Genomic DNA, 144,179 nt, shown 5'->3' with positions numbered 1-144,179 from the left:
ATGATGGTTACTCCATTTCTTCTAAAGGATTCATGCCCACAGTAGTAGATATAATGGTCATCTGAGTTAAATTCACCCATTCCAGTCTATTTTAGTTTACTGATTCCTAAAATGTCAGTGCTCACTTTTGCCATCTCCTGTTTGACCACTTCCAATTTACCTTGATTCATGGACCTAACATTCAGGTCCACTGGAGAAAAGAATGGCAAACCACTTCAGTATTCTTGCCTTGAGAACCCCATGAACAGTATGAAAAGGCAAAATGATAGGATACTGAAAGGGGAACTCCCTGGGTTGGTAGGTGCCCAATATGCTACTGGAGATCAGTGGAGAAATAACTCCAGAAAGAATGAAGGGATGGAGCCAAAGCAAAAACAATACCCAGCTGTGGATGTGACTGGTGATAGAAGAAAGGTCCGATGCTGTAAAGAGGAATATTGCATAGGAACTTGGAATGTCAGGTCCATGAATCAAGGCAAATTGGAAGTGATCAAACAGGAGATGGTAAGAGGGAACGTCAACATTCTAGGAATCAGCGAACTAAAATGGACTGGAATGGAGGAATTTAACTCAGATGACCATTATATCTACTACGTGGCAGGAATCCCTTAGAAGAAATGGAGTAGCCATCACAGTCAACAAGAGAGTCCAAAATGCAGTGCTTGGATGCAATCTCAAAAACGACAGAATGATCTCTGTTCGTTTCCAAGACAAACCATTCAATATCACAGTAATCCAAGTCTATGCCCCAACCAATCACGCTGAAGAAGCACAAGTTGAACGGTTCTATGAAGACCTACAAGACCTTTTAGAACTAACACCCAAAAAAGACATCCTTTTCATTATAGGGGACTGGAATGCAAAAGTAGGAAGTCAAGAAACACCTGGAGTAACAGGCAAATTTGGCCTTGGAATACGGAATGAAGCAGGGCAAAGACCAATAGAGTTTTGCCAAGAAAATGCACTGGTCATAGCAAACACCCTCTTCCAACAACACGAGAAGATTCTATACATGGACATCACCAGACGTTCAACACTGAAATCAGATTGATTATATTATTTGCCACCAAAGATGGAGAAGCTCTATATAGTCAACAGAAACAAGACCAGGAGCTGACTGTGGTTCAGATCATGAACTCCTTATTGCCAAATTCAGACTTAAATTGAAGAAAGGAGGGAAAACCACTAGACCATTCAGGTATGACCTAAATCAAATCCCTTATGATTATACAGTGGAAGTGAGAAATAGATTTAAGGGACTAGATCTGATAGATAGAGTTCCTGATGAACTATGGACTGAGGTTCGTGACATTGTACAGGAGACAGGGATCAAGACCATTTCCATGGAAAAGAAATGCAAAAAAGCAAAATAGCTGTCTGAGGAGGCCTTACAAATAGCTATGAAAAGAAGAGAAGTGAAGAGCAAAGGAGAAAAGGAAAGATATAAGCATCTGAATGCAGAGTTCCAAAGAATAGCAAGGAGAGATAAGAAAGCCTTCCTCAGCAATCAATGCAAAGAAATAGAGGGAAACAACAGAATGGGAAAGACTAGAGATCTCTTCAAGAAAATTAGAGATACAAAGGGAAAATTTCATGCAAAGATGGGATCGATAAAGGACAGAAATGGTATGGAACTAACAGAAGCAGAAAATATAAAGAAGAGGTGGCAAGAATACACAGAAGAACTGTACAAAAAAGATCTTTATGACCAAGATAATCACGATGGTGTGATCACTGACCTAGAGCCAGACATCCTGGAATGTGAAGTCAAGTGGGCCTTAGAAAGCATCACTATGAACAAAGCTAGTGGAGGTGATGGAATTCCAGTTGAGCTATTTCAAATTCTAAAAGATGATGCTGTGAAAGTCCTGCACTCAATATGCCAGCAAATTTGGAAAACTCAGCAGTGGCCACAGGACTGGAAAAGGTCAGTTTTCATTCCAATCCCAAAGAAAAACAATGCCAAAGAATGCTCAAACTACCACACAATTGCACTCATCTTACACACTAGTAAAGTAATGCTCAAAATTCTCCAAACCAGGCTTCAGCAATATGTTAACTGTGAGCTTCCAGATGTTCAATTGGTTTTAGAAAAGACAAGGAACCAGAGATCAAATTGCCAACATCCGCTGGATCATCGAAAAAGCAAGAGAGTTCCAGAAAAACATCTATTTCTGCTTTATTGACTATGCCAAAGCCTTTGACTGTGTGGATCACAATAAACCGTGGAAAATTCTGAAAGAGATGGAAATACCAGACCACCTGACCTGCCTCTTGAGAAACCTATATACAGGTCAGGAAGCAACAGTTAGAACTGGACATGGAACAACAGACTGGTTCCAAATAGGAAAAGGAGTACGTCAAGGCTGTATATTGTCACCCTACTTATTTAACATATATGCAGAGTACATCATGAGAAACGCTGGGCTGGTTGAAGCACAAGCTGGAATCAAGATTGCTGGGAGAAATATCAATAACCTCAGATATGCAGATGACACCACCCTTATGGCAGAAAGTGAAGAGGAACTAAAAGGCCGCTTGATGAAAGTGAAAGAGGAGAGTGAAAAAGTTGGCTTAAAGCTCAACATTCAGAAAATGAAGATCATGGCCTCTGGTCTCATCATTTCATGGGAAATAGATGGGGAAACAGTGTCAGACTTTATTTTTGGGGGCTCCAAAATCACTGCAGATGGTGACTGCAGCCATGAAATTAAAAGACACTTACTCCTTGGAAGGAAAGTTATGACCAACCTAGATAGCATATTCAAAAGCAGAGACATTACTTTGCCAACAAAGGTTCGTGTAGTCAAGGCTATGGTTTTTCTTGTGGTTGTGTTTGGATGTGAGAGTTGGGCTGTGAAGAAGGCTGAGTGCTGAAGAATTGATGCTTTTGAACTGTGGTGTTGGAGAAGACTCTTGAGAGTCCCTTGGACTGCAAGGAGATCCAACCAGTCCATTCTAAAGGAGATCAGCCCTGGGATTTCTTTGGAAGGAATGATGCTAAAGCTGAAACTCCAGTACTTTGGCCACCTCATGCGAAGAGTTGACTCATTGGAAAAGACTCTGATGCTGGGAGGGATTGGGGGCAGGAGGAGAAGGGGATGACAGAGGATGAGATGGCTGGATGGCATCACTGACTCGATGGACGTGAGTCTGAGCGAACCCCAGGAGTTGGTGATGGACAGGGAGGCCTGGCATGCTGCAATTCATCTTGTGGCAAAGAGTTGGACACAACTGAGCAACTGAACTGATCTGAACAATCAGGTTCCTATGCAATATTGCTCTTTACAGCATGGGATTTTACTTCCATCACCAGTCACATTCTCAACTGGGTGTTTTGTGTTTTGTTTAGTTTTGTTTTTTCTTTGGCTCTATCTCTTCATTCTTTCTTGATTTATTTCTCCACTCTTCTCCAGTAGCATATTGGGCAGCATCTACTGACCTGGGGAGTTCATCTTTCAGTGTCATATCTTTTTGCCTTTTCATATTGTTCACAGGGTTCTCAAGGCAAGAATACTGAAGTTTTTTGCCATTCCCGTCTCCAGTGGACTGTGTTTTGTCAGAACTCTCCACCATGATCCATCAGTCTTGGGTAGCCCATAGTTTCATTGAGTTAGACAAGGCTGTGGTCCATGTGATCAGATTGTTTAGTTTTCTGTGACTGTGGTTTTCATTCTGTCTGCCCTCTGATGGAGAAGGATAAGAGGTATATGGAAGCTTCCTTGATGGCAGTGACTGACTGAGGGGGAAACTGGGTCTTGTTCTGATGGGTGGGGCCATGCACAGTAAATCATTAATCCAATTTTCTGTTGATGAGGGGGGCAGGGGGTTGGGCTGTGTTCCCTCCCTATTGTTTGACCTGAGGCCAAACTATGGTGGAGGTAATGAAGATAATGGCGACCTGCATGCACTGCTGTACTCAGTGCCCCCAACCCTGCAGTTGGCCATTGCTAACCCACGCTTCCGCCAGAGACTCCTGGACACTCACGGGCAAGTCTGGGTCAATCTCTTGTGGGGTCACTGCTCCCTTCTCCTGCGTCTTGGTGTGCACAAGGTTTTATTTGTGCTCTCCAAGAGTCTGTTTCCACAGGCCTGTGTAAGTTCTTGTGTCTCTTTGGTGGGGTTAATGGTGACCTACTCCAAGAGGGCTTATGCCATACCCAGGGCTACTGCACCCAGAGCCCCTCTCGCTGCAGCAGTATACTGCTGACCCATACCATTACAGGAGACACTCAAAACATGAGCCAAATATAATGGTCAGAAATGGAATTAGAATTTTTTTTAGTATAGATAAGATTTATTACATCAAAAACTACAGATAAATATCAATATAAAAAATATATATATGCACCAGTGGAATACAGAGGGGTCAGGCTCAATTGTGCAAGCCATTCCCTTACCAAGTATCATAGGATACAGCTTTTTCTCTTGTAACAAGGTAGCAGTGTTTTAATTATATCCTTAAATCATTAAAAATCTAAGGCAAGGGGTGGACTTCAGCCACTCAGTAAGTTTCATGATATTTCAATAGCAAGATTACCCTATTTGGCTTATTTTAATATCACATATTACTGGTCAGTTTCTGTAGAAGATGAAAAAGCTTCATTTACAAACCCTTAATTTAGAGTTTTATACACTTCTGTTAATACTAAGTTTGATCCACATATACTGTGAAGGATTCTAAACTAATTATCACTGAAGGCTGGAAAATGTACAATGATTCCAGGAGGGAAGCCAGCAGCAGATTTTCATTGACATAAAAGACCTTGGGTTCCCTCCTTCAACTGCCTCCCAAAGTCAACAGATGCAAAAAGTAGAAGGGAGACTGAAACATGTGAAATTAATTGAGCAGTTGCAGTAGCTATGTTATTTTAAAGCAAATTCCAGATAACATATTATTTTATCTGGGAGTATTTCAGTCTGCATCTCTAAAAAATAAAGGTTCTTTTACCCCTAACCACAATTTCATAATTATAATCTTTAAATGACAATAATTTCTTACTTCTATAATACTTCCCAACTGACTCAGCAAAATTTTAAATTTTTAGTTCAATTTTTTGAAATCCAAATAAGAATCTTACAATGCAATTTAATGTCTTCTAAATTCTCTTTTACTCCCTCTCTTTCTTTCTCTCCTTGCAAAATAATTTGTTGATATAAAGCAAGTTATCCACATTCCTTAGAGCATCATACATTTCAAATTTTATTAATTACATTCTATGGTGTCATTTAACATCCTTATCAAGCCTTAATTTTTAATATTCATCACTTTTTGGTTAAAACTAAGCAAAACTTATATTGAAAAGTTGAAAAAAATGCTTGCTTTGTCCTTTTTTATGTACTTATGATCATGCTTTGGGAACTGGGAATTGATCCCCAAATACCTTATTTTTAGTTCAGGTTTCTTCCCAATGTACCTGCAGGCATATATTAACTTCTACTTATCTTCTTATTCATTGTTTGAATTTCATACCTAGAGTGACTCTAGAAAGTATCTTGAAGAATAGAATTAGGGAGAGGATAGAATTGTAGGCTGAGCAATCATAAAACAGTTCCTCACTTTGGGATGTAATGAGTTAAGTGAAAAATTCTCAATGACCATGTTAGTGATTTTGAAGAGCTAAGGCTACACCCAGTAGCAGTTTGAACAACATCCTTGAAAACAGTGTGTCACTCACAGTAATATTAGCTGTTTAACTTCATATAATTTTTTTTCCAGATGCTATTTCATAGAATATGAACTCCTCAATTAATGAGTTCATATTTTGTTCTGACAATTTCTAAAATATGGCTGTGGAAAAATAGAGCCAAGGTTCTCAGGCCCCAGTACTTGGACGTAACATGGTTTATATATGAAAATCTCTGGTTAAAATCTATAAATTCTAGTAGATGTTGACTTGATGATTTTAAAATAGATCTTATTTATGTCCTAGTTGCACAAGTGGGAATAAGGCAATACTGTCTTTGCTGTTAACTGCTTGTTTTCCTTTGGTTTGCTTGCTTGTTTTAAATTTTGTCAGTATATCAATCCTTTAGAAGTTTGAAAAACAGCTTGGAACTTATACTGTTAATATTGTATGTGGATAATCAGTGTTGCTAGAACTTTTAAAATATATTTTGGAAAGCCTTCATTGTCTTTAGCAATGTTAATCAATGAAACTGAACTAATATCATACTAGTTCTATTCTATCAATTGCTGTTTCCTTAAAGAAATTACTGGATCATATGCCAAATGACCTGAGTTCTGGCCCTGATATAAACTAATTCTGGGAACAAGAGAAGATCACTTTTACTCACAATACCGTTCATAGACGATTCCAAATTTTTGCATTTCATATGAGTAGAGGCACAGATGGCCTTTGTTGGACCTTGGAAATGTTATCTTTCCAAGGATGTTTCTCTAGTGAACTGCCTTGCAGGTCAGGAGAATCTTCCTCCAGAGCAGAGGGCAAGTTTATTTATTCTCCAGTATATTAAAGGTAGGGGCTTCTCAGGCGGCACTAGTGGTAAAGGACCCTGCTGCCAATCCAAGTGATATAAGAGATTTGGATTCAATCCCTGGATCAGGAAGATCCCTTGGAGGAGGGCATGGCAACCCACTTCAGTACTCTTGCCACAGAATCCCATGGACAGAAAAGCCTGGCGAGCTACAGTCCATGAAGTTGCAAAGAGTAGGACACGACTGAAGAGACTTAGCATGCATGCACATAACAAAGGTAATGTTTTCTTCTGGACATAAGTTGGGCAGGTTGCTCGCAACCCATTATAAAATAGTAGGGTTCTGTAAGCTTAGGGCTCCTCAGCCATCATGCAACTCATTGCCCCCAAGTGCACAGCACATGCCCCTCTTCAGCAATATGAAACTTAGGTCTGGTACTCTTGGTACTGTCTAGAAAGGCTACATGATGTAAACCTGAAGCTTGTGCTTCTTGGTGTGTTGTGAGTATTGAAATCTTGTCTTTCTGACAAGGGAGTGTTATGACTTCTGCCGGTTTCCATAATACAGTAGCAGATTAACTTGCTAACTTCCAAGCAGAGTAAAATCGTCACAGTTGTTAACACATCATATAATTTATCTTTAGAATAGAGGGAGTAGTCTATAAATGGGTTCAAATTTACGTTTTCATTCTTATTCAATACAGAAAAGGAGGAGTTTTGTTTCATGTCCTCAAGGGCTTACCATCTTTCTGAGGCTGAAATGTGTAAAGAAGTATTGCAGGCACTGCACCTTCAGCCCCAGTAGTCATGTCTATAACTTGGTTGGAAAGCTGAGTGGGTTGGAAGATGAGAGGAAAGAGCAACTTTCCTGAGGTCGTGTGTTTTTCTTGTTGCCTGGCAGAAAGGAAGAGAATGGAGATTGCTATCTGCCGTAACTAGGAAGACTAGGAAAGAAAAATAATACCCTAGGGAATGAAATCTGATCTCAGGGCTGAGAGGAACTACAAGAATTATTTTCATGAAAAACCACTGAAACACAGGAGCATAAGCAGAGATGTTCATGTCTCCAATGACAAAGCACAAAACAGGACTGGACAGATAAGAATCCTCCCTACTTCTGCACAGAACAGCCTTCTCCTCAGTACCAGGAGGCTCAGACTGGTACATCACAATATCCTCTAGAGCAACTGCATCTGAGCAGCCCTGGTGCTCAACGGCGACCAGCATCTACAGACGACACAGCAGTACCAGTGTCAGCCTGGAGGATAGACTGTGGGCGCCACTTGTAGAACCAGCTTCTAAATACACATGAAGTTATGTGTGCTTAGTCGTGTCCGACTCTATGTGACCCTATAGTCTGTAGCCTGCCAGGCTCCTCTCTCCATGGGGATTCTCCAGGCAAGAATACTGGAGTGGGTTGTCATGCCCTCCTCCAGAGGATCTTCCCAACCCAGAGATCAAACCCAGGTCTCCTACATTGCAGGCAGATTCTTTACCATCTGAGCCACCAGGGGAGCCCACACCTGAAGCTATTCTAAGTATTATTAATACTAGAAATGTTTGATGGATAATTCCCAGGGTACTGAGTTACTACTTGAGCAGGTTGGGATAAAACCCAAAACACTTTTGGTCATTATAATTCATTTGTACATGGTATCAGCAATTTATACCCATGACTAGTGAGACATGAGGAAACTCAGGGTACACAGTAAATACAGTGAAATATGGTGTGTTGTAACAATGTTCTGTTATAGAAACAGAACAGAAAATATTTGGGCTAGATCTTGAGGGATAAATAGGCTTTTGTTAAGTAGCCAAGAAAATAAGGAGAAAACTGTTGCAAAGGCATAAACCTTGGATTACAGATTTCAAATTGAACTTATAAATTTTAACTTGCAAGTACAAAATTATCAATATTTTCAAGATTGAATTATCAATACCTAACTGAGAAAAAAGAAAATATTCAAAAGGTACATTTTACATAGGTGCATACATGTGTGCTCAGACATTCAGTCGTGTCTGATTTTTTTGTGACCCCATGGATTTCAGCCCTTCAGGCTCCTCTGTCCATGTGATTATCCAGGCAAGAATATTGGAGTGGGTTACCATTTCCTCCTCCAGGGGATCTTCCAGATGCCGGGATTGAACCCATTACTTCTGCAGCTCCACTATTGGCAAGCAGATTCTTTACAACTGAACCACCTGGGAATCTCCTACATTTTACACATACAAAGCCAAATTTCTCACCTCAAAAGATTGTCTACAGTGGTAATACTCCATGCTTTGCAAACTCAATTTCTATTGGCAAAATACTCTTCAATTACATTCTTATAATTGAAGGAAGGATGTATAGTATCCTTCCCTACATATATAATATATACACATTCATTCTGGGACCACTTACTAATAAATACAGTCTTCAATTTTTTCCCCAAAATGCCATATATCACATTAATTTTTTATTTTTAAATTAGTGGTTAGTTAATAATTGATTTAAATAAATTGTAATTCTTTAAGGGTATAATTTCTTACCCATAAGCTATTCACCTCTATTTTCAACTTCTAATCATCAACCAAGGCCAATTAGGAGAGTTTGAAAGAATGAATATTTGAAGATTCCCATGTTTAGTCAAGGCTTCCTCAGTGACTTAGCTGGTAAAGAATCCACTTGCCAATGCAAGAGACACAAGAGGCATGGGTTCAATCCCTGGGTTGGGAAGATTCTCTGGAAAAAGAAATGGCAACATGCTCAACCATTCTTGGCTGGAAAATTCCATGAACAGAGGAGCCTGGTGGGCTACAGTCCATGGGGTCGCAAAGAGTCAGACTCAACTGAGCACACGCAGACACACATACACACAAAGCAATGGGAGAAATGTCTCTGAACAGTTTGTGCATTGTATTTAAGAGGGAGCATACTATGGATGAACAACACTTTGGTTGGGCTTTGTGGCTTTATGTCTCACACTTTTTTGTCTCATAGTGATTTTAAAAATCTAAGTAAGATACAGCCTAGGGAGGTGAGGCATTACTAAGTTTGAAAGTTTTAAAAGCTTTCTTTTGATTTTCAATATCTTCTTTGATCTTTTATTTGAGAATATGCAGCCTATTTTGCATATAGGTGTTACAACATTATTTCATAAGTAATACAATAAATTACATTGTTACAAATAATTTCAATATATTAAATCCCCCTGATCAATTTAAATAAAGAATTTTCTTTTCTAAAATGTGATATTACTTTAAACCTGTCTGAAACAAAATATCCAGCAGCATAAATATTTGTCTTTTTAGTGAGACCAGTTATCCATTACATCCAGTATTCCATCTCAGACATAGACATTGTATTTGTTTTACAACCAACCATTTCATTGCTCTCTATGAACCATAATTCAAGGTAAAATATGTGGAGAGGGTGTTAACAATATCTCCATTCCACCTGCTCTTCTGACCATGTGACTTTGACACTCCTCCCATTAACAGGTAAGGTAGATGTGTGTCTTGAATCTGGGCAAGCTCGTGAATACAGTGGAAGCAAGGCTATATGCTTTCTGAGCTAGATTTTTAAAAACCATACAGTCTGTGCCTCTTTCTTTTGAGATACTCACTCTTGGAATGAGATTACCATACTGTGAGGAAGCCTGAGCAGCCACATCAAGAGGTCCAGCTGAGGTTTCAGCTGACATTTAGCCTCCATACACCAGTCATGTGGATAAATGAGCTCTCAGACAATTTTTACTACTCTTAAGTCATTTCCAGCCTTGGAGCTTCCTAACTGAAAACTCAGACATGTAACAAGATGAAGTCATTCCAACCCAACCCATTAAAAATGTTTCTGACCCACAGAAATCATGAGCGTAATAAAATTTTTGTTTTATGCCACTAAATTTGAAATTGTTTATTATGTGCAGTCATAGTAATTGGAACAATATATTGTTTCTAAAATCCTAATTTCCTTTACTAACTCATGACCAATCAATCTGTATTATTGTGCATTAACACTTTTTCAATATTTGAATTTTTGGCTTATATGACATATACTAAAAGATATTGCTTTTTTTTTTTTTTTCATTTGACCTAAATTCCTTTTCATAGTCATGGCCAATTTTGGAGTAACCCTAAGTAAGAACATTCAGAACAGAAAGAACTGCAAGTACAGAAACCTGAACTTTTGGAGAGTTTGAGGAACTGAAAACAGATATGTCTGGAGTGAGGGGAGTGAAGAAAAGAATAGCAACTTGATGTCAGAGACAACTCATCTTGGAAATCAAGATGCTGTGCATGCATGCCTGCTCAGTTGTTGTCCAACTCTTTGTGATCCCATAGTCTGTAGTCCACCAATATCCTCTGTCCATGAAATTTTCCAGGCAAGAATACTGGAGTAGGTTGCCATTTCCTCCTCCAGGAGATCTTCCCGACCAAGGGATTGAACACACATCTCTTGTGTCTCCTGAATTGGCAGGCAGATTCCTTACCACTAGTGCTACCTGGGAAGAGGATGCAAGATGAGGAGCTTGCATTTTATTCTAAACTCTAGGTTTTACATGTGCCCTGATTCACATTTTATAAGATCACGGATGCAACAGGGAGTGGCTTTTAGCCTTCAGCAGAAGCAGAGTGACCAATAAGGGAGCTGAGGCAGGAGTTCAGGCAAGAGATGAGGATCTGAGGAAGGTTAGTAGCAGCAGAGCTGGAGTAAAGGACACATGTTTGGGTAGATTTTGGAGATAGAAATGACCAGAATATTATAACCAAAAGTGGTGTTCGACCACTCACCATTCAAAAGCCATTAAAGAGGCCATGTTGGTGGAAAGGAAAGTTTGCTTTATTTTGGGTGCTGGCAACATGGGGGAAGGACAGTCAAGGGCAACAGTTTTTATAGGCTGAGGGAGGGGGGCTACAAGCAGAAATAGCACAGTCAGCTCTGACCATTACCTTGAACTTGGTCATCAGTGATCTGACCAGCATCATCTTGATTGTTTTAAGGACAGTTAGTTTCAGTTCCAGAGTCAGCTTGTTCCCATTTCCTTGAAGCCAGTTCTCAGAATTGCAGCAGCTTATGTCATGACTCCAGTGTGGTCATCATGTAGTTAACATCTTCCACCTGGTGGGGGTTTCAGCAGCTGTAAGACAGCTCACAGCATATGGCTCAGAATATTATCTATAGTCCTTGAGAAGGAACTAAAAGTCCATGACTCTGCTTAATGACTACATTATTATTATTATTTGGTTTCCTTTGACTGTTTTCCTTTGTTTCTGTATGTTCTCACTTCTCTGATTAAACTTATTCTTTGACTAAAGTATTTCCACAGACAAAGGCAGGCTGAGATCATGGGGCGGGGTGGGGGGCGGGTGGCAAGGATCATAAGTTCCTGCTCTGTCTCAATGTTGTATTTCATGACTGAGTTTGAGACAAGGAAATGAATTAAGGATTACACCTAGTTATATGGCTAGAAAAATTGAATGGACTGGGAGGAAAGAAATGAAATTTGGGAAAGCATATCACAAAGGAAGAACTTTGAGGTAGGTGTAATCAGTAGTTGTTTCAACTCTTCTTCTCAGTTCTGCATTTAAGTCCTAATGAAAAACAAGCAAGCAAACAGACAAGCTTTATGATACAAGCTAGTGGGTTGATCTGATCAAAGACCAGTCCATGAAAAAATGAAGAAAACTTACTTTTTAATCTAATAATCATTTTAGAACCTGTGGCATTTTTCCAAACAGGCTTTATTTATTTTTCTCGTTTCTCTGCCTGACATATATAGGCTTGATGAGTAGACCAAGTTTTAATTCAAAATGGTTTTGTTCCAGTATTATCTGTTTTATGGCTCAGTTTTCAACTGGACTTCCTCTCTCTACCACAAATGGTAGAATGAATAAAATGTGTATAATGTACAATATTCTTAGAAAAAATAGAAATACAAATTTGTCAAGGCTGATTACCTATCAAAAGTCTTTGACAGATTTGGAACAGTCTTGAAAAGGAGTGTTTGAAGTTGCTGAGGTCAGAAACTCTGGCCAGGTAATAAAGTTATAAACAGTGAGGAGCTATTTTTCAGTATCAGTGAATAGAATATGGGTAACTCATAAACAGGAGCCTCCCCTCTAAAGAATTTTATTCTTGGCATTCTTTGCTTGGAAAAACTAGACACTTAGGGGTGTGTCCTTAAAAATACTAAAATCTTCCATTTGTGGAAGGTTTCATAGTTTTAGCTGCAAATAATTATTGTAAGTGGAGGGGAAAATATGTGCATGTGTAGTTCTCATTGATGTTTAAAAAATAAAGCAAAATAAAACCAATTAAAACTAGTAATACTGGTGAGATCTAAGTGTTTCTTTCTCTTTCTACAAACAATATTGACACACTTTGTCTAAAAGGAAGATAATTTAAGGCTACTCTTTCCTTACATGGTTCAATTGTAAGAAAAAGAATTCACTCTTAACAGTTGATCAGGAAACAGTGCCCTCAGCTTGTTAGTGGATTAGGACTGACCAGGGTAGTCGGTTGACAAATGCATTCAAGCAAGCGATTATAGTGTTGATTGTTTTACAAACAAACTATTTCAACTTTGACCCTACGTGGTGTGTATGTGTGCATTTGTGTTTGTACTCACATATATGCAGGCAAATGCACAGGCACATAAAATTGATATGAGTTTTAGACGTCAATACAACATGGCCACATAACTATTGGGGAATTGAAAAGCATTTTTCCCTAGCCTTGTCTCTCTTCCCACTTTGGATTATGCGTTTCCACCACTAGACTATAAACTGCTGCAGGCCAAAACTTACTTACCTTAACACTTAGCTTAGGTTAATACCTAACACATACTGGTAAACATTTCTCAAAATGAATGTAATTGCTTTTTCCATCCACTGCCTTTATTTTATATTCTTTCACACATCTTGCAACAACAGTCTTCTCTCATTCATTATTTATCCCTGCTTTTGGTCAACATCCTTCTCATTCTACTCAAGCTGTCTACATCTAAAAAAAAGTGAACAGTAATCATTTGTTTGCTTAATTCAATAGCTTCTTATTAGTCCTCATCCTGTTTGGCCTCTCTGCAATACTTAGCAGAGCTATCCACACCTCATATTTGAAATTCCTTTGGCTTTTACAGACCTACTTCCTTTTCCTCTTCCTATCTACAAAATCTCTCCCTCTGTGTTTACTATTAATTTGAGTAGTTAGGCAGTTTTTGCCATCAGGCCTATTCTCTTTTCAGTCCACCTGCTCTTTCCTGACATCTTCATCCACTCCTAGGGCTTCAGCTTCCAAATCTCTTTCGATGATGTCTAAATCTATGTGCAGTTCTTGACATTATGTTCTGAATATTTTTCTTTGCATACTGAATGACTCCATTCAGACTTAGTATAATTCAACTTTAGCTTAAAAGCAAGTAACAATGACAACAACGACAGAAATGGACTCTGGCCAGCTTAGTCAAGAACAAAGACAGGGAGGCTTACTAGAGTGATAGAATTCCAAGTGCCTAAGAGATGGAATGCATGACTGCCACAGGAGACCAAAGGCCTGAGGGGAAGTCAAGAACATTCTCCTCTCCCTTGTACCACTCTCTGAGTGTCTATTCATGGCTTCTCTCACATTGGCAACTAACTTACTGTATTTTTTTACTTGTTGGAATGTGATAACTAATAGTCACCAAATTTACATATCCTCATTTTCAGACATTCAGAGAGGGACCAACTTTGCTTTTTCTGTTTCAATTTAGTAACTGAAGGAAGGAGTCTTAGTGGCCCATTCTTGGAAGGTGTTATCCTCCAACCAGTTCATTCTAGTCACAGGAAATGCCACTTGTACAAATGATGGTGCTTCAAACCCATGTGAATGGACATGAGACAAGACTGAAGAACAGGAGTTGAGTGAAGAGAAAAGATATGCTTGGCTCGAATAAATAATGGGTTTCCATTACATTGTCCCATGGGCACATTAAACTCTTGGGCCAAACTCATGGTTATCCACCAACCCAGCCTCACTTCCTGAAAGAGAGAGACCTCCATATCCTCTCTGCCTATATTCAAGCATTTTCTAGTCTGACACCCAGCTGTCTCATGGCTTCATATTTCCCAGCATTACTATCACTGTCCTCTCACAGCTTCTCATCACCTACCTCCTCTTTGGTCTCTGTGACTCTATCATTTGCTTCTCCAATATTTTTTCCATTCTAGACTAGCAAACTATGCTATGTCACTTCCATATTTAAAAATCATCACAGCCTGTAGAATAAAACACAAATAGCCCAGATTAATGCCTGGTCCCTCTTCATTCATAGAATCCCATCACTATTCATAGGTGTCCTTTACTCAGTCTCATAAACTATGTTATTTACTCCATCTTTTAGACTTTTGTATATGACAGTTTCTGACCCTGAAATTGCCTTACTTTCTTGTTTATTTGGCAAAATCTTTCTCATCCTTCTGGATTTACCTCAAGACCCAATTCAAATATCATCCTCTCTGAGAAGGCTGTATTGACATTTCACATTACCAAGGAAATAATCTTACCCACCTGAACTTAGTACAGTATTTTTAGCATCTCTTAGTTTTTCAATGATTTATTGGTTTTATGCATTAGCATTTGGACAATCTAATGTATTTTATATTTTCCTCTCTCCTTTAGAACTTCCATAGAGTCTAGTGTGGGAAAAGAATAAATGAATATTCATGAGTAAAAAATAAGAATATTTTCATTACCAACCATGCATTTTAAATGGGCTCCTCTTTGGTATGTAAATTTTTAAATTGTGAGGAATCTGTTTTCAGTAGTATATCTTATACAAAATTATTCAACTTAAAAATTGCTACTGAATTCTCCCTGTGTGATCTATGGCACTGCTGAAATAATGCCACCACCAAGCAATTTACTGTGTACAGCTGAGAATGACACTTAAAAAACAATATTACAAGTCAGATTATATGTGCTAGAGGTACAGAAAAGTGACTATAGGAAAGAAAAAGAGAAAGAAAAGATTAATTTTGGGTGGAAACTAGCTTTACAAATGAAACCAGAGGGCACATAGTCTCAAATGGCACCCAAAATAGTCAATTAAATGAACACTATGTTGTTTTTTTTAAAAAATCTCCATAAATGTGGTATATAGTGTACAAATTCTCTTTTCTAACTACTAAATTATTTTTGTTAATTTACAACCACAGTCATGATTTATAATGCCCATAAAAACCAACATAAAACAAACATTCTCAAACACACAAACACTCACACATACGTGATTGCCAAAGGTGGTAATTTCATTGGCTGAGCTTTCAGCTCTACATTTGAGTTAAAGGCAAAGATTAACATGTGCTAACGTGAGGGTTTGCTAAGGCTTAACTATGGGTGTTAGATTTCCTATATAAAGCAGTAAGTCAAATACTAAGCCAAGACAAAAGTGTTTGTTCTTCACTTAAGCTTCCAACCCCAGGCATCTTGTATTTAAGAGCAAGCTTAAAGGCAAGCCTTTGGAGAATACAGCATAATGTTGGCAAGCAAGTCATTCCCAATTAAGCAAACTAAATCTTGAGAACAAAACTATAATAAATGGTCAGAGAATTTAAGGGAACAAAGCTCAATGTGTGATGATGTCTTGTTTTTCTCAGTTCATCGCTTTCTTCCCTGTCCCTCTCATTAAGAATTGGCATTAAATGCTCTGATTAGATGAGAAGTGCACAGAGGATTTAGGTCTGTTCTAAGAGCACTTGCCTCCTTGGTTTTGGTAAGAGCTGTCCGAATGAGCAGTCCTTGTGATTTTAGGAAAGATTAAGGAAAGTCTAGTGATGACTTCAACTACCCAAGGCCTAACACACATATCAATTGATGTGAATACTTCAGAATAGAGAAAATAGGATCTTCACATTTATCCCACAGGTTAGTTGGCTTGACTTGAAAATTTTTTAATTTTACTTTAAAAGAACAAAAAAATGCACCTTTTCAGGCTGTCACAATTGGCTACCAAAATAAATAATTCCACTAGATGATTGATTTTTCTCTCAAACATTTGCTAAATGCCACTTCAATTTCTTATTCAAATTCCTGATTGTTGGGGTCTATTATTTTCGTTTGTATTATTTTGAAAACGCATTTTTAGTTCCTGCATAATGAATGAGTGACTAATAATATACAGATATATTCCAAAATGTTTTTATTCTCAATTATTCATGACATCTATTTCCTATGCATCTGGCGGCATAAAGAGCTCTGGGGAACAAAATGACCTTTTCATCCATGACCAGTAAAAGACAGAAAAGCATTTCTATAAGTAATCTCTCTATTGATCAGGGATCTCTCAAGGATTATCTGAGATGAATGATTGTTATTTGGCCAGTACATATTAGTACAGCATAGTGTTCAGTATCGGTTTTGATTACTCAGTGCCCCACTGGGTAATCTAATAGATCTAGATAGGTATACATTTATGCCAGTTATTTGTCTCACATTATATTGTACCTTTTCATTTTTTTAAATAAATTCAGTTTCAAGGCTAACTGAAAGAACATTTGGAAGTAATACCCTTTTCACTATGGGCACAAGAGCTTTCATATTTTGTACCTGCTTCTCTACTCTGCCCCATGGTCTCAGCCACCCTATCGTTCTGATAAGCACTCTTCCCCCATCAATTCTCAGAAGCAGACTTCTATTGTAATTTGTTTTACTTAATCTGTTTAAAAACCTTAATACACTTTTTATATTTCCCATTTGAAAAAATTATACACCTGCTACCTTCAAAGAAGAAGATCCAAGTGCCAGGCAAGGCCGTATGTTTGGTTACTTATTCAATACATGTATGTTGAGGGTCTGCTCTGAACCAGGAGCAACTAGAAATATGATAGGTTGAAAGAAACATGTTGAGACCTACCAGCTGGATTATGGCAGAATCTTGAGTTATTAAGCTCACACTCTTCCTCTAATAGGAGATCTGACTGGCCTATTTTGGGAAATCAGGAAATGGCGACTATAATCCTGCCAGCATAATTTTCAAGTTTAAGATATATATTTTTCCCCTTCCCTTTTATATCTCTTCATAGGATGGTAAGTCTGACAGCAGCCTATTACATCATTTCTCAATGCAGTGCTTTATCTTATGCTAACCCTTACTTAGATACAAAACCATTCTGCAATTCATTAATAAAAAGCACCCAGAATATGAATTCTCACAGTAGAATCATCAATATCATCCCTACTTTATAGATGAAGTCACTCACAACCCAAAGTCTTATAACCTTAACAGGATCTTACATCTGTTAGCAGCAGATGTGACTTTCCTATACTAATTCTGTCAAAGACTTGAATTCATCAGGATTAATATTCAAGCATCATTTTTCTGGTATTTTAATTCACATTAATTAAGCTTTTATTAATTGATTGATTAAAGTGACACTGATTAGTTTACCTTTTCATTGTTAGCATAAGTTTCATTCATTTGTATAAATTTATCCCATTCCTAGGACTGCATGGTCACCATGCTCTAATATTCAAGGGAATGATATTTATTTCCTTTGTATACTCCATGTTCATAATACTTCTAATCTAGATATAAACAGATATGTGCACTTCTATATGATGGGGCTCAGAGAAAACAAGATTGAATGAAAACTTGATAAATAAAAATTCTGTATCCATTCTCCAAAATTTTGATCTTAATAATCTCTATTTTAAACAATGATAAGCAAAATGACTGATGTCAAATATTTAATTTTCTTCCAGAACTAGAATTTTAAAACTTGCAGGCTATTTCTGGATGAATGCTGGTTCCTGTTGCTTACCAGACTACTTGAATGTATTCTTTATGCCACCTACTTTTGTTTTATTAATGACTTACTATCCTTTTGCCAGAAAATGTAATGCTTTATATTAGAGGAACAAACAGAAGAGGAACTAGTTTCAACAACCATTTATTATTGCTCAAACGTTATAATTAACCATACTCCATTTATTCTCATACATAAACATAATAGAAAGAACAGCTAATGACACCTCAAATGAACAAATAATTCAAAACAGCACCTAATAATTTATGGGTACAAGTAGCTTAACTAAAAGGCAAACAGCATCTAGTGCTCACTCAAAAACATTTAGCCTCTGGATTGTACAGAAGGAGCGCTAACGGAAAGAGGAAATACAAGCAATTATATTGTAGGTCTCTGGTTTTGATTTCAATAGGCTTTAATTTTTAGAGCAGTTTTTAGGTTCCTAGCAAACTTGAGCAGAAGATAGAAAGATTTCCTGTGTACTCCTTGCCTCATAACTGCATAGTCTCCCACCATCTCCTACATTTGTTACAATTAATGAACCTACATTGACATATCTTTTGCATGCTAGGTTGCTTCAGTCATGACTGACTCTTTGCAACCCTATAGACCATAGCCTGCCAGTTTCCTTTGTCCATGGGATTCTCCAGGCATGAATACTGGAATGGGTTACCATGCCCTTCTCCAGGGGATCTTCCTGATCCAGGGATAGAACCTGAGTCTCTTATGTCTCCTGCATTAGCAGGCAGGTTCGTTACCACTAGCGCCACCTGGGAAGCCCACACTGACATATGATTATCCCTCAAAGTTCATAATTTACATTAGGGTTCACTCTTTGTGTTGTACATTCTATTGGTTCAGCCTAATGTATGATGACCTGTATCTATCTTTATAGTATTATCAGAGTATTTTCACTGCCCTAAAAATCATGTTCAACCCATCTATCCCTCCCCACATAGCATGAAACTTTTCATAATGGCTTCTTTCACTTCACAAGTATGCATCTAAGTTTACTTCATGTCTTTTCATATCTTGACAGGGCAGCTCTGTTTTGCACCAAATGTTTTCCACTGTCTGGGTGCACTATGGGTTTATTTATCCATTTACCAACTAAAGAACATCTTTGTTGCTTCCAAGAACAATTACCAATAAAGCTTCTGTGAAACATTCCCGTGCAGGTTTTTACATGGACATAAGTTTTCATAACCCTTGGGTGAATATTAAAGAGCATAATTTCTGGGTAGGATTGTTTTCTAATCAATGGGATTAAGATGCTAAGTAGGAAAAAGACTCAGTATTCAAAAGCATCCTTCTTCATTGATAATAAAATTTGGGGGAAAATGTGTTGTCTTTCAATTCTCAAGTCATCTGCCTGAAAGTCATAAGTACTGATCATAGCCAAGACTATCTGCCGGAGTTTGCCACCTGCTATTTTTCTATAGAGCTCTGCACACAGCCCACAAGTCATACTTCTGGTATGGCACTTCCTGAAAACTCTACTTGTTGAGGATTACATTCTATGTTTCTTCCCTTTCCCATGTCATCTATGTATGTAACAAGGAGACCAAAATGTGCACTTTTAGAATTACTAGGGCAGTAAACACTGTTCTTCTCCAATACAATTATCACTATGTTAAACCCCTAAAGAAATACTTTAATTAGTGTTTTAAAGATAGAAAAATAAAACTGTTCTTGCACCAAAAAATTTAATTATATAACCTTTTAATTTATAATAAAATCAAATAATTAATTATTAACTAAGTGATTATTTAATTTATAATAAAAATAGTGACATGTTTGCAAATATAAAATTTATGTACCTACAAAATGCAGCTTTTAGTTTGTATGAGATTCTGCCTATTTGATGAAATGATTAAGGAGAAATAAAACAGGAAGTTTTAAAAAACTTCTCTAGGGTAATAGAGATGATTATATTTATATTTTGCCTTTTAATTTGAGACTATTTACATCTGAATTGGAGTTGTTGTTGTTCAGTCATTTAGTCATGTCTGACTCTTTGCCACCCCAAGGGCTGTGGCATGACAGGCCTCCCTTTCCTTCACTATCTCCGGAGTTTGCTCAATTCATATCCATTGAGTCAAGGATGCCAGCCAACTATTTCATTCTCTGTCACACCCTTCGCCACCTGCCTTCAATCTGTTCCAATGAGTTGTCTCTTCATACCAGGTGCCCAAAGTACTGGGGCTTCAACTTCAGCATCAGTCCTTCCAATGAACATTCAGGATTGATTTCCCTTAGGATTTATTGGTTTGATCTCCTTGCAATCCAATGGAATTTCAAGATTCTTCAACACAACAGTTCGAAAGCATCAATTCTTTGGCACTCAGCCTTCTTTATGGTCCAACTCTCACATCTGTACAGGACTACTGGAAAAACCATAGCTTCGACTATACAGACCTTTGTTGGAAAAATGATGCCTCTGCCTTTTAAAACCCTGTCTAGGTTTGTAATTGCTTTTCTTCCAAGGAGCAAGCATCTTTTAATTTCATGGTTGCAGTCACCATCCACAGAGATTTTGGAGCTCAAGGAAATAAAATCTGTGACTATTTCTATTTTTCCCAGTCTATTTGCCATGAAGTGATGGAACCAGATGCCATGATCTTAGATTTCTGAATGTTTAGTTTTAAGTCAGTTTTTTTCACTCTTCTCTTTTACCTTCATCAAGAAGCTCTTTAGTTCCTCTTTGTTTTCAGTCATTAGGGTGGTATCATCTGCATATCTGAGGTTGCTGATATTTCTCCCAGCCATCTTAATTCCAGCTTGTGATTCATCCAGCCCAGCATTTCACATGATATACTCTGCATACAAATTAAACAAGCAGGGTGCCAATATACAGCTTTGATGTACTCATTTTCCAATTTTGAACTAGTCCATTGTTCCATATCCAGTTCTAACTGTTGCTTCTTGACCTGCATATAGGTTTCTCAGAAGGCAGGTAAGGTGGTCTGGTATTCCCATCTCTTAAAGAATTTGTTGTGATCCACACAGAGGCTTTAGTGTAGTCAATGAAGCAGAAGTAGATGTTTTTCTGGCATTCTCTTGCTTTCTTGATGATCCAACAGATGTTGGCAATTTCATCTCTTGTACTTCTGCCTTTTCTAAACCCAGCTTGAACATCTGGATGTTCTCAGTGCATATACTGTTGAGGCCTAGCTTGAATGATTTTGAGCATTGCCTTGCTAGCTCATTAAATGAGTGCAATTGTGCACAGTCTGAACATTCTTTGTCACTGTCTTTATTTGGGATGGGAAAACTGATCTTTTCCAGTCCTATGGCCTCTGCTGAGTTTTCCAAATTTGTTGACATATTGAGTGCAGCACTTTAACAGCATTGTCTTTTGGGATTTTAAATAGCTCAGCTGGAATTCTATCACCTCCACTAGCTTTGCTTGTAGTAATGCTTCTTAAAGCCCAATTAACTTCACACTCCATGATGTCTGGCTCTGGGTGAGTGACCACTCCATTATGATTATCCAGGTCATTAAAATCTGGTTTGCATAGTTCTTCTGTGTTTTATTGTCACCTGTTCTTAATCTCTTGTGCTTCTGTTAGGTCCTTGCTATTTCTATCCTTTATTGTTCTCATCTTTGTATAAAATATTCTCTTATATCTCTAATTTTCTTGAAGAGATCTCTCATCTTTCCCATTCTATTGTTTTTATTACCTTAAAATTCAGCTAACTTTGGTTCAATGATGCAAAGTCAAAGTTAAAAACATATTTTTTTCTGAGTGATGCATTTAAAGATTACCCCAAAAGATATTTTAGCAGAAACACAGTTAAATCTCATAAGGAATTAATACAAATTTATCTATTCTGACATTATAATTTAGTGGAGCAGGAGGAGAATGGGACGACAGAGGATGAGATGGCTGGATGGCATCACCAACTCAATGGACATGAGTTTGAGTGAACTCCGGGTGTTGGTGATGGACAGGGAGGCCTGGTGTGCTGCGATTCATGGTGTCGCAAAGAGTCGGACACGGCTGAGCAACTGAACTGAACTGAAGGTCATAAACTAACACTTCTTTAAATTATTATTTAAATTACTTAATTATCTTTTCCTTTAAGGATCTATTTAAATGTATCCTTCTCACTGCAATAGATGAAGCCACATAATTCTTATTCCCAAAAATGTCATTTCACTGCACAACAGAAGTGAAATGCCAGAAAGACTCCTCCCCCACACACATACACACACAAATAGCTAAATATTGTACAACTTTTTAAATGTAGTTATGCATCTAATGGCAAAGTGATAGGTGATGGTGATCAAGATGACATATGTAGAAAAAGTTTAAAATTGTGAAATAACAATTAACGAGCTTTATTATTCAACTCTTGAAAGAATGTTGAAATTTTTAACAGCAAAGAGAAATCTACTTGAAAAAATCTTTTCTTTTTAGCATTGACTTTGACTGTGAAAAATTGTCAATTACTTTAATGTCTTCAAGGAACACTGTTCAAAACATTAAATTATCAAATATATCATTAAATAAGAAATTTTTAGAGAAAAAAATTCTACCCATCTTGTTGCAGTCCTTTAATGGACCGGAACCTGGTGGTCTGGAATAGACGAGAAGAAAGTGAAAGAGAGAAAGAAGCTAGTATTTCCTGGTTTACAAAGAGAACCAATAAAACCCTAGAACAGGGCTTGCACTGCTCACTAAGGTACAGGGCGTTCTCTCAAGGAAGTCTTGAAAGCCCGGGCAGGAGAGTGAGCTTGGCGGGTTTCCACTCTACAGAGAATTAGGCAGAGGGGGAGAGAGAGAAAGACATAGGGACCCAAGTCTCTGGTGGAGCAAGGATGCTTTAATGATCTTTCTGTGGGTATATATAGGCTGTGATACAAGGAATTTCTTTCAACAATGATAAAGATTAGAAAACCAAACATACAACAACTGTTATCAAGGAAACAAGGAATTAGCAATGGTCGTAAGGTCAGAAGACAATCCATATCTCAAGAAAGAGGGTCATGACTAAGCAGTTTTGTCATAAGGACAGTGTTTACTGAAGGAAATCCATGCATGTGTTTCATCCCATGACCTCAGTCCTGGGAGCAGCGTGCCACTCCACTCGTTCCTGATACCAGGAACTGAGAAGGAACAGAGGATTTATGAGAGACAGAAAACAGCACACAGGAATCCTCCTGTTAAACATTCCCTGACACCATCTAAACACTGTATATATTCAATTTCAATTTGCATAGTGAAATACACTGAAATTCTAACCTTCAGTATGATGTATTAGAAAGATGGCTTATGGAAAGTAATTAGGTCATGAGGGTAGAACTTTCATGAATGGAATAGTATCCTTATAAATGAGACATCAGAAACTTCTTACCCCTTTTTCACTATGTGAGAATTCAACCCTCTGCAACCTTCTTAAAGAGAACCCTCACCAAAATTTGACCATGCTGGCACCTTGATCTCAGACTTCCAGCACCGGAAATTTAAGAAATAAATTATGTTGTTTAAAAGCCACCCAGTCTACAATTCTTTGTTATTGCAACCCAAATTAACTAAGACATCGTGATATGTTATTTCTACTTCATAAAAAGAAAAACTATTGCTTATTGAAATCACCTATCCCACTAAATTCTCTTATTTTGTCTTATAGTTTACCAGGTATTTTTCTTAGAGATTCTAGCTATGTAATCATACTTCCTGCAAATAATTTTAATTATATTATATTTTCTCCTTTCCACTTTTATACTACTCTTCTCTTTTCTAATTAAGTTGAACATTCTACCAGAACAACATTAAATTTCTTGGTGATATTGATGTAAGTACCTTTTAACAATTAAGCTTGACTCAATATTTCTTATTTATACATTTTTGCTATTTTAAGAAAATAGTAATTTTTGTTAATTAAAAGTTTATACCAACAAGATGGTTGAATTTTATCAAATTCCTTTTTAGTTGCTAACTTTGATGGGAGATACTGAAGAAAATTAATCAATTTCTAAATATTCTCCCCCAGGAGCAAAGCCAACTGCCATGTTCTGCCCACCGTCTGCCACAAGAATGGGGTGCTGCTCCAGGACCTTGCTTTGGATTTCTGTTTGCTCCAGTGTTGTGCTGAGACTTCTCCACTGAATTCCTGGATTCCTACAATGAGACAAGCCTTGAGCCTTTGGAGTAGTAGCACTGACTCCAAGACCCTAGATTACCAGACAACTAACCCTCAGATCAGATCAGATCAGATCAGTCGCTCAGTCGTGTCCAACTCTTTGCAACCTCATGAATAGCATCACGACAGGTCTCCCTGTCCATCACCAACTCCCGGAGTTCACTGAGACTCACATCCATTGAGTCAGTGATACCATCCAGCCATCTCGTCCTCTGTCGTCCCCTTCTCGTCCTGCCCCCAATCCCTCCCAGCATCAGAGTCTTTTCCAATGAGTCAACTCTTCCCATGAGGTGGCCAAAGTACTGGAGTTTCAGCTTTAGCATCATTCCTTCCAAAGAAATCCCAGGGCTGATCTCCTTCAGAATGGACTGGTTGGATCTCCTTGCAGTCCATGGGACTCTCAAAAGTCTTGTCCAACACCACAGTTCAAAAGCATCAATTCTTTGGCACTCAGCTTTCTTCACAGTCCAACTCTCACATCCATACATGACCACTGGAAAAACCATAGCCTTGACTAGACAAACCTTTGTTGGCAAAGTAATGTCTCTGCTTTTGAATATGCTATCTAGGTTGGTCATAACTCTCCTTCCAAGGAGTAAGCGTCTTTTAATTTCATGGCTGCAGTCACCATCTGTAGTGATTTTGGAGCCCAGAAAAATAAAGTCAGCCACTGTTTGCCCCATCTATTTCCCATGAAGTGATGGGACCAGATGCCATGATCTTCGTTTTCTGAATGTTGAGCTTTAAGCCAACTTTTTCACTCTCCTCTTTCACTTTCATCAAGAGGCTTTTTAGTTCCTCTTCACTTTCTGCCATAATGGTGGTGTCATCTACATATCTGAAGTTATTGATATTTCTCCCGGCAATCTTGATTCCAACTTTTGTTTCTTCCAGTCCAGCGTTTCTCATGATGTACTCTGCATAGAAGTTAAATAAACAGGGTGGCAATATACAGCCTTGATGAACTCCTTTTCCTATTTAACCCTAGGGAGTATCAAATAGTGAGAATTCACACAAAGGAAACCACTTGAATACAAGACACAGCACCACCTAACCACCAGTAGCACCCTGTGCAGGATGCCTCATCTAAACAACAAACAAAACAAAAATACAAACCCAATTATCAGCAGACAGGATTACCACCTCACTCAGCCTTGCCCATCAGAGGAAAAACAGACAAACTAACACTCAGCACAAATCTCACCCTATAGGAAGCTTACACAAACCACTGGACCAACCTTAGAAGGGCAGAAACCAAAAAGAAGAAAGAATTGAACCTCGAAGCCTGGTAAATGCTATGCTATGCTATGCTATGCCATGCTAAGTTGCTTCAGTCATGTCTGACTCTGTGCGACCCCATAGATGGCAGCCCACCAGGCTCCCCCATCCCTGGGATTCTCCAGGCAAGAACACTGGAGTGGGTTGCCATTTCCTTCTCCAATGCATGAAAGTGAAAAGTGAAAGTGAAGTCACTCAGTCGTGTCTGACTCCTAGCGACCCCATGGACTGCAGCCTACCAGGCTCCTCCATCCATGGGATTCTCCAGGCAAGAGTACTGGAGTGGGGTGCCATTGCATTCTCTGTGAAGCCTGGTAAAAGGAGACCTCAAACACAATAAGTAAAAGAAAAGAAAAGGCATAGAAATACTACACAAATGAAGGAACAAACTAGAAACACAGAAGTCCAAATAAATGAAGAGGAAATAGGCACACTACCTGAAAAACTACCTGAAAAAGAATTCAGAATAATGATGGTAAAGATGATCAAAAACCTTGAAAACAAAAAGGAGAAAATGCAAGAATCAATCAACAAAGACCTAGAAGAATTAAAAAATAAATATACAGAGACAAACAGCACAATTACTGAAATTAAAAATACTCTAGAAGGAATCAATAGCAAAATATCTGAAGCAGAAAAACAAATCAGTGGGCTGGAAGATAAAATGGTGGAAATAACTTCTAAAGAGCAGAATAAAGTAAGAAGAATGAAAGAACTGAGGATAGTCTCAGAGACCTCTGGGGCAATATCAAATGCACCAACATTTGAACTATAGGGGTCCCAGAAGAAGAAGAGAAAAAGAAAGGATGTGAGAAATTTTTTGAAGAGATTATAGTTGAAAATTCCCCCCAACATGCAAAAGGAAATAGTCAATCAAGTCCAAGAGGCACAAAGAGTCCCAAACAGGATAAACCCAAGGGGAAACACGCCAAGACACATAATAATCAAACTAACAAAGACTAAACACAAAGAAAGAATATTAAAAGCAGCAAGGGAGGAGCAACAAATAATATACAAGGGAAACCCCATAGGCTTAACCACTGATCTCTCAGCAGAAACTCTGCAAGCCAGAAGGGAATGGCAGGATATATTTAAAGTACTGAAAGGGAAAAATCTACAACCAAGATTCCTGTACCTGGCAAGGATCTCATTCAAAATTGATGGAAAAATAAAAAACTTTTCATACAAGCAAAAGTTAAGATAATTCAGTACCACCAAACCAGCTTTACAACAAATGTTATAGGGACTTATATAGTCAAGAAATACAAGAGAAGAAAAAAGATCTACAAAATCAACCTCAAACAATTAAGAAAATGGCAATAGGAACATATATATCAATAATTACTTTAAATGTAACTGGATTAAATGCTCCAACCAAAAGACACAGACTGACTGAATGGATACAAAAACAAGACCCATATATAGGCTATCCACAAGAAACCCACTTCAGGCCTAAAGACACATATAGACTGAAAATGAGAAGATGGAAAAATATATTCCCATGAATATGAGAAGCAAAAGAAAGCTGTTGTGGCAATCCTCATATCAGACAAAATAGACCTTAAAATAAAGAAGATTATAGAGATAAAAAAGGACACTACATAATGATCAAGGGATCAATCCAAGAGGAAGACTATTGTAAATATCTTTGCGTGCAACACAGGAGCACCTCAATACATAAGACAAATACTAACAGACATAAAAGGAGAAATTGACAGTAACACAATAATAGCAGGAGACTTTAACACCCTAGTCACACCAATGGACAGATCTCAAAACAGAAAATTAAAAAAGAAACACAGGTCTTAAATGATACATTAGATGAGATGAATCTCATTGATATCTTCAGGACATTCCACCCAAGTGAAGAGCAATACATCTTCTCAAGTGCACAGGGAAGATTCTCCATGATAGACTGCATCTTGGGTCACAAATCAAACCTCAGTAAATTTAAGAAAACTGAAATCATATCAAGCATCTTCTCCAACCACAATGCTGAGACTAGTTATCAATTACAAAAAAAAAAATGTAAGAAACACAAGAGATTAAGCAACAGGTTTCTAAATAACCAATAGGTTGCTGAAGAAATCAAAAGGGAGCTCAAAAAATTTCTAGAAACAAAATGACAATGAAAACACAACAACTCAAAACCTATGGGATGAAGCAAAAGCAGTTTTAAAATTGTATTATAGCAATACAATCCTATCTCAACAAACAAGAAAACCATCGAATAGACAATCTAACTTTACACCTAAGCCAACTGGAAAAAGAAGAAAGAGAACAACAACAACAAAATTAGTAGAAGGAAAGAAATCATAAAGATCCAAGCAGAAATAAATGAAAAAGAAATGAAAGAAACAATAGTAAAGACAAATAAAAGTAAAAGCTGGTCCTTTGAGAAGATAAACAAAACTGACAAATCTTTAGCCAGACTCATCAAGAAAAAAAAAAAGAAAGAAGAATCACATCAACAAAATTAGAAATGAAAAAGTAGAAGTTACAGCAGACAATGCAGAAATAAAAAGGATTCTAAGAAATTATTATGAACAACTATATGGCAATAAAATGGATAACCTGGAAGAAATGGACAAATTCTTAGAAAAGTTCAATCTTTGATCTGAACCAGAAAGAAATAGAAATTATGCACAACCCAAATATAAGCACAGAAGTTGAAGCTGTAATCAAAAATCTCCCAAAAACGAAAAGCCCAGGACCAGATGGCTTCACAGGAGAATTCTCTCAAACATTTAGAGAGAGCTAATGCCTATCCTCCTAAAACTCTTTCAAAAAATTGCAGAAGAAGGAACACTTCTGACTCATTCTATGAGGCTATCATCACCCTGATACAAAAACCAGACAAAGACATCACAAAAAAAGAAATGTGATAGATAGAGTGCCTGAGCCGGACATTCTGGAATGTAAAGTCAACTGGGCCTTAGAAAGCATCACTACGAACAAAGCTAGTGGAGGTGATGGAATTCCAGTTGAGCTCTTCCAAATCCTGAAAGATGATGCTATGAAAGTGCTGCACTCAATATGCCAGCAAATTTGGAAAACTCAGCAGTGGCCACAGGACTGGAAAAGGTCAGTTTTCATTCCAATCCCAAAGAAAGGCAATGCCAAAGAATGCTCAAACTACCGCACAATTGCACTCATCTCACACACTAGTAAAATGATGCTCAAAATTCTCCAAGCCAGGCTTCAGCAATATGTAAACCGTGAACTTCCAGATGTTAAAGCTGGTTGTAGAAAAGGCAGAGGAACCAGAGATCAAATTGCCAACATCCGCTGGATCATGGAAAAAGCAAGAGAGTTCCAGAAAAGCATCTGTTTCTGCTTTATTGACTATGCCAAAGCCTTTGGTAGTGTAGATCACAATCAACTGTGGAAAATTCTGAAAGAGATGGGAACTAGACCACCTGACCTGCTTCTTGAGAAATTTGTATGCAGGTCAGGAGCAACTGTTAGAACTGGACATGGAACAACAGACTGGTTCCAAATAGGAAAAGGAGTACGTCAAGGCTGTATATTGTCACCCTGTTTATTTAACTTCTATGCAGAGTACATCATGAGAAACGCTGGACTGGAAGAAACACAAGCCGGAATCAAGATTGCCGGGAGAAATATCAATAACCTCAGATACGCAGATGACACCACCCTTATGGCAGAAAGTGAAGAGGAACTAAAAAGCCTCTTGATGAAAGTGAAAGTGGAGAGTGAGAAAGTTGGCTTGAGGCTCAACATTCAGAAAACGAAGATCATGGCATCTGGTCCCATCACTTCATGGGAAATAGATCGGGAAACAGTGTCAGACTTTATTTTTCTGGCTCCAAAATCATGGCAGATGGTGACTGCAGCCACGAAATTAAAAGACGTTTACTCCTTGGAAGAAAAGTTATGACCAACCTAGATAGCATATTAGAAAGCAGAGACATTACTTTGCCAACAAAGGTCCATCTAGTCAAGGCTATGGTTTTTCCAGTGGTCATGTATGGATGTGAGAGTTGGACTGTGAAGAAGGCTGAGCACCGAAGTACTGATGCTTTTGAACTGTCGTGTTGGAGAAGATTCTTGAGAGTCCCTTGGACTGCAAGGAGATCCAACCAGTCCATTCTAAAGGAGATCAGCCCTGGGATTTCCTTGGAAGGAATGATGCTAAAGCTGAAACTCCAGTACTTTGGCCACCTCATGTGAAGAGTTGACTCATTGGAAAAGACTCTGATGCTGGGAGGGATTGGGGGCAGGAGGAGAAGGGGACAACAGAGGATGAGATGGCTGGATGGCATCACTGACTCGATGGATGTGAGTCTGAGTGAACTCCGGGAGTTGGTGATGGACAGGGAGGCCTGGCATACTGTGATTCATGGGGTCGCAGAGTCGGACAGGACTGAGCGACTGATCTGATCTGATCTGATGAACTATAGACAGAGGTTCCTGACATTGTACAGGAGACAGGGTTCAAGACCATCTCCATGGAAAAGAAATGCAAAAAAGCAAAATGGCTGTCTGGGGAGGCCTTACAATAGCTGAGAAAAGAAGAGAAGTGAAAAGCAAAGGAGAAAAGGAAATATATAAGCATCTGAATGCAGAGTTCCAAAGAATGGCAAGGAGAGATAAGAAAGCCTTCCTCAGTGATCATTGCAAAGAAATAGAGGAAAACAACAGAATGGGAAAGACTAGAGATCTCTTCAAGAAAATTAGAGATACCAAAGGAACATTTCATGCAAAGATGGGGTCGATAAAGGACAGAAATGGTATGGACCTAACAGAAGCAGTAGATATTAAGAAGAGGTGGCAAGAATACACAGAAGAACTGTACAAAAAAGATCTTCACAACCCAGATAATCATGATGGTGTGATCACTCACCTAGAGCCAGACATCCTGGAATGTAAGTCAAGTGGGCCTTAGAAAGCATCACTATAAACAAAGCTGGTGGAGGTGATGGAATTCCAGTTGAGCTCTTTCAAATCCTGAAAGATGATGCTGTGAAAGTGCTGCCCTCAATATGCCAGCAAATCTGGAAAACTCAGCAGTGGCCACAGGACTGGAAAAGATCAGTTTTCATTTCAATCTCAAACAAAAGCAATGCAAAAGAACCCTCAAACTACCCAAAATTGCACTCATCTCACACACTAGTAAAGTAATGCTCAAAATTCTCCAAGCCAGGCTTTAGCAATATGTGAACCATGAACTTCCAGATGTTCAAGCTGGTTTTAGAAAGGTCAGAGGAACCAGAGATCAAAGTGTCAACATCCACTGGATCATCAAAAAAGCAAGAGGGTTTCAAAAAACATCTATTTCTGCTTTATTGACTATGCCAAAGCCTTTGACTGTGTGGATCACAATGAACTGTGGAAAATTCTGAAAAAGATGGGAATATCAGACCACCTGACCTGCCTCTTGAGAAACCTATATGCAGGTCAGGAAGCAACAGTTAGAACTGGACATGGAACAACAGACTGGTCCAAATAGGAAAAGGAGTACGTCAAGGCTGTATATTGTCAGCCTGCTTATTTAACTTCTATGCAGAGTACATCATGAGAAACGCTGGGCTGGAGGAAGCACAAGCTGGAATCAAGATTGCTGGGAGAAATATCAATAACCTCAGATACGCAGATGACACCACCCTTATGGCAGAAAGTGAAGAAGAACTAAAAAGCCTCTTGATGAAAGTGAAAGACAAGAGTGAAAAACTTGGCTTAAAACTCAACATTCAGAAAACTAAGATCATGGCATCTGGTCCCATCACTTCATGGGAAATAGATGGGGAAGAGTGGCAACAGTGACTGACTTTATTTTGGGGGGCTCCTAAATCACTGCAGATGGTGATTGCAGCCATGAAATTAAAAGATGCCTACTCCTTGGAAGGAAATTGATGACCAACCTAGATGGCATATTCAAAACCAGATACATTACTTTGCCAACAAAGGTCCGTCTAGTCAAGGTTGTGGTTTTTTCAGTGGTCATGTATGGATGTGAGAGTTGGACTGTGAAGAAAGCTGAGCCCCGAAGAACTGGCACTTTTGAACTGTGGTGTTGGAGAAGACTTTTGAGAGTCCCTTGGACTGCAAGGAGATCCAACCAGTCCATTCTGAAGGAGATCAGCCCTGGGATTTCTTTGGAAGGAATGATGCTAAAGCTGAAACTCCAGTACTTTGGCCACCTCATGTGAAGATTTGAGTCATTGTAAAAGACTCTGATGCTGGGAGGGATTGGGGGCAGGAGGAGAAGGGGACAACAGAGGATGAGATGGCTGAATGGCATCACCGACTCGATGGATGTAAGTTTGAGTGAACTCCGGGAGTTGGTGATGGACAGGGAGACCTGGCGTGCTGCAATTCATGGGGTCACAAAGAGTCGGACAGGACTGATCGACTGATCTGAACTGAACTGAACTGAACAGGCCAATATCACTGATGAACATAGATGCAAACATCCTTAACAACATTTTAGCAAATAGAATTCAGCAACACATCAAAAAGCTCATACACCATTATCTGTTCAGTTCAGTTCAGTCACTCAGTCATCTCCAACTCTTTGCAACCCCATGGACTGCAGCACACCAGACTTCCCTGTCCATCACCAACTCCAGGAGTTTACACAAACTCATGTCCATTGAGTCAATGATGGCATCCAACAATCTCATCCTCTGTCATCCCCTTCTCTTCCCACCTTCAATCTTTTGCAGCATCAGGGTCTTTTCAGATGAGTCAATTCTTTGCATCCAGTGGCCACAGTATTGGAGTTTCAACTTCAACATCAGTCCTTTCATGAATATTCAATATTGATTTCCTTTAGGATGGACTGGATGAATCTCCTTGCAGTCCAAGGGACTCCATGCAGTTCAAGGGACACCATAATCAAGCTTGGTTTATTCCAGGAATGCAAGGATTTTCAATATATGCAAATCAATCAATGTGATACACCATGTTAACAAACTGAAAGATAAAAACCATATGACAATCTCAATAGATGCACAAAAAGCTTTTGACAAAACTCAACATCCATTTATGATTAAAACTCTTCAAAAAATGGGCATAGAAGGAACCTACCTCAACATACTAAAGGCCATATATGATAAGCCCACAGCAAACATTATTCTTAATGGTGAAAAACTGAAAGCATTCCCCCTAAGATCAAGAACAAGACAAGGGGGTCCACTTTCACCACTGTTATTCAGCATAGATTTGGAAGTCCTAGCTGCAGCAATCAGAGAAGAAGAAGAAATAAAAGGAATCCAGATCAGAAAAGAAGAAGTAAAACTGTCAATGTTTGTAGATGACATGATACTGTACATTGAAAATCCTAAAGATAATATCAGAAAATTACTAGAGTTAATTAGTGAATTTAGCAAAGTTGCAGGATACAAAATCAACACACAGAAATTATTTGCATTTCTACATACTAACAATGAAAAATCAGAAAGAGAAATTATGGAATCAATCCCAGTCACCATTGCAACAAAAAGAATTAAATATCTAGGAATAAACTTACCTAAGGAGACAAAAGAACTATACACAGATAATTATAAGGCAGTCCTGGAAAAAATCAGAGATGACATAAACAGATGGAGAGATATTCCATGTTCCTGGGTAGGAAGAATAAATATTGTGAAAATGACTATACTACCAAATGCAATCTACAGATTCAATGTCATCCCTATCAAATCACCAATGGCATTTTTCACAGAAATAGAACAAAAATTTCTCAATTAATCTGTAAACACAAAAGACCCCAAATAGCCAAAGCAGTCTTAAGAAAGAAGAATGAAGCTGGAGGAATCAACCTTCCTGACTTCAAATTATACTACAAAGCTACAGTCATCAAGACAGCATTGTACTGGTGCAAAAGCAGACATACAGACCAATGGAACAAGATAGAAAGCCCAGAAATAAACCCATGCACCTATGGGTACCTTATTTTTGAGACAGGAGGCAAGAACATACAATGAGGCAAAGACAGCCTCTTCAATAAATGGTGCTGGGAAAACTGGACAGCTACATGTGAAAGAATGAAATTAGAACACTTCCTAACACCATACACAAAGATAAACTCAACAAGGATTAAAGACCTAAATGTAAGACCAGAAACTATAAAACTCTTAGAGGAAAACATAGGCAGAACACTCGACATAAATCAAATCAAGATCCTCTATGACCCTCCTCCTAGAGTAATGGAAATACAAACAAAAGTAAACAAGTGGGACCTGATTAAATTTAAAAGCTTTTGCACAGCAAAGGAAACTATAAGCATGGTGAAAAGACAATCCTCAGAATGGGAGAAAATAATAGCAAATGAAACAACTGACAAAGGATTAATTTCCAAAATATACAAGCAGCTCATATAATTCAATGCCAGAAAAACAAACAACTCAATCAAAAATTGGGAAAAGAACCTAAACAGACATTTCTCTGAAGCAGACCTACAGATGGTTAACACATGAAAAGATGCTCAACATCACTCATTATTCAGTTAAGTCAGTCACTCAGTAGTGTCCGACTCTGCGATCCCATGGATTGCAGCTTGCCAGGCCTCCCTGTCCATCACCAATTCCCAGAGTTTACTCAAACTCATGTCCGTTGAGTGAGTGATGCCATCCAACCATCTCATCCTCTATTGTCCCCTTCTCCTCCTGCCCTCAATCTTTCCCAGCATCAGAGTCTTTTCAAATGAGTCAGCTCTCCACATCAGGTGGCCAAAGTATTGGAGTTTCAGCTTCAACATCAGTGCTTCCAATGAATATTCAGGACTGATTTGCTTTAGGATTGACTGGTTTGATCTCCTTACAGTCCAAGGGACTCTCAGAAGTCTTTTTCAACACCACAGTTCAAAAACATCAATTCTTCGTCACTCAGCTTTCTTTATAGTCCAACTCTCACATCCATACATGACTCCTCGAAAAACCATAGCCTTAACTAGATGGATCTTCGTTGGCAAAGTAATGTCTCTGATTTTTAATATGGTGTCTTGGTTGGTCATAACTTTTCTTCCAAGGAGTAAGCGTCTTTTAATTTCATGGCTACAGTCACAATCTGCAGTGATTTGGGGGCCCCAAAAAATAAAGTCTGCCATTATTTCCACTGTTTCTCCATCTATTTGCCATGAAGTGATGGGACTGGATGCCATCTTTGTTTTCTGAATATTGCTCATTATTAGAGAAATGCAAATCAAAACTACAAGGAGATATCACCTCACACCGATCAGAATGATCATCAGAAAGTCTACAAACAATAAATGCTGCAGCTGGTATGGAGAAAAGGGAACACTCTTGCAGTGTTGGTGGGAATGGAAACTGATACAGCCACTATGGAAGACTGTGTGGAGATTCTTTTAAAAAACAAGGAACAAAACATATGACCCAGCAATCATATGACTCCTAGGCATATACTCTGAGGAAACCAAAATTGAAAAAGACATATGTATCCCATTGTTCATTGCAACACTATTTACAATAGCTAGAACATGGAAAGAACCTAGATGTCTATCTACAGATGAATGGATAAATAAGTTGTGGTATGTATACACAATGGAATATTACTCAGCCATAAAAAGGACTGCATTTGAGTCAGTTCTGATGAGGTGGATGAACCTAGAATCTATTATATAGAGTGAAGTGAGTCAGAAAGAGAAAGATTAATATTGTATTCTGACACATATATATGAAATCTAAAAGAATGACACTGAAGAACTGATTTACAGGGCAGCAATGGAGAAACAGACATAGAGAATAGACTTATGGACATGGGGAGAGGGGAGGAGAGGGTGAGATGTATGGAAGGAGTAACACGGAAAGCTTATATTACCATATGTAAAATAGATAGCCGATGGGAATTTGCTATATGGTTCAGGAAACTCAAACAGGGGCTCTGTATCAACCTAGAGGGGTGGAATGGGAAGGGAGAGGGGAGGAAGGCTCAAAAGAGAGGGAATATATGTATACCTATGGCTGACTCATGCTGAGGTTTGACAAAAAACAACAAAATTCTGTAAAGCAATTATCCTTCAATAAAAAAATTAATTAAAATAAAAAAACAAAATGCAAATTAAAGTTACTAGGCAATCATAATTTTTATCAATAAAGGATTTTTAATTCTAAGAAAAAAAATTCTCAATATTAGCCATTCTTGCATTCCTGAGACCAAATACAATCTGGGATATGTAACTCAATTAATATGCTGCTGCATTCTATCTGGGATTAATTTATTTAACATTTCTGTTACTATATGTAAGAAGAACTACATTGAAATTTTTCAGTATCTAACAGAATGTTAAAATTGACATTTTTGACAGCACAATGTGATAAAGTATAATATGCCAGACATTACTCCAAAGTAACTGTTATACCTCTTGTAAGATTTACAATGAAAATGTCTCCAAACTGGCAACACAAATCCTAAAGCCCTACATCTCCTTGAAGAAATGATTGAGAGTTGGTATTAGAGAGAAGGCTCTATTAAAAGTGATTTTGAGAGCATCACCAATATGCTACGGATCTCAGTCCCATAGCAGAGAAGACTTGGGCAGTGTCTGGTTCTAACTTCAAGTGTGGTGAAAGAAGTTTTGAAGGGTCTATTTAATAAGCTTTATTTGTGTTCCCCTAAAATTTGTGACTCATGCCTGAAAAAATTCAAGTGATCTTTGAATGAAGGCTGGAACTGGGAAGTTCTCTCTTTCCAAAAAGGAGTCAGATGCAGGTTAATCATGGTAACCAATTATGATTTCTAAGTAGAAATGTCACCTTGGGATTGTTTTAAATATGATCCACCCAAGGAGAGTTGTCATTTAGGTGAGGAATATCAGCTGGAAAAGGACGCAGGATATCCATGCAGAAAAAAATCTTAGTGTGGAGATAGACCTGACAAAGTAAAGACTCTGCCCAGGTCTCAGGAGTTTTGGAACAAGGCACTCCACAGAGAATTTTTCCAAAAACCCACCAAAGTGCCCAACAAGTTAAAAAGTTGGCTTTAAGTATCTGTAATATTAAAAAATCATGAAGATTTCTGAGATAAGTAGAAAAAGCCAAATATAAGCTTTTCTATTTGCCTTACCTTTTCTCTCACACTTAATTTGTCTCTCAGTGGTACCCCCCACCTCAGCTTTGATGGTGTTGGATTAAAAGATATCAAGTGGAACAAGAGGTTATGAAAAGAAGAGAAAAAGAAGTAAGTATTCTATAGTTTCCTGCAAGTAGTCAGCCCAAAGAAAACTCCAGATGGAAGGAAAAGAAGAGAATTTAATTCTTCAAAAATTTTGATCATTACACAGGACTGGATGTTTTAAAGGCTGAGATTTAAAGGACAGAAAGTAATGGCAATTAGTTCTATTTCATCCATATGCAGAGAAATGACAGTGCTCACTAAGCAGGTTTAAAATGATGAGGATTATGAGAGTCAAAAATACATTTGCTTTCGTAATTACATAACAAGAGTTCTTATTCAATGTACAGCTAGATACTATTTTTGTGAGATTTTTGTATCCATAATTACCAGCTTCAAGGAAACATTTAGAAACTTCCCTTCTTTCTTACAGAATATAATAGTTTTGATAGATAACTAAACCACTTTAGTGACTGGTCATAGAAAATGACTGGTTAATTTTCGTCTCTCCTTAGAAACCAATTTTAGTATAAATCACTTTTTAAGAAGGCTCAGCATATAAGATCTATTTATATTTGGGGGTCCTCAGTCTTCTTAATTTTTATTGTAGTACTTTAATTTTGTTATTAATATTCCAAAGACCACCAGAATAGCATAGTGGTCAAGCAAAATTAAGTTAATTATACCTTCTGTGGCAAAGGAGAATTTACCTTGACTGAGTCTTAAAACTGTCTGAAAGGGGAAGATCAAGAAAAGGATATGGTTTTAAGTCATCATCAAGATCACTGTAATTTGCACCTTAAAAAGTAAAAAAACAGAGTTAGGTAAAGTTTATGACATAATGACCTTGTATTGGTGGGCACAGCAAACTGATGGAAAGAGATTTTTTAAGCATCTTGATGAGCAAGCTCTGAGTCTAATTAGTACGCTAATTTAGTTGTTTCATACTCTTGTTTATCAAGAATAATTTTTTCCTGAAGTAGTAGCTAAGCATTTTTTGCTTCCTCCTCAGTTCAGTTCAGTTCAGTTCAGTCACTCAGTAGTGTCCGACTCTTTGAGACCCTATGAACCACAGCACACCAGGCCTCCCTATCCATCATCAACTCCTGGAGTCCACCCAAACCCATGTCCATCGAGTTGGTGATGCCATCCAACCATCTCATCCTCTGTCCTCCCCTTCTCCTCCTGCCCCCAATACCTCCCAGCATCAGGGTCTTTTCCAATGAGTCAGCTGTTCACATCAGGTGGCCAAAGTATTAGAGTCTCAGCTTCAACATTAGACCTTCCAATGAACACCCAGGACTGATCTCCTTTAGGATGGACTGGTTGGATCTCCTTGCAGTCCAAGGGACTCTCAAGAGTCTTCTCCAACACCATAGTTCAAAAGCACCAATTTTTCAGTGCTCAGCTTTCTTTATAGTCCAACTGTCACATACATACATGACCACAGGAAAAACCATAGCCTTGACTAGACGGATCTTTGTTGGCAAAGTGATGTTTCTACCTTTCAATATACTGTCTAGGTTGGTCATAACTTTCCTTCCAAGGAGTAGGCGTCTTTTAATTTTGTGGCTGCAATCACCATCTGCAGTGATTTTGGAGCCCAGAAAAATAAAGTCAGCCACTGTTTCCACTGTTTCCCCATCTATTTGCCATGAAGTGATGGGAACAGATGCCATGATCTTTGTTTTCTGAATGTTGAGCTTTAAGCCAACTTTTTCACTCTCCTCTTTCACTTTCATCAAGAGGTCCTTTAGTTCTTCTTCACTTTCTGCCACAAGGGTGGTGTCATCTGCATATCTGAGGTTCTTGATATTTCTCCCGGCAATCTTGATTCCAGCTTGTGCTTCCTCCAGCCCACTTTTTCTCATGATGTACTCTGCATAGAAGTTAAATAAGCAGGGTGACAATATACAGCCTTGATGTACTCCTTTTCCTATTTGCAACCAGTCTGTTGTTCCATGTCCAGTTCTAACTGTTGCTTCCTGACCTGCATATAGGTTTCTCAAGAAGCAGGTCGGGTGGTCTGGTGTTCCCATCTCTTTCAGAATTTTCCACAGTTGATTGTGATCCACACAGTCAAAGGCTTTGGCATAGTCCATAAAACAAAAATAGATGTTTTTCTGGAACTCTCTTGCTTTTTTGATGATCTAGCGGATGTTGGCAATTTGATCTCTGGTCCCTCTGCCTTTTCTAAAACCAGCTTGAACATCTGGAAGTTCACGGTTCACATACTGCCAAAGCCTGGCTTGGGGAATTTTGAGCATTATTTTACTAGTACGTGGGATGAGTGCAACTGTGCAGTAGTTTGAGCATTCCTTGGCATTGCCTTTCTTTGGGATTGGAATGAAAACTGACCTTTTCCAGTCCTGTGGCCACTGCTGAGTTTTCCAAATTTGCTGGCATATTGAGCGCAGCACTTTCACAGCATCATCTTTCAGGATTTGAAATAGCTCAACTGGAATTCCATCACCTCCACTAGCTTTGTTCATAGTGATGTTTCCTAAGACCCACTTGACTTCACATTCCAGGATGTCTGGCTCTAGGTGAGTGATCACATCATCATGATTATCTGGGTCATGAAGATCTTTTTTGTACACAGAATTCTTCTGTGTATTCTTGCCACCTCTTCTTAATATCTTCTGCTTCTGTTAGGTCCATACCATTTCTGTCCTTTATTGAGCCCATCTTTACATGAAATGTTCCCTTGGTATCTATAATTTCCTTGAAGAGATCTCTAGTCTTTCCAATTCTATTGTTTTCCTCTATTTCTTTGCATTAATCACTGAGGAAGGCTTTCTTATCCCTCCTTGCTATTGTTTGGAACTCTGCACTCAAATGGTTCTTCTTGCTGCTGCTGCTGCTGCTGCTAAGTCGCTTCAGTCATGTCTGACTCTGTGGGACCCCATAGACGGTAGCCCACCAGGTTCCCGCATCCCTGGGATTCTCCAGGCAAGAATACTGGAGTGGGTTGCCATTTCCTTCTCCAATGCATGAAAGTGAAAAGCGAAAGTGAAGTCACTCAGTTGTGTCTGACTCCCAGTGACCCCATGGACTGCAGCCCACCAGGCTCCTCCATCCATGGGATTTTCCAGGCAAGAGTACTGGAGTGGGGTGCCATTGCCTTCTCCATGGTTCTTCTTAGTATTATTTAAGTATGACTAGGCAAGTGTGCCCAATCACAGACATTTTTAAGTTGGGTACAGAAAAATAAGTTTTGTCCCAGTGTTGTTTAATGAAGGAAAGGACTTACTTATGTTGGTTCTAGTGCTCAAATCCAGTCCCATAGATTTGAGTCATAAAAGGAAAGGGGAACTTTCAGAGTTACAAGATGGAGCTGTATATGCTTAAAGTTTATGCCTCATTGAAAGAACACACAGAAACCTAAGGTGGCTTTTGATTTGTCTGATTGACTTCAGATTCCTGGGTGTCTTAAATGACTTTAGAAATAGTTTATCACAGCCAAAGACAATACACTAGGCCTAAATAAAATTTTTCTTTGACTGAAACTTTATCCTTCTTACAAAAAGAATTTAATTGTCAGTTGCCTCCGTTGCTTCCATGAAGGGCATTTATTGAGAACAAACTGCTGAAAATGAAAAAATAGAATTAAGAGAAAAAATAGTTCCTCAAACGCATAATGAAATCAGCTGATTAAATTATGAAATATAAATCACAATTCAGTGTTTCTGGAAAGAAATGAATAAAAATCACAAACTTTTGTATTAAGATGAAAACAGAAAGCTACCACCACTGAGTATATCACATAAACTATCACCTTTGACATTTTGGTCATACTGTGCCTATGGTACATGTCCCTATTTCTGATCCAAGTGGCTGTGGTCAGGGGAGTTCACCTATAGGGCCGAAGCTGGAGCCACAACAATTAATGAAGGGTCATTTGGCACCATTTTCTAAAGAAAGTTTCAGGGAAACTGAGGTTTCAGAACCCAATCTGTTAAGTATACAAGTTTTCAAAAGAATTTATGTATCTATTCTGGATTGCAAATATGCCATTCTGGAAATTTGCCTTGAGGTGTACAGTAAGACATTGTCCACAAAGACTGAATGAAGAGAAACATAATTTATGTGAGACCCAGATGCTAAATTCTACTCAAAACTCTGCAAATTAATAATGCTGAATTATCCTACCTTTAAAAAACAGGCTTCCCTGATGGCTCAGATGGTAAGGAATCCACCTGCAATGCAGGAGACCTGGGTTTGATTCCCTGGGTTGGGAATATCTCCTGAAGGAGGGCATGGCAACCCACTCCAGTATTCTTGCCTGGAGAATCCCCATGGACAGAGGGGCCTGGTGGGCTACAGTCCATGAGGTTTCAAACACTCGGACACAACTAAGCACACAGCCCATAAAAACATAACTATTTATCCAAGCAACACGAATCAACATGAACTTACCATTCATTACTAGTATCATTTAAAGCAATTTAGAGGTATGATTTTCAGAACAATTTAATATTTGCCTCAAGTCATGTTTTTCTTCTTAATTATCCACCCTAAATCATAAGTCATATTACAAAGATATACCTGATAATTTGTCCATTCATCCGTCACAGGATTTCATAATAATAGTAATGCTGACATTTGGGGTTGGGTAATTGTATGTTGTAGAGGGCTGCCCTGTGTGTTTTAGGATGTTTAGCAACCCAGTAGATGTCTATGGCAACTGACTCCCCTGTGACACACACACACACCAGTTGTGACAGTCAAAGGTTTCTGAAGAGATTACCAGACATATTGAGGTGGAGAGTGGCTGGGGGAAGGACCACTTCCTGTTGAAACCACCTTGGTAGCAAAACATTAAGGCTTCCCAGTTTGCTTGCTTGCAGCAGTTGTTATCTCAGTCCTTCTTCCCCTTAGAATCAGTTATGAGTTCTACATTATAGTTTCTTGTCAGTTTCCAATTGCAAGATCCTACTAACCAAGTGCAATCTGCATAAAATGCTATTTTCAGTGACAAGTTTCATCAGTCTAATAAGCCGTGTCTTATACAAAACAAACCACTCTGAGTACCATAAAAGCATTATTTTTGAATAGAAATTTATCTTAGTTTCGTGAGGAGGTGTTTTTGGAAAATCATGACTGCTGTTTCACTCTAGGCTGAACTGTTGGGAAGAGTCACGAATTTCCCATTTTTCATTCTCTGAGCATTTCCCTCACTCCCATGGGGGTGATTTTTACAGCGGCAGAGTGAGTCTGATTTTCCTCCTGTTTCACCTTCAAATTGCTGCATGAATAATATTATCAGATCTTGATTGGTGGCTCATGAAATGTTTAGCTTTTTAAACAAATCTTTGCACGACTTCACATTTTCAGCTTCTTAAGTAGTACTTGTGTACATTTGGAGAGAGAGGGGAATTAGAATAGAAATAGGTAGCAACCAAACACATAAGCCTTCAATGGACTAGATGTCTCTCTGTCCACCACTAACACTAAAATCTATAGTGTAATTTCTCTGAGATATTTTTCACATAAATTAGTGTGATGTGATAGGAAGAGGAGTAACTGTGATAAACTTGGCTTCACCCCCTTAAGATATTTAGTGTCCCCTTGTTTGCTCTATTCATAAAGGTAAGTAATTTTCATTTCTATACAATAAAAATTTATTAAATACCTAAAATGTGGCAAACATTATATTTTGTGCTTAGAATACAAAGTAAATGTGAAAGACTTCTAGGTTGTCTACATTAATATTAATATGCTAATTTTTAGAAAGAATTCATTTGATAAGCAAAATATTATGCAAATAAAACTTGGAACACAGAATATAAATCAAAACATGAGAGTTTAGCAATTAATGATGATATTCCGTGAATATAAATTGTATAGGATCATGCAAATTTATGTGCCCTATTCCTACACATAAAACTTGCCAAAAGAACATAAAAGATAACCTGAATAAACAATGAGAAATATCATCTCCTTCCACAGAAAGGCTTAATATTATATAGCCCCACATCAATTTACACAACTGAAGTAAATAAAAATACCTAAGGAATTGATGAGAGGTTTCTAATGTTTTGGCTGTATTCAGGGCAATACTAATTCAAGCATATTTTAGAAATTTTTATTAAATCTAAACTGATCATATTCTTAACAATATTTTTCATTTCTGGGTATTTATCTTTGAGAAATAAGTACCAAGGTATAATAATCTGTGTGTATAAGAATATTCACTCTGCTTTGCTTTGATAGTTAAGAACTCAAGTATCCATTGATGGGGAAAAATCATAATAGACCCATTTCATGGAGTAGCATGAAGCTATTAAAAGTTAGATGCAGCTAAATTTAGCATTATGAAAAAAGGTTCGAAATACATTGCTAAATGAAAAAAGTTAAATTTCAGATCAGTATGTATCATGTGACATTTTTCTATAAAAATAGGACAATAACAGTATTAGCAAATGTACAGAAAAAAGAAAAAAAGCAGAAGGACTATGTAGCCAGCAACTAAAGCTATGGCACTACAGAGAATTTTTATTTACTTTATTCATTTCCTTAATATTTGAATTTTAATTTATTCTTACTTTTATAATTAGAAAAAATTAAGACAATATGAAAATGTATGTTAATAACATTGTCATTATCTTTGGCATTAGAAAAATTATGGATCAACTTTGCTTAGTGTTTATATCACTTAAAACTTCTAAACCGAGTAGCATTAACACTGCTAAGCATTGCTATCCCAAGTCATTCCTTAAATACTTTTTAATTAGTCTTTCCTTGGAGAAAACATGAGCTGCTACACAGAGAATTTGTCTTTAAAAAAGTGATTTAAGAACTTGCATCATAAAGCTTTCATTCAAGGAGTATTTGACATCTTTCTCTGCAAATTTACCAGGAATTAACATTTTTCAGTTTCATTTTTTTAATGACTGTATTTATGTATAATTGCATTATAAATGACTCTGATGAACTGCTGAAAAAATTTCCTCAGCTTCTTCTGTATTTATTTTTCCGCTGAAATTGGATCTCTTTGGATTCAATAGGTTGGGGAAAGAACCCACGAAATCCTAATCTATTGAGGTAGTTGCTCTACCAATTACAGAATGAAAAATGTGAATTGTAAGAACTTCACCTCAGAGAGTATCAGGGCTCCCCTGATAGCTCAGTTGGTAAAGAATCATCTGCAATGCAAGAGACCCTGGTTCAATTCCTAGGTCAGAAAGATCACCTGGAGAAGGGGCTACCCACTTCACTATTCTTGGACTTCCCCTGTGGCTCAGCTGGTAAAGAATCTGCTCGCAATGCGAGAGACCTGGATTCGATCCCTGTGTTGGGAAGACTCCCTGGAGAAGAGGAAAGGCTACCCACTCCAGTATTCTGGCCTGGAAAAATTCATGGGCTGTATAGTCCATAGGGTCGCAAAGAGTCAGACATAACTGAGTGCCTTTCACTTCACCTCAGAAAGTGCTAAAAATGAGACATTCCTATAATCAGCCAAAGCAACTGGTTCAGAAATATTTTAGAAATGTTTATACATTATTGTCACCCTGCTTATTTAACTTCTATGCAGAGTACATCGTGAGAAATGCTGGGCTGGAGGAAGCACAAGCTGGAATCAAGATTGCCAGGAGAAATAGCAGTAACATCAGATATACAGATGATACCACATTTATGGCAGAAAGTGAAGAAGAACTAAAGAGCCTCTTGATGAAAGTGAAAGACGAGAGTGAAAAACTTGGCTTAAAGCTCAACATTCAGAAAACGAAGATCATGGCATCCGGTCCCATCACTTCATGGCAAATAGATGGGGAAACAGTGGAAACAATAGCTGACTTTATTTGGGGGGGCTCCAAAATCACTGCAGATGGTGACTGCAGCCATGAAATTAAAAGATGCTTCCTCCTTGGAAGGAAAGTTATGACAAACCTAGATAACATATTAAAAAGCAGAGACATTATTTTACCAACAAAGGTCTGTTTAGTCAAGGCTATGGTTTTTCCAGTGCTCATGTATGGATGTGGAGTTGGACTATAAAGAAAGCTGAGCTCTGAAGAATTGATGCTTTTGAACTGTGGTGTTGGAGAAGACTCTTGAGAGTCCCTTGGACTGCAAGGAGATCCAACCAGTCCATCCTAAAGGAGATCAGTCCTGGGTGTTCATTGGAAAGATTGATGTTGAAGCTGAAACTCCAATACTTTGGCCACCTCATGCAAGGAGCTGATTCATTGGAAAAGACCCTGATGCTGGGAAAGATTGAGAGCAGGAAGAGAAGAGGACAACAGAGGATGAGATGGTTGGATGGCATCACCAACTCGATGGACATGGGTTTGGGTGAACTCCGGGAGTTGGTGGTGGATAGGGAGGCCTGGCGCGCTGCAGTTCATGGGGTCTCAGAGAGTCGGACACAACTAAGTGACTAAACTGAACTGACCCGATACATCTCCAAAATGTCAGCCAAGGTGTATTTCCAGATAGAATACATGGTAACATCAACATTTCTTTACCCTTTATTGCAAGTGCTTTGTTTATTTCATGTTAACATGGGACACAGACTTCAGGAAACTTGTTGTTAAAGTCTAAGACTAATAAGTTAAAATCTAAGACTACTAAGTTTCACTATAGAAAGTCACATGTAGGATTTCCTATGAATATAGTAATTTTGGTGCATTAAGCTCTAGTATAATGATATGCTGAGGAAAAAAGCACATGAAAGTCACGTTTCGAATCGACAGAGTAAATCTGAATTATGCAGGCTTAATTGAGCAAGCTCAGCAGTGCTTTGTGATGCTCTTTACAAGCTCATGCCATTATTGTCTTTAGCACCATTAATGTAAACTCCATCCTTTAGTCAGTTAAGTATTTAGGAGAAACTTAAATATTACAAGATAAACAATAAAATGTCATATAGGCAATTAGTCATTGGAATAAAATAGTTATGCATTTATAAGGAGCATCACCAATTTTACCCTCATGGTGGCCAGGTCCAAATCAAAATTCAAATTTATGCACCAATGTCATTATGTCTGTCACTATATTTGTAAATAAAATAAAGGCAAAGTTGAATTTTAGTAAAATTCTACTCCTCGGCTAAAGCATGCATGGGTGCTGTCACTTCAGGCATGTCCGACTCTTTGAGATCCTATGGAGTGTAGCCTACCAGGGTCCTCTGTCCGAAGGATTCTCTAGGCGAGAATACTGGAGTGGGTTGTCATGCCCTCCTCCAAGGGATCTTCCAGACCCAGGGATCAAACCCAATCTCCCGTGACTCCTGCATTGCAGGCAGATTCTTTACTGCTGAGCCACTGGGGAAGCCCTTTTGGCTAAAGCAACCACACTTAAAAATTTAAATGCATTATTCTTAGATACCTTACCTATTCAATGGCCATTTCTTAGTTCACACATCCCTATGATAAACCAAGTTTCTTATTGAAATTTATTGGTAGCATAAACTTAGCTTTATAAGCCTGTTATTTGACCATAGAGAACATATTGCAAGCCTATAATTGGAGTTTAAAGATGGTTTTTCAGAGTAGATGTCATCGTGGCATCTCACTCCAGTACTCTTGCCTGGAAAATCCCATGGACGGAAGGGCCTGGTGGGCTGCAGTCCATGGGGTCGCGAAGAGTCAGACACGACTGAGCGACTTCACTTTCACTTTTCACTTTCATGCATTGAAGAAGGAAATGGCAACCCACTCCAGTGTTCTTGCCTGGAGAATCCCAGGGACGGGGGAGCCTGGTGGGCTGCCATCTATGGGGTTGCACAGAGTTGGACATGACTGAAGCGACGCAGCAGCAGCAGCAGCAGCAGGCAAAAGAAGGATAAAAAAGAAAGATAGAAGGGGATATAGTATGTACAAAGATTTAGAATGAAGAGAAAGAAGTTCAGAATGGATTGGACACAACATTCTGTTTTTAAATGATTAACTTGTTTTTCTGTAAGGTAAAAATAAAATTATAAATTTATATTTTCATTTTCTGGTCATAAGGCTCTTAATATTAAATATTTTCCCTTATGGGTTGAGCTATTATTATAATTGTTTTTAGGAAAACAGTAGCAAAATAACATGTTGATAATTAGTTTCTTTCAGGAAGGAGTCACAGAAAGCAGTGATTACATTTAAACACTGCTTCCCCTAGAGAATAGGTGGGTCCATCTAGTCAAAGCTGTGGTTTTTCCAGTAGTGCTGTATGGATGTGAGAGTTGGACTGTAAAGAAAGCTGAGCGCTGAAGAATTGATGCTTTTGAACTGTGGTGTTGGAGAGGACTCTTGAGCGTCCCTTGGACTGCAAGGAGATCAAACCAGTCAATCATAAAGGAAATCAGTCCTGAATATTCATTGGAAGGACTGATGTTGAAGCTGAAACACCAATACTTTGGCCACCTGATGCGAAGAGCTGACTCATTTGAAAAGACCCTGATGCTGGGAATGATTGAGGGCAGGAGGAGAAGGGGACAATAGAGGATGAGATGGTTGGATGGCATCACTGACTCAATGGGCATGAATAAATGCCCATTGAGTAAACTCTAGGAGTTGGTGATGGACAGGGAGGCCTGGTGTGCTGCAGTCTGCAGGGTTGCAAAGAGTTGGACAAGACTGAGTGACTGAACTGAACTGAACTGAACAGTTAGAGATAAGAGTATGTATTAATTTTCTAGGGCAGCTGTAACAAACTACCATAAATTGGATAGTTTAAAACAATAACTTATTCTTTCAAATTTCTGCAGGTTGGAAGTCCAAAATCAAGATGTCTACAGGGTTGGTTTCTTCTGGGGCCTATAAGGGAAAATCTTTTCCATGCCTCTTCCCTGGTTTCTGATAATGGCCAACAATCCTTTCAGATATATCACCTCAATCCCCACATGTCTTTCTCCCTGTTTGTATCTCCATTGAGCAGTCTTCTTATAACTAAGCACATGAATCATATTGGATTAGTGGTTCACCCTGCTCCCGTATGACCTCATTTTAATTCACTATTTATACCTGCATTGACCTTATTTTAGAATAAGGTCACATTCTGAGGTACTGGGGGTTACAACTTCAAAGTATGTTTTTTGAGCAACACAGTTCAACCTATAACAGTTCAACATAAAATGGTGCATACGCTTAAATCCATTCAAGACATTTCAGTAAAATGTTGTGATTGGAATTTCAGGTGAGAGACCAGAAATGAACAAGTTAAGCAAGGCATGGGTCAGACCATTAGGGTTTGGGATACAACAATGATGGTCATGAGCTTGATGGGCTTGATGACAGGGAGTCATCAAAATTCTGCTTGTTAAAAATCAAGCAGGTTCTTTGTAGTCTGTGTTCACTTCTGCAGACATGGTCTTGGGGAAAGAGATCAGAGAAGATTCTATTTATTTTTATTTTAAGTTTCTTTAAAGTCAAGGCCTTTCTACAAGCCTCTTTTTAACTTTTTTAAGTTCTATATTTTCAATAATATTAAGCCTTCCTCAGAGATCAATGCAAAGAAATAGAGGAAAACAACAGAATGGGAAAGACTAGAGATCTCTTCAAGAAAATTGGAGATACTAAGGGAACATTTCATGCAAAGATGGGCTCAATAAAGGACAGAAATGGTAAGGACCTAACAGAAGCAGAAGATATTAAGAAGAGGTAGCAAGAACACACAGAAGAACTGTACAAAAAAGATCTTCACGACCAAGATAATCACAATAGTGTGATCACTCACCTACAGCCAGACATCCTGGAATGTGAAGACAAGTGGGCCTTAGGAAGCATCACTACAAACAAAGCTAGTGGAGGTGATGGAATTCCAGTTGAGCTATTTCAAATCCTGAAAGATGATGCTGTGAAAGTGCTGCACTCAATATGCCAGCAAATTTGGAAAACTCAGCAGTGGCCACAGGACTGGAAAAGGTCAGTTTTCATTCCAATCATAAAGAAAGGCAACACCAAAGAATGCTCAAACTACCACACAATTGTACTCATCTCACACGCTAGTAAAGTAATGCTCAAAATTCTCCAAGCCAGGCTTCAACAATACATGAACTGTGAACTTCCAGATGTTCAAGCTGGTTTTAGAAAAGGCAGAGGAACCAGAGATCAAATTGCCAACATCTGATGGATCATCGAAAAAGCAAGAGAGTTCCAAAAAACATCTATTTCTGCTTTATTGTCTATGCCAAAGCCTTTGACTGTATGGATCACAATAAACTGTGGAAAATTCTGAAAGAGATGGAAACACCAGACCACCTGACCTTTCTCTTGAGAAACCTATATGCAGTCAGGAACCAACAGTTAGAACTGGACATGGAACAACAGACTGGTTGCAAATAGGAAAAGGAGTACGTCTAGGCTGTACATTATCACCCTGCTTATTTAACTTCTATGCAGAGTACATCATGAGAAAAAGTGGGCTGGAGGAAGCACAAGCTGGAATCAAGATTGCCGGGAGAAATATCAAGAACCTCAGATATGCAGATGACACCACCCTTGTGGCAGAAAGTGAAGAAGAACTAAAGGGCCTCTTGAAGAAAGTGAAAGAGGAGAGTGAAAAAGTTGGCTTAAAGCTCAACATTCAGAAAACGAAGATCATGGTATCTGGTCCCATCATTTCATGGCAAATAGATGGGGAAACAGTGGAAACAGTGTCAGACTTTATTTTTCTGGGCTCCAAAATCAAGGCAGAAGGTGACTGCAGCCATGAAATTAAAAGATGCTTCCTCCTTGGAAGGAAAGTTATGACCAACCTAGATAGCATATTCAAAAGCAGAGACGTTACTTTGCCAACAAAGGTTCATCTAGTCAAGAATATGGTTTTTCCAGTGGTCATGTATGGATGTTAGAGTTGGACTATAAAGAAAGCTGAGCACTGAAGAATTGATGCTTTTGAACTGTGGTGTTGGAGAAGACTCTTGAGCGTCCCTTGAACTGCAAGGAGATCCAATCAGTCCATTTTGAAGAAGATCAGTCCCGGGTGTTCATTGGAAGGACTGATGTTGAAGCTGAAACACCAATATTTTGGCCATCTGGTGCAAAGAGCTGACTTACTGGGAAAGAGCTTGATGCTGGGAAAGATTGAGGGCAGGAGGAGAAGGGGACGACGGAGGATGAGATGGTTGGATGGCATCATCGACTCGATAGACATGGGTTTGGATGGACTCTGGGAGTTGGTGTTGGACAGGGACGCCTGGCGTGCTGTGATTCATGGGGTCGCAAAGGGTCGGACATGACTGAGCAAGTGAACTGAACTGAACTGAATGTTTAAACATACATATTTTTTGTACTCCTGTTTTAGAGTCCTAGATTTCTTTTTATATAAAAATAATGAAAAATGTCAGTGCTGCTTCCATGTTTCTGTTTTTATACATCAAGTTCAGCAACGCAAAGAAAGAAAAATGATACGAAAGTACTATAGCTTCTGTTGAAATTTCTGTATCTTTACTCGACTGTTTTGAATACATAGAAAATCAATATACTGATTACTTAAAATCATATATACAGTATGTAAACAAATTTAAGTCATAATGCAAATGTCATATATTATTAATAGTGCTATTTTATATTGTATTATAGCATTTTTTTACCTTTAAAGCTATAAAAGTTTTTAAAATGTAAACTTTATAATCTTGGAACAAAAGCATGAAAACTAAAAAAATAACCTAAGAAATATCCATAGAACATGTTCCTACTCCAAATTAATTTCAGTGGGTAGACATGTGGTGATTGATTCCAAGTACCTTGAGTATCCGAAGAGTGACAGTTTGTGCTCACAACTTCCTGGAAACTGGTCTGTGACTTAAAAGACAGGAAAATATGATCAAACTTGGGTTAATTGGTATCTTGGAGAGGACCCGACTCTCCTGAGCTTTGATGTCTCTCCTCTCTTAGGCTCTCCTAAGTCAGTCAGCTCAGTTGGAAAGAGGAGTATCTGATGTCTAGACAGGGTCTGCTTTACAAATACTAACAATAAAAGCAAAGAAATGGACTTGGTGTTCAAAAGGCTAATCCGCATGTGAGCTTGGCTTGCACAGTAAAGAAGGAGCCATTTCCATATCATCACAGGACCAGGAACAGCCAGCCTTTGACAGGGCATGGAAAATGTAGGGTGTCTTCCTGGTACCTATTCTAATCATGTTACAGACCTTGACACCAGTGGATTTGGGTAAATACAAAACTGGGCCTCATGTGGTGCTCCTCCACTATACTCGTGTCAGTATGTAGAAATTTCTGCCTAAGAGGAAATCATGAAAAATGAAAATTCTACATATGGTCAATAAGGGCTGCAAAAGACATGGATAGGAACCGCTGCACTCCTGAGGCTTCCGGTGGCACTCTTAGGTAATTGCTTAATTGAAATTTTATTCCTTTCATTGAACCTCACAGCAGGAGTGAATCTACAATCATAAAGCAAGTTTTGATATTTCACTCCTGCCCTTTACAGCAATGTTGGTGAAGAATGAGCATTAATTAAGCAATAGCAACCAAACAAATTGCCCTGGAGGAGATGGTGTGAGAGTGTATGAATGTAATTAAAAGGGAAGAGATCAGAAGCACATAGAGCAATTTTCTTTTTCCATGGTATTGGTAACAGCAACGTAGGAAAATAATTTTACTAAAAAAGCATTTATCCTTTATGGGTAGATAAGAGGGGCAATAATTATAGTGAGAAAAATATTTTTAAAATTAATTATAATCCATATTTCATTATTTACAGGCCAAGTGACTTCAACAATTCACTGTATACCTAAGAGCCTCAAGTAGCTATAAAACATGAATAATAACTGCAAATTGTTTATTTTATAGGACAATTGTGAGAATAAAGTGAGTTATTACATGGGAAAGTGTGTTGTAAATCGTAAAGCTCCTGTTCCCAGGAAATTGAATAATTAATTCAGAAAATGAGTTAACAATTTATTTCCTCATAGTGTAAGACAGAGAAAATAAGAGCTGGAAAGCAATCGATATATTCCTTATTAATACTCTAACAGAGTTTAACTTTAAAAAAGTAGTTTGTAAGAGAAACTCATACTTTTACTACCAGTAATCAGCCACAGGAAAGAATTATAATGGAATTGAAACTTTCAGGTGCTTTTGGAGTTTATTTACATATAACCTTAGTATGAATAACTGAAATAGGAATATGAATAACTGACAGGATTGAGTGGGTAGGGTCTCATGCCAACTCTCTGGCTCTTAGACTATTGAGAACATAAATGTGTTACTTTTATTTTTGAATAATCCTATGAGATAATTGTCCAGCTCTTATTAGTCTCTTAAATGTCCAAACGCAATATCTGTAAGTAGTTCTACAAATGAAATTAAGAGTTTAAATAATTTTCCCAGTCCCATATTAAAAAGTAGGCTTTTACAGAATGGAGCAAAATAAATGTGGCTCTGCTGCTGCTGCTGCTAAGTCACTTCAGTCGTGTCCGACTCTGTGCGACCCCATAGACGGCAGCCCACCAGGCTCCCCCGTCCCTGGGATTCTCCAGGCAAGAACACTGGAGTGGGTTGCCATTTCCTTCTCCAATGCATGAAAGTGAAAAGTGAAAGTGAAGTTGCTCAGTCGTACCTGACTCTTTGCGACCCCATGGACTGCAGCCTACCAGGCTCCTCCGTCCATGGGATTTTCCAGGCAAGAATACTGCAGTGGGTTGCCATTGCCTTTTCCAAAATGTGGCTTTAAATGAACAATAACAGATAAGGCCAGCTAGGAGAAAATAGATTTTCTCAGCCAACCTGGATCTGTTTATTTTTCACAACATTATATATAGAGCCATGGTTTGAAGACCATAAGAAGCAAATAATTATAAAATAACAAGACAACACTGGGTTAATTACAATTCCACTGACATGCTGAGTAACATTTTATTAAAATAACCATAATCATATCTTATATACATGGCAAAGCCAATTGGATCCCTAAGTACTCTCCATCTTCCCCTTCTGCTTTAGGAACAACCAAAGCAATGTTATTTGGAGCAGCGATATGCCTGATAAAAATTTCTTATTCCCCAATCTTCCTTTTAGCGGCAGGTTTCATATGACTAAGTCCTGACCTATGAGTTATGAGTGGAAGTTTTGGAAAAAGACTCCTAGAGAGATTTAAGGGTTAATAGTTCCCTTTTATTTTTTTACCCCTCCCTTTTCTTGCTCTCTGGTAATGGATGTGAAGGCTGGTGCCCCAGTAGATGTTTTGAACAGCGCTTTGCTTTGAGGATTTTGTTGTTGTTCATTTGCTAATTGGTGTCTAACTCTTTACGACATTGACTGCATCATGCCAAGTTCCTCTGTCCATTATCTCTCAAAGTTTGCTCAAATTCATGTCCACTGAGTCAGTGATGCTATCTAACCATCTCATCCTCTTTGAAGCTATTTACTATGTGAGAATTCCATGGACAGTGGAGCCTGCCAGGCTAGAGTCTATGCGGTTGCAAAGAGTTGGACACAACTAAGCAATTACTGCTAACAAGTGATTGTGGAGAAAAAATATAGATGGAGAATGAACACGGTGATTCTGAAATCACCGTATCAGGACTAAGTTATATTCTGTTTTGTTTTATGTTTTATGTTAGAGAGGAAACTGATTTTTCTCATCTTTTTAAACATTTTTTTAATGCAGACAACCTAATCTTAATTGATATATAACTACTAGAATATAAGTTCCTTGAAAGCAGAAATTTTCTCCATTTTGTTTAGAGTCTAAGATATAGGCAGGCCCATAATAGAGGCTGACGATATTTGTTAAGTCTGAACACCTAAATCTAACTCTTTTCTTTGTAAACTATTTAAACAACTCTCCTCTCTACCTCTTCTTCTCTTTTCTGCTTTTCCTACATAATTTTCCAAATCACTTCCTCTATTGTCTTTTTATTTACTCTTGCACAAATCTTTGTTTCTAAAATTGACCACTGTAGTTATCTTGTCCCCTTCTTATTTAGGTAATAATTTGTCCAATAAGAAATGAGCAAAATATAAATCCAAAGGACATGGCAATTCTTCTTGGTTATTTTCTTTCAAATTGGTTTAAATAGAGATCAGGAGGATGAGTCCCCTATATCATTTTTAAGAATGTTCTCACTCAAAAACATTATAGCTCTATCTTCCCAGAGTAAAATAATTATTCTCTAACTCTTGTAAATATTTTATAATGGAACTGTGACCTGAAAACAAAGATTCAAGTTTCATAGTCACTATGAATTGAATTTGAAAACATCAAAGTTTGTATATTGAATGGATCAGTGGGGGACATACGTGCAAGAAAGTCTGAATAGCTCATGGAAAATGACAAATCAAGTTAGAAAATTAGTCTCAAATATTAAAATTCCCAGTAAATCAAGCAACAAAGAGTCACCTCCTAATTTCCAAGTAAAATTATAAATGGGAAAATAATTCATGCTACAAAAGGGAAATAAAACAAGTAATCTGAACAGATTTTTAAAGAAACATGATCTTCTGTCATTCAAATTTCCCAGCCCTATGCATTTGTTTTTGTGTTTTACAAGTTCCTAGAATAAAGGATGATAGGATGAATTAAATTAGAGAAATACATCACTATAAAGGTGTAAGAAAATTAAAAAATGAGAATTACTTCAAGTCTGAAAACCCAATGTGTTTTTTTTTTTTCTTTACTTGGGCTGCTTTTAAGATTTTCTCTTAATTTTTTTACTGGTTTTAATACAGCATACCTAGATGTAATTTTTAAATTAATTTTTATTGGAGTAAGTTGCTTTATAATGTTGTGTTATTTTCTGTTGTGTAACAAGTGAAGCAGTTATACATAAACATTCCCATTTAGGTCACCACAGATCACTTGAGTAGGGTTCCCTGTGCTATGTAGTAAGTTTTCATTAGTTATCTATCTTATACATAGGAGTGTACATGTGGGCTTCCCTGTGGCTCAGTGGTAAAAGAATCCACCTGCAATGCAGGAGATGTGAGTTCAATCCCTGGGTCAGGAAGATTCCCCTGGAGAAGGAAATGGGAACCCAGTTGCCTGGAATTCTTACCTGGAAAATCTTGCCTGGAAAATCCCATGGACAGAGGAGCTTGGTGGGCTAACGACCAGGAGATTGCAAGAGTCAAATACAACATAGCAACTAAACCATCACTACTATGAGTGTACGTATGTCAATCCCAGTCTCCCAATTCATCCCACCGCCTTACTCCCCTTGGTAACTATAAGTGAAATCAGAAAGAGGAAAACAAATATTGTATAATATTGCTTGTATGTGGAATCTAGAAAAATGGTACAGATGAACTTAATGGTAAAGCAGAAATGGAGTCACAGATGTAGAGAATAAACTTACAGACATGATATTTTTGATATTCATAATTTTAGGAAGTAATGTGTGTGTGTCCACGCTCAGTCGTTCAGTCACGTCCAACTCTTTTTGACCCCATGAATTGTAGCTCACCAGGCTCCTCTGTCCATGGGATTTCCCAGGTGAGAATACCAGAGTGGGTTTCCATTTCCTACTCCAAGGGATCTTCCTGATCCAGGGATCAAGCCTAAGTCTATTGAGTCTCCTGCATTAGCAGGCAGATTCTTTACCACTGTGCCACCTGGGAAGTAGTAAAGCTTTGCAAAGCTGTGTCGATATCTTTTTTCAGCTTTAAAAAATGTTTTGCCAGTTTCTATTCATCTACTGTTTCAATCCCATTCTCCCTCTCCTCTTTTTCTCTTCTACAAATGTTACATAATTTCCAATATCCTTTCAGTCTTCTAATCTGTTTCTGTATTTTCCTTCCTTCTTTTCTCTTTGTATTTTATTCTGGCTATTTTCTACTGACCTACATCTCTGTTTTCCTGTATCTAATTTGCTGGCAATTTAATCACCAAGTGCTGAATTTCAGTTATTTTATCCTTCAGTTCTAGAACTTTGATTAATATATATATATATATTAATGCATATATATTGAATATTTGAATATATATATATACTTGAATATATATATATATATATATATATATATATATATTCATTCCAGTGCTTTCTGAAACTCTCCATCTTGACATTTTATTGAACTTATTTTTTCTTGGCCATGCCATGCAGCATGTGGGATCTTAGTTCTCCAATCAGGGATCAAATCCATGCCCCCTTGATTGAAAGTATGTATTCTTAACCTCTGGACCACCAGGGAAGTCCCTAAACATTAAAAGACACTTACTCCTTGGAAGGAAAGTTATGACCAACCTAGATAGCATATTGAAAAGCAGAGACATTACTTTGCCAACAAACGTCAGTCTAGTCAAGGCTATGGATGGTTTTTCGAGTGGTCATGATGGATGTGATAGTTGGACTGTAAAGAAAGCTGAGCGCCAAAGAATTGATGCTTTTGAACTGTGGTGTTACAGAAGACTCTTGAGAGTCCCTTGGACTGCAAGGAGATCCAACAAGTCCATCCTAAAGGAGATCAGTCCTGGGTGTTCTTTGGAAGGACTAATGCTAAAGCTGAAACTCCAATACTTTGGCCACCTCATGCGAAGAGTTGACTCATTGGAAAAGACTCTGATGCTGGGAGGGATTGGGAGCAGGAGAAGGGGACGACAGAAGATGAGATGGCTGGATGGCATCACTGCCTCGATGGACATGAGTCTGAATGAACTCCAGGAGTTGGTGATGGACAGGGAGGCCTGGCGTGGCAAAGAGTCGGACACAACTGAGCGACTGAACTGAACTGAACTGAACAGTTAAAGTCTATGTTTTGTTATGTCAATAACTAGATCATCTCTGGGTCTGTTTCTGGCACCTAGTCTTTCTCTTGTGTTTTTGATTATTTGGTACTCTTCTCTTTCAGGCTTATTTCTGTTGTTGCTATTGTTATTGTTGTTGTTGGTTTAATTGAATGTTGAGCTGCCCAGGTAAGAAGTTCTGTGTGTGTGTTAGTCGCTCAGTCATGTCTGACTCTAGGCAACCCCATGGACTGTAGCCCACCAGGCTTCTCTGTCCATGGGATTCTCCGGGCAAGAATTGCCATGCTCTCCTCCAGGGTATCTTACCAACCCAGGGATCTAACCCAGGTCTCCTGCATTGCAGGCAGACGCTTTACCATCTGAGACACAATGCTATACTGTCAAGAAGCTCTGGATGATATTATCTTCCTCAAAGATGTAATTATTCTAGCCAGTAGCTAGGGTAGGGCCAGGTTCTCTGGTCTAATTAGGGATAGATACAATTTGAGAATAGGTTTCAAACTCTGTGAGAGGTAAAACATTTTCAACTTGCCTGTATTCTTGGAAATATGTAGTATTATCATTGCATCTACTCCTCAGCAGACTCTAATTTCCAATTTGTGTTCCTCCAATGTTAAGAGACTGTTAAAAGTTTTCCTTAGCCTCGTTACCTGCTCCCCTCCTAGTTTCTCAATCTCTTGCACTCTGGAAGTGTAATGTTAACAAATGCCTCAAGGATAAGAATGTTGTCCTTGCATCGCTACAAGCCCATTTTCTTGAGATCTTTGTCCTTTGGGTTTAGCCTGCTTTATATATCATTACATTTTTATCTCCTCATTCCAAGAGCTTGACAAAAATTCTGAGCAGGCACTTTCTACTTTAACTCTGTGCCCAACAGTACAAAGTGGAAAATAATATCAAATTCCTCAATAGAAAAAAAATTGCTAAGCAACTATAGCTTCTTTGAGTGTATTTTCCTTGTCTTTTGGATCCACAGTCCTTGCTGCCTTAATTGATGTCTAATGCCTAAATAAGCTAAAAACATTTTAACTGACTAGCTTTAAATTGAGGATTTGTGTAATACAAGAGTTGGAAGATATTTGGAACCAATGTTTGACCTTTGGGTTTCCCTCTAGTCCTGACTTCTTGTTATGTGGATAATGTGGTGCCAATTTGAAGGTTTTTCTTAATGTACTAAGTAACATCTTAATGTACGAAGTAACATTTTAATGTACTAAGTAACATTTTCTTATATAACATTTTAGAAATCTTGGAAATTTTATATGAAAAATGTTGACTTAGTTGCTTTATCTCTAATCAAGAAATGAAGAAGTTGGGGAGGAGGACATGAATTTATCCACAGAGGATAAATTGTTTTTATTATTTACATGCCTAGGGAGGAGTACATAAGAGAATTTGTTAAAACTGATCATTTTTGTTTTTTTTTTTTTCCTTAAATAGCAATCCCAAAGGAATTAAATTATATTTTGGCCAGCTTCTTACATTTATTTGCCAGTGGACAAATCCAAATATGAAGGAATTTTCTCTTTATTTTGGACTGATATAATTAGCCTGTCTACAAATAGATTATTTATACAAGCATACCTCAGAGATATTGCGGGTTTGGTTCCAGACCACCGCAATAAAGCAAAAATCACAGTATAGTGAGTCACACAAATTCCTGTTTTCCCAGTGTATATAAAAGTTAAGTTATACTACACTGTAGTCTATGGAGTGTGCAATAGCATTGCGTCTGACAAAATAGTACATATAACTAAATTTTAAAATACTTTATTGCTAAAAAAGAACGCTAACCATCATCCAAGCCTCAACGAGTCATAATCATTTTACTGGTTGAGGATCTTGTCTTAATACTGATGGCCGCTGAATGATCCCAGTGGTGGCTGCTGAAGGTTGGAATGGTGCTGGCAATTTCTTAAAATAAGACAACAATGAAGCCTGCCATATTAACTGGCTCTTCTTTACATGAAAATTTCTCTGTAGCATGCAAAGCTGTTGGAAAGTATTTTACCCCCAGTAGAACTTCTTTCAAAATTGGAGTTCATCCTCTTAAACCCTGCTGCTTCCTTACCAACTAAGTTTATGTGATAGTCTAAATCCTTTGTTCTCATTTCAATAGTCATCACAATATCTTCATCAGGAGTAGATTCCATCTCAAGAAATCATTTTCTTTGATCATCCATAAGAAGCATCCTTATGCTCCTCATCCCTTAAAATTTGATAATGAAATTGGAGCAATGCAGTGACATGTTCAGGCTGCACTTCTAAATCTAGTTCTCATGCTAGCTCTGCACATCTGCAGTTAATTACTTCACTGAAATCTTGAACCCCTCCAAGTCATCCATGAGGGTTGGAATCAATTTCTTCCAAACTCCTTTTAATAAATTGAACTCCAATAATGACCTCTTCCTGTGAATCATGAAAGTTTGTGGCATCTAGAATAGTAAAGCCTTTCCAGAAGGTTTTCAATTTACTTTACCGAGACCCATCAAAGGAATCACTATCTATGGCAGCTGTATATAGCCTTACAAATTGTATTTCTTAAATAATAAGACTGGAAAATTGAAACTATTCCTTGATCTATTGGCTGCAGAATAGATGTTGAGTTAGGAGGCATGAAAACATCATTAATCTCATTGCATATCTCCATCAGAGTTCAGTAATGTTATAAAAAGAACCTCTTTTTCTGAGCAGTAGGTCTCAACAGTGGGTTTAAAATATTCAATAAACCATGTCATAAGCAGATGTGTTATCATCCAGGCTTTGTTGTTTCATTTCTAAATCATGGGCAACGTAGATTTAGCATTCTTAAATGAATTCTTAAATGAATTCTTAAAGGGCTAGGATTTTCATAATGGTAAATGAGCAACTTAGAGGTCACTGGCTGATTACCGCCTACCAATATAGCTAGCATATGCTTTGAAGCTTTAAAGCCAAGCACCGACTTTTCTCTAGCTAAGAAAACCTTAGATGGCATCCTCTTCCAGTTTAAGACTCTCTTCTCTACATTGAAAATCTGTTGTTTAGTGTGTGTGTGAGTGTGTGTGTGTGTGTGTGTGTGTGTCCATGCGCTTAGTCGTGTCTGACTCTTTGTGACCCTATGGACTGTAGTTTGCCAGACTTCTCTGTTCATGGAATTCTCCAGGCCAGAATACTGTAGTGGGTAGCCTTTCCCTCCTCCAGGAGATCTTCCCACCCAAGGATCAAACCCAGGTCTCCCACATTGCAGGCGGATTCTTATTTAAGCCACCAGGGAAGCCCAAGAATACTGGAGTGGGTAGCCTAACCTTTCTTCAGGGGATCTTCCCAACCCAGGAATTGAACCAGGGTCTCCTGTATTGCAGGCAGATTCTTTACCAGCTACTAGGAAAGCCCCATTGTTTAGTGTAGCCACCCTCATTATTTACCTTAACTAGAGCGTCTGGATAATTTGCTGCCACGTCTACATCAATACATCAAGGTGTTTCTTCACCTTGCACTTTTATGTGATGGAAGATGGCTTATTCTCTTAAACCTCATGAACTTCTGCTAGCTTCATATTTGCCCCCTGCAGCTTCCTCACCTGTCTCACACATCACAAAATTTAAGAGAATTAGGGCCCTGCTCTGAATTAGGCATTGTCTTAAGGGATTATTGTGGCTGGTTTGATCTTCTAATCAGACTAGTAAAACTTTCTTCATAACAGTAATAAAACTGTTTTGATTTCCTGCCATCCATTTGTTCACTGTAATAGCACTTTTAATTTTCTTTAAGACCTTTTCCTTTTCTCTGATAGCTTAGCTAATTATTGGTGCAAGAGGTCTAGTTTTCAGCTTTCAACATGCCTTCTTCACTAAGCTTAATCATTTCTAACTTTTGATTTAAAGTGAGAGACATGTGACTCTTCACTTAAGCACTTAGAGGGGATTGTAGGGTTAGTCATCGGCTCAATTTTAGTACTGTTGTGTCTCAGGGCATAGGGAGGTTCAAGGAGAGGGTGAGAGATGGGGGGAAGCTGCCAGTTGGTACAGCTGTCAGAACACACACATTTATCAATTAAGTTTGCTGTTTCATGTGAGCACAGTTCATCATGCCCCAAACAATTACCACAATAACATCAAAGATCACTGATCACAGATTACCATAACAAACAGTCATGTCAGACTCTTTGTGACCACATAGACTATAAAGTCAATGGAACTCTCTAGGCCAGAATACTGGAGTGGGCAACCTTTCCCTTCTCCAGGAGATCTTCTTAACCCAGGGATCGAACCCAGGTCTCCTGCATTGCAGGCAGATTCTTTGCCAGCTGATCCACAAGGGAAGCCCTAATAAATATAGTAATAATGAAAAAGTTATGAGAATTACTGAACTGTGACACAGAGAGACACAAAGTGAGGAAATGCTGTTGGAAAAATGGTGCTGGTAGACTTGTCACAAACCTTAAATTTGTAAGACTTGCATTATCTTTTGAGCACAATAAAACAAAACATTAAAACATGAGTAATGATTTGTCTTATAGAAGATAAGTCCTTATTTCGAAAGGCCCAGAGTATTGAAGAGAAGACCCAAAGGAAGCAAAACTTGTTTCTGCTAAAGTAGTGCATACAATAGTAGGAAGAAGTGAGGGAGAGTAGAGAGAATGCATATACAGTGTGATCTCAGAACTGACATGCATTACCAAAAGAGTAATCATGAAACACATATTCCAACAAAAATCATTCAAAGACATAAGAGAACTATGGATGAAGAATATACAGCAAAATAAACTATTCACTAGAATTTTAGAAGTTTCATGGAGCTTTAAAATCTTGGTTGATTTTAACTTAGATATGAGAATATAGTTTCATAATGTTTATGAAACTAATGTATTGATTACTTTAGTCCTATGCAACCCAACTGAAATGACATATCTGATATTTTGTGGCTTCATTGAATAACATAATTCCCATTTTATAGTTGCTGCAGAAACCCTTTAATATTTTATGTTGTGATAACAACTCTGAGGTACTTATCTCAAAGAACTGTATTTTTATATATTTATTGACTTTCCTTCAATAATTTTAAATGGATATATATAGATATGAAAGTCTCTTCTCTGTTCTCACGTGATAACTGTTAAGGTGTATTTGAAACATATGGTATTAGTGATACATGAAGAAAGTAATGCCTATCTTCATGGCAGCAATCAAATTTTAATTAAACTTGCTTTAATTTAAAATGTCATATGGAGTAGTTTGAAATAAAACATCTAGCCTTGCTACATTCTTTCAGCATTAAAAAAAATATGTTGGAGGAATTCTTTTTTTAAGCTTCAGAAAATTCTAGAGACTTACTGTTCCCTCATAATTTACCTAAGGATACCTGAAAAGTAACTTATTCATGGTCACCTACAAGGTCAGGAATGTGGCTCAAGTTTTAATTTATAATCTACTGTCTTCTTCCTAAACTCTACACAATTTATTAATTGATAATGGAAAACCAAACAAAACAGATTTTATCTTAAATATTCCTACTGCTGCTGCTGCTGCTGCTGCTAAGTCACCTCAGTTGTGTCCGACTCTGTGTGACCCCATAAACAGCAGCCCACCAGGCTCCCCCATCCCTGGGATTCTCCAAGCAAGAACACTGGAGTGGGTTGCCATTTCCTTTTCCAATGCATGAAAGTGAAAAGCAAAAGTCGTGTCCAACTCTTAGTGACCCCATGGACTGCAGCCTACCAGGCTCCTCCGGCCATGGGATTTTCCAGGCAAGACTGCTAGAATGGGGTGCCATTGCCTTCTCCGAATATTCCTACTGTTTAGTCAAAATTACTCTAAAATGAAAAGATCAATGAAAATCATAAGATTTCATTTTTGCTCATTGTCTATTGATGAATTATAGTGTGATTTGTGATCCATAAGAATATTTGTCTTGTTTTGGCTTCTATGAACTGTAAAGCAAACTAGTGGTATAGAGTCAATGGTTATCCACTGTAATAGCAGTATCTCATCTACATAGTAGTGTTTATGTATTCTTCAAAGACTCTCTTGAGGATATACACACCTAAATGGATAAGAAACTGATTGTTAAAGGAGAAAATATGGGAAACTGCAAAATACAAAATGATGACATATGACTGAGGTAGATGTGAAAAAAATACAAAGAATGTTCCATTTCATTTTCAACCAGTCAAGAAGGCTGTATAGAACAGGTTGCATTCCCTACAGAAGAAAAATAAGTATTTTGATCATCTAGCAAAGAGAAGGCATTTTAAAAGCAATTTTGATTTATTCATCAATTTATCCTAATTTTAGACTCTCTTTGTATTTTTCAATTTGCTGGTAAAGTACATTATAATTAGAAACAAATGTAAGTTTTCTCCTCCACTTGAAGAACTTTGACATTTAGCATTTCACTTTAACAATACCTTTCTTACAGTGTCATTACAAAAAAAATTTTTTCCACTTTCACAGAAAAAAAATTAAAAACAGTATTATAATAACTGACAACTCAAAGGCACCAAAGTGGCCTCAAGTTGAAGATAACTAAATAAACATAAAAGGAAAGTTACATATTGCTCCCAAGAAAGATTAAATTATAGCTGTAAAAATACAAACAGCTCAGTCTGTATTATCTTTTGTTGATCCAACAGCTTGTTGCTATAAAAATACTGACAATTATAAATATAGTCCTTTCCCTTCTGCCAATGAAGCTATCATATCTTCCTATGAAAGTCACAAGCAAGAGATGAATTGACATCCTGTGTAGGAAATTGAATAGAAGAAAGAAATCAAGTAGAAATTCAAATCTCTTCCCTGACTCTCCCAGGAACATATGAAAGTGACTTCCATAATGGTAAGATTTTCTGAGAACATTAAATTAGAATTTTAAGGACATGTTTATTTCAAATCAATATAACTCAAGAGATTTAAAAAAAATCATGCCTTTTGAGAATAATGCATAGTGTCATTCTGAATAGGCAAGCCATACTTATGAAATGTCCTAAAGAACAAAGAATAGAACAGGGGGAAATATTAAATTTACTTTTATTATGAAATCTTCCCAGAATTTAACATAATTTAAAATTAAATTAACTTCATCTTAAAATTAAAATAACTTCATCTTCATTATATTTTTATAATCATTGCAGAATGTTTATTGAGTGCCTTCCAAATACAGAATAGAGAATTAAGTGTTGCTAGCCCAAAGACATATGATAGTCTCTACCTGCAGGGGCATACTATTTGGTTGGAAAAGAGAATGTTGAGTTTCAGTCAACAGATGTTCTCATTACTTACATGACTCTGTTGCCCTCTTTGGAGCCAAACAATCCTAATAATTCTTTGGGGTTTCATTTAACACAGACTCATTTCTTCTTCTTAGGACAAGTCAAGACAATAAAAATCTTTGGAAAATCTGCCTCAAATCTCAGTGCACCAAACCCCACTATGTCCTCAGCAAGGATTCCAGGTATGAGTAACTCTACTGAAAACAGAAATTAATGGCCAGTATGTTTTATTTAAATTTGTGCAGTAGTATTAGAAGTTCCCTATCTAGAGGCATTAGAGAAAATGAGAAAACACTTTAAATAAAACATAACTTACTTTTTAAAAGCTATATCATTTGCAGAATATGAGTAACATTATGTAGTTATGTAGCAACTTTTACTTGATAAGGGATTTTAACCTAGAATGGATATTTTTCCCTTGAATAAATTCTATTTCAAGTCTATCATGTCTAACTAATTTCCACATGGATTTCCTGATAGAAATCATAATAACTTAAACTAGATCAGGCAGGAGGCAGGTTCACTCATAGCATAAACTGCAGAGGGGACCGTAGCACCAGATGCTGAATTGTACTAGCTGACTCTGGACGTGATAAAGATATTATTTCATTCTCATGTTCAGAATGAGGAGAAAATCTATGGGAAATTTTACTGGACTAGTGAGAGGAAAACTTGATATGTCTTTCTTTGTCCTTTACTTTTCTGGACACACCACTGTAATGATCTTTTGTGGTTTTTTTCCTACCCAACTGAAATGTAGACTTGTTAAGTGAGCAGTGACTGTATTATTTATCAAGAGGTAGACAAAGAGCTTAGATCATGGTAGATCTCAAAAATGCTTAAATGGGTGAATGAGATAAGAATCTAAGATAGTATGACAGCTATGAGAGAAATAATGAGTGAGTGGTAAATAATGTCACAGGATCTTGAGACCCATGATTTTATACAGCCTGGCATAATTAAGGAAGAAGTGTAGAAGCTTGGTGTTCATCTAGCACTGGAAAATTACTAGCCATGATCCTGTAATTTGTTGAATAAATATGTTATAAATGATGAAAGAATAAATGAACAATTCCCACAAAACCCTGACATTCATGATTTGGAGTTATGAAGATTTTGCTCCATCACAAATTATCTCATGTTCTGAGTAAATGGGTGAGACAATTAGCTAGCTGATGATGGAACCTAGCTTGAACATCCCAGCCAAAGGTTTGTCATAGCTGTGAGTCCTGAGATTTTGGCCCTTTCAGCTCTCAGGCTGTATAATTCGATATGCCCCCAAGACCTAAGAGAGAAAACACCAGCTTAGTCAATCATTCACTATCTACCTCTTAGAGCAACTTTGATTTTTCTCTGCACATACTTACAGGGTAACCCTTACAAAGGGATTAAAAACTTCCTTCAGTGTGAAAATTGAATTGGAGGAAAACTTTTCTTTGAAAATTTAAAAGGTTGTGAAATGATAAGAGGAAACATATCATGCTCTGGAAATGGTATTTAGGTGAAAGCTAGGAGCCTGAGCAAACATTGTGGTATACACAAGTTTCAGGTTTCAAGAAAATTTTAAGACTATATTTTTCAAAAATTTCACAAGCTTAATGTTTTTGAAAGAATACAGAAAAGAATACTTGGGAAACAGAGGAAATGCATTTGTTGAACACCACATCAAAGTCTCCTATGAAGTACTTGTCTTGCAAAGGAAGTGTAAATTTAACAAAGTTCAGAAAAATCTGACTCTTTTCCACAGGTAAAATAAGCAAGAGGTCTCTTTCAGTTGAGATAAAATCAGACAATGAAATGAAACATTGAATAAAGTGACACCACAATTTCTAAACATAGAAAAGTGATATAAGACAAAGAAGATAAATATTCAGAGGTAAAACCAAAAGCAGTGAAAGTTTATATGGAAATTAGAATGTCTTACTTGTTAGAACTATTACACTAGTACAAATTATATCAGAAATTGTCATTGGATTTGAAGACAATACAGACCCAATCAAGTAACAAGATTATATGTAATTTCCTCAAAAATATGACCATTATACTTGTGCTGCTCATCAGTAATATTTAGAGCTCTCCTATATACTTGTCAAATTGTGCTTTATTTAAATGTATAATGACAATTTTCTCAGTAGAAAATTTCAAAAGGTGAAGACCATGCCTGACTTGTTCACTATGCCTAATACATAGTGTGACATGGAGTAAGCACTTTAAAAAATTACTTTATTGAACTTGTGGTCTTGCATTGGTTCTGTGAGGATTCAAGTATAAACAGTGCCATCTTGGACTATCCTTGATTGATTGCTCAGCCATATCCAAGTCTTTGCCACCCCGTGGACTGTAGCTCCCAGGGTCCTCTGCCCATTGCATTTTCCAGGCAATAATACTGGAGTGGGGTGTCATTTCTTCCTCTGGGGGATCTTCTCTACCCAGGGATCAAGCTCTGGGTTTGATTAGTTTTGATTCGTTTGATTAGTTTTCACATATGTGCACACCATGAACCCCTGCTACAATCAAAATAATGAATATATCAGTAACTTCTAAGGGTCCTTGTAATCATTCCCATCCAGCTTTCCTTGTCCTTCTCCCATTTCCAGGCAACCAGTAGTATGTTTTCTGTCTCTATAGATTAGTTTTTAAGCTCTAGAGTTTGAGTAATTCATAACTTGAATTATACAATATATTTTCTTTTCTTGAATCTACCACTCAGCATAATGATTTTGAAATTTATCCATTTTGTTGCATGTTTCAATATTTCATTCCTTTTTATTGCTGAGAAGTTTTCCACTATGTGAACATACCCAGCTTGCTAGGCTATTTACCTAACAATAGATATTTTGGTTATTTTTAGTTTGGGATATTAAAATTGCTACTGGAATTTGTGTACAGTTCTTTGTATGGACATATACTGTCATTTTTTTGAGAAACTATCTCTTGAAGTAGCTATATCATTTAACATTCCCACAAGCAGTTTATGAAATTTCCAATTTCTCTCCTTCGTTGCCAACGTTTGGTATGGTCAATTTTTGAATTTCAGCCTTTCTAGAAGTATCTCTTTGTAGTTTTAATTTCATTTCTCTGTTGATTAAATGATGTTGAACTTCTTTTCGAGGACTTAGTAGCTGTAAGTATATCTTATTTGGTCAAGTACCAGTTCAAATCTTTTGCCTATATTTTATTTTTACTGTTTTATCTCTTGTTATTGAATATTGAGAGTTCTTAATAAATACAGAATATAAGTCCTTTACCAGATAGGTAACTTTCTAATATTTTCATGATTTTATGGTTCATTTTTACATTCTCAGTGTCCTTTGAAGAAAAGATTTTAATTTTGATGAAGTCCAACTTATTTATGAAATACAATTTTGGTGTGATATATATTCAATATCACCTAACCAAGTTCACAAATACTTTCTTCTACATATATTTCCAGAAGCTTTATAATTTTAGGTTTTACCTTTGGTATATTGCCCAAGGGTACTAATTTTTATATAGTATGAGGTATAGATTATAGTACTTTTTTTGCATATGGATATCCAATTGTTTCAGCAACAATTTGGATAGTTGTTGAAAAACTATCCTTTCTGCATTGAATTGCCTCAGCTGTTGTCAAAACCAATGGTCCTTACACATATTAGTCTATTTCTACATTATCTATTCTATTTTATTTTATTGTATTTCTTTTAAAAAATCAATATTTATATAGATCAATGGAATAAAATAGAAAGCCCAGAGATAAATCCACGCACATATGGACACCTTATCTTTGACAAAGGAGGCAAGAATATACAATGGATTAAAGACAATCTCTTTAACAAGTGGCGCTGGGAAATCTGGTCAACCACTTGTACAAGAATGAAACTGGACCACTTTCTAACACCATACACAAAAAGAAACTCAAAATGGATTAAAGATCTCAACGTAAGACCAGAAACTATAAAACTCCTAGAGGAGAACATAGGCAAAACACTCTCCGACATACATCACAGCAGGATCCTCTATGACCCACCTCCCAGAATATTGGAAATAAAAGCAAAAATAAACAAATGGGACCTCATTAACCTTAAAACCTTCTGCACATCAAAGGAAACTATTAGCAAGGTGAAAAGACAGCCTTCAGAATGGGAGAAAATAATAGCAAATGAAGCAACCGACAAACAACTAATCTCAAAAATATACAAGCAACTCCTACAGCTCAACTCCAGAAAAATAAATGACCCAATCAAAAAATGGGCCAAAGAACTAAATAGACATTTCTCCAAAGAAGACATACAGATGGCTAACAAACACATGAAAAGATGCTCAACATCACTCATTATCAGAGAAATGCAAATCAAAACCACTATGAGGTACCATTTCACACCAGTCAGAATGGCTGCGATCCAAAAGTCTACAAGCAATAAATGCTGGAGAGGGTATGGAGAAAAGGGAACCCTGTTACACTGCTGGTGGGAATGCAAACTAGTACAGCCACTATGGAGAACAGTGTGGAGATTCCTTAAAAAACTGGAAATAGAACTGCCTTATGATCGAGCAACCCCACTGCTGGGCATACACACTGAGGAAACCAGAAGGGAAAGAGACACGTGTACCCCAATGTTCATTGTAGCACTGTTTATAATAGCCAAGACATGGAAGCAACCTAGATGTCCATCAGCAGATGAATGGATAAGAAAGCAGTGGTACATATACACAATGGAGTATTACTCAGCCATTAAAAAGAATACATTTGAATCAGTTCTAATGAGGTGAATGAAACTGGAGCCTATTATACAGAGTGAAGTAAGCCAGAAGGAAAAACATAAATACAGTATACTAGCGCATATATATGGAATTTAGAAAGATGGTAACAATAACCCTGTGTATGAGACAGCAAAAGAGACACTGATGTATAGAACAGTCTTATGGACTCTGTGGGAGAGGGAGAGGGTGGGAAGATTTGGGAGAATGGCATTGAAACATGTATAATATCATGTAGGAAACAAGTTGCCAGTCCAGGTTCGATGCACGATGCTGGATGCTTGGGGCTGGTGCACTGGGACAACCCAGAGGGATGGTATGGGGAGGGAGGAGGGAGGAGGGTTCGGGATGGGGAACACATGTATACCTGTGGTGGATTCATTTTGATATTTGGCAAAACTAATACAATTATGTAAAGTTTGAAAATAAAATAAAATTAGAAAAAAAAATCAATATTTATGACAATGACTCCCATTTTTTATTTTTAGCTTTCTAATAAATATTAAAACCAGGTAGTATTAGTTCTCCAAATTTTCTCTTCTTCAAAGTCATTTTTGTTGTTCTTGCTTCTTTGCATTTCATGATGAGTTTCAAAATTAATTTGTTAGTTTTTATTCAAGAAAATGTCTGTTGGAATTTTTATTGAGATTGCATTGAGTGACTATGTATGTCTATTAGCATATATATGCATATATGCATTCACATATGTATTAATTAGAATTGACATCTTAACAAAATCAAGGCTTTAAACCCATGAATATAGTTTATCATTTATTTACACATTCTTTCATTTCTCTCAGCAATGAACAAAGAGCTATATTCAGTATTTTATAATAATCTATGAGAGAAAAGAATCTGAAGAAATATATATATATATATATAGTCTCTTTTTCTGCTCTTTTTTGAATTAGTTAAATGTTACTTTATGAGTCCATATTATATCCTTTCTTTGCATACTAGCTACAATTATTTTGTTATTTCAGTGATTTCTGGAGAATTTAGAGTGAACATCTTATTTATCACTAATTTCAAATTATATTAAACCTGTTCTCTTCACCTGTGATTTAAGAACTTTACAATATTTTCATTTCTCTTCCTCTTCACCTTTGGCAATTATTGTCACATATTTTATTTTTATAAAGCCCACAATATATAGATATTATTTTTATTTAGATAGTTATTTTTAAGTTGTAAATAATTTTTACAAATCATAAATACCCAAGAATTTACTATTTTCAAAACTTTTCATTCATTGTGTAAATTCATATTTCCATCTGATATCATTCCTTATGTTTGAGACTGTTTTTAACATTTCCTATAGTGCAGGTCTGTTTGTCATGATTTCTCTCATATTATATATGTTAGACAGGTATTGTTTTACCTTTCTTTTGAAAGATATTTGCTGGGTATAATTTCAGTTTGAAAGTATTTTGTTCTTTTAATATTTAAAGACAGAGTTCTCATTTGCATTGTTTTTATTGTTGTTATTGCAGAGAAATCTTTTGTCATTCTTATTTTTGTTCCTCTTTATGTAATGTGTTTTTCTCTGGCTGTTTTAAGGTTGTTATTTTCTTTATCACTGGTTTTGAACAATTTGATTGTGGTGTGCCATGGTATAGTTTTCTTCATGTTTCTTGTACTTTGGGGTTCACTGAACTGAGATTTCTGAAAAAATTTAGCCACTTTCTTCCTTAAAGAGTTGAAACTTCTTCAGAGATTCCAGTTACATTTTAGTAGACCCTCATAAATTATCCCAAGGATCACTGACTCCTTGAAATTTATTATTATTTTTATATTTTTTCTTAGTGTCTCATTTTGAATAGTTTCTATTGCTTGTCTTCAAGTTCTCTCTTTTTTTTTTTAATTTGTAATTTGGTTAATCTCATCCAGGGTTTTATATTTAGAAGCTCAGATTGGAAGGTGTTTATATGTTCCATATCTCTTAATGTCCTCGTTTAGTCATTTTAATTTCTATATCAATCCTAAATCAGTTTCAGTTTATAGCTTTTCTCCTTAAAATGGCTCATGTTTCTTACCTCTTTGCAAGTCTGTAATTCTTTAGTTTTTGTTATTTTCCTCATCATTGTGAATTTTGTCCTATTGAGTTCTTGATAGTTTGGCTTTTCTATAAATATTTGTGATCTTTGTTCCATGATGCATGCAGATAAGTTACCTACAAACAGTTTGTTCCTTTCAGTTCTCACTTTTACATTTGTTAAGCAGAATCAGAGCAGTATTTAATCAAGACCAAATATTCCCAATACAGAGGCAAGTTTCTTTTGCACACTCTAATGCCCGTTGAATCATGAGGCTTTTCCAATTTGGTTGGTGGTCCTCGGTGGCTCAGATGGTAAACAATCTGCCTGCAATGCAGGAGACCCTGGTTTAAACCCTAGGTTGGGAAGATCCCCTGGAGAAGGGAATGGCACCCCACTCCAGTATTCTTGCCTGGAGAATTCCAGAGGAGTCTGATGGGCTACAGTCCACGGGATCGCAAAGAGTAGGACCCGACTGAGCAACTAACACACCCACACACACACACACAAAACAGGCGTTAGTCCCAGTCTCATGTGAGTGCTTGGTTGGCACTGTTACTCATAATAATTCTGTTACGTGGTTCTTTCAATCCAGGGTATAGTCTCATAGCATGCATCATGCATGTGTTAGTAGTATCCAACTGCATATTGAAAAGGAATCTTTGCCAGATTTCTGGAGCTCTCTCTTTGTACTGCTGTCTTCCTTATGATACTGAGTACTGTAGACTCTAACTGCCTCAGTCTACCCACACTCATAGCTTCATCTCCTCACACAAAGAATCTGCTCAGCTCCTACTGAGTCTTTCTCCCTTAGCTTGGGAAGTCTGATGGAAGTAGGTGGCAGTGTTCACTGGGCTCATGTTTTTTGCTTCCTATTTCTCAGGTATCACTGTCTTCCATTGTCTGATGTCTAGTGTCTTGAAAACTCTTGGCTTTTTAAATATATATTGCACTTTTGTGGGGTAAATAATTTCAGTTGGGAGGGAAGTTCAGTCCCGACTACTCTATTTTAACTGAAAATGGAAATATCTTTTCATGTATTGAAGTCACATTTGGACTACATGATTTTTAAAGATCAACCCAGCCATAAAAATCAGCAGTTGTTTCATAGGACAGGGTATCCATAACTGTGTTGATTCACTAGATTCGTTTATGCACTGCCCAATAGGCTCCTTTGATCCCCACTCTCTAGACCTCAACTACTTGCCTTTGTTCTTGGTCTGAGCAGCCCTAGCCTGACTAACACAACTTCAGGAGATTCCAACTATGGCCATGATCACTATAGATCTAGAAGTCCCCAACTGATAAGTAGAGACCCTGAAGATAACCACTGGCCAGATGGAGCTGTAAGGCTCTGACTTCTCCATCGATTGTGCGGAAGACCTGTGTGGTACAATCAGAGTGTGGGGAATTCACATCCCCTGAAGTGGACTTGACCAATGAAAGACAGTGGAACCATAAGAAGAAATACTCATTCTTTTACCCAAACTATAGCTCCCAAATAAAGTGATTGCATTAAACTTGTCCAGAGATACCCCATATAACTCAACAACTGACTGCATTTTCTTGTGAAATCACAGGCAACTGGATTCATTTCCACTCCCTTTTCTTGTCTCATTTCCCTTTTTCATTTTTTTCCTTCATTCTCACTTTGCACATAGACATCCCACCCCTGCCAAAGAATATTTGTGTATATATTTTTGTTCAGACTCTGTTTCCTAAGGTCCTCAGTCTAAGAGAGTGGGGAAATAAAAGAATATAAGAAAAAAATAATCATTCCATTATGTAATATCTACTTGTTTTCCATTTTTATACAAAAAAAACTTTTAAATCTGCTCTGGATATTTTAAATGAAAAAAATAAAATATTTTCATTTAACACACAGAAAATATAACCCAAGTTTACAGAGTTGGGAGAAATATTATCAAGAACTATTGGTCTTGCTGAAGAAAAATAACAGGACATGAATCTTCAGTGCTAAACCAGCTGCCAACCAGTGTAGGAGAGAATTCCATATGCAGATGCAAATGTCACTGTGAAAGCTGGAATTTTCAGGGCTCTTATCCGGAGTATGATTTAGAGGGTTTGTGGGAGAATGATGTTGAAGCAACCGGTAGTTTGCCTGCATTTGTAAATATCAGCCTGACTTTAAATGGAAAAAAACTTAAAATGTTTTTGTCTCAGTGCTCTGTCCTGTGTCACAGCATCGTGATTTGTTTAAACAGGTTTCTTCAGCACAGTGGAGTGATATTAAGCATGTAACACCTAACCCAAGTCCCAGACAGTATATTAGTAGAAGAAAAGATCAGCTAATAAATATGAATTCAAAAGTGAGTAAATAAATTTTAACACTTGATATATAGATAGTACATTTCTAGTAAGAAACTCTTGATGAGGAGAGATATATTCAAGAAAATCTGGATAGGCACAGTGTGTGTCCAAACCAAACTATACTTTTTTTAACCTTCCTTTTATAAATTAATCTTGTTTATTCAGAGGAATCAATAAAGTGAAATCCTGGTAGCTGGAAGAAAGTTCTCCGTGTTTTTAATGCAATTTTTGAAGAATTCTAAGACCTAGTTTTATCAGTTGAATTACGTTGCCCAACATGATATGCTGAAATTCTAGCCCAGTTCCTTATGCATGTGACCTTATTTGGAAATAGAGTCTTTGCAGATCTAATGAAGTTAAAGTGAGTTTATACTAGATTCAAGTGGGCTCCAGTCCAGTGACTTATGTCCATATAAAACAAGAGTAATTTGGATATTGTGTCCCTATATGATGAGGGAAATTTGGATGATGACATGAAGAGAGAACACCATATATGGGGTATAATAGAAGATTTTATTGTTTATAAACCCAGTGTATGGTGTTTATTTTAACAAACCAACAGATATGAGCATTAAAATGATAGTTATAATCTCTTCTGATTACAACAATATGCTCTCATTATAAAAGAAAAAATGGAAAGTACCAAAAAGGATTTCTGAAATCAATCATGCTTCTAATACTCAGAAATAGTTTATTACAATTTGATGTATGTATCTATAATCTTTCTAAAGAAATACTGCATACATTCATTGAAATATATTTGGGATTATACCAAAGATATAACAACAAAGATCTAATATACAAAGATAGAACAACAGACTGGTTCCAAATAGGCAAAGGAGTACGTCAAGGCTGTATATGGTCACCCTGCTTATATAACATATATGCAGAGTACATCATGAGAAACGCTGGGCTGGAGGAAGCACAAGCTGGAATCAAGACTGCTGGGAGAAATATCAATAACCTCAGATATGCAGATGACACCACCGTTATTGAAGAAAGTGAAGAGGAACTAAAAAGAATCTTGATGAAAGTGAAAGAAGAGAGTGAAAAAGTTGGCTTAAAGCTCAACAGTCAGAAAACTAAGATCATGGCATATGGTCCCATCACTTCATGGCAAATAGACGGGGAAACAGTGGAAACAATGGCTGACTTCATTTTTCTGGGCTCCAAAATCAAGGCAGATGGTGATTGCAGCCATGAAATTAAAAGACACTCATTGGAAGAAAAGTTATGACCAACCTAGATAGCATATTCAAAAGCAGAGACATTACTCTGCCAACAAAGGTCTGTCTAGTCAAGGCTATGATTTTTCCAGTGGTCATGTATGGATGTGAGAGTTGGACTATAAAGAAAGCTGAAGAAAGAGCAGAAGAATTGATGCTTTTGAACTGTGGTGTTGGAGAAGACTCTTGAGAGTTCCTTGGACAGAAAAGAGATCCAACCAGTCCATTCTAAAGGAGATCAGTCCTGGGTGTTCATTGGAAGGTCTGATGTTGAAGCTGAAACTCCAATATTTTGGCCACCTGATGCGAAGAGCTGACTCATTTGAAAAGACCCTAATGCTGGAAAATATAGAGGGCAGGAGGAGAAGGGGACAACAGAGTATGAGATGGTTGGATGGTATCACCAACTCAATGGACATGAGTTTGGTTGGGCTCCGGGAGTGGGTGCTGGACAGGGAGGCCTGGCATGCTGCAGCTCATGGGGTCACAAAGAGTTGGACACGATTGAGTGACTGAAATGAACTGAACTAATGGCACCCCACTCCAGTACTCTTGCCTGGAAAATCCCATGGATGGAGGAGCCTGGTAGGCTGCAGTCCATGGGGTCACTAAAAGTCAGACACAACTGAGCGACTTCACTTTCACTTTTCACTTTCATGCATTGGAGAAGGAAATGGCAACCACTCCAGTGTTCTTGCCTGGAGAATCCCAGGGACGGGGGAGCCTGATGGGCTGCCGTCTATGGCGTCGCACAGAGTCTGACATGACTGAAGATACTTAGCAACAGCAGCAGCATACCAAAGACATAATTTTGTGTGAATACCACTTTTTTATTTAACTGTAATATAAGGTTAAAAACACAGTCTAATTTTTGGTATGTCATTAGTGTATACAAGTATATGCTGGGTACTGCAAAATTCTAAAACGTATTCACTTGGACAATGACGTTGTGTAATGTGACAGTCTATATTAAGTATTCTTAGAGAACATTTGAAATGGCCACACAATTGCTTATTCTTTATTAAATACTAGTCTACTTCTGGATTTTAACTTTTCATTCTTGCTGTTATATATAATGTTGTATGAAATTGTGCAAAAATGTTTGTATTAACTTTTCATTAATTTAAGGAATATCCTTAAAGTAGAAAAAAATATATATATATATGTATGTCAAAGGATAGGCACATTTTAAAGGTTCTCTATACATACTGAAATGCATATCAAATGCTTTAGATTAATTTCTGTGAACACCTTCCTTTAGCTTAACCCTGCATGTCCATGACCATTCCCCTAGTTTCAAGTAAAATAAATTTAAATCTATCTACAGATGTGTTTGAAAAATACAAGAAAATATCACAGAACCCAAGGCACTCATGTCTCATGAAGAAACTAGCAACTCAAAAGCCATTAGGAGATTAAGGAGTTCTGAAATCTCACCTGTCTCTGTATTTGCTTATTATTCTCCTTTCTTTCTTCCTTTCTCCTCTCCATGGTCAAAAATACTCACATCATGGCTCATTCGGTATCTCCACTCAATTGGTCAGTCTAGATCAAAGTAGCTTCTTTGACCTATGTTACATGTTTCCAGGAGGTAAACCTGACTGGCTTTTCTTAGGCTAATTGTTTCTTCTTTCAACTGATAACAATAAACATTGAAGAGCCACATAGCACAAAGATGATTATGATAGCCTACCACAGGAAGGAATTCTAAAAGAAAGGCAAGCACTATGATATGAGCAGACGTTGTAAAATATGACTACACCACCATAATGAATAATCTGATTGACAGAATTGTGGGCTCTAATCTGATAGAACACTCAGTAAAGTGGCTTCAAAGTATCTTCAATTCAGCTCTTAGGTTTCCATGGAAGAAGCATAGATGCTAATAAGCGAGAGGATAAGTGGAGACTGGCTAAATTAGCTCTGGGTCTGGAACCGTCGTTTCAGCTACAGCTATCCACTTGCATATGTCATATATTGGCCTTGTCAGCTTTCAGAGAAAGAGAGAGTGGGAGAAAGGAAAGGGCAAAGGGGAGAGAAGGAAAGGAAAGGGAATTCTGTGACTAAGACTCATATGATATAACTTACTTAGTCCATCCTCTTTGTTTTATCCAAACTGGATATTTTCCTTAAAATGTAAGTGGTTCTAGCATATGAATGTATGGATACCCAGTATTACATTTGTTTCATTATAGGGTGCCAACTCTCACAGTTTCTTGAATTTCCATTGATCTTACCTTAAAGTCTTTCTATGAAGAGTTCCTTTGGGAAACATTTTTTGGATACTCTTTCCTAAGACTAACACTCATTTATGAAATACCCAATAATAATTCTGAAACTACCTAGGAGCTCTAATGAGCGATATATTGTTGTGGCAGCTAATGTGGGAATTATTCTGCTTCTCATTGAACTATCATGGTCCCTTGTTTCAGTAACCTGATGGCCCCACCTTTTCTTTTCTTCTCTTCCTGAAGCAACTACCAACTACCTTGTAACCAGTCACCGTTAATCTCTTCTGTTGTCTTGCACATTTCACAGCACAGGCATTAAATAGCACTGGCTTACCACCTTCATGTAGGGCATAGTCCCATGTGTTTTTACCTTAGAAATTAGTGGAGCAACTGCTGGTTCCCTGGGTAGATGAAACAAGAATTAGATAGACAGTGGGATTTTCCATTTTGTGCTGTATTTAATATTCTCTTGTAATATCTAAAATCAAATATAAAATTTCTTTGAATCCATCCATCCCCAAGAAAAATATGTATTGTCCATTATCTTAATGTTGACTATTTAATGTAAGCTAATATCTGAGCTTATTAAAGATTATTTATCCATTGCTGCAATCTCTGAGTTACTTAAGAAAGTATCTTCCATTAACTTGACAATAAAAACCATTGTCAAATAAATTATTTCTCTCTAGTCTAGGAGGCTAAATATTATTTTGCTTCCTCATCCTGGGATAATTTATATGCTTAAAATAGGGATAAAACACATTTAATCAACATTGAATTGGCACCACAATTTCTTTTCTAAAAATAAAGGAAAAGATTTTGATTAGAACTTTATCTTAAAAAATGAAACCAAAATTGCAAAAATATGATAAAATATTATCAAATGTTTTACTAAATTTAATTTATAATTGCAAACCAGGTTCAATTCTCAGAGAAACTAAAACACGTTGTTTTCTTCTTGGTATCATTAACTGACAAACTTGTACCATTGCATGATACTGTATTTTGCACAAAACATTTTATATTTTCAGTGCAATAATAAGGAGGTATTTTGTAAATGTGTATGTGCTTAATCAATTTTTTCAAAGATCTATCTTAAGTCTCTGATTTTTAAATCATTCTCTTTGAAATGCTTGTCCTTATCCCCGTTAATTTTTCTTCTTATCCCATTGTTAACTACTAATTTGCCACTGGCTTTAAACGAGATCTAAGTATTTATCTAATAACCCATTATGGTTTCCATGGAATTCTGTACCTTTTGCAAAGCTTGAAGTTTCATTTTGCAGTAAATTTGCACTATATTTGCCTTGAGAATATCCAAGAATAGAGGCAGGCCAAACCACAAAGAGAGGGAAGTTGCAAGAGAGGGCTAGAAAGATTCTATACAACTATAAAAGTAAGATGGAGGTTAAAAGATTTTTTAGAGGAAACTAAATTTCCATATTGTTTGTTTATTCATGAAAATTTTTTGATTCTCTATGTAATCTAATAGTGCAAGCCCTTGGAAAACAAATACACAAATAAAAAGCTATGGTGTATATAAGAAAAATGTGGTACCATTCAATTCAATCTACCACCCAAGATTCCTTAGAGAATTAAGAAAAAACTACCAGCTCCATATTTCTTAGTTTAACTTAACTTTACAGAACTTAATAGATTTGTGTAGATTATGCAGCCAAAAGTCTAGTGAAATCATTTATAAAATGATAGTCCAAGCAGTTGAATATGTCTGAATACGTCATTTGGGCTGGTTCCAGGCAAAGCTGTGATGTAAAATGAGAAGATATTGGTGCTTATCATCATCTGGTTTCCATTAAGTTATTCTCTTAGGTGTTTCAGTGCTTGCTCTCTTTCTTTCTTACCCCTCCAATCTTGCTTTTCTGATTATCAGTGTTTGCATAACAAACCACACAACAACTTAGCAGCTTAAGACAATAATGCATTATTAATATTATCTCTCATGATTCTATAGGTTTATTGGGTCCTGCTGGGTGGGTCTCCTTTCCAGTCTTATATGTGGTTAAGGGCAGAGGTCCGCTAGGGCTGCAGTCATCTAAGTCTCAACTAGCTGGACCTCCAAAGTGACTCATCACAGAGTTGAGAATTAATGCTGGCTGTCAGCTGGGAACTCAGCTAGGACTGAATAAAGCACCTACTCTTACCTTCTCTGTGTTCAGTTCAGTCAGTTCAGTTCAGTCACTCAGTCGTGTTTGACTGCTTGTGACCCTCTCTGTGTTGCTTGTGCCTAAAACCATCCTTTTGTCTAGGAAACTGAAAAGTAATGTCAGTTAACCTGTTAACAGCTACTGGAGTGTTGCATAACATTGACAAAATATTTGTCTTTCAATAGCTGGGAAAGATTGAAGGCAGGAGGAGAAGGGGATGACAGAGGATGAGATGGTTGGATGGCATCAGCAACTTGATAGACATGAGTTTGAGCAAGCTCTAGGAGTTGGTGATGGACAGGGAAGCCTGGCAGGCTGCAATCCATGGGGTCGCAGAGAGTTAGACATGACTAAGCACCTGAAGTGAACTGAGCTTTCTCATGGCAAATGTTTTCTTTAAATATTGTATTTATGTGGCTGCATCAGGTCTTAGTTGCAGTATACAGAATCTTTTAAATTGCAGCATTTGTTGCTGTTCAGTCACTAAGTTGTTTCTGATGCTTTGTGACTCCATGAACCACAGCATGCCAGGCTTCTCTGTCCATCACTATCTTCCTGAGTTTGCTCAAACTTGTGCCCATTGAGTCAGTGATGCCATCCAGCCATCTCATCCTACGTCACCCCTTCTCCTCTTGCCCTCATTTTTTCCAGCATCAGGGTCTTTTTCAATGAGTTGGCTCTTTTCATCGGGTGGCCAAAGTATTGGAGCTTCAGCTTCAGCATCAGCCCTTTCAATGAATATTCAGGGTTGATTTCTTTTAGGATTTACTAGTTTGATCTCCTTGCTGTCCAAGGGACTCTCAAGAGTCTTCTCCAGCACCATGGTTCAAAAGTGTCAATTCTTCACTGCTCACCTTCTTAATGGTCCAACTCTCACATCCATACATGACTACTGGAAAAACCATAACTTTGACTAGATGGACCTTTGTTGGCAAAGTGGTTGTCTCTGCTTTTTAAAGCACAGTCTAGGTTTGACATAGCTATTTTTCCAAGGAGCAAGAGTCTTTTAATTTTGTGGCTACAATCACCATCCGCATTGATTTTGGATTCCAAGAAAATGAAATCTGACACTGTTTCCACATTTTCCTCATCTATTTGCCATGAAGTGATAGGACCCGATGCCATGATCTTAGTTTTTTGAATGTTGACTTTTAAGCCGGCTTTTTCACTCTCTATCTTTCACCTTCATCAAGAGGTTCTTCATTTCTCTTCACTTTCTGCCATTAAAGTGGCATCATCTGCATATCTGAGACTGTTAATATTTCTCCTGACAGTCTTGATTCCAACTTGTGATTCATCCATCAGGGCATTTCGGATGATGTACTCTGCATATAAGTTAAGTAAGCAGAGTGACAATATACAGCCTTGACTTACTCCTTTCCCAATTTTGAACCTGTCCAATGTTCCATCTCCGGTTCTAACTGTTGCCTCTTGTCCTGCATACAGGTTTCTCAGGAGGCAGGTAATGTGATCTTATATTCCCATCTCTTTAAGAATATTCCACAGTTTGTTGTGATTCACACAGTCAAAGGCTTTAGCATAGTCAATGAAACAGAAGTAGATGCCTTTTTGGAATTCCCTTGCTTTTTCTATGATCCAGCATATGTTGGCAATTTGATCTCTGGCTCCTCTGCCTTTTCTAAATCCACCTTGTACATCTGGAAGTTCTTGGTTCATGTACTGCTGAAGCCTAGCTTGAAGGATTTTGAGCAAACTCTTGCTGGCATGTGAGATGAGTGCAATTGGGCAGCATGAGAACTCTTAATTGCAGCATGTGGGATCTAGTTGCCTGACCAGGGATTGAACACAGCCACCTCTGCATTAGGAGCATGGAATCGCAGCCACTGGACCAACAATGAAGTCCCATGGCAAATGATTTAACTCAAAATAATAGTCCAGCCAGTCCAACCTAAAGGAACTCTGTCCTGAATATTCATTGGAAGGACTGATACTGAAGCTGAAACTCCAATACTTTGGCCACCTTATGCGAAGAGCTAACTCACTTGAAAACACCCTGATGCTGGGAAAGATTGAAGGCGGGAGGAGAAGGGGACAACAGAAGATGAGATGGTTGGATGGCATCACCAACTCAATGGGCATGAGTTTGAATAAACTCCGGGAGTTGGTGATGGACAGGGAGGCCTGGCATGCTGCAGTCCATGGGGTCACAAAGAGTCGGACATGACTGAATGACTGAACTGAACTTTATGAAAAGAGAAATTTGGGGAAGTTTCAAAAAGCTACAAATAATAAATGGCTTCTTAAGAGTCATATAGTAAACTCAGTGATATACACTTAGCAATCCAATGAATTGCGTATTATTTGTATATCCATTTTACAGGTAAGGAAATTAATGCTTGGAATCAGTAAAGAATTTAGCAAATATTTCATGACTACTAAGAACTTCTTGGATTTCTACCCAAATGTATATGATATACAGTAGTTGTTCTCAACCTCAAAGAATACTGCTTCCCAGGCTTACAAAAGCTGTCTCCATTCCCAAGAGTAGAGAAACATTCTGAATTTCTTGTTCTTCTAGTGTTTCATGAGCCATTAAACTTTCATCGTTTTATGAGATTATGAAATAAAATACAAAACATAATTGACCTTAACCCTTCTTATCCCTCACCATAGACACAATGGTATGTATAAGAGTGGGATGGAAAAAAATAGTGAAGTAGGTTGATTAGATCTATTATGTGGTCAACACATGAATATATGAACAAACACACCACACATACACACACTTTCCAAAAAAAAAAAACAAGCAGAAAGTTTAAATATGGAGTCTGTCAAATTATTCTGCTTTGGTAGAGCAGAAGTGGCTATCTCTGTTTTACTCAAATTATGTACCTAGTACATTTTGTAACCAGGGCTCAATATTAGACTCAAGTTGAACTATAAAGTGGTCCCATTTGTGATATCTTCCTGCTAAGAAGTACAAGAGAAAAATAAAAGAAATACAACAAAAGATTTCAAATATGTCCAGAGACTTCTCTTACCTTACAGGAAATTCTCTGTCTGTTGATACTGCATGTATTTATTACTGTCTGGAAATGTCTCCTGAGGTTTAGTCTCCTCTCAGTCTGTATGGCTTAGGTGCAGCTGACCCCATTTAGTTCTAGGGGTAAAACTGACCTGGAACTTTCCCAGAGAATGTTTCCATGGCTCCAGTAACCAATTCAGAGGCAAGCATGTGACAAAGCCCCAATAATCAGAGTCCTCAGAAGGATGTTTGCCAGAATGCTGAGATTGACAGCACTCCTCCTTTGCTCTGAAAAAGCTAATTATGAGAAGACGTAAGCCATGGCTTGCCCTGGGCAATCACTAAGCAGTGGCAAATTGTCTTCATTAGCTCCTCCCATCCCTGCATGCATGCCCTTTGCAGTGTGACTTTGCACTACTTCTATCAAGAAATAAAGTCTTTAAAAATTATGTAGAAATCAACCGACTCCAGTGTTCTTGCCTGGAGAATCCCAGGGATGGGGGAGCCTGGTGGGCTTCCGTCTATGGGGTCGCACAGAGTCGGACACGACTGAAGCAACTTAGCAGCAGTAACAGCAGCAGTCTGCCTGTGAAGAAATCCATTAAGAGCAAAGCAGAAAGGGACAAGAAGGAAAGGTAGACCAAGAAAGTAAGAGAACTAACAGTTTCATTTACGGTCCTGTATATAGCCATGCATCCCTGCATTTTGTAGATTCATGAGAAGATAAAATCTATTTTCACTTCAACTATTTGAAATGAGGTATCTGTCATATGTGCCCCAATAGATCTTGGCTTGTTGTTGTTGTTCAGTCTCTAAGTTATGTCTGACTCTTTGCCACCCTATGGACTGCAGCACACGAGGTTTCCCTGTCCTTCACTATCTCCTAGAGTTTGCTCAAACTCCTGTCTGTTGGGTCAGTGATCCCATCCAACCATCTCATCCTCTATCACCTCCTTTCCTCTTGTCCTCAATCTTTCCCAGCATCAGGGTCTTTTCCAGTGACTCAGCTCTTCGCATCAGGTAGTCAAAGTATTGAAACTTCAGCTTCAGCATCAGTCCTTTCAATGAATATTCAGGATTGACTTCCTTTAAGATTGATTGGTTTGAGCACCACAGTTCGAAAGCATCAGTTGTCCAATGCTCACCCTTCTTTATGGTCCAGTTCTCACATCCATACATGACTACTAAAAAAACCATAGCTTTAATTATACAGACCTTTGTTGGCAAATGATGTCTCTGCTTTTTAAGACACTGTCTAGGTTTGTCATAGCTTTAGACTTGGCTTACTCTCCAAATTGTGTTCTTAACAACCTCAACTTAAAATTGCATAAGTATGATATAGAAATAATGAAATATTTGAGATAAGCTTCAATCAGCAATTACTATTGATACATGCATTAACTATTAAATGTAATATTTAATATTTATATATAATATATGAATAACTAAAAAATTATATAGATTAATATAAATATAGAGATATGATTCTCTGTTACTTTCTCCTGATATTAGCAGATGTATTAATATACTAATAATGAAAACATCTGAAATTTGTTTTATTTATATGTATGTCGGTGGACAAAGGAGCCTGGTGGCTGCAAAGAGACAGACATGACTAAGCACACACACTATGTATATATGTATGAGTCTGTATTACTTTTCCTGATATTAGCAGATCTATTAATACACATTATAGCTTGTATCCTCAAATTGCAAACTCATATTGTTTGCGGTTACTGCCTGACTTCTTGACCGATCCTTAACTATTGAAATACACCTTAATTGTGAAAATTCATACTTTGCCTACTTCACATATATGAAATACAACTTTTTACAGTTTTTTGATTCTTCACTGCCTTCATGCAGTTTTACTCACTCAACAAACATTTATTGAATGCATTTTTTTAATGTTTATTGAATATAAATCATGTGCCAGACACAGTTTGAGGTACTAGAAACATCTTAATGAATAAGATATATAAAGCTAATTTTCTCACAAAACAAGTTTTATTGTAGATGAGAAACAATAAGCAAATAAGTGGTTAAATGATATAATTCATACAATTTGATAGGTGTTAAGAAGAAGCACAAGCTGTAATCAAGATTGCCGGGAGAAATATCAATAACCTCAGATATGCAGATGACGCCACCCTTATGGCAGAAAGTGAAGAGGAACTAAAAAGCCTCTTGATATAAGTGAAAGAGGAGAGTGAAAAAGTTGACTTAAGCTCAACATTCAGCAAATGAAGATCATGGCATCTGGTCCCATCACTTCATGGGAAATAGATGGAGAAACAGTGGAAACAGTGTCAGACTTTATTTTTCTGGGCTCCAAAATCAAGGCAGATGGTGATTGCAGCCATGAAATTAAAAGATGCTTCCTCCTTGGAAGGAAAGTTATGACTAACCTAGATAGCATATTCAAAAGCAGAGATATTACTTTGCCAACAAATGTCCATCTAGTCAAGGCTATGGTTTTTCCTGTGGTCATGTATGGATGTGAGAGTTGGACTGTGAAGAAAGCTGAGCACTGAAGAATTGATTTTTTGAACTGTGGTGTTGGAGAAGACTCTTGAGAGTCCCTTGGACTGCAAGGAGATCCAACCAGTCCATTCTAAAGGAAATCAGTCCTGGCGTTCTTTGGAAGGACTGATGCTGAAGCTGAAACCCCAATACTTTGGCCACCTCATGCGAAGAGTTGACTCATTGGAAAAGACCTGATGCTGGGAGGGATTGGGGGCAGGAAGAGAAGGGGACAACAGAGGATGAGATGGCTGGATGGCATCACCGACTCGATGGACATGAGTTTGAGTGAACTCCAGGAGTTGGTGATGGACAGGGAGGCCTGGCGTGCTGCAATTCATGGGGTCACAAAGAGTCGGACATGACTGAGCGACTGAACTGAACTGAAGAAAAACAAGGGAATAAAGTGACAGAAAGAGAGATGGTATTCTGAGTGGCCAATAAAGACCTCTCTGAAGTGATGACAGTTAGCAACATAGACCTGAGTGAATTATGAGAAAAAACAAACAATAAAAATATCTGTTTAAAAGTGTTTCCAGAAAAGGGACAGCAAGCTGTCATTTAAATTAAAATAGAGAAACATGTACATAGAAAGATTCTGCATATAGATATACATGGATTTTTCATCATTTTTGTCTTTTTTAAAAGCTTTATTATTTTAAACATATACAATGTGGAGAATGACATAATTAGATAGCAGTCTAAGATACTACCACTAAGTTTAACAACATTATATAGGAAGTTTCATGGCACTATGGAAATGAAAGATCTGTTTTAACAGGATTCCAAGCAGGAAGTGAGTCTTCCTATTAACAGAATTTGCATAAGTCCTCCCCTTCATGATCATCACAGGAGCCATATCCATTAAGAATTCTGATGCCTCAGGGAGAAACAGGTATCAAAGGGATTGCAAGAAAAATTATGCATTTTAAAGTGAATTTCTTCCCTTTCTTCCTTTCCCTTCCTAAACAATTTTGTAGAAAATATCCATTAGGTAGCCCCAGGCCAGGAGAACATAAGGCCCATAGTGTCAGAGCCCAAGAATATTTAGAAGAGCATTTATGAAGAAGGGAGAGGGTGATTCAAGCCTGACCGAGGTAAGGAGGTGTATTACTCTGCTCCGGCCCCTATACCAAAATACCCTATCAGTTCAGTTCAGTTTAGTCACTCAGTGGTATCTGACTCTTTGCGACCCCATGAATCGCAGCACGCCAGGCCTCCCTGTCCATCACCAACTCCTGGAGTTCACCCAAACTCATGTCCATTGAGTGGTGATGCCATCCAGCCATCTCATCCTCTTTCATCCCCTTCTCCTCCTGCCCCCAATCCCTCCCAGCATCAGAGTCTTTTCCAATGAGTCAACTCTTTGCATGAGGTGGCCAAAGTATTGGAGTTTCAGCCTCAGCATCAATCCTTCCAATGAAGACCCAGGACTGGTCTCTATACTGAGTGGTTTAAACAAAGGATTTTTATTGATCACAGTTCTCAAAACCAAGTAGTCTAAGATCAAGGCGTCAGACCACTTGGTTCTAACGAAGACACTATTTCTGGCTGCAGATGGCCATCTTACCACTATGTCTTCACATGGCAGAGAGAAAGTGATCTCTTTCTTCATCTTTTTATAAAGTCACTAATATGATCCTGAGGGCCCCACCTTCATGACCTCATCTAACCATAGGCAGTCAGTTCAGTCACTCAGTCATGTTCGACTCTTTGCAACCCATGGACTGCAGTACACCAGGCTTCCCTGTCCATCACCAACTCCCAGAGCTTGTCCACCCAAACTCATGTATGCCCATCTAGTTGGTGTAACTACCTCCCAAAGGTCCCATCCCCAAATACCATCACATTGAGAGGTTAGAGCTTCAACACGGGAATTTAAAGAGGACACAATTCAGTTCATAGCAAAGGGATACCCACAAAGGGGTGAGGTTCAGGTGAGAAGGTGGCCCACCTTAGGGTAACAAAGCCCCAAAATGTTAAGCAGCATTTCCTCACATGGGTCAGGGGCCTCTATGGGCTGTTAGCATACAAGCAGAATTAGGAGTGTGCTTCCCATGGGAAGGGAGGACATCTGACTGCTGATTGTCCACGCTCAAGAAGGATGGGAAGGGTATACCATTAGGAGACAGTCCTAACAGGTATGTCTGAAGACAGTTTGAGGAGAGCATCTGTCCAAGGATGGTGGTGGCTTAATACAAAATTATTAAGCTTTATTTATCACTCTTAAGAGCCAAACTTATCATAAATGTAAACTTCCCATAATCAACCATTCATTTATAAGTAGAAATATATTCACTCTATGAACATAGATTGAAATAAAATATAAGAGTCCAGTAACCCCCCAGAAGATAGCAGCAGTTAGAATCAATGATCAATAAAAACATATATAGGGACAAACTACAGTCCCTAGTAAATTGTTTTAGCTAGAAATACTATATACATTGCAAAATACACCAAAATCTATCAGCTTAGCAGCATCCTCACTTTATACTTATATAATATTACTATTCCATAAATATAGATTGATACTTAATCTAAACACAGCTTATTCAAGCTCCCAAAGCTTATATCAATTAATAGAATATTCCTTTTAAATGGAATTTGTGCTTTATTTTAATTTTTTACATTTATTTGAAGACATTGAGGGAAATTATATCTACATACTAGAACGTCCAAAAATAATCTTTAAATATTGCTCCTAGGTAGTATTTTTCTTGGTCTACCATGACAATGGATAAAATTCCACTTTGAATCATGAACCATGGTTGCTTTTGGATTAGTGTTAAACACATTTGTCAAAGAAGCAGGCCAACACTATTTAAAGTAGCCATGTGATGCCTCTTATTTTATTTTAGATGTTCAGAGGACTGTGTAAACTAAATGACAATTTGTTTTATTTAAGACCAAACTGAATTCTTGGCTCCTTACAGTGGAATTACATATGATATTTGAATATATCAGCTGACTCACAAACCAGTCATACAAATGTTTATTGAATGTCTTTCATAATCTCAACTCACTGATAGATGTTGGGCAGGAGAGAAGAGAATTTTAAGCACACCATCATTTTCCAAAAAAGATTCAAAATGCTTTACACAGATACATTAAAAAGAAGCACATTAAGATGAAATAAAAATGAATAAAAATAAGAAATAGTAACAAGGTTAGAAACATAAGATGTCATATAATCAAGTGGCAAAATGTAAACTTCCTCCCCAACCTCATCCCATAGACTCATTCTCTAATTTACTCACTCCAGTCACACCAAACTCATTTCAGACTTGTCAGCTTACCAACTCTTGGAACTTGCTCTTCTCTCTACTGCGTTCCTCCCTCATGGAATGTTGACTGCCTCAACTACAACAGTGCTCTACATTTATCCTATTTATTATCCTCCATTACTGTCTTCAAAGCACCTATCACTTTAGAAAATTAACATTTGATAGCCTGTGTGTTTACTGTTTGGGGAACCCACTAAAATGTTAACTCCATAATGACAGAAACTCCCCTATTACTGTATGCTTAGCACAATGTCTAACACATCAAAGGTGCTTGGTAAATTTTGTTGAATGAATGCACTAAATATAGAACTCTGCTAGCCTGTCATTCTTCTATTCAACAGCCCTTAATATAAACAGTAACAAGTTCAAATCTCTTCAAAATTGCCACCAACAATGCCTCCATAATATGATTCCATTCCACCCTCTGTATTTACCATTTGACCTTTCTCTGCCATCATTTTTCATATTTGATCAACACCACCTTTCCCCAGGTAGTGTTGGTCAACACTTTAGTCAACACACCTTCCCAAGTGGTGCTAGTGGTAAAGAACCCTCCTGCCAATGCAGGAGACATAAAGAGATGCGAGTTCAATCCCTAGGTTGGAATAGATCCCTGGAGAAGGGAATGGCTACCCATTCCAGTATTCTTGCCTGGAGAATCCCATGGGCAGAGGAGCCTGGGAGGCTATTAGTCCATAGGGTCACAGAGTTGGACACGACTGAAGTGACTTAGGATGCATGCACACACTTTTCCCCAGGAATATCCCACACACCCTTTATTTTCCCACAACAGGACGTTAGCCCACATTTTTCCTCTTTCCATCTCTACTCACTAATATCACAACCATTCTTCCAGGCAGGGTGACAATATGATTTTTATGAACCTAGGTCACTTTGTCTTCAGGGGTCCCTTCCACCATAAAATATCAAAAAACTATTGTGTTGGTATAAAGACATATATAATCCTGGTTAAGTTCATTTTATGTATCTGTTACTATTATATTTGATTTTCAAATTTAAAAAGAAATTAGAATTAAACATTTTGTTTACAGGCCCATGAAAAGATCATGGGTGTTAGGCACTATGTGTTATTGTGCATTTTGTGTTAGTTGACTCTTCTTCCAAGCACAACTTAAATATCAGCTCATCCTGGAAATCTTCTCCAAGGGCACTCACCAAGACACACACACACACAATATGCATTACTCTTTTCTCTCCTCCATCTTCATAGTATTTTCTGTGGGTCCCATTAAACTTAGTAACAGGTTGGAGGTAAAACTATGACTAATTCATCTTTATGTGCCTCAACGTTTCCATCATAGAGCTTGACACCTTCTAAGCAACAGAAAGTGTGTTTGATTTGATATTCAATTTATACACTAATAATGCAGATTCTAATAGTTAAGGCAGTTTTCAGTAAAAAGGATGGCTTTAGATATCCCCAGACACATTGATGTGTCAGGTCCTAGGCCACACACTATTAAATGTGTATGATAGAAGGACTTTATGGATCACATCTGCTAGTAGTAGTAGGTGATGAATTTGGCGAGATAAGTCGGACCAGATTACAGACAACTTTGAATTTCAGGCAGAGAATCAGGGTCTTGATGCTATAGGATATGTAGAGATCCTGCACATCCTAAACCAGGAAGTAAAATGATAACAGCGGTATTTTTTAAAGATTTATCTCTGAGTTGGTCATTAAAGGGATCAAAGCAGATGAAGTCTGGAGATAAAGAAATCAGAGTGATTACAGAAATGGACCAGTGTGGCTGGACTTTACGCCAAGTTCTAGTTTTATTCTCTTTTTGCTTGTTTTACTCTTGACTCTTTCACAGTAAATACAGACATTCTACTCAGGATATTCATTTTTCTAAGCTACTTCTAAGTTTAAAAAAAAGATTCTAAATATGATGATCTGTATGTTTCATCAGAAATGTTAAATATTTTTTCTCACATGAAGCAAAAAATTCTTTTTATATTTCCTTTATAATAGTCAATAAACAAGCAATTTTTGACCAAACAGTGTACATAACATCAGTTTAGGTTTAGGTCATAGGAGATTCAAATGGAAAAGCACAATAAAAGGAAGTATTTCAATAAAACAATTTTTAATTGCCTTGTTTTATTTAATTATATCAACTACATTTTGGTATTACACTAACCCCATTTTATAGAAAGGGAAACTAAAAAGTTATGACTCTAAGAATGGAATCTGGGCATCCGACTCAGCCCATCTGCCTTCCATCAATCTCCTCAAGGAAAGCAAAACCCAGCTGAACTGTAAACAGAGAGACAAGAACCCCTAGAGTAATCTGTTACCAAAGAAAATGCAGGCATCAGGGAAGCCTGGGGAAATATAATCATTCTTCAGAAAACAGACATTAAAGAAAGCAATGAGTTCTATAGGGAATTTGTATGTTCAAGTATATAGGATCATGAAAAGACTAAAGGTTAAAACAGGGATACGTTGCAATCATGTAAAGATATGACGCTCAGGTTTTCTTCTCCATTCATCTTGCATAGGAAAAACAGGGCAAGATTTTAAATTTTGCTCTCAGTACTATTTATTAATATGTAATGACAGTGGGACTATAAGGAAGGCTGACCACTGAAGAATTTACACTTTAACATTGTGGTGCTGGTGAAGAGTTTTGAGGGTCCCTTGGACTGCAGGGAGATCAAACCAGTCGATCCTAAGGGAAATCAACCCAGAATATTCATTGGGAGGACAGATGCTGAAGCTGAAGCTCTAAAACTTTGGCCACCTGATGCGAAGAGCCGACTCACTGGAAAAGACTCTGATGTTGGGAAAGATTGAGGACAAGAGGAGAAGGGGACAACAGAGGATGAGGTGGTTAGATGGTATCACTGATTCAAGGTACATGACTTTGAGAAAACTCCAGGAGATAGTGAAGGACAGGGAAACGAGGAGTGCTGCAGTTCCCTGGGTTGCAAAGAATCAGACAGGACTTAGTGACTGAATGACAAACAAAATGACTATTCACACAGCAGGAAATTCTCTGCATAAATGGGTCTGGGGTAATTGGTCACCTACCATCTGCCAGGTGTAGAAACAGGCCTTTGCCATATACTACTGAATTTAATTATGAACTCAACTATGGTGTTGGAGAAGACTCTTGAGAGTCCCTTGTACTGCAAGGAGATCCAATTAGTCAATCCTAAGGCAAATCAGTCCTGAATATTCATTGGAAGGACTGATGTTGAAGCTGAAACTCTAATACTTTGACCTCCTGATTCAAAGAGCTGACTCATTTGTAAAGAACCTGATGCTGGGAAAGATTGAAGGCAGGAGGAGAAGGGGACGACAGAGGATGAGATGGTTGGATGGCATCACTGACTCAATGGGCATGAGTTTGAGTAAACTCTGGGAGTTGGTGATGGACAGGGAGGCCTGGCGTGCTGCAGCCCATGGGGTCGCAAAGCATTGGACACGACTGAATGACTGAACTGATTGAATTTAATACCCTCAAAAAATCATGGGGTAGGTATTGTTATTATCTTCAAATTAACAGGGTTCATACTACTTGTTCACTGGACTGGAGAGCCAGGGCTCAAGACCAGATTTTCCTGACTCTAGAATATGTGCTCTTTCTTATTATTTTTCAAATTTCACTAAAATGAATGGCCTGTAGGAAAGCCTTAATGCTGGAGTACAAAATGGTAATCAAATGTGTTCCAAATTATAGATTAAACGTCACCACAAAGCAACTAAGGTAAGTTTCTTTCCAACTCTAATTACCATTGCTTAGTAACAAGGAATTAAAGGTATTTAGTATATATTAAAATAATTAAATAAACCCACCCTAATTTCAGGCTTCCCTGGTGACTCAGTGGTAAAGAATCAGCCTAAACTGCAAGAGATGCAGGAGTTATGGGTTTGATCCCTGGTTTGGGACGATCCCCTGGAGGAGGAAAGGGCAACCCACTCTAGTGTACTTGTCTGGAGAATCCCATGTACAAAGGAGCCTGGCGGGCTATGATCCCTGAGGTAGCAAAGAGCTGGACAAGAATGAGCGACTGAACTCTGCATACATGGCATGCATGAATGCACTCTAATACCATTTCTCTTTTTCTCCAAACCTTTTAAAGTATCTACACCATGCAAGGCTATGTGCCTCATCCCTAGTTCTTTTCATAAACAAGTTGAAGTGAGAAGTAAGAAATAAGTAGCAAATAAGGGATTTTATTTTTCTCTGGTTTTTCTCAGCTTCTGGTGAAACCCCATTTAAATACTTTGTGGTACACTCATTCCTTTCCTAGCTTTCAGATGGTCAGCTGTTTAGTCTTCATTTTAAAAGGTCAACACATTTGTTAACTGGAGCAGTCATAGAGGGGCCAAGAGCCATAACTCTTATCATTTTATTCTGAGGGAGTGGATCTATTTTATACCATCTATGGATGCAATGTAAATCTCAGAAAGAATCAGAAGCTAGTATTTGTTTCAGTGAATTAATTTCATACTGAAGTCACCATGATAACGAGCCATTAATTAAGCTGATTTAAAAGAATTTAATAGAACATTCCAAAAGTGATTATGGAACCAAAGAATAAACTGGGATCTTTTACTCTGAAAGGAAGCTATTTCTAATAGCATAAGCTAATAAAGTTCATAGCTTTTATTATTGGTATAGTGTACTTTAGAGCTCCTACAGTGAAAGAAAATTATGTGACCATTATTACAAAGCTGGAGTAATTAGCATACTGTAGTAATCCTCTGAAGAGCATAATAAGAACTTTTTTCCCCCTTCAAAATTTCTGTGAGAAGAACTAAGTATGATCTTTCCCCTGAAATAACAAATAAGGAAATAATATTTTTATATTAGAAAAAAACTAAAATAACAGCACACATACTGATTTTGGGTGTTTTATCAAGGTACTGTCTCATAATTGGAATTGTATTACTCAAGTCTAATAAGTAAAAATTTTCTTATTACCTCTAACTCGGCTATACAAATATAGAAAAATATTGATTCACAGACCTCTTAGTATGTACTTCACATACATTAACATATTTTCTTAATACAGAACCTGGGATAAATAATACTGTTAAACCTACTTGATAAAGAAACTGAGATTCAGAGGGGTCACCACTTGCTCCAGGTCATTCAGCCTGTAAGGAGCCCAGCAAGCATTTAAACCTCTTTAACCTCTTAGCAAAGTTACTGTGTTCTATTTTGTAAATTCACTTTACTTAAATATAATTTACATATGATGAATAATATGCACGTTAAGTGTACAGTTCAATATAACTTTACTCATTTATTTGCTTTTGGCTATGGTGGGTCTTCATTGCTGCTTGGGCTTTTCTCTATCTGTGGAGAATGGCGGCTACTCTCTAGTTGCGGTGCGTGGGCTTCTCATTGCAGTGGCTTCTCTTGCTGCAGAGCACAGGTTTGCAAGCTTCAGTAGTTGTGGCATGTGGGCTTAGTTGCTCCTCAGCATGGGATGTGAGGATCAGGGATCAAACTCATGTCTCCTACACTGAAGGCAGATTCTTTACCATTGACCCACCAGGGAAGCCCATTCAATGAGTTTTGACAAGTGGATGCATCATGACAAAAAAGATGTAGAACATTTCTATTACTCCCAAGAGTTCTATTTTGTGCTAGTATTCCACCATTTTTTCTTCTCTGACAATCACTTGTCGGCTCTCAATCTCTAGAAATACTTCTTTGTTTTATTGCACATGTGTTCTGTTTAACAAGACAGTTTTACACATAATGCCAAATGTACATTTCTTCTGAAGGAGAAACAGACAGAACAGGCTCCATCTTGAAAGCAGGACTCCATCTTGGGCCGGACTGTGGACTTTGAGCTATATGCCCAGTATCTATGGAAACGACATACCAACTGGAAAACCAGACCCCCCCGGATGGAAGAACCCCAGGGCTCATACCTAGACTCTCCATTGCCTAAAAGAATACCCTAATTATCTGTGTACCCAAACAGAATCATAAATTCTATTATGCTTATTGGGGTATGACCACAGGCCTATTGATAATTGTCCATTGTTAACTACCTAGGCTTAAAGCATATGAATCACAGGTTAACTTTGATTGTATCTTTCTCTTCCTTTGTTCAGACTAGTTTCAGGGAATTTGGGGAGATGGGTTAGAGCACATATACTTAGGGTATATAAGGTTTCACAAAAATGGTTGGGCTCCTTGGCTAAGAGGAAACTCTGCCTTGGGCCCGCTGGTGTAATAAACTGCACTTCACTATCTGCATTGTCCTTCTGAGTGAGTTTGTTTCCTGGAACGCATGGCTATAACACTTCATGTTTTAGCATAGTTTGAAATGATATGATCCTTCTTTTTTTAATCCTTCTTTTAATATCTGTTAATATTACCAAATCTAAGTTTCAAACAGATATATGGCAATTGTTGTTTAGTCGCTAAGTCGTATCCAACTCTTTGCAGCCCTACAGGCTCCTCTGTCCATGGGATTTCTCAGGCAAGAATACTGGAATGGGTTAGCATTTCCTTCTCCAGGGGATCTTCCAGATGCAGGGACTGAAACCACATCTCCTGCACTGGCAGGCAGATTCTTTACCACTGATCCACCATGGCAGTATGGCAATTAAGGCTTAATAGCAACAAGGAGGGGAAGAAAAGAGCCTATACATTTATTTTGCAAGGTTGACTAAATGAAACATTAATTCAAAAAATAGTAAATAAATTGAATATGGCTTTCTGTGTACCAGAGTAGTGGTACCTGACTTCAAGGGAGTGATCACTAGGTCCAGATTATCTGGACTTCAGAGTTGTGAAATCACAAGTCTTCTTTCTACCAGACATAGCACTTCCCATCTCCTTTACTCTCCTCTCTTTCTATCAACTTCTGTACTGCCTTCCTCATGGGGCACCTGAGACTCAATGGACACCATTTATCTTAGGCCATGAATCACTAATTCTGACCTGTGATCCAGGCATCAAATTGTTGTAGGAAAGGGGACCCCTTCCAGGGACCGAAACTGAGCTCTTGTCTAACACTCAGAAATGAATTGTCCAAGGAGACACATGTGCTGACAAAGCAAGAGATTTTATTGGGAAATGGTGCCTGGGCAGAGAGCAGGAGGGTAAGGGAACCCAGGAGAACTGTTCTGTCACATGGCTTGCAGTCTCGGGTTTTATGGTGATGGGATTAGTTTCCGGGTTGTCCTTAGCCAATCATTCTGACTAAGAGTACTTCCTGCTAGTGCACGCCTTGTTCAACCAAGATGGATGTCAGAGAGAAGGATTCTGGGAGGTGGTCAGACAGGTGGTGTCTCCTTTTGACCTTTCCCGAACTTTTTTGGTTGATGGATGCTTATTAGTTCCCTGTTCTTTACGAGGACCTCCTGTCGTAAAACAACTCATGCAAATCGTTACTGTCCTGCCTGGCCAGGGTGGGCAGTTTCAGTGTGCTTCTCCTAACAACTACCCACTGAGAGACTTCATACTCAAGATACTTCTTGGGAATTGCGGTGGGGTGGGCGGTTTCAATCAGTGTGCTTCCCCTAACAAAGTGAGAAAACCAAGTTGCTACAAAGCTCAATAATCCAACATGAGATTGTTTTAGTCTTTTATTATATGATTAAAGTGAAAGTGAATTCGCTCAGTCATGTCCGACTTTTGCGACCCCATGGACTGTAGCCTACCAGGCTCCTCTGTCCATGGGATTTTCCAGGCAGTAGTCCTGCAGTGGATTGCCATTTCCTTCTCCAGGGGATCTTCCCAACCCAGGGATCGAACCCCGGTCTACCACATTGTAGACAGACGCTTTACAGTCTGAGCTACCAGGGAAGTCCTTATTATATGATTGGTGTGGCTTAATTTAAAGAAATAAATAATAACATACGTGGATAAGCACTTTACGCAGTAAATAGAAAATTACAACATTCAGATATTCAATGTAAATGTTTTATTTGCTATGCTTGATCTGATTTTCCTTTGAGAACCTAATCTCTTTGAGCAGAAAACCAAATACTCTCAATTCCTGAAATAATATTTCATGTCTTCTCCATTAAACTGTCTCTTTTGGTTGATTTTGTCTTTCTTAGGTAAGTTATTTAGAAACCCTTTCTTTTTCCATGCATTCTGGAGATGGTTCTGTCAGGTATAAATGGGCTTTCTTAGCTAGGTGGAGGTAGCAGAGAAGGACGCCCAAAGCCACAATGTTTTCAGGAAAGTGTCTCTCCGCAACAGATATTCTTTTCTCTTTGGATCAGGTTTTGTCTCCTCTTTCCACAGTATAATGGAGCACTTAGATTTGGCTCTAACTCCCTCTTCTTTCCTGCATCACATCTTGCTTCTTCCCAGAGAACTTAGCCTCAAAACAGAATGTATTGCATACTGGAAAAAGAGTGCTAAGATTTAATCAGACCACTGGCTCCAGATCCCTGTGGAAGCTATAGAAATTTGGAAATTCCTTTTGTATTGCAGCAATGCTAAAATTTTAAGGCTATTGTCTTGCTAAGAACACAAAAACACAATTTTGCAATTCAAAACTTTGTACTGAAGTTCTCTCTCTCACCCTTTTGTTGTCTTATTCTCTGATGTAGCAATACTAATCTTCCTTGAGGCAGAGAGAAGCAATCAGAGGCAATATGAAGGATTAGGGTCAGGAAACACTAAAAAGAAAAAAATAATATTAATAAACATTTAAATTTATTACCATTATTGCATCTGTAAATGCCATGGAAAAACAAGAAGAAATAATGTATCTATGGTTAATATCATTTCATAGTGCCCCTTTCCTCAGGGTTGAAACTTGCCAGCCAAGCAGTCAGAATTTTCCATAAAATTACCTATCTTATAACACATGTTGCTGGTGTTAGTCGCCCGGTCGTGTCTGACTCTTTGTGACCCCATGGGCTATAGACTGCCAGGGTCCTCTGTCCATAGGATTCTCTGGGCAAGAATACTAGAGTGGGCCACCATTCCCTTCTCCAGGGGATCTTCCCAACCCATGGATCAAACCTGGGTCTCCTGCATTTCAGACAGATTCTTTACCATCTCAATCACCAGGGAAGCCAATAACACATGTTAAACACATCCGAAACAGATAAACATGTCCAAAACACAGCAGATTAATCATTGCTTCTCTAAACAATGCCTATTTTTCTGTTTCTATGTCTCTGCTCAAGCCATTCTCACTGCTTAGAATGTCTTTTTTTGATAAAAATATTTGGAAGTCTTTATCATTCATTTGCTGCTGCTGCTGCTAAATCGCTTCAGTCGTGTCTGACTCTGTGCAACCCCATAGACGGCAGCCTACCAGGCTTCCCCCTCCCTGGGATTCTCCAGGCAAGAACACTGGAGTGGGTTGCCATTTCCTTCTCCAATGCATGAAAGTGAAAAGTGAAAGTGAAGTCGCTCAGTCGTATCCGACTCTTAGCGACCCCATGGACTGCAGCCTACCAGGCTCCTCCGTCCATGGGATTTTCCAGGCAAGAGTACTGGAGTGGGGTACCATTGCCTTCTCCGATCATTCATTTGGGTCCAACTCAAATCTCATCTGTGCCATGAAGTTAGGCAGTATGGATAAATCTCTGTCTTATATTCCTGGATAATTCTATCATATATTATACCTTCATTATAACTATTTCTCTTTTTCTGATAAGTAATAGAAATTATTAATTGGCTGTCTCCCATACTAGAGTGGCTACAGAGCAGGAACTGCAAATTCATCATGGCTTCACTCAATACCAGCAAGGTGCTTTGTACCTTGTATGTGATATGTGGTATGCAATCATACATATCCGTGATGTTGGTTGAATGCGATGAAGAGGGGAAAGTCTTCTAATTATTTACTTCTTATAAATTCAAAAGAAGTATGTCTGGCCTTTTGGACTTTAAAAGAACTTAATATATTAGTTCAGTTCAGTCGCTCAGTCGTGTCCAACTCTTTGCAACCCCATGAATCACAGCACACCAGGCCTCCTTGTCCATTACCAACTCCCGGAGTTCACTCAAACTCACGTCCATCGAGTCAGTGATGCCATCCAGCCATCTCATCCTCTGTCATCCCCTTTTCCTCCTGCCCCCAATCCCTCCCAGCATCAGGTCTTTTCCAATGAGTCAACTCTTCGCATGAGGTGGCCAAAGTATTGGAGTTTCAGCTTTAGCATCAGTCCTTCCAATGAACACCCAGGACTGATCTCCCCTACAATGGACTGGCTGGATCTCCTTGCAGTCCAAGGGACTCTCAAGAGTCTTCTCCAACATCACAGTTCAAAAGCATCAATTCTTCGGCACTCAGCTTTCTTCACAGTCCAACTCTCACATCCATACATGACTACTGGAAAAACCATAGCCTTAACTAGACAAACCTTTGTTGGTAAAGTAATGTCTCTGCTTTTCAATATGCTATCTAGGTTGGTCATAACTTTCCTTCCAAGGAGTAAGCGTCTTTTAATTTCATGGCTGCAGTCACCATCTGCAGTGATTTTGGAGTCCAGAAAAATAAAGTCTGACACTGTTTCCACTGTTTCCCTATCTATTTCCCATGAAGTGATAGGACCAGATGCCATGATCTGTTTTCTGAATGTTGAGCTTTAAGCCAACTTTTCACTCTCCGCTTTCACTTTCATCAAGAGGCTTTTTAGTTCCTCTTCACTTTCTGCCATAAGGGTGGTGTCATCTGCATATCTGAGGTTATTGATATTTCTCCTGGCAGTCTTGATTCCAGCTTGTGCTTCTTCCAGCCCAGCTTTTCTCATGATGTATTCTGCATATAAGTTAAATAAGCAGGGTGACAATATACAGCCTTGACATACTCCTTTTCCTATTTGGAACCAGTCTGTTGTTCCATGTCCAGTTCTAACCGTTGCTTCCTGACCTACATATAGTAAAGTAATACTCAAAATTCTCCAAGCCAGGCTTCAGCAATACGTGAACCGTGAACTTCCAGATGTTCAAGCTGGTTTTAGAAAAGGCAGAGGAACCAGAGATCAAATTGCCAACATCTGCTGGATCATGGAAAAAGCAAGAGAGTTCCAGAAAAAACATCTGTTTCTGCTTTATTGACTATGCCATAGCCTTTGACTGTGTGGATCACAATAAACTGTGGAAAATTCTGAAAGAGATGGGAATACCAGACCACCTGACCTGCCTTTTGAGAAACTTAATATATAAATTATACCTATAGTCTATATGACACAGAGAGCTTCAAAAAAAGACAGAGAACTTCTTATTAAAAAGATATTTTCCTAGCAACTAATAGATTGAATGTATATTCAGAAATTTTCCTTTAAAGTCTCTACATTTTTGAAGGCAGGATCAAGATGGTGGAGCAGGAAGACTCTGAGCCCACCTCCCCACATGAACACATCAAAGCTGCAACTACATATAAAGCAGCTTTGAATGAGAATGACCTAAAGACTCGCTGAACAACTGATCTACAACCAAGGCTACAAGGAAAACCACATGGAGTCTGGTAGGAGGGGAAGAAAAGCAATCTAGGTGGTACCTGCACGCAGAATGGGTGACCCAAAGGAGGGTGAGAACTCACAGGCTCCAGGGTCCTCCCTCAGAGTGAGGGGTTTGAGCAACATATTAGGCACTCTATTCCTGGGGTCTGATACCAGAAGGCAACCCCATTTAGCTGATTTGAAAACCAGTGGGGCTTTCCAGATGGCTGTAGGAAACCAAGACCCCACTCTTGGAAAGCACACACAGACTTGATTGCTTCCAGTCCCAGCACAGAGGCAGCAGATTGAAAACTACCTGGTGCTCTGCCTGGTCTGGGTAGCCTAGTGGTAAAGAACTGGTCTGCCAATGCAAGAGACGTAAGAGACGCCAGTTTGATCCCTGGGTCAGAAAGATCCCTGGAGGAGGGGATGGCAACCCATTCCAGTATTCTTGCCTAGAGAATCCATGGACATAGGAGCCCCAAGGGCTACAGTCCAGGGGGTCACGAAGAGTCAGACAAGACTGAGAGACTAACACTTTCACTTTCACTTAGCGACTAAATAACAACAGGGCAATAAAAGATACATGTAGACTTTTTTTTGTTCCAGAAAGTAAGGAAGTGCTCAAAGAATAATGAAGATATGTTAAGAAGTACACAGTAGGGGACTTCCCTGGTTTCCAGTGGCTATGACTCCACACTCTCAATGCAGGGGGCCTGGGTTCAATCCCTGATCAGGGAAATAAGATCTCACATGCCACAACAAGAATTCACCACAACCAAGACACGGGTGCAGCCAAATAAATAAATATTAAAAACAAGCAAACAAACACAATAGGAACCTTGAAGGGTAATTACTGGCCAAACTAAGAAAAAGTTGTGCTCTTGACATAAATTTAGATATGGGTCAATGGAACAAATAAAAAGTCCAAAAATACATACACATGGTGAATTGTTTCTTGTGACAATGACACAAGATAATTCAGTGTGGAAAGTATAACCTTCTCAATCAAGATACCAGAACAATTTTATAAATGCAAAAAATAAATAAAATAAAAAGAACCTCAACCCTTACTTCACATACTGTATTAAAAAGAAAGCAATGCAAATGTACAGAGACTTAAATATAGGATCAAAACCTATCAAATTTACAGAAGAAAATATAGGACAAGTTCTTAGTGAACTTCAGTGTAATGATTTTTAAAAATGAACTGCAAAGCATAGTAATCATTTAAAATTGTTGAAAAAGTTGGACTTCATAAAACACTTATTCAACATTTTGAATAGAACTTTTATCTAGAATGTATAAAGCATTCCTACAACTTAATAAGAAGCCAACCAAATGGGAAAAAAATGTGAACAGACTTTATCAATGAAGATACATGGATGCGGAATGAACCATAAATAAAAACCACTATGAGATAACACTACACACTCACTAGAACAGCTAAAAACTTTAAATTTTAACTACTGACCATATTCAAGTATCAGTGAGGATCTGAAGAAGTCAGAAAATTTATACACTTCTGGTAGAAATGCAAATTGGTACAGTTACTATGGAAATGAGATTGGTATATTTTTAAAAGTTAATGGGATTCAGCCATTTCACTCCTAGGTATTTACTGCCCCTACATAAAAGCATATGTCCATACAAAGACTTGTATACAGATTTTGTTCACAGCAGCTTTATTTGTAATTGCCTAAAACTGGGAAAAACTCAAATATCCACCAGAAAACGAACGGATAAACAAATGGGGTATAGCCATATAACAGAGCACTGTTCAGCAATAAAAAGAAATGAATTAGCAAAGTATCTACTTAAGTTCTTTTACTTGTACCATTCCTTTAAATAATTTGGTACTCCCCTCACAAAAACTAATGAATTACTGATATAGGCAACAAAATGGATAAACCTCAAAATGTTTATGGTGAGTGAAAAAGAATGCTTAGTGTATAATTTCATTCATATAAAATCCTACAAAATACAAACTTATATCAAAGGATGCAATGAGAACACAATACTATTTCAATGATATTCTTATCAAAAATGCATAATAAAATCCAATCATGAGAAACTTCAGACAAACCCAGAAAGAGATATTCTATTTAAAAAAAAAGAACAAGCTATAGTCTTCAAAAATGCCTTGAAAGGCAAAGAGAGACTTAACTGGGTATATTTTCTATAAAGGCATTATTGAGACAATTTGGATATTCGATTGGGGTATGAGGATTAGATTAGACTCAAGCATCTTGAAGTCTATTAGAAGTTGAATGGAATCTGATTAGATGTAATAATATATCAAAAAACATTTCTTGGCTTTAATCATGTATTGAAAAATGTGCTGGTTTATAGGAAATGCTAAAATATTAGAGATTATGGGGCCTTCAGGTTGGCCACTTACTCTCAAATGATTCAGGAAAAATGAAATTGTTCCTTGTAACATGCTTGCAGTTTTTCTATAAATTTCAACAGATGAATAGATACATAATAATTGTTGGTTACTTCTATCTCATTCTATTGATTTTAATTATATTCAGCAATTTAAAAAGTCCTTTCATATAATTTTCAGATTCTCCTAGTAGAAATTTTCAGATTTCTACCACATTGCTCCTACTTGCTTCTTTTTTTTTTTTTTTGTAAATTAATTTATTTTAATTGGAAGCTAATTACTTTACAATATTGTAGTGGTTTTTGCCACACATTGACATGAATTAGCCATGGGTGTACATGTGTCCCCCATCCTGAACTGCCCCACTTCTTTCCAAGACTGTATCTTGGTTTTTCAAAAAAAGAAGACTTAGGTAGTATAACCACCAAATTAAACTGTGCCCAGACAACAGACGTTTTGAGTCATCCTGAGAAAACAAGGGAAGATGGTCAATTTAGGCTTGTGATGTTGGGGATTACATATTCTCAGTTTCATTTCAGGTCCTGTCTACCTTTTGTCCTCAAAGTTAGTGACACTGCTTAGCTTGCTGTTTGCTGGCAGTAACAACAACATAATCTGCTCTCTCTGAATTCTTTGAGGGCCACGTGGTCTCTCCTCTATTTGGACCTGCCCCACTTTGGCTTTCACAAGTGTTACAGAAACTTCTGAGAACTGCTTGGCTATGACTCCCATTTGGACCAATCTCATGAGGTTCTTCTTGAAACTACTCAGCTCTGATATTTCCCAGACAAGTTGTCACCACAAGAGAACATGGAGTGACCCAGAAAGCTAAGTATTGTGTCCTTCTCTGTTTTCTTCCTCTCACAAAATCTCTGGACTTTTCTTACATCAGTGAAGACATAGTCTTTTTGTTTTGGGCTTTAGCCTCTTGGCTAAACTTTAATAACACACATGGGTACTTTCTCAGTGTTAAAGGAGGAGATCTAAGATTTGATTTTTAGACATGGTCTGATGAACTAAAGGAATTTGGAAATTACTTTCTCTCTCTCTTAAAAAACTCCTTTTGTGATACTTCAAAATCTTGTTTTAAATACCAGATGTTGAATATTAACCCTTGCCTTCTCATTGAAATCTTTCTGTGACAATCCTAATATAACTCTTTTCTTAAGTTAGTCTGAGTAAAGCTCATTGAAGAAAGAAGAAAAAAAAAAAAAACAACACAGTAATATGTTTTCTAGTATTTCTTTCATGATACATTTAAGTTAAATACCTTGTCTTGTTCCATGTGACTACTGGAAGTCCATTAACCTCTTTTAACTTTCCAAGGATTCCTGCTATGTGTGAGGGCTGGATATGTACTTTTGATATTTATCTAATGTTTCTGAATTAAAATTTCTGTTATTGATTCAATCAAAGTTCTCTGACACTCTTGTCTTCTAAACATTGTACTTTCTTCACACTCCAACCCAGACATCGGTCCTGAATCATTATGCAAAGCATCTAATATGATTGTTGTATACTAGACACTTTCTGGTATTTATCTGCAGTCCCATAGTTGCTCTCCTTCTAGCTTTCCAATACTTGTTGGGAAGTCCTTAGCTCTTCTAGCCCCTTCCCCACTGTATCCAAGAATTCAAAACCTTTGGGGCTCTTGTTACTTTGTTATTCAAAGAAACTCCTCCCTCTTTTAGCATCAAAAATCTTCCAGTCAGGCAAGTTCTGGAGCTTTCCCTTACCTAATATGTCTTAATAAGATTTCCGCTCCCTCTACCATCCAATGTACAAATCTCCCCCTGGAGGAGCTCTGCCATTCTCCAGCAGAGGTCTACAATCTGGTAGTCCAAGACTTTAATCTGGCTGAGAGACATATTTTATTCCTCTGCAGTTTCTAATCTTCATTTTCACCACTGTATTTTGGAAGCAGATAGTTTACATAGTTTTATGAGACAGAAAAAAGCTTTGCTCCATGATGCATGATACCCAGAGTCATACTCATATCTGATTTTGATGATTTAGATGATGATATTTGTGATTTACGGACTGATGAAATGTAGATGAGATTTTAAACTTGACTTGATGCTAATAGCTTGAGACTTTGGGGCATGTTGGGATGGCATAAATGTCCATGTGGGATGCATGTGAGACTTCAAGACCAGAAGGTAGACTGTGGTGGCCTGAAAAATGACCCTTCCTCCTTCAAAAATAAAAATACCTACATAACAGCCATGAAAACTATGAATGTTAACTTATTTGGGAAAATGGTCTTATCAGATGTAATTAAAATAAGAATCCTGAAAATGAGGAGATAATCCTGAATTTTCTTTGTGGATCCCAAATCCAGTGATTAGTTTCCTTTTGAGGGAAAGGCAGAGATATTTGAGACAGTCAGAAAGGAGGAGATACCAACACAGAGTGGAGAACGCAATGTAAGGACAGAGTCAAAGACTGGAGTGATGTGGCCACAGTCCACGAATTTCAGGATAGCCAACAGAAGCTAGAAGAGAAAAACAAGTTGTCCCTTAGAGCTCTCAGAGGAACTACAGCCCTAGAGATTCAGACTTCTAGACTCCAGAACTATGAGAAGATATAAAGATAAAAAGCAAATCCTTGTTATTCCAGTTGTAAGAATATTTCTGGAGAAAGACTTTGTATTAAGAACAGAATTAGTATATGGGGTTTTAGACTATCTTACCATACTACATAAAAATATTCCTACAAAAAGAAAAAAAAGCCATTTTTATCATAATATGGTTGAAATATAAGTAGAGTTTATTATTGGAACTGACTCTATTACTGACCAAACTAATTCTCTAAAATTTGAGCAGTCTGCTTTTTGCTTTTCATTCAATTTATTCTATAAAAGCTTTAGAAGAGGTTGTTTTGACCAAAATATTATCATATATAGCTAAAATTAATCATGTTAAATATTTGACAGTATATGTAGTTAAGAGGACTTCTTTTTTTCTTTTTTGGTTAATAGCATCTGGTTTTAAATCCTTAGTGAATACTTACTAGCTGTGTGACCTCAGAAAAATTGCCTAATCACTATATGTCTGTATAAAATATTTGATAAATAAGCAACAAAGAAAATTTGAAGCCATTGCTAGACATCTTGAACATACAAAAGTGAGTATCAGAGAGAGAACCAAACTAGTCACCTGTAACAAATATCCTCCAGGATCCACCCAGAAGACATGTGGGGCCAGTCATTGGCTTGCTTAACTAGGGTCTAAAGTATAAAAGTTTCACTGTTTTCTTGGGTAATTTCCATATCCTCTTGGGTTATTTTCACATTCTTAGAAAACTCAGCTACAAATAAAATTGAAGGAGGTTTTTTTTTCTTTTTTTACAAAATAGAAGAAAATCAGGTTCTAGGAAGCTAGTTTTTAAAGAAACACTAGGCAAAGAGATAATGCCAACAGTTAAGAATGATGCCACTTGAGATAAAAAATGGAGAATAAACTTGACATTTCCAGAAGATTTTCCAAGAAACATAAAGCTATGGAAAGGCAAGGAAATTTTGGAAACAGATAGAATGCAGAATCATAGATATAAGATATCAGAGAAGAAAACAGTGTGTACTCCACACAGCAATTAGAGCTCTCAGTGAACCATCACAGATGACAGAATACACTGAAGGAAGAAGAAGAAAGTGAATGCTTATGCCTCAAATTTTTGCATTTAAAATTTAAGGAGGTACTTTTATTTAATCCCTGTAACACTTCTTTAAATAATTAGTATTATCTCTGAAGTCATGCTAATCTGCTGCTGCTGCTGCTAGGTCGCTTCAGTCGTGTCCAACTCTGTGCGACCCCATAGACGGCAGCCCACCAGGCTCCCCCGTCCCTGGGATTCTCCAGGCAAGAACACTGGAGTGGGTTGCCATTTCCTTCTCCAATGCATGAAAGTGAAAAGTGAAAGTGAAGTCGCTCAGTCGTGTCCGACTCTTAGCGACCCCGTGGACTGCAGCCTACCAGGCTCCTCCGCCCATGGGATTTTCCAGGCAAGAGTACATGCTAATCTATCTCACCTCAAAATCTGTGATCTTTCCAGGCAATTTAAAAGGAGGGCAGGTGTCCTCCAGTCCCTAAGCATGAGCTGTGAACTACACCCAGACTGTTAGGAACAAACTCTGGAAGAATTTTCAAAAAAGCATCAAGATAAGAAAAGCCTTTTAACCCTATGGTTACTAGCTCTGGTCATTTCAGTTTTTTGGAAGCAAGGAAGGAAATATCAATCACCTTAAGTCCTCTAAAATTATCTTCATGATTAGGATAACACTTCATGCATATTTGTGTGCTAAGTCGCTTCAGTCATGTCTGACTCTGTGCAACCCTATGGACTGCAGCCTGCAAGACTCCTCTGTCCATGGGATTCTCCAGGCAAGAATACTGGAATGGGTTGCCAAGCCCTCAGGGATCTTACTGACCCAGAGACTGAACCTGTGTCTCTGGCATCTCCGGCACTGACAGATGGGTTCTTTACCACTAGCGCACCTGGTAAGCCCATAAAACTTTATAATGTTCCATAAAAAAAAGAAAATGATGTCTTTCCAGATGGGTAAGTCAGTTTCGGATTCTAGAAACTGTATTAGAGAGGTCCTCTAAATAACCATGTTAGAACCCAGGTTCTCAAGAAAGGTGAAGTGGTGAAAACTTTGAAGCCAGAGATAATTTCAGAGGAAATAATGATCATGGTTTGGTTCTGTTTTGAAGTAAAAATACTTCAATAGAGAATCTAGTGTAAACCACAAAAGAAACCTTAATTTTTGAATTTAAGTAGACAGTTTGCATAATATAGATAAGCATCTTGGTTTTTTTCTTGGCTTGTTTTGCTTTTACTTTTTAGTCAAAGGTGTATTGCTGACATTTACAAATAATAGGTCTTTGGGATGTTCGATTGTTTAGAAATTTTAAAGTGACTATGTATTGTTTTTGCTGGGTTTTGGTTTTCTGGATTTTTTTGTTTGTTTATTTTTTTACTATTTTTCATCACAGATAAATGCATACAGGTATATGAGTGAGATCAAGGTCTACAGCTCCTTTGGTAAAATTTCTTCACCTGTGTCCAGTAACAGTATATTAATATCACACTGTCATAAATTTTATAAAAGAGCACTGAATGGTCCTAGAGAGGTGTGAGTAAGAGTACTCTGTGGCAATCAAGGAAAGGGAAAGCTTTTTTTTTTTTTTTTTTCAAAAATGAGACTAGCGCTGAAGTCTGAAAAACAAACACTAATAAATCAGGTGAAACTTTGATGGAAAGCATTCCAGGCAAAGGAAAATCCATGTCCAATATTTTGCAAGAGTATGACATTTTGGGGGAACTGAATAAGGCCAGTGAGGCTGAGGTGTCAAACTTCTGCAGGTGAGGAGAAGTGGCAACTGAGTCACAGGGGGTCTGTTCAGCCACGTGCGTTTGTGCATGCTGAGTCAAATCCAACCCTTTGTGATCCCCTGAACTATATAGCCCACCAGGCTCCTCTGTCCATGGGATTTTCCAGGCAAGAATACTGGAGTGGGTTGCTATTTCCTCTTCCAGGGAATCTTCCTAACCCAGGGATCTACCCTGCATCTCCTGAGTTTCTCCTGCATTGCAGGTGGATTCTTTACCACTGCGCCACCTGGGAAGCCTTTGTAATCTATAGGAAGCAATTATGTCAAACAATTATAGCAAGATGAGGAAGAACAATACCTGAGTTTACCTAAAGCCTTATGAAGGCTACCTAGCAATTTCTTTTGCTATTTCTGCTGCAGTTGATCTCTAGAGAATTATTTCACTGCAACTACCTATTATACAAGTTTCATCAGTTATATATTAACCAAAATTGTAAGAAATTACAAGAAACTTTTTCCTTAAATTCTTTTTCTATTTCTATAGTGTGTATATGATTTTTATTACTTCTTATATATAGGAATTAGGAGAGTTGAAACTATATAAATGACAGAATTCTAGTATAATATTTTTGTCAATAAGTCTGTCAAAGTCTTTTATATATGAACTTGATGAATTAGTCCTTGTTTTTAAAACTTGAAGAAATTTGGGGGAAAGGATGGATTATAAGTACCCAAATATTCATTATTGTATGTTGGTAATATCTACAATTTTTATGGTACTTTCTTTCCTTCCATTCACCCAAGAAATTTTAATTGAACTCTGATGATGTCCCTAACACTATGATAGTTATTGAACATCACACTGTGACTAGAAAGCAATGCCAGATAAAATGTAGGATTCCCAGTTAAATTTGAATATTAGATAAATAACATGTACATGTGTGGGTGTTAGGTTGCTTTAGTCATGTCTGACTCTTCGTGACTCTGTGGACTATAGCTCACAAGGCTCCTCTCTCCATGGAATTCTCCCAGCAAGAATATTGGAGTGGGTTGCCATTTCCTTCTCCAGGGGATTTTCCCTACCCAGGGATGGAACCCAGGTCTCCTGTATTGCAGGCAGATTCTTTACCACTGAGCCACCAGGGGAGTCCATATAAACGACATACACCAAAAATTATTGTTTATCTGAAATTCAAATAAACAAGGATCCTGTAATCTCTTTAAATTTCATTATATTTATTTATGCTTGCATGTTAAATATGACAGCCCTGGTAAAACCAAAGACTGTTCCTGATATGTTATAATTTAAAGTCCATTGAGCGAGGCAGATACTAATCCAATAATCTTTCAGGTAAACAAAAGTTATAACTGAGATAAGTATTCCCAAGGATAGGTCTAGAGGTATAGAAGGAGAAAGTAACTGAGTAAGAAACCTGGCCAGGAAGGGGCCACCAGGGAAGACTTCAGTGCCTAAGAGACAGTGGGCCAGAGACACCGGGGAAAATGAAACAGAGATGCTCTAATACTTTCTTGACAGTTTTATATTAAAGGGGAAGTGACTCTAACTTTTATGGTATAAGTAGTAGCAAGCCGACTGCACACTCTGATGAAGAAACAAGTCCTTGTATTTTAGGGGTGACCCAGTGTCTTTCCTTTTTGGCATATGACCGATAATTAAGCCAGAGGCTCCAAGTGTTAGCCCTATAAATAAAGGTGGAACAGAAGAGTTTGATTTCTATACCCACTTCCTGAAACTCTGGGCATTTTCTGAGATCAGAGAAGAGAGGTTGCTTGTCCCATCAGGCCTCTGACTCTTGCTCCTGCCAGAAGTAGAGGGAAACATGCCTGGTTTGCAGTAGGAGGGGAAACTATTAGGCACAGGCTGGTGGGAAAGAAAAATCTGTGATGCACTCACATGGGAGCTGCCAGACAGGAGTGTTGCAAGTGACCACACCCAGCAGTGCCTCAGGCAGAATTTAGGTTCTCAGACTTTGCCAAAGGCCCAGTTTGTGATTCCTCCCTGCTTTCCAAATTTCTCTTTGCATGCAGTTACAAAAAAATGATCTTGTATAGTTTGAATTAATTATTCAGCTTTTGAATATGATCATTGTTCATCATCATAATGAGAACAATCCTGCCTCAGGTTTACATATTTATTCCCATATATTCGGGCACCTTTAATTATCTTATTTATCTTTATGATGTCTGCTAAATAAAAGTAGGAGTGATGGTTATTACACCAATTTTTATGGATACGGGAACCTAAGCATAGTCTCTCTAGGTGAGTTGCCCGATCCACAGCTGTTGGATCTTTTCCTCCTCCACTGTTGACCTCTTTTCCTCACTTTGTCTGGAGCTAGATCAAGCTAGTTAGAAGTGCAAAGCACAAATTGACTGAAAAATAATTATCTTGAAAAAATATTAATAAATATGCTATGCTATGCCATGCTATGCTAAGTCACTTCAGTCGTGTCCGACTCTGTGCGACCCCATAGACAGCAGCCCACCAGGCTCCCCCATCCCTGGGATTCTCCAGGCAAGAACACTGGAGTGGGTTGCCATTTCCTTCTCCAATACATGAAAGTGAAAAGTGAAAGTGAAGTCGCTCAGTCGTGTCAGACTCTTAGCGACCCCATGGACTGCAGCCTACCAGGCTCCTCCGTCCATGGGATTTTCCAGGCAAGAATACTGGAGTGGGGTGCCATTGCCTTCTCCGATTAATAAATATAAATAATGTTAAATCACAGTGCACTTATTTGATTAGTTAAAACTTATCAATAATAAACTGGCATAGATAACAATGTCAAAAATGCTACCTGTTAAATTATAAAATGATTTGATTCCATGATTTTATTACCATCGTGAACAGCATTTTTAGTGACTGCAACATTTGAAATTTCCAAAGTAGCATATGCTCTAAATTTCTCTATTATGTGTATTAGAAAGCTGTAAATGTGGGAATATTTAAACTTTTTCCCTAAAATCATGAAGTGTTTTTGAATTATAATAGAATAGTGTATCCTTTCATAAAAACCAATGGTTATGGGGGATGGGGATTGAAGAAATCTGTGCTTTTAATATCTCAACCTCTGTATAGCACTTCATTATCTGATTAACAATATTTTTCAAAATTAGTCCATATCTTACCTTAATGTAATATACATTTGACTCTAAATGGGTATAAATATCAAACATATAAAGGATCTACAGGTTTTGTAGTTCTATAAAGCTTTTTTTTTTTAAGGCACTATTTTCCTAGGAAAGTTTTAGAAACCAGAATACATGTGTTTTTCGAAAGAGCCAGCTTTTGTTTACTCAACTTTACAAAAGCTAGAGAATGCCTGCCTATAACTAGAATCTACTGTTGAAATCCTGGCTTTGTGTCTTGTTTTCTATCTTGTTTGTGTGAAAAGTGGACAGGCAAATTTCAAAAAAGAATGATTATTTCCAGATCAGACCACAAAAATGATTTTTTTTTCAAATTGCATATGTTCTATGGCACTGCCTTGGATATTGTAGAACAGAAAGGGCTCCAGATTCTCCTTTATCCCTCTCTTCAATCAAAGCAGTCATAGGGTTGCAAAGAGTCGGACACGACTGAAACAGCAGGCATGCATACATGTGATTGATAAGAATGTGGTGTTTTATGGACTGAGGTTTTTTAAAGGAAGGAAGTAAAGAAAGAGAGGAAGGTAAGAAGGAAAGAAGGGTGGAAGGAAGTATATTCATCTGCATGTGTGATATGCCCACCAAAGTTTGAAATTAATTACCTGAACTTTGAGGAAGAAACGACAATCCACTCCAGTACTCTCACCTGGGAAATCCCATGGACAGAGGAGCCTGGCAGGATATAGTCCATAGGATCACAAAGAGTTGGATATGACTGAAGCTATTTAACCCAGCCCACATGCCATCTTTGCAGACAACAGAATTCCCTCCTCAATAGCACTATATGGAAGATGAAGGGCACTTCTGCCCAAACTTTGTGCCAAGCTCCAGGATGCCAGAGACTATTTCCAATGAAACCTTACCGCAGTCCTATGACAGTGGTATATTAGTTCTACTTTGCTGATGAGAAATCTAATATTCAGAGAGATACTGAAAGAAAGGGATCTTCCAACTAAGCCAAAAAAAAAAAAAAGGCTTTATAATGCTTTCCCATTGCCTACATGGGTCTGTCAGACAGATTTCATACTGAGAAACATGGAGGGGTATTTAGAAGAACAGTGAAACGTCTTTGGAAGCAAAAAATGACCTGATGGCAGCCTTCTGGGTTGAGGTGCATAGAATGACTATTTAGATGAATGGTGGTGGCTAAGGAAAGTGCAGAAGGCAGAACATTTTAAAGGAATTTGAGAAATTGCTGTAAGCTTCTCCTTTTACCCAATTCAACCCTACCCCAGTACCCACCCACCACATGTAGGCTTGACAAACTATTGGTCAGTGCCTAAGCCAATATCTACCTACTTCCCAATTTCATGCGGAGCTGGTGCTGGGATACTCTTGAAATCTGGTTTATATGGACTGCACGTCTGCACCAGTACTTGATTTCCAAACTCTGCCTAATTTCATTACTTTCATATGCTTTCATTTCCCAAAGTTCTTAGGACTCAAAAAAGTCCTTTTGTGATTTGTCCTGTTGCTATGTGTTTTCTTACTGTTGTTATTGCTTCACTTGAATATTTTCTTAGTCTTAGCAAAGTTAAACTTCCTGTTGTTGTTCATTTGCTCAGTCGTATCTGACTCTTTGCAATCCCATTGTCTGCAGCGCACCAGGCTTCCCTGTCCTTCACCATCTCCCAGAGTTTGAATTTCTATTATGCTCCTTTTTGCATTGCAAGAAGGAAAGATCATTTAAATCATATTTTAGTGCAGACTCACTGTTGACTCTTTATAATAATCACATTCTCAGCAATCAACAGTGGTGTCACATTTCAAAAGCTTTGGAATTATTTTGCTTGTTATGATTCAGATTCACTTTTTTGGAATCTTATCTAAAGTTAAACCACTTCCATTATAGACCAATCTTGGAATCTGGCATAGTTAACACTATCTTCTTTCTTTTATTGTTTAAACTTACTATAAAAGAACTAACAAAGAAAGTGACTAGATTCTGAATAATTAGTTTCTTCTAAGACATCACTGGTGGCTCAGTGGTAAAAAAAAAAAAAAAAAATTCGATTGCCAATGCAGGAGATGTGAGTTAGATCTCTTGGTCTTGAAGATCCCCTGGAGGAGGGCATGGCAACCCACTCCAGTATTCTTATCTGGAGAATTCCATGGACAGAGGAGTCTGGCAGGCTGCAGTCCATAGGGTCATAAAAAGTCAGACGCCACTGAGCCCTGACCACTGAAGACATCATTACCTGTGAAGAATAATATTTTAGATGTTCTTACTAGTCCCTAATGCATTATTTCTGAACAGAAGTACTGGAATAATAATGCTTACCAAATCCCAATTTTGTTTTACCTGAAGAAACTAATTTTTTCTTTTAATTTTTTAATCATCCATGATTGATGTCTGTTTTTTCCCTAATTACTCTCATTATAGCACTTACATTCAGAACATTTTAATCATGCTAGGAACCATTAGAATCTAGAGGGGGGAAATTGGCTTTTAACAGAGCATCACCTGACATTCCATAAAGATGTCTTGAAACATTAATTCCTGCAATGGAACAGAACCCATTGCAGCACTGGTGTCTGGAATAATTCTTTCCACCAGACCTGCAGATCACTAACAGTAGAGGCCTCTCTCACACACAAGTATCTATTTAGCTAGCTTAGTTTTTTACCTCCTTTTTTCAACTCAAACAAATTTTGTAGGAATTTGTTGTGTATCACACTTTATCTCATAAACAAAGTGCTATATTTTTGGACCAACAGCAAAGAGGCTATTAAAACATTTGAAACATATGCTGTAGACATCTGAACACATTCTGAAGTTGTAAGATATGCATTTCTTGTCGAGTATATGATGCTACCCTACCATATAGACACACTCTAAAAACGACCCTGTAAATCTTAATATTTTACTCTGTTGCATTGACTTTTATCATGGATGTCTTCTCTGTCTGAGAACAAAACAAATTAATGAAATAGATATTCTCATTTCACATAAAATCACAGTGTCGGGTGAGTTCTGTTCTGTCTTGTTGCAACAAAAATTTGAAGCGACAGATGGAGCAGCATTACAGCCCTTGGATGGACCAGTGTTACAGCTCTTGGATGGGCCAGCATTACAGCTCCATGATACAGTTCAGTTTTATTTAGAAAGTAAAGGAAAATACACCCTCGAGGCAGGAGGGAATGCCGACCCAAAAGACCGAAGAGAAGAGAGGTCCCCCCAGACCAATTTTGGCTCCTCCTTTTATGTTTTCTCACCTCCCCCTGGGCCTGCCCTATGTAAATTGGGCTATCCAGGAGTGCTGTTTGTTTTACCTGAGGTCTTCACTCTGGTCCTCTGACCTTTCTTTGTTCTATTTTTGCGGGCTTTTCCCTCCCTTATCTTTTAGCCACTGCAACTCTGGACTCCTTTTTCCTATTCTAACTACCTAACAATAGTGGTAAGGTGAATCATCATACAAAGATATTATTTATAAGACTTCTCATTTGTTCAGATGAATGGATTCCAAATAATAAGAGTAGTCATGAAAATAATATTAATTAATATTCTGAAGCCCAAAGAGAATTTACTTGGGTGTTTAAAAAATTAAAACAATGCTCTGTATTATACTTCTGTATCTGTTGGGTTTAGTTTTCACCAAAAGTGTCTACCACAGTCCACTCTTGTATCTTAGTTTAGTGACTTGGAATAGGAAGAAGGTGAAAGTAGTGGGAGATGAGAACAACACTGGCAAGAAATTTTTAAATCTAATAGATAGAAACCTTTTAATTTTGAAAATCATGCTCAAGATCAGAATGTTTTCACTGTGAAAAAAAGAAACAACTTCGGTCAAGCTTTGTATGGCATTCAATATATTTCCATGATGCAGTTTGTTTCAGGGCAACTTTATTGTTTGTTTTTATTTTAGTTTTTTTTCCTGATACTTAAATTTTTGAACCTAGGATTGTATATTGAATCTCAACAGTGTTAAACCATAAGATTTGGAGAAAATGTCAAGAGTAATCCAGTTCAGGTAGTTACTAAGATGGTTGCCTCTTTGCTAATAGACTATCCAGACACTGAAGTTTAACGTAATTCCGATTGTGCAATTGCAGAAGGAAATGGCAACCCTCTCCAGTATTCTTGCCTGGAGAATCCCGCAGACAGAGGAGCCTGGCAGACCACAGTCCACGGGGTCACAAAGATTTGGGCACAACTGAGCAACTGAGCGCAGGCGTGCAATTATACAACTAGAAATCATTCATTGCCTAACAATTACATCCTGATGTCATGTCATAGCAAAGGTAAGGATACAAACTACAGATTGTCAAAGAGATTGAAAAACTTTAGGTAAAAATCACCATTATACACTCCAGCATAGCAAGATAAACTTGGATATTGAAATATTCAATAGTGAAGCAGCAGCAAAAACACCTTTAATAGCCCCCTAACACAGACCATTATTTTCGATTTCTCCATTGCCCTGTCTTTGCTGCCAATATTCCACCACTTAGTCAAGGTCATAAAATAAAGGGTTAATTCCAACCTTTGCTCAGTCTCCTAAGCAAGCAGGCACCTTTCTTTTTCAGCTGTTTCCCAGTTAGTCTGATCTCTATCACTTCTTTCTACGGGCATTTGAATAGGTTAGTTGTGTTTCCTGTGTATATTCCTTTTCACCACGGGAAAAATATTACTTGCTGATGCTGCATTGATATTTCCAATGGATAGATAGATAGGTAGGTAGGTAAGTAAGAAGGTAGATAGATAGATAAATGATAGTGATGAAATTCAGAGATTGCCCCAAGACATGCTGCTCTAACTTGTGGATTATTTTGAGCTGAAACAATCAAAGCCCAAAAGACTCTGGAAGAAACTTTGAACTTCCTCCTTATTGCCTAAAAGAATTTAAGATAGGAGGCCTGCCCCAGAAGGAGCTATCACTGGAGATAACTAAGTATGAATTAGGTGTGGTTTCAGGGAGGAACCTAGCAAAGCCCATCTGATCAAAGTCCTCTCTGTGCCCCATTGTCTTTAAATAGCCCTGAAAACGTTTATTTACCAAACATTAACTTTTTAATCTTCCTGTGAATTACCTTACTTCCCTTTGAAGTCTCAGAACCCTGTCCTCCTTCTTGGTCCAGAATAGCAAAGACACCTCATTTTGCCTTTATCGTCTGTGGAATTCATACTAATGTAGATTCCATGTGCACATGCAATAAATTTGATTTTCTCCTGTTAATCTGCCTTATGTCATTTTAATTGCCAGCCAAAAGAACTACAAAGAAGAAAAGTTAAGAGTGAGAGAGATGATGGAGAAGTCATAGATTGATAGATACGGAGATAGACATTGTATTTTGCACCCCAATGTAAAATGTATTTTTACTGTGAATCATAAATGTTTTTTAAAATTTACCAAAATTGCATTTATACTCATACATATGTAGAGTTATTCATTTATCCACGTTGAGTACACTGATAATTAATTGAAAAAATAGTAAAATGGTCTCTATCTTAGAGGACCTAGCATTCTCTAAAGAGAAATTGATATGTATACAATTTTAGTATGACATACATAAATTCTGGAATGTAGATTACAGATAATTTCTGGGAATGTGGAAAAAGAAGTAATAGCAGTTTTTTAAGAGTCTCTTGTTGACTCACATACTTCATTCTTCTTCTGAGAAATCAATATGCTAACATTCAATTAAAATATTTTTGAGATGCTAGTCCCATGTCTGTTTTTTTCTCTTCTTTAAATAGTGCATGTTGCTGCTGCTGCTGCTAAGTCACTCCAGTCGTGTCCGACTCTGTGCAACCCCATAGCCGGCAGCCCACCAGGCTCCACCGTCCCTGGGATTCTCCAAGTGCATAGTTACTGGCAAATAATGGTGCTACAATATGAAATACTGTGTGGTGAGGTTGTGAAAATAGTAAATTCTTTCAACAAGGTTAAACTATTTTCAAATGATATTTAGCCTCATACTTGAGAAAAATTGTATTTATTTTGAGGAAGAAATGACTGGAAAAAAATTTACCTACATAAAGTTCTCCTTTATATGAAATGAGAAAACCTGGTCACAGTAAATCATCTGTCCTAATCTTTTCTCATATTATTAAAATAATATGCAAACATACTGCAGCATAATATAAAATTTTAACAGTAATGTACATAAGAAATTTCATATTGATAAATATTGATGCCGTAAAAAATGTCAGTGAGTCAAAAGTATTTGGTAAATATAGCAGATTTAAAATAATAGGGACTAGAATTATATTTCAGAGAAAGCAGTGGCACCCCACTCCAGTACTCTTGCCTGGAAAACCCCATGGACAGAGATGCACGGTAGGCTGCAGCCCATGGGGTCGCTAAGACACGACTCAGCGACTTCACTTTCCCTTTTCACTTTCATGCATTGGAGAAGGAAATGGTAACCCACTCCAATGTTCTTGCCTGGAGAATCCCAGGGACGGGGGAGTCTGGTGGGGTGCCGTCTATGGGGTCGCAGAGAGTGGGACACGACTGAAGCGACTTAGCAGCAGCAACAGCAGAATTATATTTTAATTTTTCTTTCCCTGAAATGCAATGTACTTTGGGTTGATTGGATCTACATTAAGTGCCAAATAGAGAAATAGTTTTATAAGAGGATTTAAAAAACACTTGCGAGTCTCTTGGACATAGCAAAAATTAGAATTCCAGTCAGAGTAAAAAGAACACAGCAGAGTGTCCTGCAAATGTAACCAAAACATGCTACCAATCTTTAAATAGAGTGCTTTCTTGAAACCTCATTAAACATACCCTGAATGAGTAACCTGTCTGTCCCCTTGGATTCTTAGTACATGCTTTTTGGAGAAGTAGTATTTATTCTTTCTCCAGCTCTAATTAATTTCTGTCATTATTCTTCATTTGGAGTCCATTAGAAGTTTCTATGTGGTCTGGTTCCAATGCACAATTTTAAAGTTAAGGAGCTTTTCTGGACAGTTAAATGTACATGTACACTGTGCTTCCCTACACTGTTGCATCAACTGGAGCATGTTTGCTATGTCGTGCTGCATGGAGTTTTTGTGCAACCTATTTCCAATGGGTAATAATGTTATAAAGTCATGGGAAACAGTTTGCTTTATTTTTGAAGTCCAAAGTCCAATCCTCTAAAGTTTATGCCCATATTAGGAGGCTGACTGAATGACCAAAAAAAAAAAGGAAGGACTTTCTATTTTATTTAGCTTTCTGAAACAGCTTAAAATTTTATTACTTAACAATTTCAATATATTACATTTATATTAATAACAATTATAAACCATGGTAATAAAATCTCCAGGTCACTAGTTTTTCTAGCAAAAAGTCTAGATTTTTCTACTGAGAATCTTGGGTTTCTCATTATAAATACTGTGTGTCTGTGTGTCTGTTTGTGTGAGTGTGTGATAAACTATGAGAATTTCTATATGATCAACATAAACTGGCTTTATATATTGAAAATATCTATTTATTTCCTTGAGAATTTTTTCTTTCAAGATTATGTGGTACTTTAAAATACAATCAATTTGTCTTTATTCTTATATCTCCTCTGGTATATGATATATGGTTAATTCATCCAGAACAAGAAATGTATATAAGGATTTATACTCACTAAGACTTATCTCATACACTAATTACATTTGATTCTCTCAATAACCATTTGAATTAAACATAGCATGAAATATTTCTGTTGTCAATTTACAGATAAGAAAACTGAAGCCTAAATCCGTGAAGCTATTTGCTTAAGAATGCTGACCTTAAAAACAAAACAGTCAATTATTTTATTAATATCAGCAAAAATATTTTGTTTAGGAATAGCAGAGAATCACAATTCATTACAAGCAAGTTATGGCAAAAACCACAGGCAAGTCCAAGAAACAAAGATGAGGAACATTATTTTATAGAAAAAAAGGAGGAAGTTGAGAGGGATTGTTTCAAACAGAAGCTCACTGGAGAAAAGTGAGAATGCAGCATAATGACAGTTTCTCATTGGCCAAGTTGCTGGGGTAATTGATTTCTTATAGGAGATGCAATGTGCATCTGTCCCTCTTGAGACCTAAAATCAATGTTTCTTTTCTGATGATTCTTCTTTTGGGTCTGTAATTAACAATTCTTCCTATAATTGACTTCAATTGGTACTGCATGAGAGCTCCCCCTTCTGGCCTCCCAACTCTAATTAATGAGGTTTCCTTATTATAAATTTTCATAAGAGCATAGTAGTAACAGGCAGGGCATAAATGCATATATCATGACTCTAAATTCTCTGTTTTTCAAATTACCTGAATATGAGAAAAAGCAAAATTTCAACTGTGTTAGGATTCTGCAGAGACAGAATCAGTAAGAGATTCATAGATACGTATATAAGAAGATTTACTGTAAAAAAAGGTTCACGTAATTATAGAGGCTTAGAAATCCCAAGATCTGCCATTTGCAAGCTGGAGAACCAGGAGAGCTGGTGATGATGTAATTCAGTTCTTTTTGAAAGGCCTGAAAATGGGTAGCTGAGGTACAAGACCTTCTGAGTCAGAAGACCCAAGAACAAGGAGCACCAATGTTTGAGAGCAGCAGAGGGTGGTTGTTTCAGTTCAGAGAGAGAGAATTCACCCTTCTTTCACTTTGTTCTACCCAAGCCTTGAATGGATTGTAAGATGCCCATTTACATTGGTGAAGGCCATCTTTTTTATTTAGTCTTTTGATTCAAATGCTTATTTCATCCTGAAATCTGTTCACAAGCACACCCAGGAAATCCTAGCCCAGTCAAGTTGACACATAAAATTAACCATCACACCAGTATTCTTAGCATAGTCCATGACTGCTGACAATATGCAAAAATTCATTTTCTAAAAGCTTCATAACACCATATTTCTGCCCCGATAACTTAACCCTCCCTACCCCTCTACTTCTTCCCTCCACAGGCTACCTGCCTTAGTGTTTCTGTCCTGAGTCCAATTTCAGCAGGGTGTGGAAACATACAGTAGTGAAAAACCCTACAAAACTCAGTGGCGAGTTGAAACCTAGGGGGAATAATTTGATCAGGGAATGTTTATCTAGAAGGGCCCACTGTTGCTAGCACTGTGCCAGGTGCTTTCTATATTGTAATTCTCCTGTTACACACAACAATCTATGACTTGGGCATTTGCAACCCAACTCTAGAAAGATCTGAGATATTGAAGAGTAAAATTAATTGCTGCTAAAATTCCCTGAGGCAGGTAGGAGCCTGGGATAAATCCAACATCTATGTAGCCTGAAATCTAGGATCTTTCCTCTATACCAGTCTCTAAGGATATGCTTGCAAGGGTGTTTTTTTCTGAGATGCGTTTTCTGAAGAAAGTTTTTGAGTTGTTGTTGTTATTTCGTTGACCTTTGTTCAAAGATATAGTAACAGCTATTGTTTTTAAACAAGGAGTTTGCATCAGCTATTATTTTCACTTACCTAAGACCTGATGTATACAATGAACCTAGAACTTCCCCACTCAGATCATAGGAAAGGATTTTCTCTGAGAAGCAATGCAAAGTGTGATTATCAAACAGGACTGGATTGAAACCAAAAGCAGTTTTTATAACAATTGTCAAAGAAAGTCAAGGTTAAACTGCATAACATGATGTTGGTTTCTAGATTAGCTATACTCCATAGACAACATATTTAATTCATGACAGTTTTTGCAACCCAAGCAATAAGAAGAGAGCTTGCAAATCATGTACTGCTGGATAACGACAATCAGGAAAACAAAACAACAGTGTGAGAAGTGCTTGTTAAAATTTTAAGTAGATATCTGTCCCTTGAAAGAATTTGTTCACACACAGCCACCAAAATAACTTATTTTCTAATGTCCACACTAAGAGTTCATAAATCACTTTTTAAGAATGTAAATTATCTCTTCACTTCAGTAAAACTATTAATTCTTATATTTATTTATTTATTTGTAGCACATGATATTTCAGTTAGATACATCGAATCTAAAACAATGCAGTTAATTTAGAAATAGACTAGTGAGAAGTCAGTGAGATGGACTGGTCTGTAACCAATAGTGTTCACAAAGTAAATCAATATTCCCAAGTTTACAGGGAAATATACACAAGTAAATCTCATCTTATATATTTAGTTTATAAAATAAATCAATTATGCTTTTTTCAGTGTAGATGGACCTGTTGCAGTCCTTCTAATATAGCTGAGACAGGTTACAGTTTATCAAGACAGCAAGAATATTTATAGTCAAATTTTCTGGGTTATAATAAGTGTTAAATTTGAAGAACATTTAGACTATTAATTTCATTTTACTAATTGCTATAAAAGAATCCCCCTTCGCCCCTCTCTCCCAAAATATCATTCTCCTGTTTAAATTTCTAAGTAAATTTGAGAGATGTTTCTATACATGCAGTATTAAATTGTATACTGATAAAACAAAATATCAGAGAAAATGTTTTCTTCCACAGTGCAACTGGCTCAAAAAAAACAGACTAGATTGAGTACCAATCTTCAGAATGCTTGGAACTTTTATAGGACCCTTGAGGAATTGCCCTGGGTCAGATAATTCCTCCTGTTTAGTTAATTCCCTGGGAATTACGAACCTTCTTTTTGCTATAGAAGGAAATATTAACCCTTCAATGGGATGCTCTCAAGTCAAGGAATAAAACTGTGTTTTGTGATTAACCTTCATTTTTCAAGTGGCTGAAGGATTGAATAAATCTTTGAGATAAAGTAGTTTCCATCAAACATTTTAATCCACTAACAGATGGGAACTAAAAATAGCTCTGGCATAAAAGTTTTAGTGGAAAAGCCAAATAGAGAGGCATGTTCACCAACCACTTGAGAATCCCCCAAAGGCAATATTTGCCTCCCATAAGGGAGCAACCCTAATGTTAAAACTACTGGTGAAACAGAATTTTTCCATAAACTAAAGAAAGAGTACAAATATTTTAACAATTAACCATCAAAACATGTTTTCCAATTTAAGGTTTATAATAAATGAAGTATAATTGTAATGTTTTGGTATATAAACAAAAAAATTATTCTTATATATTTTTTAAAAAGGCATGGACTTGACAACTTCAAAAACAATGTTCGGAAAAAACAGTTAAAAGTTTGTAAAAATGTAAATTTCTACCTCACACAATACATATAAGAAAAATTGCAGATTTTAAAAGACAAAATCTTTTATAGGGGGAATAAAAGAACTAAATGTTAAACTTACATAAGAACCACATACCGGCAACCATAAAAGCAAAATGAACTAATAGGTATACATATCTATAACTTAGGGAAAATTTTTCTAAGATAACATAAATGCAAGTATTTATCATAAAAAATTAAATATTTGCTTTAAGAAATGATTCCTTAAACAAATTTAAGAGAAATTATAAATTGGACAGCAAAAGTAAAGCAAATATAAGGAAGAATTAATACTCAGACTATAAAGAGCTCTTACAATCAATATGAAAAGTCAACAACATAGAAAAATGAATGAAAAAAATACATATGGTAAATGAATGTATAAAAAAATTCTTTAATTTCTGGATGATAAGGGAGATAAATATTTTAAAAATTATTTTATATTTTTAATCCATTAGATTAGCAAAATATAATTTATAGTATTGTTAATATCCAGCATTGGAGAGAAAATGGATACATAAACTGTTTGTGGGAGTATTACTTGGGAATGCCTTTTTAGAAGGCAATTTAACTAGAATATTCTTATTTTAAACATTAATATCAGCATAGACTCCAGTGGTTATGATCACAGGAATCTATTCTAAAAATCTTTCTCATATGCATAAAAGTATATGTGTTAAGAATTAAATTATGGTATTATGCATGTATGTGTGTGTGTGTTAGTTGCTCAGTTATGTCTGACTCTTTGCGACCCCACAGACTGTAGCCTGCCAGGCTCCTCTGTCCATGGGATTCTCCAGGCAAGAAGACTGGAGTGGATTGCCATTGCCTTCTTCAGGTATTATGCATAATAGCAGACAAAATGTTGAAATATTTTAGATTCCTAGGTTCTACAGTCAGACAGCCTGTGATCCAATCAGGGTGCTTTGTGCACTAATATATGGCCTTTTATTTGATTCCTTGATTTATTCAATATTTCAGAGTTGTTATAAAGATTAAATAAGATTATTTAAGTAAAGGGTTTAGAACTCAGTAACAGAGACTATCCACTACCTATTATATCTTCATTTATTAATAGTATCAGAATCCTGGTTTTATAGGGACAGCAATATATTCAACTATAAAATGTATATATATATATACATATATGTGTGTATATATATATATATATATATATATATATATATATATAAATTTCCCAGCCTTCCTTACATCTAAGGATATTCAAGTGACATACTTCTAATCAGTATGATGTAAGCAAAAAAAAAAAAAATCACTGAGTACATGTATTCATTTCCTAAGGTGTCGTAATAAACCACAAACTGGGAGGCTTACAACAATGCAAATTTATTTTCTCACAATTTCTAGAAGATAAAAGTCCAAGATCAAATTGTTGGTAGAGTTGGTTTCTTCTGAGGCCTCTTTCTTTGGCTTATAGATGGTCACTTTCTCCTTGGATCTTCACACGGTCTTTTTCTGTGTGTGTCTGTGTCCTAATCTTCTCTTTGTATAAAGATACCAGTCACATTAGCTTAGAGCCCATTAAAATAACCTCATTTTGACCTAATTACCTCTTCAAAGACCCTATCTCTAAATACTGTCACGTTCTGAAATACTAGGAATTAGGAATACAAAATACAAATTGGGAGGGGGTGACACAATTCAGTGCATAACAGTACAGTTTGCAAGAAAGCACTTTAACAGGGGCATAAGCTTTATTTGTGTGTTGTATTTTTTTCCTTCATTTGACCAGGAATGTGGATGAGAAGCTGCAGCTGGAATAGCCATTTTGTGATCTGGAAGGGAAAACCAGGAGAATCTCAGAATCCCTGACCCTGATCTGCTAAGAATTCAGTAACATCATCAACTAACCCCAACTCTGAGCATCTTGATAATTGTATGGTGGAAGAGGAAAGTTAGAGCTTATTATTTAGAATTTCTGCTACAGGTAACTGAACCCAAATCCACTTTGATGAGTAATGTTCAATGAATTCCAATTCCAAATAATTATAATTAAAATTCAAGAAAAAAGGAAACCTAAATGTTTACCAATAGGGGAGTGTTTTGAAAAAATAAGGTGATCTACATTATGAAATATTTTGCAATCACTGAAGAAAAATATGAAGAAGATAGATACAACTAACAAGTAAAACTTTCCAAGAGCTGTTATGAAGTGAAAAAAAAATGAAGTTGCAGAAAACAGACACATTTGGTTTTAAATTATACATAAGCATGTATGTATATAAATGCATTAAACTTCTATGGGGATACAGAACTGCATTATTTAAACCTTTAATAAGAAATATTTATTGATGCATTATAAATAAAATAAAAAGGAAAATATGCTTTGTGAAATTATTCAGATTACTACCTTTCCTTGCAAATGTGTACAGTTTACACACAATGCTTCAATTAAAATTTTTGAATTACAAAAATCAAACCATATCTTAAGTTACTAATTGATCCAAAAAAGACATAAAATTTCCTAGAAATATCCAAAACTTTGACTTTGTTGGGGAAGATGCCACACACCAATTTATAACAAGTATTTTATGAATAAATTTATAATTCAAATTGGTTTTCTGTGAAGGACAAATCTAATTTAACAAGTTATAAATGTTGTATTAAATTACGTTGAGAACTCCACTAACAGCATGACAGTGTTAAGTGCATTGCTGACACATTTGCCAAAGAACCTGGTAAAATAAAAATTTTAGAGAAACAACTATTTAGAGTCTTTGGAAATGACCCTAAGGGTATACAGCAAATGAAGAAACACTCATTCAAGAAAATCTACTAAAACTCACTAAGAACAATGAGAATCTATAGCATTTGAAACAAGATGGGTTTCCTTTTCCTATCTCAGATCAGTGAAAGAGAAATACCCTTGAGAACACAGGGTTTCCCTCTCTTCCCAGCTTCTAGTTAGAAGTTTATATTCCTAACGGGGCAAGGTGTCAGCATTCACATCCTACCTCCAGTTATCTGTTGTTGAGGCAACCCCTATCAAAACCCAATCCTTTTTTTTTTTTTTTTTTTTGCAGAAATGGGCAAATGCTAAAATTCACATTCAAGGGAACCCTGAATAGCAATAACATCTTTGAAAAAGAACAAAACTGAAAGACTCACACTTCCTGATTTCAGAATGTATTAAAAAGCTAAAGTAATCAAAATTTGTGGTTCTGGCATAGAATAGACAAATAGACAAGTAGAATTGAGAATATAAAAATAAAGTCACCTCTGTGGTCAATTGATTTTTGACAAGGATGAGGAGACCATTCGACAGGGAAAGAACAGTCTTTGAAGAAAGTTTTCCGGAAAACATCAACATGTAAAAGAATGAAATTGGACCTTTACCATGCACATATACAAAAAAAATTTTTAAAGAAAACAGAAATTAAACTTGATTATAAGTTCATCAAAGAGCATCAAAGGGCACTATCAAGAGAGTGAAAAGACAAAAAGTTCAACAAACGGTGCTGGAGTAACTGGACATCCACATGCAAAAAAAATGAATCTAGACAAAGGTCTTACACCCTTCACAAAACTTAACTCAAAATGGATCACAAACCTAAATGTAAAATGCAAAACTATATAAAACTGCTAGAAGATACTGTAGAAGAAAATCTAGATGACCTTTTTTATGGCAATGTTTAAGCACAACACCAGTGGCACAATCCATGAAAAAAAATTTTGACAAATCAAACTTCATTGAAACTAAAAATTTCTGCTCTTCAGAAGATGATGTCAAGTGAATAAGAAGACAAGATAAACTGAGAGAGACTATTTGCAAAAATGCACCTGATAAAGGACTGTTATCCAAAATTCACAAAACTCTTAAAACTCAACAATAATCAAATTCAATAATAAGGAAACAAACAACTTGATTTAAAAATGAACCTTAACAGACCAAAGAAGAAATGCAGATTCCATATAAGCTTGTGGAAAGATGGTCCACATTATATGCCAATGAAAGTGAAAGTGAAGTCGCTCAGTCGTGTCCGACTCTTTGCGACCCCATGGACTGTAGCCTATCAGGCTCCTCCATCCATGGGATTTCCAGGCAAAAGTGCTGGAGTGGATTGCCATTTCCTTCTCCAGGGGATTTTCCCGACCCAGGAATCAAACTCGGGTCTCCAGCATTGCAGGCAGATGCTTTACCATCTGTGCCACCAGGGAAGCTTATATGCCAGTAGGGAAATGCAAATTAAAACAGTGATATATCACTACACATCTATTAGGATGGTCAAAATCCAGAACACTCACTATAACAAATGCTAGCAAGAATGTAGAGCATAGGAATGCTCATTCATTACTCTTGTGAAAGCAAAAATAGTACAGCCACTTTGGTAGACTATTTAGTTGTTTCTTACAGAATTACACATACTCTTACTAAATTATCCAACAATCCACTCCTAGGCATTATCCAAAGAAGCTGAAAACTTCTGTCCACACAGAACCTGCACACAGATGATTATAGTAGCCTTATTCATACCTGCCAAAATTTCAAAGCAACCATAAGTCCTTCAGTAGGTGAATGAATAGACAAACAGTGGTCCATCCAGACAGTGCAACATTATTCAGCACTGCAAATAAGTGGGCCATCAAGTCATGACAAACATGCAGGAAACTTGAAGTCAATCTGAAAAGGCTACATACTACATGATTCCAACTCTATGACACTCTGGAAAAGGCAAAACTATGGGGACAATAAAAAGATCAGTGGTTGCCAAAGGTTGTGGGGAGGGTGGGATGAATACGTAGAGCACATGGAAGTTTTAGGACAGTGAAAACGCTTTGTATGATACCATAATGGCAGATATGTGTTGTTATAGACTTGTCTAAATCCATAGAATGTATAAGGAGAACAGTGAATGGCAGAAAAAGCTATGATCTTTACATGATGATGTAATATTAATGTAGATTTATCCATTGTCACTAATGTACCACTCTCGTGGGGGATACTGATGATGAGGGAGACTGTGTGATGTGAGGGCAGGAAATAAATGGAAAATCTCTGTACCTTCCCCTCAGTTTTACTGTCAACCTAAAACTGCTCTAAAGAAATAAAGTCTAAATTAAAAAAAAAAAAAGACAGCCCACAGAATGGGAGAAAATGTTTGTAAGTCATACATCTAATACACAATTGGGGGTACAGAATCAGTGGTACAGAATCTGCTTACCAATGCAGAAGACATGGGTTCGATTCCTGATCCGGGAAGATCCCACATGCCTCAGAGCAATAAGCCTGTGCACCACAACTGCTGAGCACGGGCTCTAGAGCCCTGGAGCCACAACTACTGAGCACACGTGCCACAGCTACTGCAACCCATGTACCCCAGAGCTTGTGCTTTGCAACAAGAGAAACCACCACAGTGAGAAGCCCGCACACTGCAACTAGAAAATAGCCCCCCACTAACTGCAACTAGCGGAGGCGGCAATGGCACCCCACTCCAGTACTCTTGCCTGGAAAATCCCATGGATGGAGGAGCCTGGTAGGCTGCAGTCCATGGGGTCGCTAGGAGTCGGACACAACTGAGCAACTTCACTTTCACTTTTCACTTTTATGCACTGGAGAAGGAAATGGCAACCCACTCCAGTGTTCTTGCCTGGAGAATTCCAGGGACGGGGGAGCCTGGTGGGCTGCCGTCTATGGGGTCGCACAGAGTCGGACACGACTGAAGCGACTTAGCAGCAGCAGCAGCAGCATGCTGATGTTTTGGGGGTTTTTTTCTTTTTGAATTTCTAAAGCCAAAATATATATTCTACAATTGATGTGAAGATTTAATATGGTAAAGTTTAATTTGCTTTGGTTTCCTTTCTATAAAGTGGCTGAACATTTTCTAACACCATACGCAAAAATAAACTCAAAATGGATTAAAGAGCTCAACATAAGACCAGAAACTATAAAACTCCTAGAGGAGAACATAGGCAAAACACTCTCCGACATACATCACAGCAGGATCCTCTATGACCCACCTCCCAGAATATTGGAAATAAAAGTAAAAATAAACAAATGGGACCTAATTAAACTTAAAAGCTTCTGCACAACAAAGGAAACTATTAGCAAGGTGAAAAGGCAGCCTTCAGAATGGGAGAAAATAATAGCAAATGAAGCAACTGACAAACAACTAATCTCAAAGATATACAAGCAACTCCTACAGCTCAACTCCAGAAAAATAAATAACCCAATCAAAAAATGGGCCAAAGAACTAAACAGACAGTTCTCCAAAGAAGACATACAGATGGCTAACAAACACATGAAAAGATGCTCAACATCACTCATTATCAGAGAAATGCAAATCAAAACCACTATGAGGTACCATTTCACACCAGTCAGAATGGCTGCGATCCAAAAGTCTACAAGCAATAAATGCTGGAGAGGGTGTGGAGAAAAGGGAACTCTCTTACACTGTTGGTAGGAATGCAAACTAGTACAGCCACTATGAAGAACAGTGTGGAGATTCCTTAAAAAACTGAAAATAGAACTGCCTTATGATCCAGCAATCCCACTGCTGGGCATACACACTGAGGAAACCAGAAGGGAAAGAGACACGTGTACCCCAATGTTCATCGCAGCACTGTTTATAATACCCAGGACATGGAAGCAACCTAGATGCCCATCAGCAGATGAATGGATAAGAAAGCAGTGGTACATATACACAATGGAGTATTACTCAGCCATTAAAAAGAATACATTTGAATCAGTTCTAATGAGGTGGATGAAACTGGAGCCTATTATACAGAGTGAAGTAAGCCAGAAAGAAAAACACCAATACAGTATACTAACGCATATATATGGAATTTAGAAAGATGGTAACAATAACCCTGTGTACGAGACAGCAAAAGAGACACTGATGTATAGATCAGTCTTATGGACTCTGTGGGAGAGGGAGAGGGTGGGAAGATTTGGGAGAATGGCATTGAAACATGTATAATATCATGTATGAAACAAGTCGCCAGTCCAGGTTCAATGCACAATACTGGATGCTTGGGGCTGGTGCACTGGGACGACCCAGAGGGATGGTATGGGGAGGGAGGAGGGAGGAGGGTACAGGATGGGGAACACAGGTATACCTGTGGCGGATTCATTTCGATATTTGGCAAAACTAATACAATATTGTAAAGTTTAAAAATAAAATAAAATTAAAAAAAAAAAAAAGCCTCAACAAAGCAGGTGTGAGAGAAACATATGGCAATGTAATAAAAACCATATATGACAAACCCACAGCTAACATCGTACTCAACAGTGTAAAGCTGAAAGCTTTTCCTCTAAAATTAGGAATAAGACAAAGATGCCCACTCTAACGACTTTATTCAATATAGTACTGGAAGTCCTAAATACAGCAATCAGACATAAAAAGAATAAAAGATATCCAAATTTGAAAGGGAAAAAAAAAAAATAAATAAATAAAAATATAAAAATAAAATAAAATTTAAAAAATATAAATAAATCAGTTGTGCATCTTACAAACCATGCTATTTTATAATTGAAGGGAGATGGTATATGAACTCCATACAAAAGTAAAAACTAATGTCCTTCCTGAAAGATTCTTTTGGTTCCTATTTCAGTTCATTTGACAAGCTGGCTTTTCCCCTAGAAGGAAGTTTCATTTGTCTACTTTTATAATCATAATGGTACTTTGTGAGTGCCCAGGTCAAGGTTAGCTGAACCCAGTTTTCCACTTTGTCTTTAAGTACTGTTTTACATGTATGTGCCCAAGGCTTTCTCACCAACTTGCCACCAGCCAAGTGAAGAAATTCTTCAAGCTGGTGGTAGCTGAATGCTGTATACTTTTTGGCTTCACTTCAAGCCCCTAGAGAACTGAGTGTGATATTTGGATAATATCAATACTGAAACCTGTCCCAGACCTCAGGAAAAGTGCAAAATGGGTTAAATTTGCATTAGTTGCTGCTGCTGCTGCTGCTGCGTCATTTCAGTCGTGTCCGACTCTGTGTGACCCCATAGACGGCAGCCCACCAGGCTCCCCCATCCCTGGGATTCTCCAGGCAAGAATACTGGAGTGGGTTGCCATTTCCTTCTCCAGTGCATGAAAGTGAAAAGTGAAAGTGAAGTCGCTGAGTCGTGTCCGATTCTTAGCGACCCCATGAACTGCAGCCTACCAGGCTCCTCCATCCATGGGATTTTCCAGGCAAGAGTACTGGAGTGGAATGCCATTGCCTTCTCCAGCATTAGTTGCTAGGCACACTCTAACAGATAAAGGTAACTATCCATTCTCTCCTCCTTAAAGCCCTTAGCTGTCCCTGCAGCTCCTTGAAGTGGGTAGCTATCTTCTCCCCTCAGGGAAAGATTCTAATCTTCAAATTTCCTCTCAGAGTTCTCTCATCTATAATTATTCCTTTAGAGACTCTTCCAAACTTTCAGACATTACAAAAAAGACCTCTGACAATGTGTTAACACTAATATATGAATACAGGGGTCAGCAAACTACTGCTATGGGTCAAACCAGCTTGCTGCTTGTCTTTGTAAATAAAGTTTTATTGGCATGCACCCACACCCATTTGTTTAGTATCATCCATGATTGCTTTGGGTCTGCTATGGCAAGCAGTCAGTTGAGTATTTGCTACAGAGACCACATAGCCCAAAATGTCTGAAAGATTAACTATCTGGCCTTTTATATAAAGGTTTCCTGACTAGTCTTTTAATTACCATTTGTGGTGGGATCTAGGAATAACTGAAGAGGTAATCGATGAATGGGTCCTACTGCATAACAAAGGTGGCTTCTATATTCTACCTCACTCTTGTTTACAAAGGCCTTGTAGAAACAACTCATTAAGCAAAGATTGTGATAATAATGTTGAGATAGAGCTTATGAAATAGAAAATGCTGAAAGCAAAGGCAGCCAGTATATCACCAAGACACCTTACCGATATGCTACACTTAGGACTGAGATTGAGAAATATTGGTCACATTGTAGCAAGATTAGGTGAATTTCATAAATGTTACTTTCTAAATAGTTTATGCATATCCAGATAATGATCATCTAGTGGTGTACTTTTTTCTTTCACTTTTTTCATTTTCAATAACTTTATTGTTTTCTTTCTAACTTTACAAAAGATACATGTTCATTGCAGACAACTAGAAATGCATAAACCTGTGAAGTAAAAATTAACAATCATCCTTTACCCGCACCCTCCAGAGATAACTGTCATTCGTGTTTTGATGTATTTCCTCCCAATGTTTACATATTTTTTAACTGAAGTGGAATTGATTTATCTAGTTACCATATATCACCAAAGAAAGATATTACAATATAATTGACTGTATCCCCCATGCTGTATATTTTATCCCCATGACTCCTTTATTTTGTAACTTCAAGTTTATACCAGTTAATCTCCCTCACCTATTTCAGTCATCCCACCAATTCTCTTTCCTCTGGCAACCACCTGTTCGTTCTTTGCATCTATGAGTCTGTTCTGTTCTGTTCTGTTCATTAATTTGTTTTGTTTCTCAGATTCAACATATAAATCATATGGTGTTTGTTTTTCTCTATTTGACTTATTTCACTTAGCATAATACCCTCTAAGTCTATCCATGTTGTCAAAAATGGCAAGATTTCATTCTTTTGTATGGCAGTCCATTCTATGTATACCACACCTTCTTTATTCATCCATCTACTGATGGGCACTTGGGTTGTTTCCATATCTTGGCTATTGTGAATAATACTGCAGTGAACATAAAGGTTCATCTATCTTTTTGAATTAATGTTTTTGTTTTCTTCAAATACTTATCCAGAAATGGAACTGATGCATCATATGGTAATTCTATTTCTAATTTTTTGAGGAAACTTCATACTGATTTCCATATTGACTTCACTAATTTACATTCACAGCAACAGTGCACAAGTATTCCCTTTTCTCCACTTCCTCACCAGCATTTGCTATTCTTTGTTATTTTGATACTAGTCATTCTGACAGATGTGAAGGGTTGTCTCATTGTGGTTTTGATTTGCATTTCCCTGATAGTTATGTTGAGTATCTTTTCATGTGTCTGTTGGCCATCTGTATGACTTCTTTGGGAAAATGTCTATTCCAAAGAAGAAAAAATGAGTGGTCCTTTGCCCATTTTCTGATTCCGTTGCTCATTTTTTTTTTATGTTGAGTTGTATGACTCCTTTGTATATTTTGATTATTGACCTCTATCAGATATATCATTTGGAAATATTTTATCCCATTCAATAGGCTGCTGTTTCATCTTGCTGATAATTTCCTTCACTGTGCAAAAGCTTTTTAACTTGATATGGTCCCATTTGTTTATTTTTTATTTTGTTTCCCTTGCCTAGTGAGATACATCTTAAAAAATATCGCTAAGACCAATGTCAAAGAACCTACTGCCTGTTTTCTTCTATAAGTTTTATGATTTTAGATCTTACATCGAGATTTTAATCCATCTTAAGTTTATTTTTATATATGATAGGATGATATACTTTAGAATTCCACCTTAGTTTTATCAAAGACTACCGTAAGGCTTTGATGCCTGCTGATTAAACCTACAGATGAAAATTTCGATATCAACAGATAATATTCTTACTGAAAACAGAGTGATTTTAACAAGGGGTTGAAAAAAGGGGTTAACTCTATCCAGATGTCATCAAATAAGAATTTAATGAAAAGTTCTAACTGTGATACACAAAACCATTTGCACAGCTATACAATATGGCTTAGCTGTTTGGGTAGGAAATGAATTAGGTTTTAGCTGACAGTAGGGAAAATCCCATGGACGGAGGAGCCTGGTATGCTGCAGTCCACGGGGTCGCTAAGAGTCGGACACGACTGAGCGACTTCACTTTCACTTTTCACTTTCATGCATTGGAGAAGGAAATGGCAACCCACTCCAGTGTTCTTGCCTGGAGAATCCCAGGGACGGGGGAGCCTGGTGGGCTGCCGTCTATGGGTCGCACAGAGTCGGACACAACTGAAGCGACTTAGCAGCAGCAGCAGCAGCAGGCGATTCATGGGGTCGCCAAGAGCCGGACACGACTGAGCGACTGGACTGAACTGAACTGAACTGAACTGAAACTCGATATGATTTTGCTTTGTATAGCGATTGCCAAGGAGATTCAATTATATTATTATACATTAATCAGAAAACATGTCTAGAAGAAGGGTGGATACCTGTATACAACATACATATAGTGTGTTGTGCTATGTTGTGTTGAACACTAAACTTTCAGAGAAACTCAAAAATTGGAGTATGTCTAAAGGAAACCAGCTAGAATGATGAGAAGCCTGAAACTGTCACAAAATTAAGAGACAATTTAATCAAGTGTCTTCAAATGTTTGAGGGATGACCTAAAGTTTAACCTTGCCTGTAGCACTGATCTTTGGTTCAAGACTAAATAAACACACAAGCAACTAAAAGAATAAAGAAACAAACCATTATTTTGGACTCAAAAGAGAATTAGCTGAATTAGGTGTACCTTTGGTGGCTCAGAGGTTAAAGCATCTGTCTGCAATGCGGGAGACCTGGGTTCAGTCCCTGGGTCAGGAAGATCCCCTGGAGAAGGAAATGGCAACCCACTCCAGTATTCTTACCTGGAGAATCCCATGGATGGAGGAGCCTGGTGGGCTACAGTCCATGGGGTTGCAAAGAGTTTAGACACGACTGAGTGACTTCAATTTCACTTTCACTTGTTATCATCAGGATGATAAAAGCAAGTCAGTGAACAGTCGTTTGGGGGTTGGAAGTTAAACTAAGTTTTACCTAAGATCCCTTCCCTAGAAAATTCTAAGATTCATAATTTTTTAGATTTCAGATGCTGTGCTGTCGTTGAGGTTTAAAGGAAATGCCTCACTATAAACACCTTGCCATGACATTTCCAACTCCTTCACAAACTGGCTCCCACCCACCTATCCACCCTTGTCTTCCAGTATGCCAGACCTGTGGGCTTCCTCAGTGGCTCAGTGATGCCTGCAATGCAGAAGATGCAGATTCAGTCCCCGGGTCTGGAAGATCCACTCCCGTATTCTTACCTGGAAAAGCCCATGGACAGAGGACCCTGGCAGGCTACAGTCCACAGAGTCACAAAGAGTCAAAAACAACTGAAGTGCCTGAGCACACACGCATGCCAGACCTGCATCTTACAAAACTGAGGATACTTGATCATTTCTTACCTACAAAACCAGCAATTTCATATTGTTAAATCTAGTAATATAAATTTTCTTCAAGCATGCTTTAAATATTCCAGCATCTAGGCCTATATGATTCCATTTCTTCAACACGAGATAACTTTCTAAGATACCTCTTCTACTTCTGCTTATCTAAAGACTACCTTTCTTTTAAAGTTCCATTTGTCCATTCACCCATGAAACCTTCTTTAGTGCTTCCAATAATCTGATTTTACCTAATTCTTCACATCTGTAGGGTTTTTTCACCCAAGACAAATGATACTGTTTTATATGGCTATTTGCCTTCTCATGTATAAGCCTTTGTTCTTATAAATGTCATACCCAGCTTACTCCTAGCTACTGTGTACTTTCCTACACATTAGCTCAACAGATAGCTGCTGCTAAAACCCCAGAAAGTCCCAACCACAATGCTTCTGTATCGAACTGCTTCTGAATGAAACAACATAATGAGTTAATTCGTCACAGATTCTCTGACCCATGACTCACTATGAGATGTGATTGTTATACAGTTCTCATACTTTGCAGTTACCAGAGACAAAGCTGAGCATTTGTAGGTACATGCATATTAGGAAGGCTTTTGGCAGGTCTGTTACTAGGATTGTTTGTGCAGAATTATGAATTAAGCAGTCTGCCAAGGCAGATCTAATATTATTTTCTGCTCAATGAAGTAAATCTTCAGTTTCTAAATTTACTTCCTTTTTCATCCCTTTCTCTCTCTGAAATTTGTTTCACAGGAACATTTTAATGCATTTATCTTTTTCCTTCAGCTTGTGAAATTACTCATCCCTGGGATGCGTAATTGAGAAGTGTCCTATTACACCCATGGGATTATAGGCTTTATGAATCACTCTGACATGAGAAAAATGTTTGTATAAGAAGTACTAGATTTATGTGAAAAGGGCACAAAGACTTTTAATAACCCTGGCTCTTGGTTTGGGCAGGTCTTCAATGGAGCATTTCTATACATGCAGCTTGCAAATTACACATGACTGGCAACATTTAAATGTGAAAACGCTTTTGTGTGGGCAGGTGCTTTTTAACTGAGAATTTATAGTGTACATTTTCATTGATTTCTCCTCCTCAGAAACCTAAGATTTTGACATGTTGGAAGGGAATGTCTTTAAAGCTCAGATCAGTGCATGGAAGAACTTTAAAACTGGAATTATGATTTGTGCAAGCATAGGGACATATGTGGTGTAGGAAAGAAATAATTTTATTTAAAGAAAAACTACTAGGAAGAGTTGCCTGAGAGTGAATGTGAAGTGCTCTGAACATCTTTCAGAAAGTCACAGCAACTTTTTAAAACTTGTACAGTTAGCTATATTCTGCTTGAAATCAGGGGTTTTATTAGGCAGAAGTTCTAGAGTCCTAAACTCATTTTGGTCAAGACATTGAGTATGTGTGTTTGTCTGTGTGTGTGGTCTTCATAATTTAATTTATATTCACTAAAATTAGTTTTAGGCTATTAAGAAAAATTTCTGAGAACACTGGTGGACTCTCATTAGTCAGGAACCACAGGAATTTCACTAAATGATTTGTAGTCTAGTGTACTTTCTTAAATGATATGGCTAATACTGGTGACTTGGAGCTTGGGGCCTAAGCAAAGTGTGGTTTGTGGTTAAAAACCCTAAGACTTCTAGTTTTCTAAAAGGTATTCCTTTTTCTCTCTATCTTGTTTTTGAAGTGTTCCGACATATTGTATTTACTTTTCTTGAAAATATTTGTGTTTTCATGAAAATATCTGAAGTTCTTTCACATAAATGGAAAGGAACCATTGAATAAAATATCTGAGCTGCCACAGGGACTTGAGTCCCATTAACTCCAACTCCTTTATAATTCTAGAGAAATGAGACATAGTCCAAAGAAGTTGCGTCCAACCAAATTATTGAAAAGCTAGGCTCATGAAAAGTATGTCCATGCCTTCTCACCACTGCCCTTTTCCGTCTGTTATATCAAATACTTCTTTCCTGTTCTGGGATGAAGTCTTAGGCTGAAAGTATTGCTTTTCCAGCTACTGTTAGATATTAATGAATAGTGTGAATGCTTCCCAAGTGGTACTAGTGGTAAAGAGCTTGCCTGCCAATACAGGAGATATAGGAGACACGATTTCAATCCCTGGGTCAGGAAGTTCCCCGGAGGAAGGCATGGCAACCCACTCCAGCATTCTTGCCTGGGAAATCCCATGGACAGAGGAGCCTGGCTGGCTACAGTCTATGGGGTCACACAGAGTCGTACACAATTGGAGAGACTCAGCATGCATGCATTGTCTAATTTTTCATGGGCAGAGGAGCATGGCGGGCTACAGTCCATGGGGTCACACAGAATCGGACATGACTGGAGAGACTCAGCTTGCATACATGGTCTAATTTTTCAGCCATAGAAAGCTTAATATTAGGATTAGTCATTTTGGGCTGCCACAATAAAATGCCATAGATTGCATGGCTTAAACAATAGAAATTTGTTTCTCATAGTTCTAGAGACTGGAAAGTCTAGAATCAGGGTTCTGGACAACTTGGCTCCTAGGTAGGTTCTCTTCCTGGATTACAGGTCGTCATCTTCTTGATGTGTACACAAGGCAGAGAGAAAGAAAGAGACCTCTTGCTCTCTTCTTCTAAGATCACCAACCCTATTGAATTAAGGCCCCCCCTTATGACCGCATTTAACCTGAATTATCTCCTAAAAGTCCTATCCTCCAATAAGCCACATTGTCACTTTGGGGGTTACAGCTCCAACAGGTAAATTTGCAGGCACAGTGGGAATGGGAGGCATAATGTTCATATCAATCCCGAAGCTTCACTCTTTTTGTCTAATTCATAGCTAAAGTTTTGGGAAGGGATCAGCTTTTCTCAGGTCTATTTGATTATTCTTCCTGGCTTTTGCATTCCTCTCCCATCACAAAACTGCTCCTCTTATCTGGGGAAGTGGGCACAGATAGGGGAAAAAAAAAAAAAGGAAGGGGAAGTGATATCATGCAATTCTCACTTAGCTGTTCATGCCCATGGGCAAATCTTTAAAATTTTATTTTTAGGGTGTCTTTGAGGATTCTTCAAAGATATCTTCCATTATCACGGATCCCAGCACAGACTCCACATGGCATGATGTCTCCTCTACTGGACTATGTATGACACCTTTCTCAGTCCCGCTTCCACATGTCCCAGACAGACTCTCCCTGCTGTGTCACTTGCCCCTCTGATGACTTTCTTATTCCTGCTCCCTCTTCAGATAACTCAAACCCAATTTTCTCTGTGGATCCTTGGAAATACGTGAGAAAGAAATAATAATCCCATTCCAGTTCAGTTCAGTTCAGTCGCTCAGTCGTGTCCAACTCTTTGCAACCCCATGAATCTCAGCACGCCAGGCCTCCCTGTTCATCACCAACTCCCGGAGTTCACTCAGACTCACATCCATCGAGTCAGTGATGCCATCCAGCCATCTCATCCTCTGTCGTCCCCTTCTCCTCCTGCCTCCAATCCCTCCCAGCATCAGAGTCTTTTCCAATGAGTCAACTCTTCGCTTGAGGTGGCCAAAGTACTGGAGTTTCAGCTTTAGCATCATTCCTTCCAAAGAAATCCCAGGGCTGATCTCCTTCAGAATGGACTGGTTGGATCTCCTTGCAGTCCAAGGGACTCTCAAGAGTCTTCTCCAACACCACAGTTCAAAAGCATCAATTCTTCGGCGCTCAGCCTTTTTCACAGTCCAACTCTCACATCCATACATGTCCACAAGAAAAACCATAGCCTGAACTAGACGGACCTTTGTTGGCAAAGTAATGTCTCTGCTTTTGAATATGCTATCTAGGTTGGTCATAACTTTCCTTCCAAGGAGTAAGCATCTTTTAATTTCATGGCTACAGTCACTATCTGCAGTGATTTTGGAGCCTAAAAAAATAAAGTCTGGCACTGTTTCCACTGTTTCCCCATCTATTTGCCATGAAGTGATGGGACCAGATGCCATGATCTTCGTTTTCTGAATGTTGAGCTTTAAGCCAACTTTTTCACTCTCCACTTTCACTTTCATCAAGATTCTTGTTAGTTCCTCTTCACTTTCTGCCATAAGGGTGGTGTCATCTGCATATCTAAGGTTATTGATATTTCTCCTGGCAATCTTGATTCCAGCTTGTGTTTCTTCCAGTCCAGCATTTCTCATGATGTACTCTGCATAGAAGTTAAATAAGCAGGGTGACAATATACAGCCTTGACGTATTCCTTTTCCCATTCCAAGCCCTTAATGAACTTCAATTTATTTTATCCTCACAACACTTCTTTGAATTATTTCCACAGAAGTACAGAAAAAATTAGTTACACAACCATGAACACTCAGTAAGTGGTAGAAGTGAGATTTGAACTAAAGCAGAAGCATCTTCAGGATCTACATACCTCACTACTATGCCCCACTGAGGGAAACACCAGGGGATTTTCTTTCCCTCTTAAGTCTGTGTCTTCACTCTGTCATCTGAGGCAGCCCTAGTCCCAGTTACCTTTCCAGGCATAAGTCAGGAAACCCAACCCCGGGAGCAGGTGCCAGGCTCTGTAATGATTTCCTAGGCACCTGCTTTACCATATTTATGTGGAAAATACCACTTGCTCTCCCCTATGAGAAATAGGAGAAACCCAGGATCCTAGTGTCTCTTAAGGAATTCTCCTTGATGAACTCTCATAGGGCTCACATGGTTTTGCTTGGCTAAAGATCAAGGAACAAATCTGGGGACCTCTTACTTGTAAATCCTATTTGGATGGCCTAAAACCTGCCATTTGAACATAGGGGTCCTTGGTACCTGGCGCTTTCAGTTTTGAGATCTCAGCTGAAACTGCCAAGAAAGAAAACATCCCATTTTAACAGTCTATTAGCAAATTGCTCAGTATCATACAAACAGCTATTGCAAAGCCAGGAAGCTATTATCTGGCTTGAAAGCAATTAAATTATTAAATCTTTTTTTAATAGAAAAAATATATTTTTTTTAGAGATCAAACTTAATGGGTAAAATGGCAATGAATGTGACTATATTTCTGTGGGGTGTGTATATTTGATTAGTGTCTGTTATCCTTTCTTCCTTCTTCTAACAACAACAACCCGATTTTCTTCTAAGGAATTTCTCTGCACATACCTTGGGCTATGTGATTCAGGCAAGGTTTTCCCAGTTCCCATAGTCCAATGGAAAGGCATATGAACTCAATCCAGCCAATCATCAAATTTTATTTCTCTAACCAACAATAACTGGCTGAGGGATTTACAAGTGACATGATTTAATACAGTGAGAACTTCCTTAGACTTATTCTGGAATTTTTGTAAAAACAAGTGCTTTATTTATTCTGGGCTTACTAAACTGATTAAATCTAAATGGTAGTCAATTTTGCACCAATAGCTGATACCTACTTAAGTAAGAAGCCAAAACATAGAAAGTACAAAAAGAGAGAATGAATCATGATGGCATAATCAGAAACACAGAATCAAGTCATGTCAGATGACAAAGACCTGAAATTTTCACTTGTATTGAATTAACACATTTAGCAATCCCCATGGACTGTAGCCCACCAGGCTCCTCTGTTCATGGAATTCTCCAGGTAAGAATATTGGAGTGGGTTGCCATCCCCTTCACCAAAGGATCTTCCTGACCCATGAATCAAACCCAGATTTCCTGTACTGCAGGCAGATTCTTTACCATCTGGGCCACCAGGAAGCCTACTCAGTTTCAGTTCAGTCGCTCAGTCATGTCCAACTCTTTGTGATCCCATGAACCGCAGCATGCCAGGCCTCCCTATCCATCACCAACACCCTCAGTCCACCCAAACCCACATCCATTGAGTCGGTGATGCCATCCAACCATCTCATCCTCTGTCATCCCCTTCTCCTCCTGCCCTCAATCTTTCCCAGCATCAGGGTCTTTTCCAATGAGTCAGCTCTTCGCAGGAGGTGGCCAAAGTATTGGAGTTTCAGCTTCAACATCAGTTCTTCCAATGAACACCCAGGGCTGATCTCCTTTAAGGTGGACTGGTTGGATCTGCTTGTAATCCAAGGGACCCTCAAGAGTCTTCTCCAACAACACAGTTCAAAAGCATCAGTTCTTTGGTGCTCAACTTTCTTTATAGTCCAACTCTCACATCCATACATGGCCACTGGAAAAATCATAGCCTTGACTAGACAGACCTTTCTTGGCAAAGTAATGTCTTTGCTTTTAATATACTGTCTAGGTTGGTCATAACTTTCCTTCCAAGGAGTAAGCGTCTTAATTTCATGGCTGCAGTCACCATCTCAGTGATTTTGGAGCCCAGAAAAAGAAAGTCAGCCACTGTTTCCCCATCTATTTGCCATGAAGTGATGGGACCAGATGCCATGATCTTAGTTTTCTGAATGTTGAGCTTTAAGCCAACTTTTTTGCTCTCCTCTTTCACTTTAATCAAGAGGCTTTTCAGTTCCTCTTCACTTTCTGCCATAAAGGTGGTGTCATCTGCATATCTGAGGTTATTGCTGTTTCCCCCGGCAATCTTGATTCCAGCTTGTGCTTATTCCAGCCCAGTGTTTCTCTTGCTGTACTCTGCATAGAAGTTAAATAAGCAGGGTGACAATATACAGCCTTGATGTACTCCTTTTCCTATTTGGAACCAGTCTGTTCTTCCATGCCAGTTCTAACTGTTGATTCCTGACCTGCATAGAGGTTTCTCAAGAGGCAGGTCAGGTGGTCTGGTATTCCCATCTCTTTCAGAATTTTCCACAGTTTATTGTGATCCACACAGTCAAAGGCTTTGGCATAATCAATAAAGCAGAAATAGATATTTTTCTGCAACTCTCTTGCTTTTTCAATGATCCAGAGGATGTCAGCAATTTGACCTCTGGTTCCTCTGCTTTTTCTAAAACCAGCTTGAACATCTGGAAGTTCACAATTCACGTATTCCTGAAGCCTGGCTTGGAGAATTTTGAGCATTACTTTACTAGCGTGTGAGATGAGTGCAGTTGTGTGGTAGTTTGAACATTCTTTGGCATTGCCTTTCTTTGGGATTGTAATGAAAACTGACCTTTTCCAGTCCTGTGGCTACTGCTGAGTTTTCCAGATTTGCTGGCATATTGAGTGCAGCACTTTCACAGCATCATCTTTCAGGATTTGAAATAACTCAACTGGAATTCCATCACTTCCACTAGCTTTGTTCGTAGTGATGCTTCCTAAGGCCCACCTGACTTCACATTCCAGCATGTCTGGCTCTAGGTGAGTGATCACACCATCATGATTATCTGGTCCTGAAGATCATTCTTTGTACAGTTCTTCTGTGTTTAGGTCCATACCGTTTCTGTGCTTTATCGAGCCCATCTTTGCATGAAATGTTCCTTTGGTATATCTAATTTTCTTGAAGACATCTCTAGTCTTTCCCATTCTATTGTTTTCCTCTATTTCTTTGCATTGATCGCTGAGGAAGGCTTTCTTATCTCTCCTTGCTATTCTTTGGAACTCTGCATTCAATTGGGTATATCTTTCTTTTTCTCCTTTGCTTTTCTCTTCCCTTCTTTTCATAGCTATTTGTAAGGCCTCCTCAGACAGCCATTTTGCTTTTTTGCATTTCTTTTTCTTGGGGATGGTCTTGATTCCTGTCTCCTGTACAATGTCATGAACCTCCATCCATAGTTCATCAGACACTCTGTCTATCAGATCTAGTCCTTTAAATCTATTTCTTTCTCACTTCCACTGTATAGTCATAAAGGATTTGATTTAGGTCATACCTGAACGGTCTAGTAGTTTTCTCCACTTTCTTCAATCAGTCTGAATTTGGCAATAAGGAGTTTATGATCCAAGCCATAGTCAGCTCCTGATCTTGTTTTTGCTGACTGTATAGAGCTTCTCCATCTTTGGCTGCAAAGAATATAATCAATCTGATTTCGGTGTCAACCATCTGATGATGTCCATGTGTAGAGTCTTCTCTTGCGCTGTTGGAAGGGGGTGTTTGCTATGACCAGTGTGTTCTCTTGGCAAAACTCTATTAGCCTTTTCCCTGCTTCATTCTGTACTCCAAGGCCAAATTTGCCTGTTACTCCAGGTGTTTCTTGACTTCCTACTTTTGCATTCCAGACCCCCCAAAAGGACATCTTTTTTTTGAGTATTAGTTCTAGAAGGTTCTGTAGGTCTTCGTAGAACTGTTCAATTTCAGCTTCTTCAGCATTACTGTTCAGGGCATAGACTTGGATTACCGTGATATTGAATGGTTTGCCTTGGAAAAGAACAGAGATCATTCTGTCTTTTTTGAGAGTGCATCCAAGTACTGCATTTATGACTCTTTTGTTGACTATGATTGCTACTTGATTTCTTCTAGGGGATTCCTGCCCACAGTAGTAGATATAATGGTCATCTGAGTTAAATTCACTCCTTCCAGTCCATCTTAGTTCACTGATTCCTAGAATGTCAATGTTCACTCTGGTCATCTCCTGTTTGACCACTTCCAAGCCAACTTTTTCATTCTCCTCTTTCACTTCCATCAAGAGGCTTTTTAGTTCCTCTTCACTTTCTGCCATAAGGGTGGTGTCATCTGCATATCTGAGGTTATTGATATATTTCTCCCAGCAATCTTCATTTTAGCTTTTGCTTCTCCCAGCCCAGCATTTCTCATGATGTACTCTGCATATAAGTTAAATAAGCAGGATGACAAAATACAGCCTTGATGTACTCCTTTCCCTATTTGGAACCAGTCTGTTGTTCCATGTCCAGTTCTAACTGTTGCTTCCTGACCTGCATATAGGTTTCTTAAGAGGCAGGTCAGGTGATCTGGTATTCCCATCTCTTTCAGAATGAAAAAGTTGGCTTAAAGCTCAACATTCAGAAAACAAAAATCATGGCATTTGGTCCCATCACTTCATGGGAAATAGATGGGGAAACAGTGGAAACAGTGTCAGTCTTTATTTTTTGGGGCTCCAAAATCATTGTAGATGGTGATTGCAGCCATGAAATTAAAAGACGCTTACTCCTTGGAAGGAAAGTTATGACTAACCTAGATAGCATATTCAAAAGCAGAGACATTACTTTGCCAACAAAGGTCCGTCTAGTCCAGGCTATGGCTTTTCCAGTGGTCATGTATGGATGTGAGAGTTGGACTATAAAGAAAGCTGAGTGCCAAAGAATTGATGCTTTTGAACTGTGGTGTTGGAGAAGACTCTTGAGAGTCCCTTGGACTGCAAGGAGATCCAATCAGTCCATCCTAAAGGAGATCAGTCCTGGGTGTTCATTGGAAGGACTGATGTTGAAGCTGAAACTCCAATACTTTGGCCACCTTGTGCAAAGAGTTGACTCATTGTTAAAAAAAAAAAAAAAAACCCTAATGCTGGGAGGGATTGGGGGCAGGAGGAGAAGGGGAAGACAGAGGATGAGATGACTGGATGGCATCACTGACTCGATGAACATGAATTTGGGTAACTCTGGGAGTTGTTGATGAACAGGGAGGCCTGGCCTGTTGCAATCACTGGGTCGCTAAGAGTCAGACACGACTGAGTGACTGAACTGAACTGAACTGAACTGAATTTGCCTTGATTCATGGACCTAACATTCCAGGTTCCTATGCAATATTGCTCTTTACAGCATTGAACCCTGCTTCCATTACCAGGCCCATTCACAACTGGGTGTTGTTTTTGCTTTGGATCCATCCCTTCATTCTGTTTGGAGTTATTTCTCCTCTGATCTCCACTAGCATATTGGGCACCTACCGACCTGGGGAGTTCATCTTTCAGTGTCCTATCTTTTTGCCTTTTCATACTGTTCATGGGATTCTCAAGGCAAGAATACTGAAGTGGTTTGCCATTTCCTTCTCCAGTGGACCACATTCTGTCAGACCTCTCCGCCATGACCCAGCCATCTTGGGTGACCCCACACGGCATGGCTTAGTTTCACTGAGTTAGACAAGGCTGTGGTCCGTGTGATCAGATTGGCTAGTTGTCTGTGACTGTAGTTTCAGTCTGTTTGCCCTCTGATCTAGGAAGCCTATCTACCGCTAAACTTGCAACTAAGAGATTAGAATCAAGTACTGTTTTCAACATTAGTGAAAGATAAACAGCTTTCACAGGGGCTGTCATAGAGTGTTGATTGATCTATCTGACCCTCCTGAAATCATATTTCACATGCAGTTGATTTCCCTGTGCCTATGCCCCAGATACCATCAATGTCGTATCTACATCTCTTTGGGAATTACATTTGTACCAAATACTGGCTTCCATCTTCAAGGACCTGAGACCCTTTGCTTGATTCAGACCATGGAAGATGTTTCTGCCCATTTGCTGATAGGTCAGAATTTCTTGGTTGTTTATGCCTCCTGGGAGCAGTCTATTTCAAATGACCATCAGGAGTTAGAAGATAAATATCCTAGTTCTTCCACAACTTATTTGAAATGATACACAACCTACCAGAGGTCCCTAGCTAGACTGAGCCACTATACTCACAGAGGTAGCCCACTCAATAATAGACTATTATCATTGGCTTCCTTTTTTATCATAACTCACCAGTTTCCACGTCCCTATTGGTTTCTTGAGATTGAAAGTGAAAGTGAAAGTCGCTCAGTCATGTCCAACTCTTTGTGACCCCGTGGACTGTACAGTCCATGGAATTCTTCAAGCCAGAAAACTGGATTGGGTAGCCTTTCCCTTCTTCAGGGGATATTCCCAACCTAGGAATTGACCCGGGGTCTCCAGCATTGCAGGCAGATTCTTTACAAACTGAGCTATCAGGGAAGCCCTTCTTGAGATTACTTCCCAAATAAACTACTTCCACTTGGGGTCTGCTTGGAGGAAATTCAGTGTAAGATATTTTGCCTTGATATATTGTCCTCCAACACACATGCATGTAAGGTAGTTGTGATTGTTCATACTATCACTCTACATAGATGGCTATCACTATCCTTGGGCCCTTAAAAACACCTCAAGTACCACCTCACCCCTGATCTATCTCACTGGGGCAGGTAAAAGGCAGAGAGGCCCTCTTTAGCTGTATTCTTTTCATTTTGGAGGCTCTTAACTACGCTATGCATTGCTGTTGTTCAGTCTTTAAGTTGTATCCGACTCTTTGCAACTCCATGGACTGCAGTGCACTAAACTCCTCTGTCCTCCACTGTCTCCCAGAGTTTACTCAAACTCATGACCATTGAGACAGTGTAGATAAAAGGACCTTATCCCAAAACAAGATCTTGTCCTAACCTAGAAAGACACCAAGACAGAGAAGTAAGACAAGTATCCCTCTTAAAGAAAGAAATCACAGACTCATCCTGAATCTCTGAAAATCGGGAAGAGACTTTCCATAAAATTTATCGTGCATTCCGGGACTATTTTTTCTAATTCTCCGGTTCTTTTTTACCTGAAATAGAACTGATGTGCAACACTATACATTTAAGATACGCAGTGTATGAATTTGGTGCATTTATATATTGTAATATGATTACCACCATAGTGTTAGTTAACACATGTCTCACATCACATAATCATCATTTCCTTTTCATGGAGAGAACAATTAAAATCTATACTCCTAGGCATTTTGAAATTTGTAATTCAGTGTTGTTGACTATAA

The 144,179-nt window shown here is 37.9% G+C and overlaps 2 long non-coding RNA genes across 3 annotated transcripts; both read left to right on the top strand.

The window, feature by feature from the left end:
- Positions 1 to 11,779: 11,779 nt before the first annotated feature.
- On the top strand, positions 11,780 to 25,309 carry LOC132345821 (uncharacterized). The gene is made up of 3 exons (XR_009495401.1): positions 11,780 to 11,961; positions 22,059 to 22,235; positions 24,208 to 25,309. It is a non-coding gene; the product is annotated as an uncharacterized lncRNA (long non-coding RNA).
- Positions 25,310 to 63,067: 37,758 nt separating this feature from the next.
- Positions 63,068 to 127,179, top strand: LOC132345819 (uncharacterized). 2 transcript variants are annotated; one of them, XR_009495400.1, is made up of 5 exons: positions 63,068 to 63,183; positions 63,712 to 63,798; positions 121,268 to 121,346; positions 122,262 to 122,456; positions 123,553 to 127,179. It is a non-coding gene; the product is annotated as an uncharacterized lncRNA (long non-coding RNA). The 2 variants fall into 2 exon arrangements; XR_009495398.1 differs by lacking the exon at positions 123,553 to 127,179 and having other exon boundaries at positions 122,262 to 122,681.
- Positions 127,180 to 144,179: the final 17,000 nt, after the last annotated feature.

This window comes from Bos taurus, chromosome 1 (genome assembly GCF_002263795.3).
Source record: "Bos taurus isolate L1 Dominette 01449 registration number 42190680 breed Hereford chromosome 1, ARS-UCD2.0, whole genome shotgun sequence".
Taxonomy (NCBI): domain Eukaryota; kingdom Metazoa; phylum Chordata; class Mammalia; order Artiodactyla; family Bovidae; genus Bos; species Bos taurus.
The sequence above is the reverse complement of the archived record's forward strand: the minus strand, read 5'-3'. Positions and strand labels throughout refer to the sequence as shown.